This window comes from Trachinotus anak, unplaced genomic scaffold (assembly GCF_046630095.1).
Source record: "Trachinotus anak isolate AG129_WGS33_773 ecotype Australia unplaced genomic scaffold, CSIRO_AGI_Tana_v1 ptg000009l, whole genome shotgun sequence".
NCBI lineage: Eukaryota > Metazoa > Chordata > Actinopteri > Carangiformes > Carangidae > Trachinotus > Trachinotus anak.
The window spans coordinates 9,177,803-9,320,775 of NW_027273860.1; the positions used below are offsets into that span (position 1 = coordinate 9,177,803).

Sequence of the window (142,973 nt, forward strand, 5' to 3'; positions counted from 1 at the left end):
AATGTGGGATCCCAGGAGGAATATTATGTCAACTTATTCAACCATTTTCTTGTCCCCCCACTTAACCAAATGCAGGAGTTCTCCTCTCCAACCAGCAGGCAGAATAGGAGACAAAGTGGGTCACTGCACTGTCATCCAGTTGTGGAATATGTGGATGCCAACAGGCCAGTTTTCCCACTGCTCTGGTGAATTCAAAGGAGGCCAAGATGTGGAATTTTACACAGAAGAACTGCTGCGTGGTGTTACCAGTGACTGATTTATGGTTTAAAGCACTCGCATGCATTTACTGTACATGTAAAAGTGAAGGAAACCCTCTCTTTTCTCGACCCATTTTTTTGTTAGCTTCACCTCCTGACACCTCCATCATTTCTGTGCACGTGTGTGAACACTGAGTTAGAAAGAGGAAAGCACTTAATTCTTTATGCACTCCATGCAACCTTCTGAGAAGCATGAAGAATTAATTCATTGCTACTTTTATACATTGCTATTAAATTTGTACTGCTATTTTTATTACACCCCACACTGAGAAGAGGGGATCACATTTCATTTGGCAGAACTGTTTGTTAAAATGTTTTATTTCACTACAAACTCTCTAATTCTCTGGTTTTAGTTTCTAAGCCACCCTGCCTGCTTTTCCCTCCTCTTATTTTTTTTTTTTCCTCCTCACTTCACTAAATGTATCCAGATTGGCTGTGATGGTGTGTGCTGGAAGTTTTCCATGCATCATAATTGTTTCGCTAATTTACTATGCTAATTGAGTAATTAATTCGGGAACAGGAGATTAGAAGGGGGCAAAAATACAGAAATAAATAAACAAGTAAAGCGTTGAGTGTTACCGCCGGGGCTACCGTTTTGTTCTGACATTAGGGATGCAAACTGACTCATATACTCCAGCACGTTTGCTTCCTTTGCCCAAGGCTAGCTAGTTGATGTGCTTGGTGTGCTGGCGCGGAGTTAGCATCCCGAACTTCTCACCATGGGACTTGCAAACATTCAGCCGCTAACTGCATGCTACAACGCATCAATTGAACTCCAGTGGTGTGGTCAAACTTAATGGTTATCACTGTGTACACTTCCAGTGATTTAGCTGCTATTTTATTGCCCAGCACCTTAAACCGAACGCATAAAGGAGGTCGTCATGTGTGTGTCACAATCATTTCAAGAATCCCAGTTGCAGAGAAATTTCATGAAGCAGAAAGTAGTTTAATGTGTGTGTGTGTGTGTGTGTGTTTGTGTGTGGAGGGGAACTCACCACAATGTGAATAACATGTGGGAGGGAATGAGTTGTATATAAAAAAAAGAAGGAAGACTCCACAAGCCTGTGTTTCTCTACAGTGGAAACATGTATAATGAAAGAGAGATAAGGCTAAAATTTATAAATGTGATAAAGTCACTGTCCGAACTACCTGTGATCAAAATATCTCTGACTCATCTTTTAAAAAGAAACAGATAAGGGTGTCCTGGTGGTTCAGAGGAATTTCATACCTGTGACATTAACCCACATCTGGTTTACAGGATCTTGCATGTCTCCAGTCTTCCCCTTTTTTTATCCTGCTCACCATCAAATAAAAGAAAAATGTTAAGTCAAAGTATACTTTAAGGTATATTAGTTACATTAGTTCAGTACGCCAGTGTAGATTCTGTTTCTTCAGTTCATAAAATGACCCTTCACTGATCGAGTCTTTATGTGTAATAGAGATTGCAGACCACAAGATGGCAGTCATCCAATTCACATCTAAAATCCAGTGAGCACTTCGCTCCATATTGAATAACAATCTTCTGTGATGTCTTCATTTTGGATAAAGATATTATTTCCCTTGTGAGAGCTTGTGGTTTTTTTCCTTATTGATTTTCTGGGTTACAGAAAAGAAACTCTAGGTTTACTTGTGCCAAATGCCTATGGCTGCAATTACTGATCCTGAATCCAAAATCATTATTTAGTTACCTTAAGTGATTTTCATATTGTATTCTCTGTATTTTAATTAAATTACTTAATTACCTGTGAAGAACAACTGTTTTGAAACAGTAAAAACCCCTTTACATCCCTTTTTCAAAGATAAATAAGACTGTCAGGAAATGAGGATTTCTATTTCTCACTTGAGTGAACTTGACCAAAACTTCAGAGAATCAGATGAGTAGAAGCATCAAAATCAAGAGGCCTTCAGCTGTTCATTCATGCGTCCACCAAGGGGCAGAGTTGAGACACGGGAAAGACTTCATACAAGAGCTGATCAAGTGGAAAAGAATAGAACTGCTTCATTTTAAATTCACCATTAAACATCAAAGTGCAGTGCAGGACATAAAAGTTCTATCTTTCTTCATAGAAACAGAAAACATACAAGTCTCCCAAGTAAAACTGGACACATTGTAGACCGTGTGGAAAATTACAAATCTTATCAGGGGAAACAAGCCCAACAGCTGTGACTGGAAGTTATCTAGTGGCCTACTGCCCACCTATAAAACAGTGCAGGGCCTGCTTTCTCTGGGAACAGTGCTTTGTGTGGATGAGCTGTAGTACGGTATACATCCTCTGCGGTGACATCAACACAGCCTGGATACGCACAGTTAACAACCTGGTGACGCCTTTGTTTCTCTGTGTGTCAGTGGGCCCCAGATGAGTGGGCTTAATGGATGTAAAGCTTCAAAAAGAAAAAAAAAAAAAAGAACAGTATGGCCCTTTCATGTGCCAGGTCTTTAGATGATGTCAGCAGAGTCCTTTTTATTTTTGTGTGCATGGTCTGAGCAGATGGCCTACTTATTATGATATATACCATGACAAAAGGTATGATCCAACAACAGTGTTTGACATTGCAATTTGAATATTTAGCCTAGCCATGACAAAGTAACCCCAAAATAGCACAATAATGTATGTTATTGAAACTAATTTAGTGCACTGAAACAGCCCCTAATAAATATGACACCTTCTCCAGACACTAAGATTCATGTATGAATGGCCTTCAAATCAAAGTGATTAAAGCACAAAGAAAATGATGAAGTGAGGTGCATCACACACATTGTTTTTTTTTTCTTTCTTTAATTCCTCCATTCTTTAATTCCTTTCCCAATCACTCAATTCCTTATTTTCACCCATCTCCTTAGTCTTTAAGTCCTTCAATCTTTCCTTGCCCAGTTAATTCCTTCCTTCTTTAATTCCTATATTCTTTCCCTAATTCCTTCCTCCATTCCTCCCTTCCTTAATTCCTTACTTTCTTGTCCATTTCCCACAACTAAATCACTAACTAAGATAGAGACACACTACAAGATGATGTGTGCAACTGTCTTTGGTGACATTCCTCTGTTAAAAAAAAAAAAGAAAAGAAAACATGAAAACTGGCCAGGATCTTGTAAATCTGTCATGGACATCAGCTTTTATATCATTTATTGTGTTTTTGGCTTTAGGCAATGAGAGGATTATCAGGTACTGCCAAATAAGAAGTATAATCATTGACACTCGTCGAATCATTAAACTCACATCTCATCTTCAAACCTACTGACTTGAGCTTTTCTCCAATCCACAGCTTGTCAACAAGCCTGCTGGAAGCACAAGAAGTACATCTCTAAACCCAGCCCTGTAAAAACTGTATTTCACAATCTGCATGAGAAACAGGCATGGGAAACTGCTTCTTTCCAACACGCTAAATATTGCAAATTGATGACCATGGACCCCAGAATTACTGTGGAGGGAAACTGTATCTTCTGCATGGTTAACATACGTCCCTGACTAAATGCAGAGGTTATGATAACATAATGTAAAAGGTTAGTTGCTGAGGGGAATATTGGGAAGATGTCCCTCAAATGTCACTTGAGCATGATTATTGAGGTTTCCCCTCAAAGTAATTTTCCCAGGGGAGTGTAACTTATGCTACACATAATATGAAACAGATGTATAGTAAAGGAAATGAGCCATGAGAGGAAGAATAACAGAATTCTTTTGAAGTTTGTTTGAATATGGATAACGTGTTACTGTACTGGAAAATGTGAATGTGATGCTAATGGAGTTTGATACATACCTCCGTTAAACAAAAAAAAAAAAACAACTATATTTTGACCAGGTTTTACGTCCATATCTTTTGAATTGAATTGAACTCCAATGAACTGTATCAGTCCAACAGGCTGCACCCCAACACAGCAGATCATAGATGATGACAGTGAGTGACTAGTCATTAAACAAGGATTTATGTAATGGTGTAAAAATGTCTGGAGGCTAAATTTCTAGGTCCTTGACTGAAGCGCCTTGGATGAAGATGTTGTTATGAAACCAGCCATTTGGGAGGTAAAAAAATGAAATAAACTGTTGGCTTTCTACCATCAATAGGGAAGGGAAGGGAAGTACCTGGAGCAGGGACTACAGAATTTAATAACATGTCATATAGTAAATTTCAAATAGTAAATCATTCCACAGTCCTATCACACGTGGTTCAGTGTGTACAAGTTCATTCTACTATTGGGATTTGTCAGGGTTTAATCAACATGCTTAGCTGACGGACAATCCACCATGTTCAGCCAAACTTGAGACAAAAACTACAATAATTTACGCAATTACCAGTGGCTGTACTTTCTATTGTCTGCCTTGTTGTAGCTTTTAATGGGTCTGAGTCATTGCAAACGATTATTAGCACTGTTGTCCTTTTCTGATGTAATTAAGCAGGCAACACAGCCAAAAGGCTAATGAGCAGCATCTGTCTGTGAGGGAGGTCAACGACAAACTAAACCCAGATATTAAAGAAAAGTGAGAGAGTATGTATGAAAGAGAGCTAGAGGGGAGTTGTGTGTGTGTGTGTGTGTGTGTGTGTGTGTGTGTGTGTGTGTGTGTGTGTGTGTGTGTGTGTGTGTGTGTGTGACAATCTGAACAGTAGGGCAGATGCACTTGGGGACTGATGTACCACGGTGTCACATGTCCAAATCTATATAGCCCTTTTAATCCAATGAAAAATGAGAAGTGTGCGGTAACTTTGTTAGAAGTGGGTAATGCAGCCAGGGGAAATGGAACAGAGGCCAGATTTGCAGGCCTCCTCCACATTCAGTGTAAGAGCTAACCTGATTTTCACTGTGCTAGGTCTGAGACCAATATCTCCCTGCATCACCAAAAAGCCCATCAGGAGTGATTAAATAAACAAGATGGACAGTTTTCTGAAAACCTATTAACTGTGACGTCTGTTTAGCATGCACTTGTATAAACAAGTGTATCCTATTACCACCAAATTCAAGGTTTTACACTGAAGGTGTGACCCTGACACCTTTTCAAGTGGTACTTACTTTTAAAATATGAAACATAGATACTGTTCACAGGCTTCATACCCATTTGATACTATATACACGATAGAAGAGACTGGAAAGTATGAAAATAAGATGAGCACTTGAATGCCCACATTGTATCCATCTGTGGTTTGGCTCCAAGTACCCGACAGGAGGCTCATGTGGAAACTCAGCTTCATCAATCAGTATTACTGCTGTCAGTAAGTATTGCTTCTCAAATAACCAGGATGACTGAAGGAGTTTAGACTACGCAAAACTTTGGAAGAAGGGCAGATTCAACAGTTTCTTCAGCATGAGTGGTGCATCTCACCTGTCAAAGATGGATTATGTGTGCCAGAGAGTGTATTTATATGCTGTGCAGAGATGAGTCCAAGTATATATCCGGAACTCAGTCAGTATATTATTTCAATTACAAGTGTAATGATTCATCTTTAGCAATAAAGTACTTTGTTTCAGTGTGCCGTTTTGTAATACTTAGCTTCGTGCTGCCTCATCCCCTAACACGGATGAATCTTTATTAAAAGAAAACAATATCATCTTATAATAGAGAGTAGTATTTCCCCTATGCGAGGCTATCACCAGCCTATTATTGTGATAATTGTTGCTATTGAGATAATTAAATATTATAAATGCTTGTTTGGGAAGGAAACTAAAGCAAGACTTTGACCGCTCAGAGATTTTTCTATACCATTTATATTAAGGCAGCTACCTTTTTAATACCTATGGTTAAATTAGGTCACTGTGGTCAATGATGCAGATCAGACAGCAGGACTGCTTTATGGAAATGCTGAGTGTACAGGATTTTTTATTGACTTTTTAGCTATCAAATTCAGTGGGTTAACCAAAGACAAGCATTCCTACTACGCCATTTATGTCATCTAAAAATGGTCTTGCAATTCAGTTTCCAGAAAATGTATGGACAGTTTACACCCTACCCTAAAATCATACAACTTATGATAATAATGTTATAAAATTTCCCTGCAGTGATAGATTTCACCCACCCAACCATAATACTTTCATCACACATGATGCTGGCATAGTGCCCAAGTGTTGAGACAAATATGTTTATCTGCACTCTTAAGTCACTACTTAATTAACATGGATTAAACCATATTGATCCATTTTAAATTAGGACATTTAACTCATTGAAGATGTAAACCAATTAGATCTGACATACACATTACTTTTATGTTTCCTCTGAGGCTGCTGCTATAGATCTCTTTATTAAAGCTTTGTTAAAAACGTGGGATTAAATCTGCAATTAATGATTATATTTGTTTTTCAGTTAGTCTATCAATTATTAATCAGCTGTTCTATGAAATATCAGGAAACAGTAAAAAAAAAAAAAAAAGCCCAACACATCTATTTATGTCTTTTGAAATTGTTCATCCTGTGCAAGCCACAGTCCAAATATTCAGTTTACTATAACATAAGACAGAGAAAAGCAGAAAATCCTCACAAGCTGGAACCAGGTGATATCTGGCACTTGTTGCTGGGGAAAACAAAGTATGAAAAAATTAAATGGAACATCACAAAAGCTATTGATCAATTTACAAATCATTTCGGCTCTAAGTAGAAATATCTGCGTAATGTTTGTATAATAAATACCTGTTGAACACAAAAGGCTATTTTTACCTGTCTGTGTTTAGATGTGTATCTGAGCAGAGGACAGGATAGGGGCACGTACAGGGTGTTGATGTGGACAGTTTCCAACAACAGCCATGTGTCCACTTATCCAATTCCTCCCGTCTCAGCCTCTCTCCACTCCTCTGTGATTAATTAGCAAAGTGAGTGGTATTAGTCTATCAACAGGCTGAGGGAGAGGATGAAAATATTTACAGAGCTCCCAGGAAGGGATTTCATTAGGAGTTGCCTCTTGGTGAGTTGCCTCCTCTCTCTTCATGCCGACACAGAGTGGGAGTACTCTGAAACCTGACCCTGAATGTCAAGTCACGTGGCAACTGTGTTAAATGCCATAATGACAGAGACGATACAGACATCAGGCAGAAAACAAGATGCTCATTTACTTATAGATCTTGACAAATATGAGTCAAAGAAAGCACATACAGTGATGGGAATTGCCTCGGAACGTGAAAGGCTAAAGTACAGAATATGGTATATAATATCTAGGGAAGCAAAGCAAAACCCCACTGAGACTCAAGGGTAATAACATCAACCCACACAGTCTTGGGAGAAATCGGTAAGCATCAGTCTTTTGGCTAATGTTTCTCACTTTGCTGTACGCTGATTGGCATGAGATACCCCGCTGCTGTGTTATTTCCTCTAGCTCTACTCCTCCTCCCATCCACTCCAGCTTGCTCAGCGGGGGATAACTGACCCCAGAAACACACAGTACAAGCACCCATGGGGCAGCTGAATGCCTATGTTATTTTCCCCTGATAATCATAAAGTACATGTATCTTATAACCAATTTAGGAGCCTTGGAATCCAATCTGCAATAACAGTGTAGATTATGAAAGCAAATATTTCACTTTTTGAGCTATTGTGCTAGCATGTACAGTTATCTCACCTCTGAGTCCAGTGATGTACGCAATATTTTCATGAGCCGCTATTCAACAAACCCAACCTACAAACCACTCGAGGTTAATGATAAACTAACACTGAAATGCAAGGACATAGAACAATACTTATCATTCATCAAGCACAAAAAATACTTTATGACCTGTATTAAAATCGCAAAATATTTTGTTCTGTAAAGTCTGTTGCCATGATGTATTTGTCATTTGGGAGAAAATGTGGTTGTCGCCACTGAAAACACAAGGGAGCTATTTTGGCTCTGGTTTGGAAATTCCTTGGCTTGCTTCCTAAAACTCTTAGCTGTTCATTTAAAGGAAGACATAATCCTGTCTTGTAACTGAATGTTACTGGTACAGATTGGTAAACTTGAATTTGATTATTGCTTCGTGGTTGTATGCCTCGGTCACTAAGACTAGTTTTACATCCCTGTTTATACAGTCATATAAAATATTAAACATGTGTGTGAAATTAGATATCAGAATAGAGCCACAAATCAACCAATCAGAATACAACTACAAACCAACCAACCAACCAACCAACCAATCAGAATACAGCTACAAATCAACTAACCAATCAGAATACATCTACAAATCAACCAGTCAGAATATACCTACAAACCACCCAATCAAAGTACAGTACAAGTTTGTGCAAAACGATTCCCTTGAGGTGTTCCCGAGATATTGTGTTCATAAGGCCAAAATTGTCTTTTCTGAGGTCACCTTTGACCTTGACCATTTGTCCTTGAGTCCAATTGTGAATGTGCGGAAGCATAAAAACACTGCACGTGCTTATCCTGTGACCCTACATTCTCTTTATATGTTGAAAACCATTATTCAGCATTTATACATTCTACATTATAAAAGGTGAAATGTATTTCAGATGATTCATCCTGTAGTCAAGATTTTATCCAATAAATTCTCATTTAGGGCAACCAGCTATACCCTTCCATTAAATAAAACTTCACCTTTGAGTCTTGTTAGTCATATTTTCTAATAGAGCATTGTCATGGGTTGGTGGTGTGTGGTAAGACCAGGGTATGCTTGAGATAGTTCATACAAAGAGTCATCCAACCACATATAAAGGCAAAAGCGTTTATACCTGTTATAAAGCAGCTTGAGGAGCAGAGGAAAAGCCTGCCATCATAGAGAAGAATGCATTCCATTGTACAATTGGTTATAACAGTGCACACTTTTGGACAGTCTGTCCTCAAAGATATTGCACTCTGTTTTACATACAGAAATTGACAGATGTTTGAAAAATGAAAAAGAACTTGAGAGAGGTCCAAAGCCTGCTTACTCTCGCCACCACATGTCTGGCAAATTGCTGTGTGAAGGGGGTCTGAGTGATTATTATAATTTTTTTTTTTTAACACAAATTGTCACATGTAGACATGTCAATTGCAACACCTGAAAGGTGTGAGAGGGAGGGGGTCTTATTTGACAATCCACCAACCACTTCACTTAAGGCATACTGACATCTTAAAGCCCCTTTTTCAGACATGTACTCCTTTGCATTAACTTGATGGCAATTTAACATGTCAGCCTCATGTCTGTTACATAAAAGTCATGACAACACTCTTATTGAACCTACTGACCTTTCCATGTGACTTTCAACAGAGCATGTCTGAAAGCTAGTAAACATAGATATTATCTCAAACTTCATCTCTTATGGACAAAGAAAATCAATTAAATAAAAAGTTGTCAAGAAGATTCTTCTTAGGTCAGTAGAAGTGTTTCCTTTTGCAGTGTGACCAGAGCAAAAGTATTATTAGTAGTATTTCCCCTATGTAAGGCAATCAGCAGTGTATTGTATTGATAACTGTTGCTATTGAGACAAATATTGTAAATCCCTGTTTGGGAGATTTTGATTCTCAAATCAGCAAGATAATGTGACATTGTGTCATATTACTATCATGTTTGAATAAAGCCATGAGGAATATTAGCATGAAATTCATCTATGTTTTTCAGTGTTATGTATTAAAAGTCTGAAAAGGGCTTTGGGTAGTTACAGTCCATAATGTCTTTAGATTTGACTTGAGGGAAAAAAAATCTGCAGTGCAGTGGTTGTAGTCTAAGTGGCAAGAATTTCTCCCTCCAGGTGAGAGAGGAGTGGGTGGAGGCCAACAGTTCTCGACAACTGGGCAGATCATTGTTTCATGCTGCTCTGAAGGACTTTGGTTCTCTTAGGGATTCATGTTCCTTATGGAACGCCCACTGTCAGACAAATGAATTCTGTACTCGGTGTGCTCTCATCCCTACTGAAATTATCCCATGACCACATATTCCACTTTACTTGGAAACGTCATGTGACAGAAGCTAAAGATGTTCTGTCATTTCTCTGTGTTTCTAAGTATCCAAATAAAAAACTAAATTAGAAACCAACATGAGCTCCTCCTTTCCAGGGACTATGTGCTGATGACAAGACCTTGGTGCCATCCACTAACTGGCACTCCTTTAAAAACAAAGCCAAAACAAACTGCTTAAGCAAGGCCAGCAGTGGAAAATGCTGGGAATAGGAAGGAAGGAAGACAAAATGTAAAATATTCAAAATGACTGTTGTCAGTAGGAGAGTAGGCAGACACAACAGGGAATCACACATTTGCATCTCCATCATAGGAATTACAACTAATTTTCGCAGGAGCTAGATACATGACTTCACAAATGTACTGTGTTTTCTAACGTGCCTGGAGATCAGTACATGAAACAGGACTGGAGGGACGGCCAGAAGACTGTCCAAGTTGGCTGGAACAAAGTTCATGACCTGTTGCTTACTTTAGGTCAAGTGAACTCAACATCCCAGAATATGGAACAAATTTGCAGGAACCTGATGACGAACTGAAAGATGCAAGTTAAGGCCATTTAGAGTCTGGTTTTATCATTTTAAGTTGTTGTTGTTTCCGCATAAGGTCAGCAGTAGAGACTGGCCAAGAACTATGTTAAAGCAATACACTATGTTCTTGTAAAATTTAAATACCTTCATTTACTGAGCCATGGCTCTTATAACACCCTGGGGAGAAGGATCTAAAGAGGAATTACCAGCAGCAAAAAATACAGTGGGATATCATCTTTAGGTTTCCATTTAAGGTAATAACCTTATGGCCTGGCTGAACATGTCCATCACTGGATGTTAATGGCAGACATTATGTTCTCGCTTATTGTCTCATGAGGCCGCTTGTTCTCTTTCTACCTCTAAAATGTGGCATTATCCTAACCAGTCAGTTGACATTAAGAGCTGCAACTAAAATAAATTGACTCGTTTCAACTCAGACATAACTGAAATAAATGGTTTTCAGCTGGTTTGAAAAAACGTTTTGTTGAATTGATTCAGACCATCCAAAACTTATCTAGAGTTGTTACGTGACAACCGCACTGTGACACTGTAATCACAGTACTCGGACTCATCTGAGGGCTATATAACAACTTGTATTATCACGCAAAGAAGAATTATGATCATAATCCAAATGATCATCATACAGTCCTGAAATGTTTAATTTCATTTCTGGTCCTAGGGACTTTCACTTTGATTTCATACCAGTGATCAAAATTTTACACAGGATGTGGTTCACACTGAATGAACCATAATGCTGACAGGACATTTAACAAATGAAGCGTAATCAGATTTCTTTTGCATATCGACAATAGTGAATTCATTCCTGAATTGTTGTCCAAACTACAGTGTATTTATATAGGATTTCCATGAAGCTGGAAACCTGCTTGCAACAATATGGTCATACTTCAAAACTGAGACAGAAGCTGTGTATTTAGCCATAGTTTGGGAGAATGCTTGAATGTTTGGAACATTATAGTATATGAGTGGAAAACAAATGGATTTTACGTATGTTTTGATAGTTGTTTCACTGGCATGAAAACTTGTCGCCATTTTTATTTGTGGTTTCCATAAAGACAAACTAATCCCAGCAGTTCCACAGTTCTCAATGAAGAAATTTTTAGAGTCATTTTTTTAAAACAAAAGCAGTTGAGTGTTTTTTTTAATAAAATGTGGAAATACGATGTTGACATGTGTGGACTATATTGTCTTAAATTGTTCTGTCCAGTGGGTGTTATAAAGTTTACCAAGAATTGTTTTCCGTGTATTATACACTGCTCCAATTAAAGATCGTGCTGTAACAAAGGAAGTCTGCTTATTTGTTATATGACAGGGTTGACGAAGACAGAAACATTTCCTCCAAACACATCTGTCAAAGACTAATATGTTTGTTACTACAGAGATGAGGACATGACAAAACATCGCCAGCGTGGCGCGAGTCACCCTCTTCCCGGAGGACGGGGGTGTTTATACGATCTGGAGGGCCCCAGGGTTATTGACTCAGCTGAGCCCAAACTCCCCAGCAGCTCCAGAGAGTAGTATGGCTGGAGGTGGGTTAAAAGGACACTGGAAACAAGATGAGATACTGTATGGACAGTGTTGGCTATATTCACACACAGATGGATCTTAAAAGTGCAATTTAGTTGAATTTACTCCATATCTCTTTGGTAATGGTCCCCTGCCTGGTTATGGATCTTTTACAAGAGAGAGGGTCATGGGTGAGAAAGAAAACTCAATGCTGTTCACATGCTGTTTACATAAGGGAAGCCTGGCTGGGGATAAGAACAGGTTCCAGACCCTTAGTACGCAAGTGTGTGAGTGAAACTTCTCCGTCTTATGCAAACACGTTCACATACAGGCATGTGTACACGCACAAAAACTCATTTTATGTGCCAACACACAGACGCACATTGAATTTTACTGCAGGAACACAAATGTTAACAGCCAGAGAACATACAACCATAGCCTCATATGAAGACACACACAAAAAAAAAATAAAAATTCCTTTGTCATTTGTCACTACTGTATAAAACTGACCATTTGGCTTAGAGAGTAAGAAGGGAACTATTATCGATGAAAGAACAAGAACGAAGAAAATTTATATGTTTACACTCTTCCAACCTGTGTCTGAGATGTCTGCACATAATGACAAATCGCTTTAATAAACAGAATCAAACCCTGAGAGCACCATACTCACTTCCTTGCTTGAAGGCAACATTGCCTCTTCCTCCATTATCTTAGTCTATAATGGTCCTTTGGCTCAGCAGATCATACCTTAAGGAAGCAAAATACGTCTGTCTGCATGACAGCTCACTGTTTTATTGAATTCAAATGACATCCGACTGATAAACTTTAAAGGACTGGAAGGAAATACCAATAACTTTTTTTTTATCCTCTACAGATCTAATAAAGAGCTTAAAATATTCATGGGAGAGGTTACACTAAAAGGATGAATAGCAAGCCTCCCCGAGCACCCCCCATCTTAGTATTTTCCCATCCCTCCCTGTGTGTAGATGTAAAAAGGCAACCTTGGGGAGCCCAGACCTAAACAATGTGACTCTTAAAGGCCTGTTTGAGGCCTTCCCACCACTTTCTCCTGCAATCTCTTAGACACTTCCTGTTTGTGCAAAATATTTTCTGTCTTTGACATATCTGTTCCTTTGCTCCGATCAAGGAGGAGTGTGGAAGCTACATAATTTTACATCTCCAGGGTCAAACCTCTGGGTCAGTGATTTCCGTGACGTTAAGCAGGAATTGAGACTCAGGGGCAAAAGGTCAATCCAAAACCAGTGTGCTTCCAGGTTGTACACGTATTCCTGACTCTTTAAAGTACTAACTAAAAAAAAAAAAAACAAAACAGAGCTGATGTGACAAAATGCACTTTCTGTTCTGTTACGCTTTGTCCACGTCCATCTCGTCCTCCCACACAAGCACAGTTTTTGAGTCAGGCTCATGTAGGCAACAACACTAACAAGGCAGGTCCATTCAGTGTGTGAGATGCAGTAAATATTTTCTGAGCCTTGACTGCACCAGAGGGATGGTGCTAGAGCTGTCCTTGACACCTACGCAGCACACTGAGAAAATAAAAGGCTTGTTAAAGTCACATTGGACAGGTCCCTTATGGGCTATCCCAGGTGATTTATGCAGTGCTGGATATTTAGGGCTGTCAAGTGCCCAGAAATGAGTTCTGTATAGATGGATGTTTGTTGTGTCTATACAAAGCATGAGTATGCTGAGCATCTGTTAAATCAAAATACATGTTATAAAAAAGGTGTTCTGGTAACCCAGCCCCCATTACCTACAGTGCAAGCAAAAAACACAACACATCCACATACTATTTGCCATTGTCAACTGAACAACTTGCCTCCCCCAATGACCATTAGACAACACAAGGTGCATACATTCTTTTGTAACACTGTAATCACTGCAGTAGTTTAAAACATAATTGTTTGTTAATTAGGTGGCTCATTAAGCTGATAAATAGATGTTGTTCTTCACATTACCAAGGCAGTCTTAACATACGCTCTTGATTTCAAGGTATTGATGAATGTTTTTTTCCCCCCCAGTTTTCCCTCAATAAGCACAGATTTATATGGCAAGGTGCTCAAAAGTTTAATCACTGGGATACAAGAATGTGTCCACACACAGACAGACAAACAGCACTATGATAACATAATGTCCTGTATACCATGTATAATAGTTGAGATGGCAGACATGAGTAGTTCTGTAGCCAACTGACCTGACATGGATTTATGTGAATACAGAGTTGATATTTGGCATCTAGATTCTGACCTCATCACTCCCCACAAATGTTCACCAAGTTCAGCACAGCAGGGAATGGGGAGCAACGATAATAAACTTTTCTCCTCACTGGGGAATTTTGATTCTTGTCTACATGTGAATGCTGTGGTGGAACTGGAGCTGAATGCAGAACAGCATTTTTTTTTTTTTTTTTTTGCAGCAGTTTTAGAGCAGTTTGCATTTGCAAACAAGCAGCATAGCAGAGTGAAGCAGTAGGCAGAGCAAGCGGAGCATACAATCTCTAAAGAAATGTTATTCAGCACCATTAACCAGCATGTAACCACTAGGACATGGATTTAAGATTAAGGTAGCAATACACAGTGGCAGCAGCTAAAACAACAAAACAGGAGTTCAGCAATGATTATTAAAAAAAAATAAGAAAAGAAGAATGTGATGAAGCAATCTTTTACATAATCAACTTGAAATATTTTCAAATTCTTAGCTGAATATAGACTGTGTGCTTCTCATGTGTGACAAGGACCATGTTTTCCCACTGAGACCACCATAACAAAGCTGTTCACAAGACAGCAGTTACATCCCAAGTACAATGGGCCCACATATTAGCATTTCCTGGAGACCCAAACTTGTAGTGAGACACAGCAAGAAACCATCACAAAAACAACAGCAAAAACCTTTCAGGAAATATGATGCGATACCACTTCAGCAAATAACAACTAGCTACCTCAAACATGAGTATTCATAGTTCAACAATATGCAAAGCAACAGCCAAGACAAAATAAGCGCAGCAAAGAAAAAGAAGAAAAAAAAAATAGAAAAATGGAAACCATAAATAATGTAGTGAAAGGGCAGCTGCTACAAAGGCCAAGGCACAGGCCACACAGAGATCTCTGAAGCATCTCAGCAGACTTTGAGAAGAGTAGCAGCAGAACCAGACCTCCACAGCAGGTGCAGCAAAGACCTTCCAGCTCAGGTTTGAGGTTCAGGTTTGAGGCCGACTGTGTGGCATTTTTAGGGCAGAGTTAGCATCGCTGCTTCACATTACTGCCACGGCAAGAGAGTAAAATAAATAAATGAATAAATGAAATGCTAGTTGTCTGCCTAAAACCACAAACTAGCTTTGTAACATTATTTTGTAACCATGTATCAACTAACTAGCACTTCTTAGTCACAGAGTTATAATGTGTTTTTTACGAAAGATAAATCCATGTGAATCAATCAAAAACCGAGGCAATACCTTAAAAGGTGAAGTTGAACAGACCCTTTTCACTGCATACATTATGACCTGTCAAACGCAGGTGTATCTAATAACATTAGTAATTGCTTCATACCATCGAAGTGATAGTTGGAATGGAGCCATGGTTCATGTTATTAGTTCCACCTGTGCTTTTCCTGCTATGAGGAGCCAGATTATCTGCTGTGAAAAAGGGTTTATGTGTACAATTCATTTGGGAATTTTTCACAGCAAGATTTATGCAAGCAGCAAAACATGTGAAGTACAAAGCGGACAGACCTTTGAAGAGAAACTGGGGATGTCAGTCAAATCCAAGATGTGAAGCCAAGTTTACTCTCAAGGTCACAGTCAATATAGTGAGAGAACTTTGTGTCTTTTTTTGGTGTAAAAACAGTAAAATAAACAGCAGTTGGGCCAAAGTTGAACTTTTTTTTTTTCACAATGTTGATAATTTAATTTTAATGGAATTCAACTTGACTTCTTGCTACTAGTTAAAATGCAACAAATTCGCACATGGGTTTTTGATGGAAGCCATGCAGCACTAACCTGTAAAATATATTTATGGGCATATACTGTAAGATGATTCAGCTACTTGTCAGTCAATACTGGTCACCACTTTACAGTTCAGATATCACACAGTATTGTCTTTCTTTAGCAGGTGGCTGTGTGTTGGTTTGGCATTTTAGTGCCTGTGTTGTTCTGGTAAAAGGTCCATCCTTCCCCACAGTGCTGTGTGCTACCAGTAATTACCTCAGTCATCAATTCATTCTACTACAGCTTGAGTGCTAACACAGCTAATCTTGTTAGAGGGATTTGATTAGCGAGAACATCGCCCACTATCACACCTCCAGGGTATGAGCATATGAGACGAAGCCTTGTCCTTTTTCTGGCCTTACTCACCCAGAAATTATAGACATCACCCAAGAGATGATAAATGGCCATAGTTGTTGGATTTTACTGTAGTTACATCAGACTCCAAAATGTTGCACAACATTAATTTAGATACACTCTTGGAATAGCTATTCGTGTTTTTTTTTTTAGAGTGAATTGTAGAGTTCACTTTCAGGACATGGTGTTTTGCTTTTTAAACCACAACCTGAAATAAACACTACCCATCTATTCTAAAAAGGTACAGTCCCATAGGAAATTACATTTCCCACCCAATCTTCTCCCTCCAGATCCCCATTTTTAAATCATCAACATCTGTTTCTGCTTGTACTCAAGTGAGTGTAAATCATTGTTGTAGAGCGGGGTGTTGCAACAACATCCTGTCCCTACTGAGAATTATTTGTTTTGTGGAAAACAGTTAAGAGATTCGAAGCTTGATGCATAACTCTCTCCTTACTTCCTGAGAGGTCTCGTGGGTTAGATATAGATTGTTGATAGTTCATGTGACGGCGAAGCAGAGAGCGTGTGGTCGATTTTGATTCCATACAGATTCTCATTGCTGTGACAGGATACATAATAAGAAAACATTTGCCTAATGGATGATTCTTATCATTCACAGTAACTGAAGACATAATGGAGCCTGATCATAATCCCCTGGAGGTGTAAATGGCTCTGTTGCTGTGTAAAGTGAGTTACTCTCCTCCTCAACCTGCCCCTCCTGAAAAATGACAGGAATAAAGACTGAGGAGCACTCTGCTGCATGTCATGTTTTCCAGATATTTGTACCTGTTGCCTTTTGACCCTGTATGACCTCCAGGAGGCTGTGACTCAGTAAATGTGATCATTCTCAAATGACTAGGTCACACCTGAGTGAGCAAAAGCCACCAAACAGGACCTCCACTTAGCTCAAAGTGTTTGTTTTTCCTTTCTTTCCTCATTTATCTTTATCCTAGGTGAAGGCTTTCTTCACCGTCATCACTGCGGACATTGAAACTGAGGGGATTTAGGGGATGACAGCCACGTCGGCTCATCCATCACTATCCATCTCCGTGACAGTTGCAATAGACGGCAGCAGAGAGGTGAGGATGTGACCCAATTCTCAACACCTGTCAGGACCTTGAGAAAGAAAAGAATAGTGAGAGACAAATAACTTAGCACCAAGCTGTGTGTGATGGATGTTTGCAGTTCCTAAAAATAGAGATCCCTTATTACAGCTGGTTTACACAACCAGAAAGTGTTCAGGCTTCAAATACCTCACTTTTGTGCCAATCATATTCTTTAATCACACATGAAATTATTTTTTGTAGCACCAAGTGCCTCAATCGCACTTTTAATAGCCCTGACAAAGCCAGCTTAACCACAGGGAGTTGTCAGGTTGGTCACTGTGACACAGACACACAGACTCCTAACAATACAGAAACCTCTGTAAAAAAAAAAAAAGTTTGACAAATGAGTGACAACTGAATCACACACTGGAAAACGGGAAATGTTCCTAGGAAGCTCAGCAAGGAGTAAAGGAAAAGTGGTAACCCAACTCTCTGGCTCCACCCCGCCAATTTTACCCCCGCTTCTAGCCCCTGATACAGCTTGATCCAAGCCAAGGGTGAGCTCGTGGCAGCTATTAATACAGTGTGTCGACAGGTCCAATCACAGTCAGAGGCTGGCCATTCCTTTCATGCTGTGTAGAGGACAAGGGACAGGGGACTGTCATGGGATCAGAGATGGTACTAATGGAAGAATAGAGGTGGTTGAGTTATTAAAGTAAGATTAAACAAAGTGCTGTCTATAATTGTGCGTGGGTGTGTGTGTGTTTGTCTGCTTAATTAAACTGTAACGCTGAATTAAATGCCCTCAAATGATTGTGCAACAGGCCTAGATTTGGCATTTTAATCAGTTTTACCTGTCAAAAGCAGCTATCAGTTTCATATGAAAGAGAAAGAGTGATTAAAAGCAGACATTAAGAGAGAGAGGAGAGATGGTGCTTGGGGAGTAGGGAGGAAAGAGGAGAGGAGGAGGTGGAGGAGAGGTGCTATTGTGTAAGAGCTTGTGTGTGTTTGTTTGTGTGTGTCTGTGCAGACTGTTGGCTGGAGAGAGATGCTACAATACGTAGCTGACTGGCTCCAACATAATTCATTCATGATTGTAGTGCGTGTGCGTGTGTGTGAGAGAGAGAGTAGTTGGGGGGGGGGTGTGTGTCAGACGGTATTCCTGCTCGTCTCGCTCCACCAGTTAAGTTAAATCACAGGCAGTCACTGGCACACTGCGGTGGTCTCTCTGTCTCTCTGACTGTCCTGCCCAGAAAGCATCAACAGCCTCCTGGTTCAGCAACGCAGGTAAGAGCACACATTACCTCATTCTCGGGAATATAGTTTTACAACTTTTAAGGAAAAAAAGAACCTAAAATATTTTTGTTGTTTTTAGATATCTCTTATATTCCAGCGCTGAAATGAAAAAGCTTCAGTTTCTGTAAATATTTAGCTCATAAGTCTTTTGTTGAAGATCGCTGATATTACCTTGGGGACCCACATGAATTGAATGAATGCAAAGAAACAAAACCAAATGTTAGATTTGACGGGTGCCACCTGTTGTTGCTGTTTGTTCAAGTTGTTCATGTGAAAGTCCTGTGTGTGCAGAGCCTTTAAAACAACGACCGTAGCTGTAGCAGTGCAGTAGGGATCCAGAACTGCATTATGCAGCCTATATGAGGAGAAGAATGGAGTCTATGCTAAAGTTTTCTCTAACATGCCAGGTCTGGTATCCCTATAGTCAAGTCAAATTTCATTTATATAGCACCAAATCACAACAGAAATTATCACACGGCACTTCTCAAATAGAGCAGGTCTAGAACGTAGTCTATGAGATTATTTACAGAGACCCAACAGTTCCCACCATGAACAATATAGACAAGTGGATCCACTTCCTGATAAACAGTAGCCCTGCGCTGTTTAAAAGTCTTGATTTATGAAGAATTTAATCCCAAATACACACTGGAAAAAGGGGCGTAGGCAGAGAAGGCAGGGTGGTTGTGGGACAACAGAGAAGCATAACTAAAGAAAATAACAGGAAAAAAAGGTGAAGTTTAATTTTCAGCCTTGTCAGTGAGAGAAACAGCTGCAATTGCTGCAGAAAAGAGAAATGGAGAGGTCCTGGAGATTGAACATGTTGAGAAAGAGGAAAGAAACCGCTGCAGACACCAAGAGTTATGTGCGGGTTTCACCCTTATAGGTGCTTATTTTCCCCCCTAATGTTTCTATGTGTCATTTAATATAATCTCAGGTTCTACAGCAAAATAATATCCCAACAAACTACTGACAGTGATGTATAATGTGTTGTCGCTCGCGGCATATCTCCTGAAATGCAGAGCAGGAAATGAGGGAAAGTTTTCATAGGCAGAAGTTTGTGCTGTTTAATTGTGTAAGTCACATGAAGGCTCAGTTTTGTAAACACAAAAATGCAGACATGGTTTCTGAAGCCAATATTTCCATTAGCTCCTCTCCTGCAGGCACAAGTCTTCATTTAGGTCATGGACACTGTCACTCTCTCTCTCTCTCTCTCTATCACACACACACACACACACACACACACACACACACACACACACAGGCACTTAATCAAAATCCTCTGTTCTTTCTCTGTCTGAACATATATTTATTAAAAAGTGCATATTTTAAAATGAGAACTGTGTTGGTTTGGTGCATTTTTTGAAAAAGTGCTATCAGCTTAATTGCATGGCACCACTACACTTAAAAAGTTTGGCAGCCAGTGGAGTTTCTGTCGGTTAAGTTACCTACTTCAAAAGCTCTTCAGCTCAAGTGACTCCATGTAAATTGAGACAGGAGGAAGTGAGTTGTAGGAGGCTACAGATGAGGTGCATTACACTCGTAGACAGGCATATTATAACTCTACAAGGAGTAATAGTGACAAATTGAGCTGTAATGCAGCTTTAAGGCTGGCATTTGATGGGTGTTAAATTTGTTTCCCTCTAACCTGTTAGAAGAACTAAAGGTTGAGTTTACACCTACGGGAAGCACCGGTGGTTGCGGAACGCTCTGTTGACTGAAAAAGCCTACACGAGTGGATGATCATGAGGTGGGAGGCTGAGGTGGTGTGTTCCCAGTAAAATGAACCTCACTTCATAATGGGCTGATATAAATCATTAACTCCATCAACCAGACATTTTAGTGGCTCTCTCTATGAGCAGCCAGATGGTGGTGCTCATGTCAGAGCAGCCGGGTGCTCAGGCCGAGGGCAGCCACAGATAGTTCTGTTGATGGGAACCACATTTCTATCCAAACTCAGCATAACTCAGCCGACCCAGGCTGTGATTTTAACTTTTTGGGTTTTTTAGCTTTTTAGCTCAAGGAATTCCTATGATCCCATGATGAGGCTGTGTTTAAATACCCTGCAGTAGGATTAAAAATGGTATGTTGACAGTGTCATTCAGGAGTCAGCCACTGCACTGTAGAGCAAAAAAAAAAAAAAAAAAATCCCCAAACTTCCTCTTAAACATGATTTTAATCATTGCAAGCAGCTTTGTGTTTGCAAACAATGCAGGGCCTCGCAGTCCATTGTCTCCATCGAGAGGATGCAGCTTGCTCATGGACCTTGTGAAGTAGGTGTTTACCTTCCTGTTTGTGGTCACCCAGGGTTTATGGCTGTCATTCAGTAATGTGCCATCTCACTGCGAGCTATAGCTCACTGGGCACAGCCTCTCTAAATCACCTGCTTCCGTGTCACCTTCTGCCTGTGCCACTTCACCTTTATTATGGGGCTCACTTACATATATAGGCAGCAATAACTTTCAGCCTTGTTTATATTCACTTACCACACGTCCCCTTGCCTTGAGCATCTCCCTCATGGAAAAATACTGGCGGTTAAAATGCCGAGCTTTCCAATAATGGTAAAGGGCATGTGGTGTCGATTTTCTGCTATATTTCCATTTGTGGTCACCAGAAAGCTTCTTAGCATTAAGAGATTTTCTTAAACTTTTTTAAATCCTCAAATTGCAAAGCTGATCTTTGTGTTGTTGCCCTCTTCAGTGTAGTTTAAAATTACAGTCACCCACTGTTTAAATCATTAAAGAAAGAAAACACATGTACAGCAAATCCAAGTAGTGACATCTGTGTTGGTACTTTACCCTGCCTACTACATTTGGGTCTGTGCAGGAAATTCTCAGAGATATTTCATTATGCTGTTGCCCTTGGCACCCACACATCTTCCACACTCGACAATCCCCACATCTGCAACCGATACGGTTGTTGCCTTAGCGCACTGAGGGGTTTTTTCAAAGAATTCGTCCACTGAAACCTTGTGGAAAATGAAAAGACTTGGAGATAAAATAGTTTTACTGGAGGAGCTCAGACTGTCTTAATGCCAACCAGAGGGCAGCAGGAATATGGATTGGGAAGTTTTTTGAAAGTGCAAAAAAAAAATTGTCAACAGTCGCTGTAACAGTAGCAACTACAATAACTAACTATTTTCTAGTTTTCCACCATGATATCACTGTACTGTATCAGCTGTGAGATGTAAAGAGAGTAAAATTTTGAAGCTAGGATGCCACCTTGTGGGAAGACGTCTGCGTAGTTTAGTAAAACTGGTAATCAGAGGATTTCTATTTCTATTTGATGAAAATATTACGCAAAATAGACAACTTCCTATTCTAAAAAAACAGCACATAAAATGATTCTTTTATAATCTGTTAATGTTATTTTCCTGTGTCTGAGCTCCAAATTCAAGGCATGTTTTCCCCTGAAATCCGTTTGGCTTCCGTGTAACCACAAACATACTGTCATTTCCATGTAATTAGTGACTAATCTTTACAGCTATATTAATAGTATACATGAGGCTTATGCTAATATTATCACATCAGCCCCACTAAAGATGCTCACTAAGCTGTTCTATTAAACATAAAGACTCTAAACAAAGGGGAGAATTTCTTTTTTTTCCCCCCCATTTCACATTCTGCTCATACAAATGAAGCAAAAACTAGCCCCGAGGCAAATTTTCCTCAGCACGCAGGTTTGATTTTCTCACAGAGCAAAGTTTCCACAGAGCCGAATCCCTGCTGTCCTGTTTGTTTAGGTGTGTGCTGATTAGAAGTTCTCATGCTGGGTACAATGTATCTCTGCACACCAAGGGTTTGAAACGTGACATGTCTTTTACAGTGACTGGAGCCTCAACCCTCTCTTTCACTCCCTCAATACCTCAGCGTTTAATGGTGTTGTTATCCAAGATCACACTTTGCCATGCAGTCTTCATTAACACAGGTCATAACACAAGGCATAAATGTTCTCCTTCCGGGTGCCTACAGTCCACCCAGATGGACGGGCCATTTGATAAACACTGTACAGTTTTACTGTTGCCATTCATTAGCCGAGAGACAATTTAAAGAAGATGGCAAAGAGCAGATTGTCTGAATAATGATGTTTCAAGTGCATTTTTGGAATATTGAATAACATACAACATCTGTTTTTCATGGCTTCTTATTTTACAGAAATAACATAAAGCGTCAGGATGGCTCTAATGTGCAGGTCTTTAATGAGCTGGTGTGGGGTGAGCACTTTCATGGGTGCTCGTGTGGATTAGCGTTTATGGGCCATGCCAGTGGTAATGATTGCTCTTCCCCTAGACTGCCTGTGACATTTTTGTTGTGTTTCTTTTATAGGACTTGCTGAGGCCCTCGCCCAAGGCCTGTATCAGTCAACACAGACGCACCCTGCTGACAGGGCCCCCTGTTTAAGAGTCCCAGGATCTGGCACTAAAAAGGGAAAATGCTGAATATAACGGCAGGAGCAACAGACGGGATAGATCTGAGATGCGGCTTGTCTGGAAGCCATGAATTCATCTTCACTCTGGTACCCATCGTCTATGGCTGTAACTTTGTCATCGGCATTGTGGGAAACAGTATGGTGGTGGCTGTCATATACTGCTACATGAAGCTCAAGACGGTGGCCAACATTTTTGTCCTCAATCTCGCTGTTTCTGACCTCACCTTCCTTATCACTCTGCCCATGTGGGCAACCTTCGCCGCCACGGGCTATCACTGGCCCTTTGGAGGATTCCTGTGCAAGGCCAGTGCAGGGCTGGTGATTTTTAACCTCTACACTAGCATCTTCTTCCTCACAGCACTCAGCATTGACCGGTACCTGGCCATTGTGCACCCTGTGCGATCACGCAGGTTCCGCACTGTGGTGTACGCACGTATCACCTGTGTAGTGATCTGGCTTTTTGCCTTTGTGCTTAGTGTGCCCACAGCACTGACCAGGGATGTCCACAACATCAAAGACTCAAACACCACAGTGTGTGGCATTCTGCACCAGCACATGGAAAATGCCAAGTTGAAAGAGCTCCTTCTAGCCATCAGCCTGATGAAAAGCTTGCTGGGCTTCCTGGTGCCATTCATCATCATCATCACCTGTTACTGCCTCATTGGACGAACGCTGCTGGGGGCAAGACACATCCAGAAAAGCTCCCGTTCCCGGGACGACGAGGTACTGCGTATGCTCGCAGCAGCTGTGCTGGCCTTCTTCCTGTGCTGGGTGCCCCATCAGGTGTTTCACTTCATGCACGTGCTCACCCAGCTGACACTGGTAGAGAACTGTACCATCCTAGACATCATTGACACCGCCATGCCCCTCACCATCTGCATCGCCTACTTCAACAGCTGTGTTAACCCTATTGTGTACGGCTTTGTGGGGAACAACTTTCGCAAAAACTTACTGCGGCTGTTGCGCTGCTCACCAGACGGACCTAATGGGCATCACCTGAGCATCAGCTCCAAGATGAGCGCCCTTTCCTTCCGTGCCTCAGAGGCACTGAGTCTTACATCCAAAAGTAAGGCCTCTTCTGACGTGAAGTGAAATAAAAAGGGAAAAAAAAAAGAAAGAGGGTACAAGTTCACCCACCCCACTCTCACTTTTGGTCTGGTTAAGAGTCTGAGAATGGAGACATTCCATGCTTTTAAAATCCCCAACTGTATTAACAAGCACTGACCCAAGGAGAGTGACTGTAAAGTTATATTCATGTCCCTCTGTGAGTAAGTCAGAGATATTCACTACCTTATACAGTCTGCAGAATAGTTATTTGTAAACCATCACACAACACTCATGCTGGCAAAAGTTTCTGTCAGTGTCACAAAGTAAAAAAAAACAGAAATTAACTAATTTAATTATGAATAGAGCATTTCCCTGCATGAGAGGGCTATACATGATTACATATCGCTTTTTCCATTATTTATATAAGATATGCATGAATGTGCAGGGTTTTGTCATGATAATACAATTTGTGGGATACAGTGCAGTAATATATTGTGCAGTGATAACCATTCTGTATGCTCAGCAGGTCTTTCACCAGTTGGAACAGTTACCAAGTGCTCCACAAAAATACCAAAGCTAAAAAAAAAAGTCAAAATAAGTCACTCATGCATGTTCTGCCATCAGCTTTATACATGGAACAACTGAAAATGTGTAGCAAAAATATGATGTAAATTTATATCAGTTATTAACATATTTGGCCATGACATCCAGTGCCTATATGCTATATAGTATTGTCAAATTATGTGCTCTGTGTGAAAATCTATAATAAGTGTTTGCATAATAAGACTGTAATACTGAGTTGTTTCCAAGTCTGGGAGTAACACACTGTATAAATATGAGTGCTACACAAACACTCCTGGTTGGGTGATCATTGTCAATATCTATGGTGGTTGTATTTGTGGTATTTAAACATGTTGATAGATTTTTTTTTCTACTACGTGTATAGTTTGTGAATATATGAAAATACGAATAAAATGAAAAATCCACAGTCCTAAGTTGATTTTTTTTAAACTACATCATGTGTTAGAAATAATCAGAAACATGTGTCATTAGTTACCAAAACATCCAGAAATAACTGCCGATCTGAGATTAAGTAACTATTAGGAATCAAGATCAAATGACCTTGGCTCAAAGTTTCCCCAAGCAACTTTAACGTCTATTAATCATTGACTATGCATCACGTAGGCCTCTGTTCATCCACGTAGCACCTAAAAATAGGGAGGATGTATGACATGTTGCTGCATCACAGATGGGGATTGGTGGATGGACGACAGGTCAGGGGTTATAAGTGCTGTCCAGGAGCGAGATCAGCCTCACTGCCAACATGAAGGTCCTCCTGTTTTTTGGATTGGTGGCTGTTGCCCTGGCTGACACTACTCGCTTCGAGGGGTAAATTTTTAGTTTTTGTTCAAGCAAAAAAATATTACATTTCTCTTCCTCTAGTGAAACACTATGGCTGTAAAGATCAGAACTGTAGTGCTGATTGTGAATTTGTTTTTAACTACTGGCTGATACAAGCACAGTAACATAATGTGACTCATCACCTGCTCTCTATGTATCATAGTCCTGTATCTGACCAATTTTAGCTAGTGAACATTATGAGTACTGTATTGGTCAGCATTCTGCTTTAGTGTAGTTACCTCCCATCAATCTAAACTACGTAAAATCAGTATTTGTGCACATTACTAAACTACGCAAGCTAAGTTATTGACATGTTTCTGAAGCAGGCATTTTTTAACATTGGTCTTCAGATGAAACGGCGAGCCTTTGGTCGGAGGTGCTTCTGCAGTATTCTACGTTCTTAACGTGGCTCAACCCAGACACACACACACAAAAAAATACTCATAAGCGCTTATTAATGGTAGTGAAGAGTTGGAATTAAAAAATAAAAGAGTTATTGGATATATCCTCTTATATATAATGGAGGCAAAAATGATGCAACAAGGTGGCTTTATGTTTAAAAATTACACCAAGCTACTGAAACATGGCACCACAAGAAAAACTGCTGGAGTGTCATTAAATAATACGATAGATCATCACAGCCCAATTCACTTTTGTGAAAAGCTTTTTTCTGTATGTTTGTGGCTCACAAGAAGAGCATTTTTATACTGCGTGGTAAAGAGACTGTCCTGTAAAGTCATCCACACATTTTGTGTCTATCGTAATGTATTTGTGATCTGTCTTTTTTTCACTAGAGAGAAAGTCTTCCGTCTGAAGCCTGTGCTTGATGAGCATGTGACCCTCATTAAGGAACTGGCGAAGAGCATCGAGGTACCTATCTGCTTTCACACACGCCCCCACCTTAACAGTGCTATCCTCACTCACGACAGGGGTTTCACTGGTTTATTAATGGTGGAAGAGTCAAAACTGGAGCTACTTTTTGGCGTCATTCTGCTAATTTACTGAGTATATGTTCAGATGTGCAAATTGATCCTAACCACACCTTTTTATTTTATGAGTACTTAGATTAAATGTATTGTCTGGTATTTTGGTATCTTGTGTTCATTTCACAATAAGAATTTCTTTCACATTGTCAAATGAGAAGCTGAATTTCTGTATCTAGATTTTATATCCAAATCTTTGAATATACTCAAGTGTTTGACTTTGCTGCCATCTGCAGGTCGACTTCTGGAGACCCGAGAGCCCTGAGCTGGTGACTATTGACATTGATGTGGACATCCGTGTGCCTGCCATCTACCTTGATATGGTGTACACCATCCTGCAGCAGAGTGACATGGAGCACGAGTAGGTCACAAAGACAAAGATCCAAAATATAAACATATAACATCTCAAACCCCAGGTTTTGTTCTTGAATTACGCAAGATGTTTTGACACTGTTTTTGAATTAATCCCTCTTGAGGGTCCTTATTGAGGATCTGCAGACTGCTGTTGAAGCCCAGGCTGACCAGGAGCCCTCTCCCAGAACCCACAGCTACACTAAGTACAACAGCTTTGACAAAGTACGGCAAAAACATTGTGAGTCAGAAACTCAACCCAGATTGGACTGTTATTATCTGTTCTTATTTGTTGTCTTTTTTGATTTCAGATCCAGTCCTGGATCGCCTCTATTTCCTCCTCCAATCCCAGTCTGATCAGTAAGCAGGTCATTGGAAGCACCTACGAGGGACGCCCCATGACTGTCCTCAAGGTATTTCAGGACATACATGATGATACGTTTGTAAGTATTCAAACAGTTATATCTAACACATGTTTTATGATAACCTTAACAACCACAGCTTGGTAAGAAATCCAGCTCCACAAAGCCCGCCATCTTCATGGACTGTGGTATCCACGCCAGAGAGTGGATCTCTCCTGCTTTCTGCCAGTGGTTTGTTAAGGAGGTAAGGAAGACACCTGGATAGGAATGGCAAGCATTCATAAAGAGACATTCACAGTTTACAGCACAGATTTTCTTTTTGCAATCTTCCTCAGGCTCTGTCCACCTATGGCAGTGATTCTCAGATGACCAGCCTGCTCAACCAGATGGATGTTTTTGTTCTGCCAGTCTTTAATATCGATGGCTATGACTACACCCACAAGAGCGTATGTTACAATTTCAACCCTAAGTTTATGGTTCGACTTAATGGAGACCATTGTGTATTGTTATCTTAAAGAATTTGGTGATTTGTTAAATGTGTCCCTGACATGAGAATTTTATCCACTTGGGAACTTTAGAACAGGATGTGGAGGAAAACTCGCTCCAGGAGATCTAGTTCCAGCTGCATTGGAGCCGATCCCAACAGGAACTTCAACGCTGGCTGGTGCAGTAAGTCTGACATATACAAAGTTATATCTTAAAGGGATACTCCAGCAAATTACTATTTCACATCCATTAAGTTGGGAGGCTTGTAAGAAACAGGTTTAAAAAATGGTCAAAATCTTGGAATGAGTCGTGCCCCAAAAAGCTTGAATCCTACATTTCCAAAAATGCAAGTTGGTACCATCTTTCATTAAATCCTTCCATCCTGGTAAACACACGCATCTTTGAAGCTCTATCCCTCCAGTTTGTAGCACATGCTTTCTGTTATAACTTTGTGGCCTCAATCAGAAACAGAGATAACCCTGATGTCATTACTATGGCATTATGAGGGGTTATTTTATCAAGCATGCATTTGAAGAGGTAAAGAAAACGTGTGCTTCTACGGTTTTCCACAATGTCATTTTGATTTCAGCCACTGGAGCCTCCAGCAACCCCTGCAGCGACACCTTCTGTGGGTACAGTCCTGAGTCTGAGATCGAGGTCAAGAATGTTGCCGACTTCATCCGCAGGAACAAGTCCATCATCAAGGCCTACATCACCATCCACTCCTACTCCCAGCTGCTGCTCTTCCCCTACTCCTACACCTTTGAGCTGGCCGCAGACCACAGTGAGCTGGTAAGTCTTCATTATCTGCCCTTAATGACACATTGTACATACAGCTGAAAAAAGATAGTGACTATGTTAACTAATGTGCTTGGTCGGTCACAATTATTGAAGGTGTTACATGCATCACTATAATGTTCTCATCTGGAATAACAACAGACTTACTGCATCAGACTTGTCAGATAAGTTATAGAAGCTAAATAGTATTATATAATATGAATATAATAGAAACTTAGTGTATACCTCTAAAGGTGTTTCCAAAAGCTTAAGCAAGAATTCACCCAAGTCCCATTATGTCTCTTATTTAAAGAACACGCTTAACTGCTGCAAATCATTTACTCCTCGATCATATGCCTCATTCTCATGGCTCTTTTACCTCTCACTGGGGTGTCCAAGAGCTGCGTAGTTAACACTCACACCCCTGCTCCAGCTCTCACACTAACTGAGGCAGATCACATGTCTCTGCCTCTCTATTACTCACTTGTAATTTAGGCGCTTTACTGACACTTCACAGAACAAAAGAACTCAGGGGATCTGTCATAATTCATCTGCCCATCCAGAAATATCATTTCCTGCTTGTGCATTTCTCCTGAGGTTTAATTTCCTGCCGGAACTCACTGAAGCTTTTTTTTACTATTTGCTGTAATATCAGTAAAAATGTTTTGTTTGAACTAGAAGAATGGATGGTGGTTGCTGTTAGGGGAAAAAAAAACATATTTACCATTCTTGCTACCAGCTGTGTTTGGTTCTGTTTTGTATTATTCCCATCCATACTATTTGATTTAAAAAAAAAAAAAAAGTATGATATAATCTTCCACTTATACACCAGAAGTTAAATTCATAAACAATAACTCTTACTTCAGGTGTTTTGCTAATACAACTTTTCTTTGTTTGGTATGACCAGCTACAGTGGCTGATGGTAGCTAACTTTAAATCTTGCTGCGTAACTGACAGATGTTTTTTAATGCTGTCAGAAGGTGTAGATTGAGGTGTATAACAGAGATTAATCAAAGTGTTCAGTAATATATAGCTGTGTTTTAGTCGTTCAACAACCCACTGATTGGTTTTTGTGTGGGTTTTTCAGTGGTTTTAACACATCTGTTTTTTGTTTCCTGTTTTTTGTTGTATTGTAGCTGAAGGTTGCTGAGGGAGCCTCTGCTGCTCTGCGTAGTCTGTATGGCACCCGCTACACCAGTGGACCTGGTGCTACAACCATCTGTAAGTACAGCGAATAGTGCATTGCTCTCCATGGGGAAACAGTGTATTGAGAGGAAGCTTGATAGTCTATTTTCGCCTCTACTATTATGCATTCTGATGTGTTCCCAATACACAAACCCTCAAGAGCCAAGGAGGAGCCTATTCCTAGCAAACAAAGGACTTTTTTAGCCCCCGAAAGCAGTATTTGTATGAAAACACATCCACACTGTCCCAGGTCATCAGCATATCCCACTCTGAATAATCCCCCTCTACTTATTTGCCCGCAGACCCCGCTGCTGGAGGCTCTGACGACTGGGCCTACGACCTGGGAGTGAAATATTCCTACACCTTCGAGTTGCGTGACACTGGTCGTTATGGCTTCCTGCTGCCTGAGTCTCAGATCAAGCCCACATGTGAGGAGACCATGCTGGCCGTCAAGTACATCGCCGCCTATGTGCAGAAGAACCTCTATTAAGGAGCGGAACTGCCAGGACCCCTGCCAACTCAGCTCCTCTGTACCAACCCCCAGCCCCTCCAACCTCTCAGCCATCTCCAGCCCGTATCCATGGATACGGACACCACCCGCCATGTTTCCTCGCTGTGCTTGACAGAATGTCAAGATGAGTGCAAACAATAAAATCAATGATCCATCCCCACATGCTGAATCAATTTTTTACGTGTATATGATAATATAGTGTCTGGTGGACTGGGCTTTTGTCATTTGTATGAAAATATACAACAAAACAGTGATGTATAGTGAATAAAATAATGCCTACTCTTTACACCTCATCACTGCAAGGCCACAAAACATGTCTGCTGCATTTATTGTTAGTGTAAAAATGTACTAATTTAATGTTTAATGCAGTATGTTGCCCTGAAGAATTTAGTGCTTACATACTTAAACAAGACAATGCTTCAAGGAACAAAAGGATCCGCCAATTTACTATATCAGCCCCTCTGAACCCTGGTGATCCCTCTTGTTCAGCTGGCGTTGTTCCAGTGGTGGAGGCTGGGCCGGGTGGGGGTATCACTTTTTAAGGATTTTAGTCCAGCAGCACAGTACGTGACAACCACAGACCACTCCTTGGCATGTATCCACTCTACCAAGCATCTGCCTGAGTGGAGAAAATAAAGGAGCCAAAGAGCAGCAGGGAATCTAACTGCACTGGCACACATTTCTGAAGCAGAGGGGAGAAACTCAACTCGACTGCTTTTTTAAAGCAGATGATGTAAAATTCGGTAAGAGATTTGAAATTTTCCATGATGATATTTGTCTGACCAGTGTTTATGTTTTCCTTGAAAATGAATAAAATATGATGGTTTGTAAGGAATGTTCTTACAAATACATATTTGCATTTAAGGTACGCTCAACGAGTAACTTAGATACATTTAAAATATAAAAACTGAAGGGTGCAGTTTATCCCTTTCCCTCGGTGTTAGACCCATCTCCTAAAATACCACTACACTACTTGATCTGAGAATACTTGATATTTATACAAGACGTCTACTGAGACCACTAAAAATAATGCACAGTAAGAAGACCAGTGGCCCCCTCAACTCCCTCCGTCTGCCCTGTCACTGTCCTGCTGTGGGATCTTTACTCCACAAGATGGCGACAAAATGTCAACTATAAATGATGGAACATGTTGTTCCTGATGTCAGCGCCTCATTACAGCATCATCGTCGTTTCCACATTGTCATCATGAGTAAATGATGACACCGGGCAGGGGAGCGACATGGCAGTTGTCTGAAAGGTCAGGGCTGCACAATAATGTCCCGGGAATGTAAACCTATGCCCCCTCCCCCACCTTGAGACCACTTGTAATCAAAATATAACTTTGCAAAAAATAACTAGAAAATGTAACAGTGAAACTATATGTTTGTAAGTCTGTGTAAAAGCTGAACTCCCTGAACTGGGTGGGGGGTGGGGGTGGGGTGGGGTGGGGGGGGGGCATGCCGGGAGCAGGTGGGTGTGTGGGGACCGTCACATGACGCTGCGCCCGGCTCCTGCCCCCCCTGGTATAAATCCACCTCTTGAACATAGCGTCAGTCCTTCGCTCCACGCAGAGCTGCAGGTCCGGGCTACACAGTAGCTTCGACTTCTCCTTCAGTCATGGCAGGTATGTAACTTTTTTGACATGTTGACATTTCAGACCTCGGTGCTGCGTCGCCTGAGAAGTCCTTGAGGGTGGGAAGTTGTCGCGGACTTCGGCGTTGCGCTGACGTTGTGGACATAGCCGCTCGGGCTTGTCTTGTCTGTCTGTTGCTCAGCCTCCTCCTGAGCAGAGAGCACACTCTGTCTCCACCTGTGTTTTGCTGTCTGTCATGGTTATCAGCTAACTTCACGGCTCGAAGCTATCAGCCGTGTGTGGACCATCACAGACAGAACTGATGGTGTAACTTGTCCTTTCACCACCAGTTAGTCTCTCTAACTGTGTGGCCCACTCCGGTTGTATTGTAGTGGGGGGGGGGGGGGGACACTTCTGTGTCTAGTTGTTAAATATTTTGAAACTTAAGTGATATAAAGCTGTTTATGTTCTCATCTGATGGCAGCTTCTAATGAATGAAATAAAAGCAAGAGCAAATCTTCTTGCACAGGATTTTTTTTCAGAACCAATGTGCTTCCGTATGTCATGATTCTCCATAACTCAAGTCCCACTTGCAGTATAATCTTACTGGGCATTGTCCCCCCCCCCCCCCCCACAGTCAATATGGAAGTGGATGCAGCTCCACTGGTGTGGTTGAGTCAATCACCAGCTTTTTTTTTTTTTTTTTTAAATGTTACTTTTGTGCTTCATGTTAGGCTACTTGCATGAATACTACAGCACTGGTTGTACCAATTGAAAAAGGGGGCGTGAGGGAGAGTAGGTGTGGCGCTGTGTAGAAGCAGAGGAACAGGGGAAGTTTTCCTGGCAGCTCCGATGGTTAAACACTGCGCTCTGTACTGTTGTATTTTCTGTGCCCGTTACATTATTGGTGGTGGTACAGCACCAAGGTGTTGGTATACAATGCATGTGGGATTCATGTTGGCCCACATGCTACAGCCACACAGCCTCCCCGGCTGCCATGCCGATTTCATCATCTCAATTTATGTGTTCTCTCACAAGGCAAGTCATTGTTCACGGACATGACTTGGCAGGTAGCTGACAGATTTTCCTCCCTGCCGTGAGAGGTGGTGATACAGAGCAGGCACCACACTGCAAATAAAATTCACCTTAACGAGACATTAAATCTGGTACTCAGTACTAAACTCTTATTGTTCTGGAAACAAGTGGGAAATCTTCCAACGAGGCCAGACCATATTGCTTGTGGAAATGCAGGGATTTTGAGCCATTAAAGTGACAGTTGTCTTTAAGCTTATGGATTGATTGGAACATTAAGTTGCCTGATGTTTTAAGTTGGTTCTGACTTAAACGTATCCATCCATCCATCCTTCTAACTGTTACCTAAAGGGGGTGGGGGGGGGCTGTTGCTGTTACACTTTGCATATTGGATCATTTAACTCTCTGTCTCTTAATCCTGCAGATAACTGGCCGGACATTAAAGCTGTGACACCATGACAAGACATTTGCAGCACAGAGACTGTAGTACAATGGCAGAAAAACTTTCTACTATTTAAAACATCAATGTCAGATTTAATGTTTCTGTGTCAGTCAGTCAAAAAACAATGGCTTCTTGTCTGACTCCACATATATCCCCATTGTGCTTTATCTCAACTGGAGCTCACAGCTTTGCACTTTCTGTGCTACCGGCCTTACTGAAAATACATGTTGTACTTTTGCACTAAAACCTGTTTTCTGGAGTTTGTTGAAGTATTTGGGGAAATGTATGATTTTACTAAGTGAACTAGTAGACCAGACAAATCCAAAATAAAGAAAAAAAAAAAACAAAAAAAACTTACAGCAAAAACAAACTGCAAAAAGATTCAGAATAACAGCAAGTGTGTAGGAGACAAAGTTAAACAGGACACATGTCTTCAGAAGATGAGTTGAGGTCTTTCATCAAAAACCTTCTTTAAATAATATAGTACGCATAGATATAAGTAAAGAATTTAGCCAGATGACCAGTGAATGCAACAGGTTTTGTATAACAAAAAAGTGAATGTTACCTCATCGCAAGGGTAGATATGTCCTTAAAGCGGCAAAACTTTAATCCTGTTTCTTTACAGACCAGGCTTTTGTGACGTTGGCTACCAATGACAACTATGCTCGGGGAGCCATGGTTTTGGGCAAGTCCCTGCGTAACCACAATACATCCAAGAAGCTGGTGGCACTTATTGGTCTACAGGTGTCAGAGCCTTGCCAGTAAGAAACCTTAGCGGCATTTTTTTTTAACATTGCTGAGTCACAGTGGTAGCTGTCATGTCTTGTTTTCCATCTGGATGGTTGATGGTTATTTATTTCATAGTATTGTGAATCATTAGGTCCGTGCTGAGGAGGCTCTATGATGAGGTGAGGGTGGTGGACGTGCTGGACAGTGGGGACACAGCACACCTGGCCATGATGAAGAGGCCTGATCTGGGCTGCACCATCACAAAACTCCACTGCTGGACCCTCACACATTACTCCAAATGTGTTTTCATGGACGCAGACACACTGGTGAGACTAACTGAGCGTTTTTCTTTAGCAGGAGAACTTCAAGATGTTTTACCCTTTTTATTGCTGTACTCTAACCATAGACGGTGTGAAAATTACCTGCATCCTAGGTCCTTTCAAATATAGATGAGCTGTTTGACAGAGAAGAATTGTCAGCTGCCCCTGACCCTGGATGGCCTGACTGCTTCAACTCCGGTGTGTTTGTCTTTCGACCCTCCATGGAGACTTATGACAAACTGCTTCAGTACTGTACAGAACAGGGCAGCTTTGACGGTAAGCCAGGAGGGACATACTTATCCATTTTCCTATTCAGTGTTATTGTGTGTATGTGCTCTGGTTTTGTGCTGAAATGCTATTAGTTGTCATTTACCAACCAAAATGTTGAACAGTATTTATACAAGCTTCTCAAATGTGAGATTTCTTGCTTTTCTATTTTATTTTATTTTATTTTATTACACTTTTAAATCAAGTACCTTTTTGGCTTTTGGATTGCTAGTTACATACAACAAACAATTTTTATGTCACCTTAGGTTTTTTTTTTTTTTTTTTTTTTTTTTTGTTGTAAATTTTACAGACCAAACTATAAATTGAGAGCGCTCGTTATATATGGTGTTTGACATTTTGGGAAATTTGATTATTTGCTTTTGCGGCCCTCAGTACAACCAAAACCTGTTTATATTCTTAGGGTTTTGAATGAAGGAGATGAGCTGTAATGTGTTAATTAGTAAGATTTAGGTGTGTTGGTTGGTGGACACCCTCCCACCCCCAATCAAAGTCTTTATGCTAAGCTAAGATAGATTCCAAACTATTCCTTTAAGTCAACATACTTATTATTAGTTATCCTTTTGAACTTATTTATACATGTTATTGGATAAAATTTATTGATGTCTTTTACAAGTTCCCCTCAAAATACACTTTTCACACATCATTGCCAAATGCATCACAAGACAGAATTTGATATGTCAAAAATTTCTGGTTTACCACTTAGTTGAGTTTTGATGTCATTCGTCTTTTTTCAGTCATACGCAAACATTCAGGCTTTGAGTAACATTAAATTCCTGGTAACATGATGTTAAACTGAGCTTGTTTATCTTTTGCTCTAAGTAAGGCCTTTATTGAGCCCTGTGCCCGGACACAAGGCCCTCCTGTCACAGAGAGTCTAACTCTGCTGAGTTATTCTCAGGGGCTCACTGGGGTGGGGTGAAGGTTAAATTTGAGAGGCCCTATTTTGCACAGAGCACCGGTTGACATTCAGCAACTCTTCTCCATGGGGCACACTGTACTGTAACTGAATTGTGGTTGTCATTTTGGCTCCATATCAGGTTTACTGAGCAGCTCTTCTCAAATCAGAGGCTGAAAAGACCATTGGTCTACATTTGTTGGGGATGTGGTCTCATATGCTGCAGGTTTACCACCTTTGCTTCCAAGAAAAAAATGACAGCTGTTTATGAACATTACATAAAACGGCATTTGAATCAGCCATTGATGGTTTTTTTTAATTCCAAAGGTATTCAGTAAACATTTTACCATGAAACAGCATTTATTCCTGCCAAGCTTTATTAATATCCTTTTAAACACTTGAACCTGCTGAAGTATACAATTACATCACCTCAGTCGAGCTTCACATAGTTTTTGAGAGAGCTAAGAACTCTTGTACAATGCAATGTTGAGCTAGCATTCAGCTAGCAGCTTTTACCTATTAGCAAATGTAAAACCTGAATCTGGGACTTGATAACTCACACACACAATGCAGTTAATTAGTATATATTCTAATGTATAATACATGCCTTAATAGGTCACTTTTGGTTAGTGTCCTGCTTTCAGTCCTTTATTGTAGAGCTGTAGTGCGTAGAAGCTCCTATAATTGCCTATTAGCAAAATTAGAACCTGACTGATACTAGCTTGTTTTTATACTGATGCCAATATCAGTATTAAAGTTCAAAAAATTAAATATCCAGTATGTCAGTTGAATTTAATTGTAATTAATTACTTTATTTTATTTTTTTAAACTTATTTGAAAGGGATTACCTGAACTTGGTTATGATTTGGTGAAGAATTGTAACTAAGACAATGTGAACTGATTTGGACATTTTACACTAAATGAAATAAACTTGACAGTGCTCTCTGGTGGACAAACTATATAATGTAGACACAGTTACTCAATTACTGCATATTTGGTATTTCTGTACCACAACTTGCTGCTACTCATAGAACAACATCAACGATATATCTTTGTTTTGACAAAATCATCTTTATGCAAAGTCCACTTACTAGCTTTTTTGAGTTTTCAACCAGATCTTATGGTCTTCATCTCCAAATGGAGTCCTTAGTTGTTTTCAGTCGTCTTACCTGACCTAGGACCATATATGACACACCTGTTACCACATGACTAAACATAGGTCACGTGATGATGCCTCCATGACCAACAAGATGAGTCAATTCAGTAATGAAGGCCATGAGATGCGGTGGAAAGTCCTGAATAAGACAAATCTCCTTGAATAAGACTAAGAAATACTGTATTTTCAAAGTCAAAAATAACCTACAGGTATCACACTCATTATGTATCTTTTGATAAGCTAAAATCAGCCTTGAATTAGCCCTAAAACCCAACGTGTTGGTCGGGTTGTAAAACAAACAAAAAGTGTCAAGACCTCAGAAATGAGACAAAAAAGAAACCGTAGTGGAATCAACAAAACTGGTTGAAACGTATAATAAAGCTTGGAAAAGCTGGGGCTTGTCCTCAGTCCTTTTTGTAGCAGTGAAACTTTTTAACATTCAATGACAAGCTGTTTCCCTTGTGATAATGTGAAAGAGATTCCATCAGGGAGAGTTCATTGGAAAAACCAATTAGTTTGTTTAACAGTGGCCAATGCTTTCAAGTGCCGACTCATCCTGTCTGCCACAAGTGTTTGTTGGCAAGAATTTTTCCATCACAGTTACAACCCCAGACAAAAGACATTGTCCTAATTTTTCCGGGAAAGACTTCTCTTGGACAGTAAAATTCCTCTCATTTTCATTATCATTTTATTAATGTTCTTATATCCAATATTCCAATGTGATGCCAGTGTCTCTATGCCTGATGGTATGCTAATGAGTAAAGCTGTCTTATTTATAGACGTGGATGGTCTTTTCATGTGTACTGGGGCATGAGTTGAAGCTGCTTTGACCTTTCGCATTTCAGTTCTGCTCTATTATAAGGAATACATGATGTACACGTGCAGGTCTCCGTCTCCCTGCAGGGCATGGACGATACTGAAATATTTCTGAGGAAAGACAACAAGAAAATATTTTCTGTGTTTGAGCCCAGAGGCTCTATCTCTGCATCTGTGCTTGCAGTGTTGTCTGCTGCCAAGACAAACTGGCAGAGTTGGATGCACATTCTTGCTGAGCTCTGCTCATCCCCTCAAAATGAAGATACTCAGCCCCATATTAAGTTTTGAAATCCCCAGTTAAGGTTGTGGGTTTGGACAAACACATGCTATGAATTATTATTTTTTTTTTTTTTATTTTTTTATTTTTTTTATTTTAAACTGTAGCACTCTGTGGTTTCACAGACTGTATAGTCCTGTGCTTCTTCAGGAGCTACATGTGAAAGTAGCAACATCTAACCTTGTGCCATTGTTAATCCAAAGACTAACTATATGGCCAGTATTTGAAGCAATTAAGCATGGATAGTCAATGAGCTTTTGTAATGTTTTTGCCTGGCCTCAAAAATGATGTAACTGAGGAGTTGTCCATTTGGATTTTTTTTTTTTTTTTTTTTTTTTTGTAAAGGTTCACTTCTGATCAGGTTCTGTACTTGAAGTGAAACTGACCTACTTCATCAAATGTATCCCTGCATCCCAAACTGTCCTGAGTGCTGTGTTTACCATGACAAGGCCTGCCCCAGTTCTAAATTAGCCTAATTGAGCGAGGGCAAGTGGCTGTCCAGCCCTCCAGTCGTGCATCTAGGACAGGAGGCAACTCAACTGCTTAACTTTAAAACAAGTTAATCCAGAGGGCAATGTTAATTCACATCACTGGCACAAAGAGAGAGACAAAACGTTTTAAATGCTTGTGTCTAGTTGTGTTACTTACAGCTGAGTAGTCATGAATAGGGCTGGGTTTGGTTTGAAAATGTTCTGTGCTAGTGCAGATACAATACCTGAGTTTCAGTACCGATAGCGACATGATACATATTTGAGAAATATAAAAATGTTAATTATAAACAAACTTTTTAAATGTAATAAAAGAAAACAATTTCTTGAATGATAAATGTTGTCAAAACACGAGCAACGTAACTTAACTTAAAAACTTTAAAAATTGATGAAATAATGATTTTTAATCAGTGACTGATCAAAAAATATGTTCCACTGAATGTGTAAATGGAAAATGTTTGAGTATCATAATATTTGGTGATAATATGATACTCATTTGTTTAATGCATGTCCCTAAGTGGTTGGGCAAAATCTAATATTTGCTTTAAGTCTGAGGGGGTGCTTCATCTTCCTGCATGATATAAATTATAAGTTATGGTTGCTCACTCTCCCACACTTCTAAATGCTTCTTTCCCTGTCCACATTCAATGAAAAGTTAGAGTAACTTTTACAGTCATTTTCACTTCCTGTGAAATTCAGTTGTTTCTCTTCAGTATTGCATTGATGTAGAAGTTACAAGACATGATGTGCAGTCTTGCATTTGATCGGCAACTCTACTGTATCTCTTACACTGAAAGACCTTTATTACATTTATTAATCATTATCGGTTAGTTCCTTTGAGTGACAACAGTATGAAGGGTGTAAGTGACAGGCTTCAAGTGTTGCTGAGCAGATTTTGAACTGAGCAGAGTAAGAGGACGAAATCAACCTTTGTCAAATATCAGTCGAATAATTCCTCAGCACTGGCGGATAAGCTGCAAGAATCATAGATTCAGAAATTCATCCTGCCTTCCTATATACAGTTTATACCCCTGGGCCTTTCTCCCACACTCTGATATTTTGTCATCAGTGGAAACTAGGGTGTCTCCCTGCTTGTCTGGACTGATCTCAGTGGTCTGTTGATCAGTGTAGACCAACGCAAGTGGAAAGACTAATTAATCTGGCTGTCACAGGTGTGCGGATCATTTGACTGCACTCTCTCTCAGCTTTTCCTCCTCCGCAGAAGCCATCCAGTCATCCACTAAACCTGTCAAAGCATTTCGTAAGATGCATTTTGTAAGCTCAGTTGGCTGTTTGGCTGTTGGCTGTTCTCACATCATGTCCACACTGCTAATGCAAATGAATTGGAGATTTAAAAAAAGCACTTCTTCGCTCTAATTTAAACTTTATATTAACACATAAAGTCACCCAAAGCTTTCATTCCTGAAAACCTTTTTACAAATGTTTTGAAAATGCCCTTCAGAGTGAATTTTAAAACACAGATCTTGTACTGATCACTGGGACTCCTGCATCAGTACAGCCTTCATCCGCTGTCCTATCTCTGGTTTAATCGATTAAATATTTGTGAAACAAATCAAGGCCAATGTGCTTTTTGTGATCAAAAAACTTTGCATAAATTGTGAGAGATTTTCCAGTTTTATTGGTTTCAGATTAATGGTTGATTTTTCTTAAACTTCAGATAGTGTACAGATTGTTCATGATAATGACAGTATATTTTTAAATAATCTGAATTAGCTATAGTTTTCCTCTAGATTATGAAATCATAATGAGCTTTTTTTTTTTTTTTTTTTTTTTTTTTTTTTTCCCCCCTCCCTCCCACCATCTCTGTTGCAGGAGGAGACCAAGGTGTTCTGAATGGCTTCTTCAGCAACTGGGCCACAGCTGACATATCGAAACACCTCCCCTTCATCTACAACCTCAGCAGCATAGCCATCTACACTTACCTTCCAGCATTCAAACAGTAAGTGTCTGTCTGGCAAGGTCATGTTTCTGAAAAACACTCACATTGTAGTTCGGGCTGTGATTTCTAACATTTCATTTTAATCGTCCACAAGACAGCAGTATTATATTATAGCAGAGAGTCTATCAGTGTTACCGAAATCTTGCGTATGGGATGCAAAGCCAAGGTGTAAGCAGACACTCGATCACATGAATGTGTAGTCACATCGTGACATGACATTAGGTTACGAGTGAGACGAGCAGTAAGATTCCAGCGGCTTGCAGCAGGCCTCTGGGTTGAATATCCACCCTGAGCTCCCAACAGCTGATACCAAATCCTAAAATAGAGCAGTTTATTTAAAGACCTTTTATGTTTGCCTCTAGGACTGGTCATTGTGCACTGCCTCTTAAGCTCCCCCTCCCATCTGTCTGCGTATTAACCTCTCTCCTCACAGAAACAAACCTCATCAACAAGCTTTCAGGTTTGACATTTCCTGGCAACCAATCAAAATGGCGAGGTTGGTAAACATGTGTTTAGTTGTCAGCAATAGTACTTAGAGGTCTGGCAAACACAACAAAACAAACCTCACAGGGCCAGATTCAGCTTTATTTATGTACACATGCAGTTAGCCAATATCTGAGGGGGATTTCCTAATAGAAACCAGTTGATATAATATATAATATAATGCCACACTAACAACAACAACATAAAGTACACCCTCAGACATGTTGCAATACAAATGTCACAAAATGACTTGTGTATATATTTTATTCTATTCATACTAAGCCAGTTTCAGGCACTAACAAATACATAAACATGGTCATTTTACTTCTTCATTGTACTTCTACTTGTCAGCAACATGTAGACACCCATGTCCTGTTGTTGATCGCTAATTTTGAGTAACTACATCAATCCACGACACAAAGGTTTCAGACAAACTGACAATTCCAAAGTACTGGCCAGATAAAGGGTTATTGTGCTGACAAACTATAATTAGAAGACAAATTGTTCATAAAAACTTAATTTGTGAAATTGAACTGTTATGAAACGTCTACAAGTAAAATGTTTAAGTGTCTACATTCTAATTCTCATTTACTATATTACTCATTTCAGATATGGTGGCAATGCCAAGGTGGTCCATTTCCTAGGGAAGACCAAGCCATGGAGTTACACATTTGACCCCAAAGCCAAACAGATCACCGGGAGTGTGCACGAGGCCACTACACATCCCACCTTCCTCTTGGACTGGTGGAACCTGTACTCCAGTGCTGTGGTGCCCATGCTGCATGAGCAATATGGAGACCAGCCGTTCCACTCCGGATGCGTGGAGGTGAATGAACACATGCTTTGTTGGACATATAGCCCTGCATTTACACTGATGACTAATTTTTATTCATTTTATGATTTTACTCAATCAGATAAAAGGCAGAATTGGATATTACAAATGTATAAAACAGTCAAATTATATTTTGTTGAATTTGCCAGTAAAATACCATCACTTTACAGTATGTTGCTGCATTACATGGCCAGCTTTGGGGGAAAAAAAGATAATAGGATTACTTCACTATAGCTTAAACATGTTCTCAAATTCATAGTCAAGTATACAAGCCAATTCCAAAAGTGTAACTAACTTTTTACAGATTACAACTTTGTTGACCATCAGCACACTCACCAAGGTTTCCTGGTAGCCCTCTTTCACGAGAAAGTATGTTTGAAAATGGGTTGTTCAGTATTTATGTAAGAACATGTATTTTGCTGTCACATGTTATTTTCTTCACCTTTTAATTTATTTTACTTTTTTACCATTTTATTTCATTTTGCTCCGATTCTGGATGATATACCTTTTTTCTGTCTTCCTGTTTATCTCAAAAAGTTCCAGCATAATGAAACGGTCACTTTTGAGAGTGAACAGGTATGGAGAAAATGGTTTGTTTTTTTTGTTTTTTTTATAGCTTAGCAAGGCCTGGTTTTATGCTATTGCTACTGTTCTAAAACCAAAAGCTTCCGCGTGTGTTTGCCTTGGGCCATTAATTTGGAAAGGCTGTGTATGGCGAGTTCAGTGCATCAAAAAGCAATGAGCACAAAGGATGAGTTCTCTGCCGTCTGTCATTTTCTGTTTTGTTTTTTTGTTTCATCGTTCATCTGTATCATTTCAGGTTGTTGCTCAGGTTGAAAGCTTCTCCTCACATGAACAAGTACCCCAACCCGAGCTGTCCTCAGAACAACGGAAAGAGAAATGGGAGCAAGGTCAGGCAGACTACATGGGAATGGACTCATTTGACAATATCCAGAAAAAGCTTGATACTTTTCTCAAATAAAGACAAAATGATGTGTGATATCAGCAGAGCACTTGCAGTTTAACAAATTCACCACAGGTCTTTCAAGAAAATACCGTATAACAGGTTGCATTTTTATTTCCTACTTGTTTCTCAACTAGAAATGTTGAGACTCTCCCTCCACCAGCAATACCCTCTTCACACTCCAAAGACAGGGCCATTAAAATGTAATATTAAAATTAAATATTACCGTTGGCTTTAATTGTCTATGCAAGACTGTTATTATTCAGTTTACCCTGCCACCCTATCTGTTCTGCTACACTGTGAGGAAAGTCAGGAAAATTACATGGATTAAATCTCTGCATTTTTTTTTTTTATGTTAGTGCTCTTTTTGAAAAAGGAAATGGCAACAATTGGGCCTTGCGTGTCTGTTACTAAGCATTGGAGTCACATATGTACATTCTCAATTTTTTCCTTTTTTTTTTTTACGATGCAGTCTTCTGTGCATTAACATTTTTCTTTTCTCAGAAGTTTATTTCTCTTGCTCTTGAACTGAACAGCCACTGTTTTTAACATAGTTCTAAAAACATGTTTACAGCACCTCTAAAGGACATAGATGGTCATTTAGTTGCCAGACATATAGATCCTCAGTGCCTTGATGTCTTGCTCTCTCTACTGCCACCATCCTCTCTGTTCCTGACTAGCAGCTTTTCAGTAGGCCATTAGGTTTTTAACTGTCTTGCGTTTTACTTGACCAGGATGTTGGCTGTACCACAAACTCTTTCATCTGGAAACATTAAAAACATAAAACGATTTGGATTTGCTCAGGTGGTTTTTCTTCAACATACGTGAGGTCATGGTGGAACTGATACCACTGATATGCAGTATGCTCATTTATTTTTGTGTGTAAAATTAGGTTTTAATGAGGTTAGAGGCATATATTAATTGTACATACTGTCAGGTGGGAAACATCTATAAACTAACGTTGGCAGTATTTGTAAATGTCTTTTTAAAATGACGCCAGCTCAGTCTATGAAATGGCAAATCATGTGTGTGCTATAAAAAGTGTGTGTATTCTAATAATAAGTACTTCAGCATGACTGAGCTGCCTCGTTGTAGTTATTTTCAGATACAAAGTTACCAAAGTTATGAAATGTGTTCAAAACCACGGGGATTTCGGCGAGAGGTTTCACTCCTCGTCATTTCCGGTTTCGCTTCAGTCCCATTCACAGTCAGGCCGGAGTCAGGTCTCAGAGACCTGTGGCTGTAAGAAATGACACCGTCTCTTCATGTCTAATAAATCACGAACCATAAAGTCAGATACACCTTATTTTGCCGTTGAATCTAACCCATTAAACTTGATACTGTTAGTTTAAGTTGTGCTTTTTTTTATGGACTTGTCTTCGGTATTAATTACACAAGAACGATCATAACAGCTAACTATCTTCACTGTTTTTTTTTTTTTTTTTTTTTTTGTTTTTTTTTTTTAGTTTTTAGCAAAAAAAAAAACAAAAAAAAAACAATATATATAATGCAGTGTGTTAGCTGCCAGAGGTAGCAATGGCATTTTTGCGGGTACGTTTTGTTTTTAAATAACGTACTTTCCCAGCCGAGTTTTCTGTTTTTCCCTTAATTTTGTCGACGTGGTACAGGGGGCGTGCCGTGACCCCTGTGGGAGATGTACACGGCTTCGCCAGGAAAGTAAACACACCATTCCGTCAAGATGGCCCCGCTCTCCGTGCTCCGAGTGGCGCTGCTGGTGTCATTTTCGGTGTTCCTGACGGTGGTGTTGGGCTTCGGACTGCCGGCTCTACTCAACGCGGCGATGAGGATGCTGGGTTTACCAGAGACCAGCGTTACCGAGTGCATAGTTGTGCTGTATTCACTTTTTGTGCTGTGTGTTGCGACGCCCCGAATTCCAAGAGGATTGGAGGAGGTAATGGTTCAGCATGGGCTGTTATTTCCAACGCGAAAGTGCATTGTTGTCCTGTTTCTAATGTTATGACAACAGAAATATCATAGCGTCATTTCAGCTTGAGGTGAAAATGTAATGGGACTAATTAACTTAGGGTGAATCCTATTGTAAGACTAAAGGATATACGATACTTTACATTGAATAAGGCTATTCATGTGCATTATAAATGTATTACTTTAACCTTTATGCACTGTCTATTCAGACAATGCATACACTTTATCTTTAATATATCATCCTATAATCTATTACATCATGCAAGCTTTTCCATTCTTCTCTCTGTATAAACTGTATTTCTGTGTTGCTCCCTTGGAAATGACAAAGCCTCACTGTATTTCAGGTGAAGGGGAAAGCTGTGCTCATTACAGGTTGTGACACTGGATTTGGCCATGCAATCGCCAAACATCTGCACAAGCTGGGCTTCATAGTGTTTGCTGGATGTCTTCTGAAGGTATGGACTAACCATACTGTCTGCATTTCTGTGTGTAATATATATGTCCCAGATAAAACAAGTGCAATCAAACAACAGCACTGTAATTAAGTCCTACCAGGAAGATTATAAAGGTTCGTTTTCGCTTCAGAGGTGTTTTTTTTTTTTTTTGTTAATGTTAACATGAGTTAGTGTAACTGAGAAGACCTGTCATCCTTTGCAGGATAAAGGTGGAGAGGGTGCAAAGGAGCTGGAGGAGTTTCATTCAGATCGCATGAAGGTAGTCCAGCTGGATGTCTGCAGTGAGGAGCAGGTGAACCAGGCTGTGGAATATATCAAAGACAACCTGGAGGACTCTGAGCGAGGTAAAGAGCAATACCGCATTAGTACCTGTCCTTACTTACTTAGATAAAGGAAGCTCATTCCCAGACTTAATCCTCTGTTCCTTTTTGTCACTGTCCATGACCTAGGTCTGTGGGCTGTGGTGAACAATGCCGGTGTGTCAACGTTTGGAGAAGTGGAGTTTACCTCCATGGACACCTACAAACAGGTGTCAGAGGTCAACCTGTGGGGAACTATCAGGGTCACCAAAGCAGTTCTGCCATTAATCCGCAGGGCCAAAGGTAAACCACCCTGTTCATTAAACATTATCAATTTGTGACCTTTAACTGTTAAGTTAAAAAGTGTCCAGAATGATAATGCCAAACTACAAAAATCCTAAAGGGACAAACACCTTGGATTTTACTTAGTAGATTTTTTCCCCCAAGTTTGTTATGATGGATTATAAACATTGTTAGAATTCCTATATGATAGAAAACAGTGCAACCAGCCAGTAAGTTGTGTCCCATGATTTTTGTGAGGAAATCCGAATGAGCCTGTAATTGAAAGAAAAAATTAAAGCCTTCCACCATAATATGACATAAAACTTTATTTGTGTAGCGCTGTTCCTAACATAATAACAAAGCACCTAAACAAGAAACTTAATATTCAGTAAATGAATTATGCAATGAAAAGTGAAATAAGACTGACATCATATAAACCAGGAGATATACATTAATGCAAAAGCCAGTTTAAAAAAAATGTGTTTTTATCTGACATCTGTTTGAAGGCGGTGCAGAAAGCAAATAGAAAACTTGAATGCTTTAGCTGTAGCCAACAAAACTGCAGTGTGATGCAATGCTTTTAATAAGCAAGTAAAAAAATGACTCATCAAGAAGCAGCGATGTAGTTAAATTATTTGCTCAGCAGAGCAAAGCTCCAGGCCATTTTGTTGAGAATGTCTCTTAAGCCTGTTGAACTATGGACCTGAAGGCTACCAGGCTTAACAAGCTGCACTTAAGGCCCTTTTTTTCCTCCATTTTACTTCTTTTTATTACCGGTGCTTCACCAAATGTATAGGAATCATCATATCCAATGTACATGACACATTTGTTGTAAAAAGTGTTATTGTAGGTTGGTTGTAGGACGGTATAAAATCTGGAGCACATTTCTGATGCCTTATACCTCTGACTGCAGGCCGTGTGGTGAACCTGGCCAGCATGTATGGGAGGATGGGAAATGTCATGCGGTCCCCTTACTGTATATCTAAATATGGCGTGGAAGCTTTTTCTGACTGCCTGCGCTATGAGATGAAGGGCTGGGGCGTGAAAGTGTCCATAATCGAACCAGGGAACTTCATCGTGGCCACCGGCATCCTGACCCGTGACATCGTGGCCAGCACGGCCAACAAGCTGTGGAATGAGGCACCCTCGAATGTGAAGGAGGATTATGGGAAAGCTCACTTTGAGCACCACATGGCTCTGATGCGCTCTTACTGCAACAGCGGACACAAGGATGTGTCCCCTGTTCTGGATGACATCACCGACGCCATCGTGTCCAAGCGTCCTTACTCGCGATACAACCCCATGGAGCCACACTGGTGGATCAGACTGCAGGTGATGAGCCACCTGCCTGGCGCCATATCCGACTTACTCTATTTCTAAAAGAGAAGCTGTTCCTGTGTTAGCTCCCTCTGTTTCCTACTCAGATCACAGATAGCAGCATATCTTGTAACTGTTTTAGCACTACGCAGATCTACAGACTCACCCTGAAGAGGTTCTCTGCTATGTATTCCTCAGCACTTGAAATCATTCACTGATCAAGCCTTAAAACTTAATGGTTTTTTTTAAACTGTAAGTAAATTATTGCACTTTGCTTTTTTGTACATCTTACGAAATCACAACTTTATCTATACAGATATATTCCGTGATAAGTAGTAACTACTTTGTGTTGGATATCAGCAGGGCTATGACATACTCATACCTATAAACACTGCATCTTTATTGCTTGCTGTGGTATTATCTTTTTTTTAAAAAAAAAAGTTTGTGTTAGTCTCTTCTATCTTGTGTTTTTTCCTCATACTTTTTTTTGACTTATGGGAATCTTCTGGGGCCCCACTGGCATGAGGACCAAAGCTGGTAGAGCTCAAGAGAAGGCTCCTACTGTTCTGTTGTGGCTGCCGCCGGAACAAACCAAGGTCAGCTACTGTAAGACCGTGGTGAGATTTGGCTCGACTCTCCCCCAGAGTTACGTAACAACAACACAAGCCCACTTTGTCTGACATGCTCCATTAGACCCTGCGTGCTACTTCGACAGTGGGGTTGATTGATGTGATTAATGGGCATGCTTGAACAAAAAGGATGTTCCCCCGTCCTTAGTGGATAAATATTCTGTATATGAAACAAATACAGCTTTTTGTTTTGACAATATTTGAATCACAGTATCTTTTTTTCAAGAACAATGTGAAATAAAGTGACCAAAATGTGATCATGTTTTGTTGAGGGTCTCATTTGAGATTGCCCTGGGTGGTGCCGATAAATGTAATGATACAAGGGACCACTAGGTGGCGCACAAGCATCATCCAAACCTACCACTGCTGTCTGCCTGCACAGATCATCTGCAGATCATCTGCTGTCTATTTGAATTTGAATGTGAATTTTAATGTCCCAACTTAAGCTGCATTATAATCACATTAGAGTAAAGCTGAGGTGCAGTGATGACAAAAATCTGCCCAGTTTTCCTATAGTTAGGTCCTGCAGATGTCCAAACACGAGGCCTAGTCTATAAAACCTTTTGTCAGTTGCTATATTATGTAATAATATTTAGCATTAAAAAGAAAAAGGAAATGAAAGTGGAAGTACCAACATTAAAAAATTCATTTTGAAAGTATTCAAGCATTGTGACAGAAAAAAAAAACCCCAACTACGACATGATCATTTTGATGTTGTTTATTATGTCTTTTGAACACTCTAATAAACTCTTCTAAATTATTACACCTGAAGACAATCTCCCCTCCATAAGAACAGTATTAAGAGCATGACATTAAATTTTCACAGCACTGCCTTTATCATTCCGCAGCATGGATCTGTTTTCTTCACTCTCTCTCATACAGAACAAAGCTTTGTGAGACAAAGAACACCATAGAAATGGAAGCAGCACAAAAGCACCAAAGTTAAACATGGGCCATTTGTTCTGAATATTATCAAAAAATTAATCTTAAGAGTCAAGATTATCTCAGGCTTGTTTGGCAGTTGAGAACTAAAGAGCTCCAGCTGCGCTGTAGTTCTTGATCATGAAAAATAGTTTGATAAACAATCTCTTGATAATATCTGTCACAACTGACTTCGATGTCTTTTTAAGCAGATTCAAAACCATATCTGTACAGCTACAAGGCTCTGCTCATGCGGCCTTCATTGTTGTAAAATGAATAAGGATCCCAGTTTATAACAATATCTATGCAGGGAGATACTGTAGTTCTGTATTTGTATATCAAGTAACACATTTAAGTATCGAGGATGCTGTTTTTTTTTTTGTTTTTTTTTAAAACATATTAAGTGGCTAAACTGCAAAAGTGAATGTCTTACACTAGTCTCATATGAAATACATACAGACATAAAAAACTATTTCCTTGGAAACCATGACAGTTTCTTCACAACCAACAATATGTGATACCGTTACTTGAGGTGCTCATACATGAGATTCAGGTCATGATTACATCACACCTGGGCTTATGTTTCTGAATGAACATCAGCACGTTTTTATACTGTACATGAAGAAGTTATACTTAATGAGATCAGCTATGGTAAGGTCACTTGAAACTACACACAATATCAACTAATGGGCATTTTATGCAATGATGTAAAACGTTAGACAATGACATTTTCAGCCTACATCAACAAAGTGAGCGCTACATGAGGAAATACCCTTCTCGATAAGGATGTTTTCAGAAACCCCCAACATGTCGCTCACTAATCAGACTCAACTGATGCACATGCAAAGCTTTAACCAAATAGCACACGGTGGTGACAAGTGGGAAGAACAGGATAAAGAAAAAAAAAAAAAAAAAAAAGGGACACTAAACCTTTGGTTGACAGAAAGCTGTGAAGGCACATTAAAATCTCCTCCTAGATCCTTCAAACTGGGGCACGTTGCGTTGGCGTTTGTCACTTTAATTCTGCGCAATATTGCAGATTCTGTAGAAATGGAAGGGAGGAAATTTCACAAAAAAAAAAAAAAAAAGGTTGCTGACAACAGTTGGTAACTACTGCAGACAAACACTATCTCTCACAAAGTGTCAGCAACATGGCACCAATACAACAGCCAGGGATTGGATGTAATAAATGACATGTAACAGGAATCCTGTAACCCAAATTCTTATCTGGTGACCAGTAACAGTCAGATACACAAACTAAAGTGGGAAAACAGGCACAAATATCCTGCACGTGTAACATGCAAGATTGAAATAAATCTTTACAGATTCAGGACCTAAAATGATCAAAGATCACCTAGTCATATAAACAATCCTGTGATTTACACTTACAGGCATGAGGTCAAATCTGTTCAGTCCTGACACAGGCTTTCATGTTGGAATGTTGATTATTCTAATATATAAACTGTTTCACTTGTATAATGTGTAATTACAATTAAGTTAATATTTTCACCAGTGCTGTGGATATAAAATGAACATTTCTGAGCCACCATAAATTTAGTTGAAAGGTAATTGTTTCTCTGTTTATAATGAATCTTTTACAGCTCCAGTACACACTGTTGTTACACAGCTCTTTGTATGTATAGTTCTGTCAATCACCTGGGGAACGGAGAGAAAAGAAGGTTCACACCCATGTTTTGTGTTATGTGTGGCAGGACTGGCTGTTTTTTTTCATGCCAGGACTGACTAGACCTTAAAAGCCTTTCCAAAATACTCCCATCTAAAATCTTTTATTCTCTACTGTGATACATCAGCGTTGGCCTGCGTTCATTTTCCCCGCCCAAATATGACTGGGAGCGGTATTCCAGATACTCTCATCCAGTGGAACAGATTCTCCAAGTCTCCTCCCTAGATCCTCATTCACTGCTTTTTTTTTTTTTTTTTTTTTTTTTTAGGGTTCATTTTTCCATTCCTGTGAAATCCCTCTTCCACTCTCACTCTCTTTCTCTCCCTACACTCGGGTCCAATTGGCCACAGCTGGAGAAGCCATCATCACAGCCATCGAGATCACCGTCATCATCGTCGCCGTCGTCTCCCTGAGCCCACTGCTGGAGCGGCTCCCCGCCAACGCCGCTGCAGCTTTGATTGCAGGCACTAATACTAGCTGCCCTTCAACATTCAAATGCTACTTTTTTTTCCACTCGACAAACACCCATTCACTAGAGACCTTTACTGTAAATAAAAGCCATGTGTTGTGCTGAAAACATCTACTCTAACTTGACTCTGACCATACATTGGGAAAAAAACAAGCCCCAAACTAGGACACTTTAACTTGCTCTTACACGTTAGTCATGGAAATAAATGCCCAGATACAAAAGAAAACCAGTTTTCTTTTCTTCCAGCAGTACTTAGTCATAAGGAATTGTTTTGTGAAAATCCTTTGTGCCTGCTTAAGGAAGAGGGCGTCTCCTAGCTTGATGTATACGCTCTGCAACCACACAAACACGACCCCCGGGTGACCTTTTACTCCTCCATTCCCTCCAGTGATCACTAATTCAGGAGCAGTGACATCATCCTCTGTACTGGCAGGACTGGCCCTCGTTTTGTTATTTCCCCTCCCAGCTCAACAGAACTGGTCAGTGTACTCCAGCAGAGCGAGGTGGTGGTGGGGGGGGGGTCTGCGCTGCAGCACGGAAGTCTCCTACTATGAAGGAAAATACTTTTTGACTCTTCACATGACCTTCAGACATGTGCATCTATCTCTCTCTTCCAAGGGAAGGTGTGAGGACACTATTCTGTCTGCATGCAAAGTTATGAGATTCTGAGCCTCCCACTGTCTCTGGTAACATTCACATGATATGGATACAGCAATATGTGAGACAAGCAGTTCTGTAGTACAAAGAGAAAGTTGAATACCTAGAAGAGGAGGAATCTCCACATCACACACAGATGCAAAGTGTGATATTCCAACCTCTACAACCATGATCCTAATAGAATTGTATCAATAAATATATTTTGGTCACTTAATTTTTATTCATGATTAGCATTTAGCAGAAGTTGTAGATCAATGCGTCCACAACCATAAAGAATGAGTTAAGACAGACAACACAAAAATGAGTTGAAATGCAGACTCTAGGATAGATTCTGAATTTGCTAACATTTGAAAAAATGCCTCATATGGTTCTATGTTGTGTGTTGGATATAGTTTAAAAAAAAAATCATCACATTTTAAAAAGAAACTGTTAAAAGATTATATATTATCAACAAAAACAACAAAAAAAAGGAAACTAAATGCAACTCTAATAGGTATCAAGGTGGAAATACATGGCATTGCCTATGAACTAACACATCTGGATAATTTAAAATAGGCGACCAAGAGGTCTGTAGTCAACTCTCAGGAGTCCATTGTCTTTTTGTCTCCCCCCCTCCATTCCTCTGAGTCTCTCCCATGCTGTTGCTTCCATACCTCCTCTTGGAATGCTCACAAACTGGGCATTGAAGTCCTGATGATGTGTTAAGTCCTCAGGCTTGGAGTTTAAATGTTAGTGTATGTTCTGGCGTAAGTATCTGTATGTCTATATATGGATGCAGTTAACAATGTGTGGGTGTGTTTGTGTCTGTGTGAACGTGCATGTGTGTGTAACAGAGGGGGATCAGGAGGCGGCCAAGGCCTTGATCAGGTACAGTTTGTCTCCCTGCTCACTGGTGAAGATGGGGGCTTTTTTGTAGTGTTCAACAAGCTCTTCCATAGAGTTGAACTTGCGCTGTCCAATGCAGTAAAGGTTTTCCTTCAGCTGCACTTTGAAATGCTTGTTCTTGCTCTGCGCCTTCAGGGAGATGGAGAAGTCGTTTGGCTGTGAAAAGAAAAGGAAACGCGGGGTTACTATCAGTGTTCAGAGTTTCAAAGCAACTACAGGCTACACATCGAATCAATGGCTGCGTCATAAGCAGGTGTGCGCTACTGACCGATGACTCGCTGTCTCGGATGAGGAAGTCTCCCTCTGCGCCCCTCTGGTTGAGGGCCACCTCCGCCTGGTGGCGCGTCACCTTTCCGTAGTACCACTCCTTTCCTGCGAAGCGCCCGCTGCCTGAGGGTGAGATGTAGTCACAGTCAGGTGTAGGCGGCCCAGCGAGCCCTGCTGTGGGTTTATGGGACGTGGAGTCCAGCACAGTGACGTAGTTCTTAGGCACCAAGCCCAGCTGTCCGTCCGCTTTGCGGCACTTCCACCACTCCGGGTCGTTCTCTGGCTTCTCCACGACCTCCATCACCTCGCCCTTCTCAAAGTTCAGCTCCTCATCGTTGCCTGAGCTGAAAGGGTAGAGTGCCTGAACCGTGTGCAGCACCCTGTTCCCATTCGTGGTGCTGTTCACCACGGCCGCTAGCTTCTCTGTTAGCGATCCAACCGGGTCACTGAGCCCACCCATTCCCCCTCCCCCCGCCGTCCCATCCACATCCTCCGTCACGTAGTTGGACGGGAACCAGCCCGATCGTCCGTTGTAGCTGCCGCGCCACCAGCCGTCACTGCACTTCTCCATCACCACCACCCGGGTGCCTTTCACCAGAGACAGCTCATCCTCACGCTCAGCTGAGTAGCTGAACTTGACCAGGGCAGGCAGGTTGAGGTCGTACAGCCGCTCGCCGTTATCTGCATACATGTCTGTGTCAGAGTTGGACGCTGTGTCTCTCATCCCCCCCTTTCTGCTTTTCACCTTCCCAATTCCTAGACAAAAAAAAAAGAATATATATATTAGGGAAAAGTATAACAGAAATAACATAATTGTCATCTACACTGAATTTAAATGCAGTGAATAAGGTCAGAAACTCAATTACAACACACCTGACATTTTGGATTAGCATACAGACAGACCTTTAGGACTTGAAAGTCATCATTTTACAAAAACAAGAGTCCCTGGAATTCTAATTTTCACACCCCTTCCACTGATGGTACAAGCCTCGACAGACAAACAAAAACCACACCATTGTGAAAGAAAAAAGAAAAAAAAACACACACACACACACACACACACACACACACACACACACACACACACACACACACACACACACACACACACACGAAAATTTAAGGGAGGAGGAAAAAAACTTAGACAAATACCAGGCAGCGATAATAAGTATTAGGGGTTGTGCTGAAGTACAGGGAGGGTGGGTAAGCAGGGCTAAATATCATTCTTTTTCCACATTACAGTGCCCTAACCCCCCACACTCCAAATCCAAATACATTCTTGAGGATTAGGCCTAGGTGCTGAGGAAACAAAAAATAATGGCTGAAAAAAAAAAAAAAAAAAAAAAATGAGTGGGATGAAAACTTGTTTTGGCACAGGCCTATAAATGCTGTTGAAACTCAAAGAAAGAAAAAGTTTATTCAACATCAAAATTAATTACCAACTACACTTGCCTTGAAATCTAAGGGCAAAAAGGTTCAGTCACATTTCATTGTGGCTAATCACATTGCACTAATCACCTTGGCTGCCCTGACACCTGCGGCCCTGTTTGCACTGCAGCTGGATACTGTGCACTCGGTGGCACCATCTCTAAACTGAAGGGGGATTACCAGGCCCTTTGGCCTTTTCCTGGGTTATGGAGCCTGAGGCAGAGCTTTGGCAGGCCTGTGGTCATCGTCTTACTGGACAAGAATTTCCACTTGGCAGCCTGGCATGCTAACAGTTGTATGAAACACATGTGTGGCTACCAGAGGACGCAGTGGTGAGATCACGCCTTCTTCCTATTTTCCAAGAGTCCCGAATGCAGTTCTAACACTCACAGTCCGATCTATCCATACATTACTTTCTTCTGTGGAAACACGGAAAGCAACAGTCGACCATTTTGATGGTTCTTGCAAAGGCAATATGACATTACCGTTATCATCGCAAGCCTATGGTCTTACTGATGATGTAGGCAAACCAGACAGACACTGATACCAGACACAGTGAGCAGAGCAACGTAGTTATTCTATTTCTGATTACGTTTGCAAGGCTGTTGCTTCAACAATCAAAAGTCAGCGGGGTGAAATTATACATGAAGGCAGGGTGTAGTCCTCAGGGCAGCACTGGGAGGATTGTGTTTGTGTTTGTGTGTGTGTGTGTGTGTGTGTGTGTGTGTGTGTGTGTGTGTGTGTGTGTGTGTGTGTGTGTGTGTGTGTGTGTGTGTGTGTGTGTGTGTGTGTGTGTGTGTGTGTGTGTGTGTGTGTGTGTGTGTGTGTGTGTGTGCTTGTTTTCTGGCGCGGAACATGACTAATGTGTCACAACACCATACTGAATCTGTTTTACCACAGATAAATTATTACTGAAAGGTGTCCGTGACTCAAGGAGTGCAGACAAATTTCATGGTAGTGCAGAGAGTCCATCGTCAAATTGCTTCCAGGTAGACTCTGTTATTAGTCACACCACCGTACATAACTACAGACTCCAGACAGGGTGTTAAGAGCTGATGTCTGTAGGTGGAGGTTAGGTGTAGTTATGCCTCTGTGGAGCCTTAATAACTCAAAGGGAGAACTGCCAAAAGACACAAGAAAAACACATCTATGTCTGTAAATCTTAACATAAATTTTAAATGAAGATGAAACCGTTGAATCAGAAAAGACAGAAAACCTGGGTTTTAAGTTTCTGTTGTTGTCATAAAAGCACATACACCAACACAAACACAAATAATACAAAAGTTACACAGACAGAATCTAGATCCACACCAGCTAAAATATCACATGTGCATGTTGGAAAAAAAACAAGTTCATGCAGGTGCAAGCCCCAGGATATGTCTTATGCACAGTTGGAAATGACCTAGTTAGCTCCAAACAAAGGTTAGAGGTCACCGCTACATAAATAAACTTTTAGCTCCAGCTGAGAATGAACACAACAGAGATTATATTTTATGGCACTGGCCAGGTAATGCAGCCCTTATCAGTGTCCCTGTCAGGGATTTTATTTGCTGCTTCCTGCTACAGTCACACGAACACTTTGCATTAAAAAAGCCAGTCCAAGACCACTGCGTTTGATTAAACGCTCAATCTAAATTAATCTAAGGTAATAAAGGCAAGTTGAGATTTGCCTGTACAGCTATAGGAAGTTGAAGCGAGGAGAAGATAAGGGATTGTTACTGAGGGCATCTGCTTCTCTGAGGCAACCCTAACCCTGACCCATCTGTCATGCTGTTGTAGGTTAAATTGCTGAGAATTCACTTGTGTGGCCAAGTTGAAGAACTGTGAGTTTGTGCTTCCTTTTAAAATTTAGCAGAGGCTCTTATCAATCATGGTGCTGCTTGGAGCAAGGCCAATGTTTGCTGTGTTAGACACTCAAAACACTGACTCTCAACGGATGGTAACTGACTTTAGCAAGCACTTCCTTGATATTCTGCCACATTTTTCTGCCAGGTTTGTGAGTTCAGTGATGCTGAATTTAGGGTACAATCTTTGAACCTTTAAATATGCTGACCTCTAACAAGGTATGGCCAGAGGCATTCTGGTACTGACAAGAGGCTGAATGTTTGACTGTAAACGAGAAAAAAAGGGGATGTGGGTTAAAAGCACCAACACAATGACTGAGCAGTCTGAGGTCATGCACTTCAGACAGAACATAGCTGTTGCAAGAGAGACGTCACTGCTTTTTATAAGAACTGAGAATCTCTAATTATGGGACAGTCAATCTTACCAACAGCACACGGTAGCATCCAGACCACAACACAACCAGGTGAGGACGGGAAGAAGTGGATTAAACAGCAGATAAGTAGTCAGTAACTAGAGGAATGTGCCAATTTTGTGCCCAAATACTGGATGAAAACAAGGTAATAGTAATTGGTAGAAGAGAAAAAACTAAAAACACCATTTTGCCTCCTCCCCCAACGGCTCCCCCAAGCCCCCCCTTCCTGGGGGAAGCACAGTCTTCATCTCATATGCGCTCTATCCACCTGAAGGTAATCCTAAATACTACTAACTGCATGAAGATTACATGAGAAAATGCACATGTGGCAGCTCAGCGCTTCCTCTGAAACCCACAAACCATGCCACTACTCGGCTGTAAGGGTAACGAGACAGGAAGAGAATTTAAAAAGTGCGGTGCACTGGAAATTTTTCTCTCTATCGACGTCACATGCTTTTTCCTGTGCATTTCCTCAGAGAAGGATGCCAGAGTAGGAAATAATGTCGCTTCAGATGGCAGTAAATCACTGTGAACAATGATGAAGACCTAAGACACATGTGTTAAACCCCTCCGAAGGAAAAATCTTCACTTTTTGTTTACAGATGAGGCGCAGCAGCAGGAGGAGGAGAAGAAAGTGCTGGGGAGTTGTTCAGCTACCAGTGACAGACAGGAACTGGTTTTGTTTTTTAACTCTGGCCTCCCCACACTGGCTGGCTGTCCATTGTCTGCCAGGGCCCTTTCGACCCCTCGGCTTCCCTCCATTCCACGGCTCTTCCTCTGTGGACGACAACACCCCGCGTCAGGCTGTCTGATAGTGCCTGAACATCCCCCCTACTTGAACAGAACATGATCACTTGAACAAATTGAGCAGCAGTGACATAGCCTGCTAGCGGACAAAGGAAAACCCCAATAACTCAGAGCCAAGTACAACACGTCACCATCACATCCTAACTGCAGTTATAACCAAGTTGCCTAAATGATGTGACACTGGAGAGAGAGTAACCTCAAGTCTGACAACAATGTGCCACTCGCGTTTACCAGACATGTGGCGCCGTGCAGCAACCCTCAGCCATATGGTCTAGTATGAGACTTACACATTAAATGTAATGGCACCACATGTCATCAGAAAGAATGAGTCAAACAAACTAAAGGGAACGTACACAAACGTGAGCTGGCGTATTCTCCGGTGGGGATGGGTTGAGACTAAAGCTTCAACATCAAGCTGCTAACATGGCTGACTGATGGCTGCACAGGAAACATGCAGAACTCTTTCAACTTCAGCCATGTGAGTCTTCCAAAGCAGCCATCAGTCTCTGTGAAGCAGCTCCATTTGGTTTTTACTGCTCTGGACAGTACAGGGTTACTATCAGGGGCTACGCAAAGCAGAACCTGTCCTCATAGTAAAACAAACAGGTGGTTGTCTCAGTTCCAGCAGGCTATCGATACGTGTGCATCTGTCACTGCAGCAACACTGGAGTGATAAGCTCACTCTCAAAGTCCTGCTCCAGAATTTCCAACCAATAAAAGTGTTTTTGCTGACAGTAATTTTACTTTTTTTTTTTAAGTTGACCCATTTTTTCTTAACCGCTATTCTGGTGACCTAAATTTAAAAGTACATTTTTTCTACTTACAAGTGTGTACAGCTGGGATCCCCTTCAAATCAATACCAGAAGATTTCCATGACTTTGTTTTTACGGCTGTACTTTTGTGATAAAGCATTGAAGCGACACGTGTCATAATGCTGATATTTTTCATTCTCCAGTACTGCAGAGCATACTCTTAAAGTAATAATTATTTGTGGAAGCAGGTGCAAAAGTTATACTGAGAAGTTATTTAAATTTTCAATAGTAGTGCCAATACCACAGCGGAGTTTCAGGTATCAGAACTAAAATGAAACTTAACTATAAGGAATATTAACATTTTTTCCTCCAAAACCATTTTTCATGAACAAAAGTCGTCAATGTTCTTAGTTCAAACAAAAACTGCTATATATTAACTTTTTCTAAATTAACAGTGAGGGGACTAACTGATCAAGAAGAAGTACAAGCTTTCAGTAGTTGGCACTATGGACAGATTACATTCACTGCCAAAAACATATTGAGGTTTGATACCTAGCCCTACACGACAAGAAAAAAAAAAACAAAAAAAAACCCCAAAAAAAACACGAACACATTTTGATTTTAAAATAAAGTTTCACTTTCAGAAATATACCAAAACCATTCATATCTGATCACAAGACTATAAGGTTATTCAGTTAATTAATAAGTAATGATTTTGATGATCCTGGCAAACATGACTGTTTCCAGCTCGTCAAATGGGAATATTTTTTCTGGTTTTCTTATTAGTTCTATGACAGTAAACTGAATATTTCTGGATTGTTGTGACTGTGGGACTCTGGTATTCTGTGATGACCTCTTGTGATTTGCTGATATTTTGTAAACTGAATAATTTATCTGTTAATTCAGAAAACAACTTGTAAATTAATCAATAACGAAAACAATCATTTGCAGCCCCAAAGAACATTCAATTCAACAGACAAGGGGAGCTGTGCTGTAGATGTTTCCACTGTTCTCCTCTACAAACGTGTTTACAGCGCTGGCTACAATTCACCAAGCCCAGACCACTGCTCACTTCCTCTTAAGCAATTCTTAATGGCAGACGACGCAGGAAAACAAGGATGAGTGGACAGCAAAGAGGAAAACACCGTAGGCCTACGAGATGGTGACAGCTCTCCTCCCAATCTCTTAATTATGATTTCGTCTTTTGCTTTTCTGGTCGGGGAACAGTAAGCAGTGGGCTGGAGTAAAAGAAACAGGAGATGGAAAAGAGGGAGCAAGGGACAGAGACTGCCAGAAAGTCCAACAGACAGACCCCGCACAATGATTCAGCTTCCTCCCAACTTCTCACTTCCTCTCTGGCCTGCACTCCTCCAAAGTTCGGGGAGAAATGTGGCTCAAATTAGAGTTTCCGCTCACTGGGGAGGCTGAGAAACAGGAAAACAGAGGGAGGAGATAGGAGACTAACAGCTCTCAGTTTACACAAGCAAAAGCTTTATTAGCTCATCTCTGTGTTCTTCTCACTCTCTGGATCCTTTAGACTGCAAACAGACCAGTCAGTGGATACACACACACACACACACACACACAAGTAGGGAAGATAGAGAGAGACAGGAGATAACACTCAACAGTTACAAGGTGAGATTACAGCATGGGTGTGTGCCAGGGCCTTTAAAAAAAAGTGTCAGTGTGGCTGTAAAGTATCCACAGCCCACAGAGCTGCCTGGATAATGACATTCCTCTGATAACCGAGCGAGGTGCAGGAGATGGGAGCCCAGGTCCCATCAATCAGCAGAGACCCCTTCCACCTCTCAGCACAATGACTACAGTGTTCTACACGAGCACCCCGCGTCCCTTCAACTGTAGCTCATGACTGACGGTGGGGGGACCCTCCCTGAATGAGCGAGCTCGCCCTGAGGGTAGCATAAAGGAAAACAGACTTTGGCTATGTCTTGAGATATTCCTACACAGGGTGGAGAGGGGGTCTTCAAGCATGATAATGTAATCCACTGAGTTGCAGCCCACTCACTTGGACAAAATGCTAGAAAGAAGTGAAGCAGGATTACTGTGTGTGTGTATGTGTGTTTAAAAGAAAGAGACAGAAGGATTGCTGAGTCAATTACAGGCTTCAGCTCAGCAGAAGGCTTTTCAAAAGCATATCCACCCAGTCTTTGCAGCCGCTCACACAGACACAGCCTCAAAAGCTGTTAAGACACCTTCTCCCTGTCCCTGCCAACACAACATGTTAGCACAAAAATCAGTTTCCGCCTGCTCTAAATATGACACATCATTTGGCTAACCTGAAGCTGAAACCAACTAAGAACCAAAGCGAAAAATCAGAAAAGGAAGATGAGGAAAAAAAAAAAAGAAAAAAAACCCTGACAGCCGCTCCAGCACAGACAGAGAGAGAAAAAAGAACCGCTCAAACTTCAAACAAAAGCTCTTTTCACCACTTGTAAAACAACACACAAGTCTGAACAACTTAAAGCTGCTACTGAAGACTAGGAAAGTGAAAAACTCACGAAAGAAATGTTTGAATAGGTTAGCCATGTCCATTTTGGGCTTGCTGTCTCTCCCTCTCTCTGTCTCTTTCCCGGCCCCTGCTCTCTTCCCACTGCAGCTGTAGAGTTATTCCATTGGAACACCCAGAGAGCTGGGCGGACAGTGGAGCAGGGCAGCCCACTCCTTGACCATGTGGTCAGGCTTAGCCAATAAGAGTGCAGGACTGAGAGGCCTCCAGTCCAGCTCTTGAAGGCAGAATACAGAGGCCTCATGGAGAGGGAAAGAAGAAGGGAGGGGGGCTGAAGCTTAGAGAGAGAAAGAAAGAAAAGAGATGAAAGAAAAGAGAAACAGGGAAAGCGTAGGGGCTATTTTAACAGAAATAAGTGTCAGATTGATAGTTGCAAGAGTTTAAAAAAAAAAAAACACTCTATAGACATCTGTTCGGGCCACTGCAAAGGCTGAGTGAGTCAGTCAGAGAGTGCTCAGTGTCACATGACTGCAGTTGTTTGTAGAGACACACTCATAACTTTACAACAAACCCAGGAAACATGAGTCCTCAAACACACAAGCACTCGCACAGCAAAGCACAGCCATCTGCACACTGATCATACGCTCACACATTCTTTCAAGCGATGACACCACTCCACACCCAGCAACGGGCTTGTTTAAAAAAGAGAGAGCGAGAGAGAGAGACTTTTCCTCCCACATAACATATGTCAGTGTGGTCCTCAGGCTGCTCCTCTTATTAATCTCCTTCATGCTGTATATGTACAAGAAAAACATAACCACCCACAATCTCCCCTGTTAAAATGCCCTGAATCTACTGACAGATCATAAACTACGACACGTGAAGGTGAAGTATTTACAAGCGTTCTATGATTGTATTAGTGTTTAACAAGGCTTGGTTTCGCCTTAACTCGTGTTTTACATTAGTCTGTGTTTTACTGGATATGTGTGAGTGAGACCTGAGCCTGTGTGCCATTCATGCAGCTGCTCACCTCAGGTTATTTGATCAATGGATGTAGTGGCAGGTGGGAAGCTGTTGGGAGGCTCATGGCTGTGGTGCATGACCACACATGCTCCCACCCAACCACAAACACATACTTGTACATGCATACACGCTACATATAACGGACAGACACAAAGTCACACACTTGAGGGCTAAACAGCGGTAAAATACCTCATATGCTTGAGTTGATAAATATGATAAGTCTCGTATAAATTAATCTCAGTTTTCTCAGAGACGTGTCTGAAAGTGTAAAACATTCATGAGCTGTGTATAAAAACCACTAAGAGACCTCCCCCTGTTCTACATCATTTTTCACCGGAGTATTTCAGCACTGAGCTGTCTGAATGTCACCAGACTCTGCTAACCACAACACTAGCATACATGTAAAAAAAAAAAACACTGCGCAGCTAACAGGAAGACACAGTTCCCGTGACCAACAGATAAGTGGTTTGCAAACACTGCAGTGTGTGATACAGTCATAAATTCATGAAACATTTCTGGTGAGCCATAGCCAGGCCATACCCTCCCCCTTCTTCTTTCAGACCTTTGTTCAAGGAAAAGCCACTTCTTTGGGGCTCAGGGCTTCCTCGCAGAGGTCACCCTATGCAGGAGCGTGTTGGCATCACCACATCAAAGATGAGCAAAACAGATAAGGCCACCTCTTTTGTCAGTCTCACAAGTGTGGTTTAATGTTATGTTGCTCTGAAATGAGCCCATAAACAGCAGCTGCTGGCCTTGGCTTTATAGTTCAGCTTCAAAATAAATTAGATAAAACTACAATGACAATTACTCAAAGAACTAGATTCATATCGCAACCACAACAAACACTTAGACTTTATAAAAACAGGTCAACATGATTTACTGTCAATATCATGGAGGCCTGTTTTAGTCTCCACAGCGGCAAATACTGGTGTAGAACCTTTAACCTAATCTAATGAGTGTATACAAGCAAACGTATCTATCCCATCATGCTCTTGACTGAGGCAATGATGCCCCGCAGAACAGGGCAGGTTGGGGATTGCAGTATGAAAGGCATGAAAAACTAAAAACATCTTCACATTTTATACAAAAACATAAGAGAAATGATCAAACAGTGAAATCATAGGCAAAATGAATGCCAAGCTCCCTGGCTGTGATCCAGGCTGGATGCCAGTGGTCAGATAGTGTATCCAAGATTATCATGAATGTCTGTCATCAAGAAGAATTAAGCGAAGACAAATGGTAACCTTGGCTTACATACACAGTTACGTTTGCCTTGCTCCTGGCAGCACAAAGCCCTTGGCAAATGGCAGTTCCCAGAAATATTACTGTTGTGTTGACAGGGGAGACAACACCTGCGCCGCATCAATTCCGGTTGTGATAAAAGAGCAGGAGGAAATGCTCTGCTGCAATTGCTTACACACAAATTGAAAGTGGCGATATTTAGATTTGTTAACACAAATCAGATTAGCTAGTTTGCTTAAGTGGCACAGCTGCGAAACAACAATCCCCACTGAATTTCACCTTTAAATAAACACTTTTGAAATCAAGAAAACATAATACTGTCTTACCTGAGCAAAGGGAAAAACGTCACCTTGCATAAGACACTACACTATAGACTTCTGTCAGACACTAAATCTTCAATTCAAGTGTGCCGTGTGAAAAGCAGCATTTTACAGCATTTTAACCAATCAGACATCAGCCTGAGACCATCTTCCTGTCTAGGCTGTTATACAGTACATTATATACCACAACAATGTGGTTAAAAACAAATGGAGGTAGAGCTGGCCTAGATATAAGGTGCTCTCTCACACTTGTTTGTTTCCGTTAACAAATAACCAACTGTGCATGAAACTCAAAGTAAGTCAGCCTACAGTCAAGAAGACATTATGAGTGACTGAAATGTTTTAAGCGCAAATACATTTAACTGGAAGTTCATTGGACTCATTTGAGCTTCTAAAATAAATAAACAGGGATGTAGGAGAGTGTTAACATGAACATTGTTTCTGGCAAACGATTATTAAACTATCAAAAGTAGAATTCAACACAGACAAGTAAACTCAAAGAAACCATAACTGATTGTTTTACCAAGTGTGTCTTTGAGATTCTTGACAATAGAAGCTTTCCTGGCACTGTTTTTCCTCTCCACATAGTTGGACGGCACAAAGCCTGTTTTGTTGGTGGCATTTCGAACCCTCCACCAGGACTTGGAGTCGTCAAGGAGCCAGAGGCGCTCGTTTTTCTTGATGTCCAGCTCCTGGTCCTGCTGGGCCATGTAGTCAAACTTGGCGATGACAATCACCTCTTCCGTCATCTTGAACTAGGTACACTGATGGAGAGAGAGAGAGAGAGAGAGAGAGAGAGAGAGAGAAAAATCAGAGAGGCCTGAATGAATATTTTGCATTCCAGATATGTCAAATGATTGAGCAGCATGAAGTTCCCACTACACAACGAAATCTGGGCCATTGCCAATGTGCAGCAGTAGCAGTGGTGATAAGATTAGCCTCAATTACTATCACCTAGAATGATGAAGACATCACAATGGCACACTTTCTACTGTGGTGAAACTCTGCAGGGTTTCCCCCAAGAAACTAGTTAGTGTAGGTGGTGTGTTTCCATGTTCTTTTGCATTAATGACAAGTCAGTTAGCATTTTGTTGCATAAAGAAAGATAAGATATTAACTAAACTATGGATTAAGACTAACTGGATCCTCTGTCTGCACAGCCTTCATACACATTTTATTCTTCAGCTGTGCTGTTTGCTCCAGGCCCAGTGATTAGGTAAGAGACGCACCAAAAGCAAATTTAGAAACTGTGTTTGGAAATAGATATCTGTACCTGTACTGCATCAAAGCTGAGAACTTCAAGGGCTGTAATACGTCTCTGTTGACCTAGAAACAGAACACAGACAATGCAAAGGAATTAAGAAGATTTCTTAATAACAGAATATATAATAAAAATGAATCTTGTATCTGTATCATTTTTGTGTCTTCACTGTTAAACACAACCAAGCCACTTTCCATGTAGTTATGTCCTAATATTATGCTCACGCCAAGATATGGACAGTATTATCCAAATATAATATGACTAGGCCAGAACTTTGACGAAATGCCAGCTTCTATTTCCACAGTTTAGTCTGTCCAGATATAATTCCCCCTCACCACCAATTGTATTCTTGAAATAACAGATATAAATGACTATTCTTTTCAGTCTTCAACACTGACAGCTGCCAAAGAGTATAGCGCTAATCTCTCAGTATCCACATTCTTCATAAATTTACAGAGGGGATGATTTCCTCTCAGCAGCAGACCGACGATTGTCTATTGTGTTAGGCATCATGCATGAACCTGGGAGCCAGGAAGATGGCAAAGATTACTGTAACAGGGAAGTAAAGAAACAGGGCACTGTGCGTCAGCAGCATGGCTACGTCAGGGAGTGAAGCTCTCACTGAGCATTAATGATGTAGGGTATTATTTCAAATTTAGCAATGACCTATAAATACATCCTAAGTGTGCAGCCTATGCAAAAGCTCCAATTATGTGAACTGCATTACAAGCACGACTCCACTGCTGCAGTGTTGCTTTTCACAAGGCTTTCTAAAATTATGACTTGGGGGTACTGCGATCCAAAAGCAAAAATTGCTTTTGTTCAACAATGAGCACATTCACAAAACTGGTCTTATGACCCATCTAGTCATCAGCACTGTCAGGCTACGCTTAGGCTTATTCTGCAGATACTAAGGGAGTGAGGCACTACGGAAGCGGCTGCTTCGCTGCTCTGATGTCATGGGAGTGGATGGAGTTTCACCTTTCCCCTCCTGACTGACTTCAGGGACCAGACACTGACCTCATTGATTGAGAGCTCTCGGTTTTTATTTGAAGCCGTGGTGTCTAGGTTTCAGCTGCAGCTGGCCTTGAGATAGGCCCAGAACCTGATCTTAGGCAAACATAAGGAGGATAGGGGGGCTAAGCTAACTTTTCAGAAGCACCAAGAGGAGTAAAATAAACAACAAATAAGTATAAGTTGAGAGCAGGAATGAGTGTTTTTCTAGGGAAAAGTCAAGATGTTGATGAGCTGGTTCATCCTTTCATAAAACAAATGTAGTGGATGATAGTGCCACATCTCATATCCCCCTATAGTGTACAGCCTGAAGCTAAAATGTGTAATGAAAAGACCCACTGCATTTCATACAATAAGTCTCAGGAGGGGACACCTGTGGTCTGGGCTGTAATTCCCCATGTAGGGTGTTGACTTAATTTACAAAAAACATTAGGGTGTATACTGGGGTTTTATCTCTTGGCATGGTACTACCTGCTCCTTTTTCAACTCTAATTAAATTAATGAACACTAGGGGACATGCTAGGGAGCGGCACACAAAAACAAAGAGCTGATTTACTCTCCTCGAAGCTGCTTCTTTCACCAAGACAAAGGCAACAATCTCTCTACTCCCTGGGCTGGACTGAATAACTGTCTGCCAAAGAGGCTGGGAAGTGTATATGCGCTCCGTCTCCATTTACAACATCCCTCCCTGACTATCTTTTCCCCCACTCTCTACTCTCCCTAACAGTGCATGATAGAGTCATCGGTGTAGGACTGTCCCTTTCCCAAGTATCTCCCATTTTCAGAAAACACACAACATCCCAGCCTCTCTCCTTTTAGCTGCCATAACCCCCCATGTCTAAGGTGGCTGCACACCAAGTACACATTAACACCGCAGTGACTTACGACAGTGCAGATGTGAAGGAGGATCAAAAAGTTAGGCGACAGATGCTCTGAGCTAATCGCGCAGCTGCAGACTGAGCCACTTGCCACTCCAAAGCACTAAACACGAGGTCAGACAGGTCAAACTGTTCAAATGGTGTCACATTCAGGTCCACTGGGGATCTCTGTTCACCCTGCTGCCTGGCAGAATTAAAAGGTAGCCCAATTCAACATCGTTTCCACATCACACTACGGTGGGGGCCTCCAGAATTGACACAGTTGATGCTTAGGAAATATTACGTAGAATATGTTGCCACATATGTAATGATGTCATGAATCACTGGTAAACAGCCTATTACATTTATAATGACCGTCTGCTCATATAGATGTTTTGAAGAAGTGACTCTAAAAATAACATGGGTTCCAGACATAAAGCAAAAACAGGATCTGTATGCACGAGCTTTGTGGTTGTCAACAAAGGCGACCAGACTGCATGGAATGATAGACAGCTGGTCAAATCTGGTGGCCAGTGGTAACAGCAGGGTTTTCCCAGCTCACTGTGGCTAGTACTATCCCTCGAAATATTTAAAACTGATCTGCTGACAGAACAGCAACAAAAGACCATCCATTCTTGATATTTTATTTTCAACTGAAAGAAATTTAGGCAAATGAAGGCAGCGGCTCCTGTCGCTGCTTCACAATAAGAGCTTTCCAGTGGTGCACCAGCAGCAGAGGATACCATTTTAGCAGCAGCTGACGTCATTACAGGTCCTAAAGCAAATGAGTGGCCCACCCACTGATCACTATGGTAGGGGGACTTAATAGCAGTATATTTGATAAGGGCTGCAACTAATGTTTATTTTCATTATCAATTTAATTCTGAATTATACTTTAATCCATCAGTTGTTAGGTCTACATCATATACACCATAACAATTTAACAAAGCCCAATGTGATATCTTCAAAATTCTTGTTTTGTGTGATCATCAGTTCAAAACCCAAAAATATTTAATTTACAATGTTATAAATCAGAGAAAAGCAGCACATCCTTAAACTTGAGAAGCTGGAACCTGAAAATGTTTGGTATTTTTTGGGGAAAAAAAAAAAATTTAAACAATGAATTGATAAAATAATCTGATTTGGTGGCGACTAAATTTCTGCTGATCGAGTCATTTGAGCCTAATATGTTATGTTCTACCTGCAAAAATATTTACCTGTTCTACCTGATAAAAAGCCTTTAATTTGCTGGTAACACAAGAGTGAGGTCTGTGTGTGGTGATGATAATATCATAAGAAAAAAAATAGGTTCACAAATTCCAGGTCAGACTCTTTGTGTCATGCAAATATACAACACTGTAAACTATTAAATACCAAACAGATAAAGTGGGTCCATCTTATCTACTGCCAAAGCAGCAGTTCTGGGTGAGTGACAGGTCAACCACTGTTACAATCAGTTACCCACTCATGTTCTCAAGAGTGTCAACACTGGTCACAACTGTTCCCCTTCAGTAGAAACACACTAATCCAAATCTGGCACTACTCTCTAAAAGGTTAGTGGTTTTCTAGTTAGATTTTCAGAAAATACATTTCTACTCCTCGTCAATCAAGAGAGAGAGAGAGAGGCAACACTGCAACACTGTAGCCCAGAAACCACAACAACTGCACATCAGACATGCAGAGTGCAACTTTGCGAGTTCTTATGTTACAATAAAACAACAGTGACATAAATTCACCACATCCTGCAAACTACAGCTGCTATAGAAAAAAAACACACACAAGTAGAGATCTGGTCAAAGAGCACACCCAGTGGCCTATCTGGTAATGCATTATACAGGGACACTACACCAGAGATATGCAGGAGAAGGAAAGATTTGTGACAACATGAGTGTTGAGAAAGGATTCTAGTGAATGGCTGTGACTTAAATTACCAGACTGACATGAGAGGTTGATAAGTATGAAGTCACAACACCTGGATTCTGTATAATCTAAACAAGCCTAAGAGAACAAACGTGGATCCTTGTCTCTTTTCACTGTGGGAGCAAATAATGTAGCACTGCTCGACAGGATTGCTGAGGCACTGAGACAGCAACAGCATGAGCTCACAGAGGCAGACAGAGTAACCTAATCCCTGTGACAGCCTTCTAAAATCACAGGGCTCTGCTGCCTTCTGGAATGTGCTCTGTATGCTCACTGCTCACTCAGCCCCTCTGGCACTGCTGCACTTCCTACAACTTACACCAAAACTTACATTTAAGCCACAGGGCAGGTCTACTTCACAAACGGACGGTGCAGGATGGCAACGGACTGATGAATGCATGCTTGTGCTTTTTTTTTTCTTCTCTCTCTCCACATCAAACCACTGCAACTAAAACCCATGAGACTGCATCTCATCCCAGCTGTCCTACATTCTCTCAAAACAAAACAGCAGCATAGCAGCAAAGGGTCATGGGAGACTTGGCAGGCCAGCTGTGAGACAGGAAGTGTGGACACAAGGGTGACCGGATGATGGGAAAGTGATGCAATCTGACAGAGTGCAGGCCTGACCCCTGCGTTCAGATGAGTTCAGATAACTTATCTTTGCGTTGATGCATGTAATGTATCTCATTTAAGAGATGAGAGATGAAGTCCAGGAGCAAACTTTAACACAGGCTTTTTAACAGGCTTTTCTACATAACTATATTGTTCCTGTATCATGTTAAAACTTCATTAAGGACAATGGGGCCTCCAGTGTTTTGGGCTAACCATATAGTCTCATGACTGTGTGAAAGCAGTCGGTTATCCACCCCTCGGGATCACCCTCAGCAGTTGGGAATGGCCTAAAATAGATCGTGGCTCATGTCCTTTGAGAACTGCCAGAGATTTTCTCTCATAGCAACAACCAACACCAAAAAGTTTCAAGGTTTCTTTAAGGCCAACTTCACATCAAAAGCCTCACTCTGACAAATCTGTGAGAAGTGTACACAAATGTCACTTTTTGAAATATGTTGTATAGCAATTTAGACACAAAATGCAAAGTCTCTAGGCAGGCCACTCTAACATACTCTACTGATAAATTATTTTAAAAAGTCAAGAGCAATATTTATGAAGCAAATGGGAATTTCATCCCAAAAAAATATGTATGACCTATTTCCTCCTTTTTGTTCTAGAATTAAGTGTACTCAACTTTGATCACAGACTATACCTTATACAAATCTGTGGGATCAAGCTTTTATCAAATTTAGTATTCTGATAGACTGAGCACCCACACATGTCAGAGGATGCTCATTAAAACCAAATAAACTAACATCACTCAAAAGGGGTTTCACTTCCCCATTTTCACTTCCCACTTTATTACAGTTGCATATTAAGCACTTCACAAGCCTCAGGCTGTATATTACTGTCGAGCCCACAGAGAGATGACATTGGTGAGCTGACTTGTCATTTTCAAAATCTAATTTTAGCAAAATGTCTGTGGATTTATAAAGTAGTCATTCATTCAAAAGTCCTTTTCTCTGTAGAGAAAAAAAAAAGTTTTGAGTTTATAACATGCTAAAGCAGGCCCCCTGCACTCGTTATGCAGTCCCACATGAAACATTAATCGTAAGTAATGCTGTAGGGGGACATACTAATATTTCAGAATGGTGATATCAATTCAATGTAAGAAGGGATGACAAACGATTCAGACATGAGACAAAAGTAGTGGCTTTCACAGGGTCTGTCATGTGGGTGCTTGATGAAAAAAAAAGACCCAAGATTATCACAGCAAAATAAATGAGTGATCTGTATCAGCCCTGAAAAGCCTGATCAAAGCGTCCTTATCATATACCACAGCAAATTATACTACCAGAGTGTTGTAGGAAGCCTACAATGCTGTAGAACAGCATAAACACAGAAAAAGAAAATCACTGCATAACTATTTCCAAGAATAAACTTAATGTAAGCCAGACTAACAAAATAACTAATTATTACGGTACCTTTAATTATTTACTGTAAATTAACACCCTACCACTGGCCTGAGCAGGCCTTCCAGAATGAAAATACTGACATCCTCTCCGTAAGCAGATACCCACCAGAACCTAATACCTCTGTCTAAGAAAGGATCTATTTCCTCAGACCCCACCTACATGAGTAGAGCCTACACATCCGCATCCACACCCTGCTGTTGCCAGTTGTTGTTCTGGGTGGCCTATTTGCTGATAGCTACCAGGTCCTACGATGGCCACATCCAAGCAATCTGGGATCAAGGCAACAGCAAATAAACCTTCAGGTTACATCACCAAGTCTAAGAGCCGCAGGGGCTTTCCAAATGACTAATCCAAGTTTACAAAGCAGAAGGATTCCTAAAATCAAGTATCACAGTATGATAAAGCTGTTTGTGGTTTGGACTTGTGTGCTGTCAGGCTACTTAAAACTATTAGTAGCATTAAAAGGGCAGTAAAACACGATGCGCAGTGTAATGTAGCTCTATACCTCGTTGCAACTGCAGCCTTCTGGAAAAAGCTATTGTTAGCGTCAAAATAGCAGATCATTTGTAAACCATGAGATAATAATCCCAGACAGCCTGTTTCAGAGAGATGAAATGGATACACTGGCTTCCTCTTCGTCTTCACACATCCTGGCAAATATGAGCCCTAGGGTGCTGTCACAATAGGACTAAACAAGCCACTTGGGACATTAGTCTGGGAGAGCCACGTGTTGGAACTTGTGTATGAGCATCTTGAGAGCAGGACGCATTCCAGATTGCATGGTGATGCCACAAAAATCTGGGGTGTGCAAGATGTTTGATAGGAGCGAGACAAGAAAGAAAACATTTTCCACAGAAACCCTCACCTCTGTGAGTGAGACAGCCTACACACATTTCAAACACTGGGAGGGCTGTTCCTCGTGACCGTGGCAGCTCTTTTACAATATTGTATTGAGAGTAAAATGTTTTTTTCTCATGCTATTTTACTGAAAGCCCCAGCTAGAAAGATTTCAATTTTGGCACCCCTCAAATGATGGTGTCAAACAAGACCCTAATGCATATTGTTAACCCCTCCAAAGGACACAACCCGGGACAATTTTTGCCAATATGGTTGCAGTTTTATAAAAAAAAGATGTGCTATAAAAGTAATTTTAAAGATGCTATAATCAGATTAAAAAATCTACACGTTGGTTTTAAGATTCAATTTGATATCAACTTTGAATCAAACAGCTAGCTAGTTGTATCGGGCAGACAGTGTACGGATTAAGGCACATTATTAGCACCAAGCTGTTCTATCCTGACTAAATTTAGAAACACGCTGAATTTTTCTCAGATTGGATGTAATTTGAGGCACAGTTTGAGGGCTGTCACAACACCTGATAAACTACCTTAACAATCAGCAATCTGGCTTTCAGATGACTGACTGGATTTCTGGGGTGTCAAAAATTTTGGTCAGCTGTCTTGAAGTTCGAGTAGTTACACAGACCAATTTTCCACACGGGTACTATCGAAAAAAATGTTATAAACTGTGGTGAGCTTGTTTTTACATGTTGTGGCTAAAACTGTAGTCTTCACTGAGAATGCTGTCATATAAAACTTAACTTCGCTGAATAACAGACACCATATCGTCTGCATCTCCCCGTCTGCGGCTTCATTTTTCTTTTTTTCTTCCTACTTTCCAATCCAAGAAGAACTGTACAAAGTTATACTGCCTTTCTCTCTTTTGTCAACATTGTTGGGGACACAACTTTCTTAAACTTTATTGGGACCATCAATGGACACACCCAACTAGTTTTATATTCAGCGTGAGCAGCCACGTTACTGCTGATCAAGTGATCAATACAGTGTATGCAGGCTCTGGGTATACAGAAAGGCCAATTAAAACATGCGGTGTGTGTTAACACGACATACAAGACTAATAAAAAAACAAAATGTCTGTCCAGCTTCAGAGTTCTGGGATTGGGTTTCCCAAATGGAAGGTTCAGATTATGTAAACCCATAAATGTACTATATAACTAAGATCATCTTCGTTTTTAAATGCATTTGGTAAACAGGACCCAGGTCCTAGCGTAGCATCTAGAATATTTAACATGTATTGTTATATTAGGCAGTCCAAATTATTTACCAAAAATGGTTCTTTAGATGTTTTGATTGGAATATTTCCTCGTAACAGAGCTACATGAAGGTTTGAATGGTTTTTCACATGTGACCCCCACATGTTGATGACAGCGTCACAGACTCAAAGCCTTGTTTTGATGTTTTTCCTTGTAGCACTGCTTATCATGCACTTTCCACTAAAATCATTAAAAGGAAAGCAGACAGGGATCATTAATGTGACAAGAAGAAAAGCATAGCAGCCAAAAGCCATTAATGGACCACCAATTTCATGATGCCATTTCAGCTACTGAAAGAACATTCCTTTGTTTTCACTTGGTGTGATTGGGGCCAACAAAGTGGTAATGCAGTGCGTGATGACTTTGCTTTTGCATACATTAACAACTGAAAGGAGCTTTTTTTTTTACGTTTTATGGTCTGCTTGATTCTGATGACAGTAAAGTAAAAAAATAAACAAGCACTTGTCGTTCTTACCCTTGCTAAGTTTCTTTTCCAACAGGTGATATAAGTTAACATTTATTTATATGTAAGTACCACTGCTGTTTAAATATGCCTAACATGCATGGGCAGTCAAAAGAAAACGTGTTGGACAGAAAAAGAAAATACTTGTGAAAGAAAATGAGGAAATGGAAAAGTGCTTGAGTAATAATTGAGATTGAGGGAGATAAAAAGAGAGAAGAGACGCGAGTGCAGAAAAAAATTCCCCCCCTCATTTCTCAATTTCATTAGAAACCTAAAGCCACTTAACAGACTAGATTCCTGAGCTTGTCATTTGAACAGGAAAATTTTCAGCCACATTAGTTTTTTGGCTATCATGAAAATGCACAGTTGGTATTTTCCTCTCGGCTGTGGGGACAGATTTGGCTGCTGGAGGCAACTGGTAGCTGTAGCCAGGCACTGTCTTCTACAAAAAGAGCCCATTACTGCATATTCATAAGACTATACTGTCATAACAAGGTTGCTGTTAAAGGCTGTGAGTCAACAGGAGCTATGAATAGGACACAGATGAGGCAAATAGGGCCACATCACTTCAATATCAACATGCATAGCTGAATAATGAAAGCTTTACATCAGGGGGAGTCCTCAATCCTGAATGTGAGCTTGTGACCTGGAAGCTGATATTACCATGCTGAATTTTCTCCAGAGGTCTCCTAATGGCGTGTTTCACACATCATGTATTGGCCTCAATGCTCAAAAGAAATATCAGCCCTCAAGGAAATCATGATGATAAGCAGGTTTCCACAATTTCTCTCCTTGCAAACTGTGGCCACCCTGCCTCTGACTCCCACCGAGAAAAGAGCCACAGCAAACCAAATGTCTATCTCCCCTCTCACCTCCCTGAAACCTTAATGAGAGGCTGTGAAGAGGTCTGTCAGTATGACAATAATTACAGAAACTGTACTATTCAGCAACTGTAAAAGACCCCCTTTTGCCATCTGGGAAGACACACGTGGTACCCTCTTAAAATCATTCAATTCTAACTGACCACATAATTTAATAACAGATAAGCTAACATACTCGAGTCATATTAATCTGCTAAATGTTTCAAGTTTTGTAACAGGCCACACGTACATAAGCCACAAGAACTAGCCAACAATTATACAGCTTTATCGCCCATTGTGCTACTGAAGCGTGACATTTAGTCTGGGTTTGGTTGTGTAAGGTAGAAACAATGTTAGCAGATAAACAGAGGGAGCAATTATCTAAAACCTCTCCCAAAAAACAGAAATGACTTCACTTGCACAGTACATGTGCCTACCTATTACTGGTTTACCTAGGTAGGTCAAAGTACATAGACTTTCCTACTTGTATGCAGTTGTTTGTTTCTCTACAAGTAAAAAAAAAAAAAAACACCAATCATTCCCTGGTGCCAGCTTAGCTCTTCTTGGTGTTTCATACCATCATAAAAGGAATATCTTTGGATTTGTTATTTGTTGATCGGGCAAAATAAGATATATGAAGACGTCACCATTTCATAGACTAAACGATTACTCAAATTAATTGGAAAAATATATCTCATAGATAGATCAATAATGAAAATGCCCCCTACTGCCGATTCATCAACAAAAGGCCACATTAGTGGGCAAAACAAGAGATGATAGCCTGACTACAAATACCACTGATGGCTTTTTAACACAAGTACAGATAATCATAAGTTAATGTAAGGGGCTGCCTACAATTCTCAACACCCAGTCACTTAAACTCGAGCTTTAGTAACATAAAAAAAACACACACACAAATATCAAAATTCAATAAGACATTGAATGCTGTGAATTAGAAGATGCTCCCGTTGTAAACCATTGACTGTAGATGCCGTTAAGGCGTCCTCTCCATTTTCAACCTCAGAAATAAAAGCGTTAACGTGGTGCCCTGTGCGAAATGAAGTGTAACCACATTAAAGGCTGTGCAGCAGTTTAATTCCAGCTTTTCTCTTGTAACTTAAGGCTGACAGCGTGTCCCGCTACCTAACTCGGCTAACGTTAACCTGGCAAAGAAAATGGGACAAAAATGCTCTTAGCGGTTACAAATATCTCGGTTAAAGCCGCAACAACGGCAAAGCCAGCTGGGCAACGGCACGTTGGCCATGTCGGCAAGGAGACAAGACTGGTTTTGTCTGGGTTCACAGTTAGCTGTTAGCCGACGTGAGTTTTAACGTTACTCGGTGAATTCAACGATAGCAGACGCTAGCCTGTAGCTTTCGTGAGAGACGTTGGTGCGGTAGCCTGGATCAGATAGCCTCACCGTCTGTGGCAGCTCAGATTCATACCCCGTTCAGTCATACCACGTCTTACCTGATTGCTGATGGCCACCTTTTCTTATTTCCTTTGGGAAATGTTTAATGTGTAGAAGCGTCACACAAACTGAGACTTCATGCACACAGATGATATCTAGACTCCTAGCTAAGCAGAGAGTTATTTTTTTTTTTTTCCCACTCCAACAAGCTAGCCTAGCTGATGAGACGCTGTGCCCCGTTGGAATAGCATTTCTATATCAAAGCATGTCATTGCTCAGCGCACAGCTAGGCTAAGCTAGCAGCAGCTACACAAGCTGTTCCGACACCAGGCCCCGCCTACTCGCATTCAATTGGCTACAGATGAACCGACTCTCTTTTGATTGGTCAGTGGGGCTGCCAGTCAATCACACTGCAGCTGCTGATGTTTTGCATTCCCATAAGCATCCATCATGTTTTTCGCCTTGAGAGGATACAGAGTAAACCAAAAGAAACATGTCTGTGAAGACAGAGATAAGAGAGATATGTATTATGATTTACTGTGTATTTTATACTTCTGTATTACTTCATTGATTGAAATGTAAAGTTGCACTCGAAGCCCTTTAACCATTGAGTGGGACAGCACAGGCCTCACCCTGTATCATTTTGTAAAACTGATATTTTTGCATTATAAATAACTTTGTTTTTAATGGAAAAACATATAAAGGAAAGCTTTAACATATAACCGATAAAACACATCACTTAAGAAGGTACGTTAAAAAAAAAAAATCCTAATATCACGAGTATGGCCTTAAATTGTGAAGAGGTGAAAGTAGAATACATGAAAAGTCTTGTTATTCTGGTGTTTATGAGCATTTCATGAAACTGCTCTGTCATCTGCACCATGTAAAACACACACCGAGGCACACACAAACATGCATACAATAACTCATCATCAAATTCCATTCAGGCCCCTCCTGGGAAATGATGACACTTCTAATAAACATGTCAGTGGTGAAGAGAGTGGCAGAGTAATTTGGATAGTTGTGCAGCTCTCTGCAGGATGCAGTCTGTTTCCTGCTCAAACAGATGGGCCTCTACATGTACTACTCTGCTTTCTGCACCCAAAACCCCGTCTCAAAGCAAAATAATACAACATGTACAGTGTAAGGTAAACCTACATTATCTCAGTTTATTCACCTTTTTAGTTTGACAAATAAACTTTGGCTACCGACCGCAGTGTTTTAAAAGAAAATGTCACAAAACAGACAGAATCTTTTTTTTTTTTTAATGTAAACAACAATTTCACGTTGTTATTGGTTTATGATGGTGGTTGTTCACCTTTTGGTTGTGAATAAATGGAGCTTGTAGCTTACCCACCATTTATCACTGTGACTGTCACTGATATTGACACTCAATATTATTTAATTTCAGACACCTCTGTTAAGGGTGTGGTTATAACCACAAGACTGATTACTTCCTGTTTCTGTGTAATAATATTACACATTCAACACAGAGTCATAGATTTATCATATATTAGATAATATACTGTGTACAATCAGCCATAAAATTTCAAACAGTATTTTGTCATTATTTTGTGAAATAACTTGGCTTCTTCTTACTAAATGAGAAGTGTTTTGAGGAAGGTGTTCAAATTGTTTTGATGCAAAAAAAATATCTTCAGCTAAATATTGCTAACCACTAATTATCACCATTATTTACTGTGAGAAAGTCTGCTTGCTCTGGCTGTCAAAGTAATGAAGTGGTTTGTGAATGCCACCTGCTGGGCTGTTAGTGAAACATACATGCTGTTTCAGTTTTGAACATGCAACATGTCCTCTTCCTTCCACTCTGCATCATCATCATGTCCTTATTTCATTCCATCACTGTTGCTTTGCCCCGGGGGAATCCCAGAGACTGACTGCATTGGCCACAGAGAAAGGAAATGTCCACCACAGAAAAAAGCAGATGGTCTCATGTTGTTAAGGGGGACTTTAATTCAATACAGTGCACCTGCCTCTGGGCATTAGTTTGATGTGCGTCTGAAAGTAAACAGAAGCAGCATCTAGGGATGTAATCACTGGCATTAAGTATAAACCAGCTGCTGGGAGCCAGAACATACGTGAAAGGCAGTGAGAAAAAACACTGAAAGGAGAATGTTGATGGGAGAAAATAGTATATGTGATAACAGAGACTGCTTGCTGTCCTGTGCGCAATGTAAGATTTGATCTCCAGAGACTTGAAGAGTCTACTTGCAAATTGTAATAAAGACAATCTCAGTTACAATGTATTTGACAGGCCTCAATCCCAGCACATAAAGGCTTCCATGTTTTTCCATGAACAGTGACAGATCTTGGCAAGCAACAGTTTAAGGCTAAGAAAATCAATACCAGTTATTTTATGAAAGGTGGGTGGTATTTATTTTTATTCTTTCATTCCTTGTATGTAGTATGAATGATTTCTGGGCTGACATTTACACAGAGTGACAAGTGTGGCAGTGTGACAAGAGAGGGATACGACAAGCCTTGCTGATGTCATGATTATGAAAGGTGCGTATCATTAAAATGATCTTCTTACACTGCCACTCACATGACCAGGTTCAATATGATATAAAATGTTGGAGCAAAAAAAAAAAATCACAAAAGTTAAATGGATTCTTATTTTTTTGCTGAAAGTTTGGTCTGTGATACAATTTGACATTAAAGTAGTTATTTTCATGGGGAAACAGTCACCACATTACATTTGTCTTTTATTTCACACACCAATATTAAGACTTTAGTTACACAACTGGCACTCTTCCAACAACACAACGATACAAAATCATCAGACATTCTTTAAATTGCACAACCAAGCAACATTGTAAACAAATAGACCGACATTTCTAAACTCATTTGATGGGTGAGTCTAGGATCTCTTGATAATCCTGCCGAATGGCCCTGCTCACCCTGTACAGCTTGACTCCTGTTAGGGTGAACACACTGATCATGATGACCAGGCCTCCGATGACGTCGTAGACGGACGGGATCATCCTCAGAACAATGAGCTGGAGGAACATGGCAACCACTATCTCTAGGTGTTGCACGGTGCTAACTAAGGCTGGATGAAACTTGTTTAGAGCATAGTATACTCCGAGGAATGCCACGGTAGAGCAGATACAGATCCCAATTAAATAGCCCCAGGTCTCCCCATCTAGAGGAATGATAGGCTCCTGCATGATAAACATGGTGGAGGCACCCCACACTGTGCCCGTCCAGCCAAAGGTAAAGAGCGCCGTCCACATGCTGACGCGCTCCTTAATGGCTCTGTAGACGATCATGGAGAGGGCAGCTGTCAAACCGGCCATCACTGTCATTGTGTAGCCAAAGGCCTCCTTCCAAAAGCCCAGCCTGGACTTCTCCTCGTCTGCTACGTTTGGCACCATGACCAGGCACAGACCAAACACGCTTCCCACCACTGTGACCACATCTGTGTAGCCCAGCCTCTCATCCAGGAGCAGGAAGGCCAGTATTGCACTGAAGACTGTGGTAGAGGCACGCCACATGATGGTGCCATTACTGGGCGGTACTATGGCAAAGGAGGTGTAGGCGCAGGTGATGGAGATTACGTTGCAGACACCGTAGAAGAAGAGACGCAGGCGGTAGCCCTTAGGACCAAAGGGGGCCTCGTGGTAGTAGAAGACTACCAGGATGGACAGCACTTGGATCACAGACCGGATGAAGAGCAGCTCGAGGGAGGGCACCTTAGAGCGGTCAGCTGCTAAACGAGTAATCAGTGCCACACAACCATGAGCCACCGCAGCCCCAAACAAGGCCATCCAGGTCACCCTGGAGGCCAACACATTCGCCTCACCAAAGCTAGCCAGCTGGCCCCCGACCCCCTTGTCTTTTTGCACACTTGGCTGCTTAGGCTGGGTCTCCATGGTTCCAAAGAAAGTCCTGCCACCTTTACTGTCTGACACCAGTCTCTTTCCCGTATTAGCTTCTGCGAAGGCGCCAAAGTCCTCAAAAGAGGGTGCATCATCATACCCTTCATCGCCAGGCTGGGGAAAGTGGGTGGCATATTTCACTGTCACTGTGTTTGGGTGAATCTTAACCCGCTTTTTTGATCCATACTGGAGAGAGGATGAAGATACATCCATGTTTCTTTAGGCTTCAGGAGGGGTAATCTGAAAAATGAAATGAAAATCATTACAGCGTAATTATGCTGAAACAACATTCATCTATTCTTTTTTTACTAATTAGTCAAAATAGACTTTTTTTTCTGCATAACTGATCACTTGTTTTCTCGGTATCCACCCTCCACATCTAAACACACACAAATTCACACATGCATGCTCACAGACAAAGCACACTCTTATCACCCCTACCTCAGCCCTTGTTGCACCTCCTAGCCTCACTCCTGTTGAGTTTCTTCTATATATATATAGATATATAGATATATATCTATATATCTATATATATCCCATGCAAGCTCATATAAGCCAAGCAGCAAACATTCTGAGGCTGATGCAGTCTGATGGGGATGAAATTACATAACAGGAAACCACAGAGGGGATGATACATGAATGTGGGCCACTTAAGAGATGAATGGAGTTGCCCACCATAAAATACCAAACCCTGGGAAAAGGACTATGTGAAAGGGTTAAATGGTGCTGAGTAGCTTGAATGGCTCTAACAACCATGAGATATTTCTGATGCTTCCCTCATAAAAGCAATGGGATTTGTCTTAAACTCGAGATTACAGACTGTCCATAAAACTGAGTAAATAATATATATGTATTTTTTAAAAACCTGAAAAATATATAAAATAATAACAACACTGTTGTTATTACGAAATATTTTCAAGATTATTTCTACAATCATTCATTTTGTAAATCCCATAGGACATACAGTAGCATGAATCAAAACCACAAGGGGGCAGATAGATACTCTCATTCGCCTGCTCTCCTCTTGCATGCGGTCGCTCCTCGTTTTTGAAATATAAGATACATTAATGTAACTTCATAATAATCCATGACAAACAATATTGGTGTAAAAGAGCGTAAAGCAAATGTTGCGTGTATTTGAGACTGAAAAGAAAGCTTACAACCAATTTAACAAAGGCTTCATATTTTTATGTGACAAAACCAGACAAAATGATTATTTTCAGGGATGCACGAAATATTTGAGCCCCACAACGAAAAACACAACGAACAGCTTTTCCTTTAGATACACTAATTATTGTGGATTTTATTTTTTGTTTAATTTAAGGTAAAACTGGTATAGAAACTGGCATATTTTTTTAGAATGGTCCTGTAGCCCATAAGGCGTTTGCATTGTAGTATTAACCGAGTGATATAACGTCGTTAACTGTCTTACCTTGTTTTCTTTAAAAAGTTCCTATAGATGCATAAACCCGGGTTTGTGTCATAAGTGATGGTCTCGTCTGATTTCTTGATCCTTACATTTGGTCAAGTGCCATTTCCCCATCTTCCCCCTGGCACGGAGCGCCCCTCGCCTCTTCAAGATGCGTGCTGCTTATTTGTTCTCCAGGCTGTCGATAGACGCTGCTCCCGCTCCCGCTCCTGCTCCTGCTCCTGCCTCTGTTTCTGCTTCTGCTGCTGATGATGAGGGTGATGATGATGATGATGATGATGATGAAGCGGGGGGGGGGACAACTGTCACTGTCACAGCCAGTGGTTTCTCCTCCTGCTCCTCCACCTCAAGACTGCTTCCCAACTAGACCCCGCTCATTTTCGTCATCTCTCAGAAGGGAAAAGGGATGTGCGTCGGTCGGTCAGTCATCATCATCATCATCATCATCATCGTCGTCGTCGTCGTGTTTAAAACATTACAACCCGGTCACTTTAGGAGGAAGATTTGATTTTCCTGTCTATGTTAACTATGCTGAAATGAAGGAAACAGAAGATCACAATCATGTTCAACATATGTCAGTTTGATTTCATTTCATATGTCATAGAAGTCATGTTTAAAGGTTGGGGTATATTTCTGATATGCATGGTTGCACCGCACACTAATAAATACACGATGAACTTGACTACTTCTTTAATTTGGTGTCACAGCTTGAAGTGATTGAAATTCCCATAATCCTCTCTGGAATCGTCTCATTTGCACCAAGAGGACGCTCTTGAGGGTTGTTCCTGCCAGTCTCTTTTCCCGAGAACAATAGGCTACATTTCTGTCTTTCTTTAAATCACTTTAATACAATGATCTATTTTGCATAAAGGTGGTCAAATGTACCAGTCAGACTACTAATGTAAAACTACCTTGTACAGAAGCAAAAGGTGGGTGGCGCATGCTGAATGCAGGTTGGTGAAAGACAGACATACATTTATAACCATTTCAAGATGGGGGGAGTTGAAAGCACTAAAATGAGATTGTTCAGTTTACCCCCCAGGCAATGCAACAGGGACCCCAGTTGGTAATATAGATCATACTGCCACTAGCTGCCACTGCCTCACATGACTGTGATTTTGATTGGTACATAGCGCCATGGATGGTGATTTGTGATGCTGTGGCAATTAACTCTGTGTCAACACTTACATTTAGCTATTTACAGTCAACATAAATCTGACAGCGGGTGATATTAACTGCTAGGCATATAATTGACCTATAAAAATTATATGACTCTTTTATTATCTTATGAACAAATGAATAGTATGGAATAGTATGGAGCTTTACAGGACACAAAGAGATTATGGGTCTCTATAGTAAAATAATGCAGTGATGAGTATGCACTGGCTGTCCAAAATACGCTTGAGAAGAAGAATTGTCAGATCATTTAGATAAAGTGAATGCTGAGGTATATTTGACTAAGATGAAGGATGGATATTTTACAATTATTGGTATATAATGAACTACCTGGGCTTGTCATACTTTTGTGTTATGCAGTTATAGCTATATATTCATCTTTACGTTGCTGTGACAGAGATATTGCAGAATGAGTGCAAAGCTCTTCCTTTAAAGGAATAGTGCAACATTTTGGGAAATACTTGGTGAGAGTTTGGCGGTAAGATCGCTACAGCCAGGAGACAGTTAGCTTTAGCTTAGCATAAAGACTGTAAAAGGGATAAAACTGCAAGCCTGGCTCTGTCCAAATGTTAAGGCTATAAGGCTTACTAATATGGACAGATAGAAGCTATCTGTTTTCCCTGCTTTCAATCTTTATGCTAAGCTCAGCTAACCCAGCTTTCACTTGGCTGTAGCTTCACATTTAATGAGCATGCATGAGATTGGTCTTGATCTTCTGATTTAACTGTTGAAAAACTTGTGTTTTCCAAAGATTTTTTGAACAATTCCTTTTAAATCTATATAATTGCTTGTGACCTTCAGTATTACTTTCTTTGATTTTAGCTGGTTGTATCTTGCCATTTCATTCTTATTTTATTTTATTTCCAAGCTAATAAGGGAACATTTCAATTTTCCACATGTGACGTTCAAAATTGATTACTGGGGTGTGTATGAAGCTGTAACTGCCTAAGCGTGCACTGTCTGTGCTACAGGAAAAAGCTGAAGGATGAAAACTAAAAAACACTGTAAACTCCAAACTGCCTCACAGCTCACTGAACCACAATGAAAACTGGGGAGCAATAGCGCAGTGTCTTCTCATTTTGCCATCCAGGGTGCATAATTGCGCCATAAGACATTCATGGAGGGTTTTCATGATTTTCTTGAAGAAAAATTCAGACTGATGAAGGAGTTGAGTTCAAGGAGGCGAAATGCTGGAGGTTTTTCATAATCTCACTTAACAGGGGAATTAATCCGCTCTACTAAATATATCTAGGGAGATGACAACAAGTTAAATTACCACAATCCTGAATACACTAATTTTTATGTCAGGCAGCTTTAGCAGAGGCTGCACTGGCATATACTTAAAATAAAAACGTATTGGTTGTATTGTATTGTCAACTATAGAAACTAGAATTACAATCTTCTATGAGAAGCTTGTATACCTCATGTTGTCTGATCTTAGAGGATGTTGTATATTAGCATGATTCATTCAAATTCAGCAAGATGTGACAATTTAAAACAGACTTGAACACATAGTGACGGCTATTTATTGGCTATAGTAGCTCAGACTTGTCCTGTGATGCAACAAGTTTCAGTGCATAATCTTTGCATCACAGCCAATTTTCAGACAATAAAAATCCAGCATTCATAAATGATAATTTGTGACAAGTATTCACAGTAACAAGGCTCCAGTTGTACTTTCAACATGCTGTTAATCAGCGGAACAATCTCAAGTCATGTGTAAACTTTGTTCTATTTCTGTGAGGAATCACATGCAAAGATGTACACTGATTGACAAAAGCACCCGCACTATATTACTGTAATATCACCACGGAAAAGAAAAGGCAGAGGCCAGTAGTTGAGCTCAGTGGGTTATCGAATTAATTCTGTTTCAAAGCCAACAGTGTTTGAAAACATAAATTAGAAAGGGCATCAGACTAATTTCATGATCTCTGGGATTTTGAACAGAAGCTCAGACTTTGCACTTTTGCTTGGTTGACATTTCAAGCTCTTTCTTTTCTGTACCTGCAAGCTCTTTCTTTCACATAATTCAGTGGTGGCTAAACCTTTGCAGCCCACTTGCTCAAAGGAGCACAAACTGTAATTGCTTACCTGGCCCTGCAACCATTATAGCCTACCTCATATGTCTCTTACTCTTTTCTTTATTTTCTTGTTTCCTGTTTTCTACTGAAAATGAGATTCTGTGATACCCCTGCTGGTTTTTTGATGAGCACATTGGAGAATTTATGAAAGCCTTGAGGTGTGTTTTGTATCGATCACTTTTGTTTTTTACCTCTACTTGTCTGGTCCCTCTAAAAAGCTGTCACAATGGGCACGCGGCTCATTTATCTTCTGTCTGGGGCTTAGGCCATCTGTCATTGATTAAACAGTTATATCTCCCTTTTATTGGTTGGAGAGCAGAAGACAACAAACTACTATCCCCTCTATTGGTAGACTGACTGACGCGCTTACACAGCAATTGAAGGATTTGGAGAGGAAGCCAAGACCAGGCTTGTCACTGACATAGAGCAAATAAAGTGGAATAAATGGAAGATGGTGCCTTAAACAGGCAATTTGTGTGTGGGTGGGGGGAGAATAGATGGGGATTCTTGTTTTTTTCACCTTAAGGGCTGAGAGTACCACAGTGAATATGATCAAGCATGCCTGACATTTTTCCTATTGATCAGCAAGACCAGTGTGCATGTGCATACATAATATAACACAAAATATTTGAATTTTTTAAACACATTGTAGTGTATCTATTGTTTAAAAGTATGCTTTACAGGTAAATTCTTATGGATTAATACTGAATGACTCAAGGATCATTCTGCAGTCTGTTAGATTTTAAATGTATCACTGAGCACACACAGTTACTGTTTAGCCAGCTGTCAGAGACCAAGCCAAACTGTTTCAAGCAGGATGCTACCTGCGACTATTGCTCTGACAGTAGCTCATCCCCACTGGCAGGCTACCGGCACTTTGTTTTCTGTATTTGCTGAATCCAAAATCAAATAGTGCCTCACACTTCCATGAATCATAAATGGGCCAACTCAGAAGTTTGTTCTATATCAAGACTTTTTAATTATGTATGAGCAGAAGAGGGTTCCTGCTTTCCTAAAGGGGAGCTTCCTTTTTTGTTTTGATATTCTCTCTTGTTTCGACCTAAAAAGAAAACAAGGATACGAAATAATTGTTTCCCTCTATCATCACAAAAGTTGTTAAGATGTATCTCGTCACATTAGCTATGAACATGTGTAATCATAGATCAGACAATATGATGTATGTCATAACTTTGTTTCTTTTTAGTTTCAATACATACACACATTTTAACAAGATAAACCTATATTACCTATATGCTAATGTCAGCATGCTAATATGCTCACAATGAAACAGGCTAATGTTTAGTCGGTATAATGTTTACCATGGTCACCAGCTTAGTTTAGCAAATTAGTACGATAACATTTGTGAATTATCTCTAAACACAAAGTATTCAGTCATAAACCATCCAATAGGCTTTGAGATATTTCAGTCTGTCCGTATCAAAGTGGTGCACCGTCTGATATTGTGAATATTGTGAAGAAAAACAAATGCATGTATTACTTCACTAAGTAACTCTATAATTGTTAGTAAACCATTAAAAATGCTTTCAAAATGTATCCCACCATACACTATGAGCGCTGCACTGCGGCACCTGCAGTATTAGAGGCAGGTACCCACTGAATCCAAATAACACTCAGTAGAAAACAATGAGGAATAGTGAACCAATGAACTGTCATAAGTCCTTACTATAGTTATGGTATGACGAAGACTCAAAGTGTGGCTCAAAACAGACTCTTATCTCACACAAGTATCACCTCAACTAGAACACAAATATACACAGGAAGAAAACAGCACATGGAGGAGTTCATCGACAATATGTCTCATCCATTAGAATCTGAAAAGACAATGATGAAGGAGCGTCTACTGTACCTCTGAAGATTATTGCTGTAATTTCTTCCAAATCAGTGAGCCCTTGTGTAATCAAAGTGCACTAAAATTAATTGAAGGATCAAAAGATGTACTTATGAATTAAATATAATTTTCATGCTCACATATCTGAGCAATTGTCTATCCTACACCTACCCAAAAATCAATCCAGTTAGACTGTGCCAAGATTATTATTCGGAGAAAGCAAAAAAAAAAATCCTTTCCTCACTTCTGATCAAACTTACACCCACTGTGGCAGATGAGAAGTTTCAACACATTATTTTTTTTTTTTACTGTGATATTATCAGTTCATCAAGCAGCCAAGGCCGAGCATAATTGGATTCTGAAGCTCCAGCAGCTGTTAATTTACTTTCCAGCAGCTGTTAATGTTCTTTCTTTCTTTCTTTCTTTCTTTCTTTTAGCTGGTTTGCTGTGAGACTTCAGAGGGCCTGTGAGAATACCTCATAACTCAGTAGTCAGTAAAGCTTATCGTTTCTTTCTGAGGGAATTTTGAATCACGGCACCATTTGGGAGGAATTTCTTGTGGACTGTCATTACTTTCAGTAAGCTCGAGGCTGTACCTTATGACTTTGATTAGCATGATTGAGTGGGAGAAGCAGATGGGTCACTTTAAAATTTGTCTCATTTATTTTCTGTGAGTTGCCTGAGGAAAGTTGTCATTTATGTGTGTTTGTCTGTTTCTTAAGGATATGGGTTGTAATGTGTGTGTGTGTGTGTGTCTGTGTGTGTGTGTGTGTGTGTGTGTGTAATGTATGCACTCTTAATCACCAATTATAGCTGGTGTCAAAGTGTGAAATATGCACTCTGACTGGCACGCTTACTGAGCCATTATGTAGGAGAAAATGTTACGGAACATTGTTTTTTCATAGAACAAAAATAAATTGTAACAAATCATACATAGAGTGCATTTGCTAAGCAAAATTAAGTAGTCAATAACATTACTTCAAGCGATTTACTGTTTCACTTTAATTAACCATGTTCCCAGAGCAGCTGTTCTGAACTCAAGTCACACTCATTTAGAAGAACGATTTCAAACTAAGGCCACTTCAAAACCACATGAGACAATGAGGGACGACTTCACACAGCAATCTCAGACTGTTTAATTTCAGTTGTGACATTAGCTAATTCACTAAGTAGCTAGCAAGTTAACACTCTGGCTGCAAGATGGTGGACTTTTAATGTGTGTACATCTTACAAATTCTCTAAGAAACGTTTTTTGTTTTTCAGTACCTGTTCTGAGGAATTCTCTGTTCACTTCCTAATACATGTGTTGTGTTTCTTTAGTTTAGCAATTAGCTTCCCATATTGTGGCCGCAAGTTAGACTACCCCTAAAAATTAACATTACAGTTTACACCTTCAGAGAAACTCTTTTTGTTGTTGATGTTGTGGTTTATTCAATGTGGCACTTGTTTTGGGTGATTTCCTGTTTATAATTCCCAATGAACTGTATTTGAGTGGGGTAGTTTTTGGGAATTTCTAGTTTAGGGGTACGTAGACAGGCATTGTCTATTTAAATCTTCCATTTTCCCTCTATACTGTGCGTGCATGCTATAAGGCTTGTGAAAATAGACCATGTAATATATTTAGCTCGGCATTAGCTGGTTAAGCAGCTAGCTACCAGGGGACATGTAGACCCCTTGTGCTTTCAGTGCACTAAACTGATATCAGTAAACTGCCTAGCATACACCTGGATGCTTAACAAGTTTCATCCGTCAAAAATTATTTTACTTTAGTAGGCAAGAATGGCCCTTAACAGCAGCCTGGGGAAATACTTTCAACAAACTAGATTGCTATTAATATATTGTCCACCTGTTACCCTTATTATATTCTTTTCATCCTGTGGGAAGCCTTAGGGATGACTTAACTGTCATACTGGAAAATTGGTTGTACACCTACAAGTGGCTTTAAGTCACACGGTGCCTAAGGTAGATATATGTATGGGATCCAATCTATTGTGCCCAGGGGAAGTAGAAACGAAGACATACTTTGACATGTGGATATGAGATAAATGTATTACCTTCCCACCACTATGTGGAAATCAATCTGATAGGTGACACTTGAGCAGATGTAGCACATTGCCTTCAACAAGTTTTTTTTTTTTTTTTTCTGAGATTCGAGTTGCTTAGATGTATGACTCAGTGACACTCTGAGGTGAGGTAGAGAGGGTTGGAATGACACAAAGCTCTGTCGTCTGCTGTTTGAAAAGCTTCATATGCAAAGTGGTTGAGACATCTTCAGTTTTCACCATGGATGGACAGTTAAGTCGAGTCAAGCATATGAGTGAGTAACTGTGGGTACCTCTATGCTTGTTTAACAGGATGTATATTTCTTCCCTGTTATACTGGAGACCCTTATTAGGAAATCAGATCTATCACAAAAAACTACCACATTTGAGAGAAAATGTGTCCTTACATAAACTTCTTTTCTATCTTAAAATATCATCAGAAAGACCATCTGGAACAGAAACATCCAGTTTTGCCCCAGGTGGCCAACCTTATGGCACTCTGTGATTAAGACATGGCCATTTCTGGTTTTGATTAGCCTGTGCCTCAACGCCTTCTGATTTCTGCTGCAGACTGGCCCACAAGGCCTGATACAGCAGCCTTTGTGTGAGTGCTGATCCATAATGCATGCGATGCTTTAGACTAGACACTTCCTCTCAGGAGAATGCCCTTTTCTTTGCATCTGTCTGCCCATTAAAATGTAACACCTCGTCTGATCCCAATTCATAAATAAATATTCTGCTCAATTTATTACAGTTACAATTATGCAAATGTGTTAATGGATCATTATGTTGCCACGGTCACTGTTTTATTGAATGTCCTGTCTGTTTTCTTGTGTAGTTTAAAGCTACATGGAGGGATATAAAGATCGTAGACCGTATGAAGAGGTAGCTGTGCTGTGTTTACTGTCATCACAGTGCAGCAGCACATGCAATAGCATGTCTTAAAGTTGAAATGCATTCATCATGCTGTTATGGAGAGCACGAAGGAGGCTTCAGTGAAATTATGAGGTGCAAAATGAATCAAACTGTGACTGAATAACTCACACTCACTGTGTGAGAGAGCACTACATGCTGTAGTTGCTGTAGAAACACAGAACAATAACAACACTGATCAAAGTGTTTTCTGACAGTAGGTGCTGCGAAGGCTGCGGTGTGATGGTGTAAATCAGCCACTCACACCTGCAGTTAAAACTAGATGCATCTACATCAATAGTGGTATTGATCAGGAGGTCAGCAGTTAGCTCAAGAAAGGGTATCTGAATCCAATACACAAATCTGACGCCCATAGAAACATCTACACTGTTCAAAATCAAACATCAGTTTGAGATCTAATCCTAAAAAAAAATGCATTTTCTGAGAACTAAACCCAGAAGCATATCAGATCTTTATTATGATTATATTTCAATCCATTTTGCCCCTGAACACTCTCTGATTCTAAATGTTCCATTAGAAAGTTGCATTCATATTCAATTAATTTCTTGGAAAAAAAACACTGTGAAATTGATGTGAATGATATGCAAACACATTTGACAAGAACACTTCACACACCAGGCAACAGCCAGCTCTTTAGTCACAGACATTGTGATAAGTAGTTTTAACTGAAATATTTCCGCCTGACCAATTTATCTAAAGGTGAGGGATAGCAGGATAATGCTGACAGAATTTGTTTGAAACTTACTGATGCTTGGTATCAGAAATGAAACAGTAGTATCACTATACTACAGTGCCTGTACAGAGCCATTAAAGAGTGAAATGGATCAATAGGATATTCTGTTTTACACTTCATCGGTCTCACAGAAATTCCACTGAGGCGTGCACCTCTACCACCGAGTGCCTGAATAAAATCAATCTCAAACAAAAGCAAATGGAAATCAGATTGACTGCAGCTCCTGCGACTAAATGTGTCCTTCAAAGTCCTTCGTAGAGCCACTAGTCTGCTACAAAACAAGCTGTCCATGTATCGGATGCATTTATCATATTCAGTACTTGATGTGGGTTCTACTTGGATAGCAGAGAGAGGAGGTGGAGAGATGGAGGACGTTATGACCAGTCATGACTCTTCTCCCAGACTGGCCCATCACTGCTGTGGCAGCACTGTGATACACACCAGTAATTACAATGTAATTTGGGGCCAGATTATCAGAGGAGCATGATCCATTATTTGATAGAGAAATAATCATCATTTGCATCATAACAGTGTTGTCTAAAGATAGAGTAGTGGGAGTGAGGAAGGTCAGGGCACATGGTGATTTATTAGGGGGATTATGGATTCGCCGGAGCCCCCAAGTGAAACAGAGACTCTAATACATCATTGCATGCACTCTCACTTGTATTGCCACTCCATAACATGAGAATATATGGTGATGTAGCTCAGACTTTAAAGACAAGTTGTTTTATGAGGAGTGAAAAGCCAGGCTTGGATTGCCAGTGAAGCCTGTTGTCAGTACATGATTTTGTTTACGAGCAATTGCTTGATTTAGAGGAAAAGCCTGGTGATATTCTATATTTCTATTATTATGAACAGATCCAGTGAAAAAAACCAAACCAACAATGAAGTGATCCTATGAAACTGTATATGTGAAATATTTTTTAAAGATTTAGTAGGAATGAATGAGCTTGGGATGGTTTTTGCTGGTAACATAACAAACAGTATAGAGCCAGACCTATCCTTTAAATGTGTCAATCGGACCGACTCCAACTTCTTCTCTATTAGCTCCCATTTCACAGGCTATTTGTCTTTCAGGAAACAACAGAGAGATAGAGCTGTATAATGCCATTTCTTCATTACCCTGACTACACACAGATTCAGCTTTTAAATTCAGCAAGACTATCTGCAGTTTCCATTATGCACCCAGAGTTCCTCCTTGCAATGCCCATCATCATGCTCTCTCAGTATATTAGACCATGAGTCGAGGCAGTTTGTTTTGATTCTGGCTGAAGGGAACATTTTCTTCAAACACTTATTGTTGCTAGATACCACAGAATATTGATTTGAGCAGCCAGGTCACCCCATTACATTTATCTTTGCAAACACAGTTGCCATGACATAAAACCTGTCACCAAGATAATTTTGCATTTGTGCTGAAAAGGTTGACATGAATCAGATAATGAGAATGAGAAGAGGAGGTAAAGGATGTGAGATAATAGAGCCAGAATAAACAGCCATGTTTCAATCATGCGTGGCAGGAACATGTAACATCTGTTTTGTCTGGGATGTTGACAGCTTAACACAGTTCAATAACATGAAACCAAATGTCACAACTAAGTCAAGCTGAAAAAGATTATAATAGCTCTGTGCACTAATGCATTTCAATCAGTGTATAATGTCATGAGAGGAAGGACATAAATCATACTGAGCTACTGGGCTAATAAAGAACCAGATAATAGCAGAGGTTTCATGAAAATTTAGTTTGAGAAAATGTCAACATATATGTCAGCATGTTTTAATGGGACTAAAAATAGGTTTTGAGAGTCTCAACACCTTCCCCATGTGTAATTGATTCCCTCCTGCTTGTCTTGGGAGTTTGTCAAATGAATTCAGTTTGACCTAAAGGTGTAATCTGAAAGACCTAACCAATACCTGTACATTACATGAGCCTGAATAAATTGACACTATAGCTGCCCGGTAATGCATTTTTTTCCTCACAGGCTTACTAACTGTCATTGAAGAGCCACCACGAGCATACTATAGTTTGTCACTGTTCCCACACCACTTCCTCAGTGCCAGCAGAAAACCTCATCAAGCTGCAGAACAAGTTACAGCCCTTATTGACTGGCTACCTCTCCCAGTGGCTATTATCTTTACTGCCTTGTTACCAGATGGAGCTGGTCAGCATTGGCACACACAACAACCTCATACACCTCCTTTGCCTGAACAGATGGACCATGAGGAGATGGGTGATATCACATGGAGTGAAGATGCACAGATTACAGGGGGAGGCTTGCTGACCATGCAAGGCAGTAGAGTGACAAAAGGAGAAAACAGACATTGGGCCACTACATGTTTAGAAAAGGACTGATATGGTTAGGTCACATCCTGAGGAGGTGCAAAATAACATTCATCATCATTATTTATATTTATATCAAGAGTCTAATTATAGCAGAATTCCAACATTTTTAATTTCTAACACCCATTACCCCCTCCACACATCCCTGTCTCCATTTAACAATAGATAATAATAATAAATGATGCAAAATACTATTTTATGCTATTATAGACCCACTGAGAGACCTTTAATATTAAGGTTTTCACATTGTATAATAGCCACAGGCTTTAGGGGAATCACAAAAAATAAATGGGGAGAACGGATGCCCTTTTCTTATGTCTTTGTATAATTGAAATAGAGAAGTTATGATGCCATGAATCATTATTGAAAGGTATGGGGTCTGTGTATAATAACTTCATCTATGCTAAAAGTGATGGCCCTAAACCAGACTTCATCAAAATGTAGAAGTCTCATATAACCCAGTTAAAGCCCTTCCCCTCATCCAGTGAGGAGGCCAGGGTCCAAACTATCTATATTTCTCCATATTATATATAGAAGTTTTCTCAAATTATGTGAAGATGACAGGCCATCTACAAAGCACTCCTGATGTATTATTGTGGGGAGTAGGATGTTTTTTATCTGTGTGACCGAAGCTTAGGAAGCATCCACATTACAGAGGTATATAGGGATCGATGGGGATCTTTCCATTTTCTGAATTAACATGATTAAACATTTACTCAGGCTGGGAGTGAACGCTTTTTAATGAATAACAAAATGCAGCTATCACCCTACGAGATAATATATTGCAGAATGTTCAGCTATTCTAGCATAGTAGCTACATGGATGGTAGGTTGTTCAGTTGGTGAGTCAGTTCACCACTTTGCAACAACAAATATTGGATGCACTGCCATGTAATTGGTACATGCCCATGGCACCCAGAAGATGTGGTCTAGTTATTTTAGTGATCCCCTGTCATTTCCTCCACTTCTCTGACAATGAATCTTAATGACTTTGGTGATCACCTAGCTAAGTGCTAAACTATGAGAAGAGTGTCTGTGAATGTGAAAATAGACGTGTAAGAAACAAATGTAATCAAATTTAGATTTACTCTTGGAGCAAGACTTAGAAGTCTTACTGTTAAGACTGACATCTTCCTTATTTCAGGGGTTTCTCGCCACAGGATACTCTGAGGTCCTTAAAGTGTGGTCCTGAAACTTTCCCACTCACTCGCAAAAAATCTGCCACTGATCACAAACACTGCTAACAGAGAACCGTGGCTGGTGACTGTTATCACTGGGAAAGTGATTTTTAAATATGCATGAGTGCATAAAAAGAACCTCCACACTGACGGAGGGAAAACCCAGGAAGAAACATTGTTTCTGAAGTTAGAGCCAGCATAGCAGCGTCTACTGTTTGTGAGAGGATTTGTTGATTTATCCGCCACTTCATCCCAAAATGGCCTCATTAGAGAGGATTCTTCCTTGGCAGAGATATTTCTCCTCATACTGACTCATAACACAGAGAAGTGTTGGGTTTCACTAAAGAAATTTTTGAAGTACTGCCTGCCCTCATTTCTGGCAGACCTCCTTTTGGTATCACGAAGCGACCTGAGAACATGTTATACAGAGACAGATCTACACCCCGCCAACTGTTATCATCCTGTTTCTCTGTCTCGTATTCTTACTGTTTTTCCTCTCAGTGGGTCTGGCCTGGGGGATCCTATTTTATGCGACCAGGCAGCTGTCAACAGGACAGCCTGGCAGCCCGCAATGTGGAACGCTATTTGTAGGACTCCACAGAATACAAAAATGAAGCTCGGGAGAGAATAAGTCATGCCACATACTGAACAGCATAGACGCACACTGGATGCGAAATCAGGTCATACTGCTGTATTTTGCTATCACAAACCTGTCCCCCCAAAAATGTCAGTTATCATTTTTCATTTCAGTTCGTCTAATTTCTAAAATCTTCTCTTGTGCACTATAGCTTTCTGTTTGGCTTATATCAAAGATGTATAATGAGAAAGAAATGGGAGGAGAGAGAGAGTGTGTGTGTGTGTGTGTGTGTGTGTGTGTGTGTGTGTGTTTGTTGATGTGTGCAGTAATGTGCCTAATGTGCTCATGAGAGAGACACGGACAGCGAGAAAAGCAAGGGAGGGAGAGTGAGAAAGGGAGCAAAAGGAGGAGCATGAGAGAGGGAGAACTGATAGCTAGTCACGACAAAATGAGGCATGAGTCATGTTGAGATGTGACGTAGATGGATGGGTCAGGTAAGCTGCACCCATGTCATATAATCACAGACCCAGAGGCTGCGGGAAGAGAATGTGCAACATAATCTGAACAATAAAAAGAAGCAAGAGTCCTGGATCGATAACCCCAGTAAATTTCAGTGTTATGTCATTTTTATGGAACATTTTACTGGGTGTTTGATGTGGTGTTATCTCCCCTGAGAAGAATTTATCTGAAGCCTTTAAAGGTATTCACTCATTGAAGACTTACTTTGTGCAAGAGACACTGTTTGGAGGACAGTGGTTTTTCATTGCAGGTCTATTGAAAAGAGTTGTATGAAAAATTATGGTTTGTAGACAAAATGACATCATAACTTCAAAATGTTGCTTCCTGTTATTGCAAAATTTTACAGTGAGTATATCTTACACTATATGGCCAAAAGTATGTGGACATGCCTCGCTGGGCCATTTAGTTCCAATTACAGAAAATCTTAAAGCTGCTCTTATTCATATTTTTATGGGAACAATGAGCCAAGTTACTGTTTGTATTGTTAAAAGAGTCATTTGTAGCGATGAACCAACAGCGAATTACTCTGACTCTGTCGTTCCTCTCAGCTTTACGAAGCATTTTAGCATCTTTCAATTTATTGTTTTGGTTTCACAGCCCATAACTTTACTGTTTTGGTTCATTCTCACCACTCTCATCAACCTTAATTTCCAGCAGCTGCAGCACTTGTTTTCAGAGAAAAGGGTTTGATATACCCACTATACCCTACATAAATTCTACTAGCACCAAATGGCAGACACACAAAGTTAGTAGCTAACTAATAAACGTAATGGAGCATTTAGAAGCTAAAGAGAACAAAAATGTCTCCAGAGCCAAAATCTTGTGGAAAACCTTCCCAAAAGAGTGGATGCTGTTATTGAACCCTGTGGTTTTAGAATGAGATGTGCAACACATGAGTGTAATTTTAATGAGGTGTCCACACTGTTTTGGCCACGTAGTGTATATATATATATATATATATATAGCTAATATATCGTCTGAAATGTTTCTATAACCTTTTCTTCCTACCAAGAATACCAAGTGTTCTGTAAACCCAAGCGTGTCGCCTCCACTCAGTCAAGATCATTTTTCTAAATTTCAATACATTTTCTTTGATCCCTGCCTCAGATCAACAAGGATTAGGGAGAAAAAGCAAAGAGGTAGAATAAGTGAAAATGAACTAAGAAATGAGATTTTGAATTTAGCTGACTCATGCATTGGGTTCAATGTACTGGATCACAGGCAAAAAACTAAGCCACTTAAAACTCTGTGTTCCTCGGTGGAGGAATAGTTGTTGCGTTTAAATTCTCAGCAGGATGTTCTCCAGTGGATCAAACACTGATGGAGTCTTTAGAACCACATATACTCACATTCACACTTTGGTTTGGATGTTTTTATTTTTTTTGCAGTGACCCATATAAATATCTAAATGTAAAGAGAGTGAGTGTGGTCAATTTCTTAACTAGGCTGTAATGCGGACCTCCTACAGTGTCCACATAGTCACAATTTCTGCTGATTTTTGCTGTGGAGTGCAGATGGCTAGTGACTGGATCTGGAAACATGCTGCTGGATATTCCTGCACCTTTGAATAGAAATATAACTGCTCAGTGATTGCAAAAATGTGATTTAAAATGCCAGGGTCTGTGGAAAATGGATCACCTGTCACAGCATCTCTGAAACAACAAAACATCTTCATATAGTTTATCTTTTGATGCATCAGATAAAAAAGCTGGTCCTATCTGAGAGGAAGATGAGTAGGAAGTGATAGTCATGAAATAAAATATCATTAAATGAGAATAAATGATAATAAATGTCAATAAAATAATTTGGCTTTACTATCATACTATATTTTTGTGTTTCATACATTTCTTTACTGTTTAAGCCACTCATAGGGATTATCTGCTGTCCACGTCCGAGTTTGCATGTGTGTGGTGGTGAGCGGACATTATAGTCATTATAATTAAATCAACAGAAAAGATAAAAGGCTCCTTTGCCCACATTGAATAGCAAATTGAGATAAAAGCCCCTGACAGCAGTCTGAGAGCAAACAAATCCAATCACAGGTCCAATTAACAAGAGGTACCTATTTTACTGATCATAACCTTCAGATATTAGAACGTAATGTCTGTTTGGTTGCTCTGTGTAAAGATGGAATATCAAAAACAGACTAAATAGATCAGTCGTATTACATTTGTAATACAACTGATCTATTTAAACTTTAATACTTTCTCTGCTCTAGCTTTGAATGGATCACAGTACGTCTATAAAAAAACCACAACATATTTGCATCATCAGGGAAATAAAAGCCAATTATTTTGAATGAGTCTCAGAAATGTCGTTTTCCATCTCATAAAGGAAAGTGACTGTGTGTCTCTTTGTGTATGTAGAATAATTTGTCAACTCATTTCACTGGAATGCAAATCTGAAAGCATTTGTTTCAAAGGAATAGTTCCACATTGTGAGAGACACACTTAGGCCTCGATAGCACCCTCAATAAAAAAGCAGTTTACAAAGCTTAGCATGAAGAGACAGGGTGAACCTGAGTCTGGCTCATCCAAAAGTAACTAAATCCACCTACTGGCACCTTTAAAACTCACGAAGCAGTTTATATCTGGTTTGTTTAATTCATTATAAAGTATAAAATTACAAGTTGTAATTACAAGTTGTAATTTTATGGAGTAAAAAAAAAGACAGTGTGTTAATGAATGAGCTTTCTGTAAGGCAGATTGTGTTACCTCCAGTCACACTCTGATGCAGCTTCATGCTGTTCACTTGTTCAAATGGATCTCACCACTGAGGAACATGCAGAAGCAAAACCACTACAATCTGCCAGAAGCCATTACTTTGATGCAAATGGCTCTCACTTAGCCTTTTTGATCAATTGATTATTTCTGACTGGAGCACAGGCAGTTCTTAGAGGTTATCAATGGGTCAGCAGAGAAGGGGAGGAGAGGTAACCACAGTGCAATGGCAAATGTGGTCAAAAATGGGATTAGAAATGTAAAACTATGTATTTTTAATAAAGCTATACAAAGAGTTTGGTCCTGCAATAGAAGTTATATACTAGATGTCACATTTTTCTGTGTTTTTGGAGGGTTAAGCTTGAAAACATGCAGCATTTTGAAGACATAATGCCTTACATTTGATTTTTGAATTTTAAAGGGGGGATAGAAAGTGAAGCAGAGGTGTTATTCTTGAGGGAAGAGGGAAATGATCTGCTGTTATTTTGCCAGCTCCCATTGTGGACAGAGGAAAGCTGATTTGTGTTAATCCACTCTGTTGTCAGGCTTGTGTGAATGCACTCCGCTATCTGAATTTAAATATAACAGATGTTGTCTGACAGGGGTATGGACATATTCTGGCATTGTAACTGCAACAGAAGGTTATATTAACAAAGATGTAAATATGAGTGCAGATTTTCTTTTCACGTCTCTAACTGGAATTGCATGCTGTTTGAAATGTCAGGATGGGCCGGGGAAATGACAGAGGAAAGGAAGAGAATAATCAGCAGCTGCCAGCTGGCTAACTTCAGGGCACACTGCTGTAGTCACGCCTACATGATGAGCAACATTATGGTGTTACTAGGAAAAGGGTTTGATCATAGGTCCCTGCACACCAGGAACGCCTATAGGTTCAGCCCTGCCCTGCTGCCAGTGTTGGTATTGAAGAATACTGTGCACTGTGCAGCTATAGCTTCATATAGCAGGCCCCTCAAAAATCAATTGATAAATCAATCCAAGCCTTGCAGGATTAGAAAATAAGTGGAGGAGGTGCATAAAATGGGAAATTCAAATAAAAGAGGCAATTTCAGTAAATTTCAGGCATCTTGTTGCACCCTGTAATTATCTCCTTCATGGTAATTTCCAGTTGCCATAGGGACAGAGAGAATATAATCAATTAAACCACACAGGTTGGAGCCAAAATGTTTAAGTAATAATTTAACAGATTAAAGGCAGACCACATTGTTTCTTTGACAAAAAAGACATTATTATAGTGTTTTTGCTCTTATTCGAAATGGTATCAAACACTTAAAAGACTCTTTTTTACATTGAAGTTTTACATAATCAATATGAGCTTGTCCAAGTTTTCTGCCTGAAAGTATGACAGGCAGAAAGACTAATTTAGATGACAGATAATGATTCAGTTAATGCAAATGCATTAATTAACCTCTCCATCCTTATTACAACTGCAAAGCCTCCCATATGTGATGGAGCTTTGTCCACGGAGGTGAAGTGCATGCAGGGAACACGATGTACTGAGGAGAAATTAACATCTAAATCAGTGAAGTGCTTCTCCCCGCGCTTTGTGTCTTCATCTACACGGTTGTGTGACACATTGTGTCTGCAGGCAGGGCTGGAAAACTGAACAGACCGCAGTCACATTGTCAGAGGACACTAGATGACCACAGTGGAAACTTGCCATCAGCGCTTTGAAAGCCTCCCACACACATGCAGATGCACTCACACGAGCACAAATCCACACACACACACACACACACACACACACACACACACACACACACACACACATCCAGATGCATGCATATACGCAATGCTCCCTCCAACTCTTGCGTCTGATTGACCAGTGTTGACAGTAGAAGCCACTGATGACTCACCACCAGATAAGTGATCAGCCGGCCTCCTCTGAGTCACCTGAGTGTTTGATCTCCATTTATCACAGTAATTGCAGTCAAAGGTGGAGGCAGTGGACCGGACCCACCTGTCTTTCTGTTTACCTCTCTCTATGTAAATAAAGTCTTCATTTCATGTGTTGCCTTTGCACTAAAAAACAGACATTGCAACCTCTGTTTGTCTCCATTGACAAAGAAAGCCTGAATTACATTATCTGCCAATGCAAAGTCTGCCCATTCATACAATCACTATAATTATGATAGATGATTAATGCCATCAACTGATAGCTGTTCACGTAAACTCTAATAGCAATTTAATGACTTGCATAACAAATGGCCCCTGATTTTATGCCACATTTAAGGGCGCATTAGTAACAGCGATAAAGCCTGAATTGGAAAGCTCTTGACAAGAGCCAGACCATTTAAAAGCAGGAGGAAGAGGAACATAAGGCTTTCGCACAGCAGAAGAATGTTATGTGCCCCCTCTCAATTTTCAGCCCCTCCCCACTCTGTTTGAATATTATTACATTTTCCTTGTCTGAGGGGCTCAGGTTTTGTTAAAATAATGTGTACACACAGCCACAGTGCTGAGGCACAGGGGCATAAGCAACCTCTGTCAGCCCTCAGATATTTACACAGGCATCACTGACTCTGAAATGAGGTTTTTGATATGTTCTGCTTTTTGATTCTGTGTGACTGACTGGAAATCACCACAAATTCACAATCATATACAGTCTATTTGCAGCCATAATACCTCAGATTATGCTGAATATACATGCGGACCAGATTAAGAGTATTGGCCATCTGTTATACAATAAGATAACACATATTGAATGCGTGTGAAGTGAATTAGTTAAACATGTTTATTTCAGCTCTACAAACATGAAAGATTCACACAAAAAGAGGCAGACAAACCATTTTTCACATCCTCTCTCCCCCCACCCATCTGCACACCTCTCTGGCTGCTCCACTGAATAATTTTTCTACATTTTATATCTGTCTGCGCCACCATTCCCTCTAATCCCCTCTCTCCCCGGCGCCATGAAATGGTGCCTCCATTTTGCTCTGAAAAGCTGACACAGTTCATTCCCCTCCACCACAGTGGCCATTGCCGTCCTGCAGAAGCACACCTCTTCAGGCTATCAGGTAGATCACTGGCTTTTTCTGGATTGACACAGGCGGGAGCTGAGTGACGCACATGCTGTGTTGTCAAACTCAGGCTGTCGTGAACACACACACACAGTCGCGCAGAGCAGAGCCAAAGCTGATTGAAGGAGCTACAATTGGAAATAAGTGCCGGAGCTGTTTGTGTAAGTGGATGATAAATCATGTGATGGAGGATTTTACTCATCGACAGAGGAAAAATAAAACAATGCACTGTATTCAGTTTTCTTTCTGGGCCAGCACGCCTTGTGAATGTGATGTGGCCAATATATACATTTCAAGATTTTTTAGGAGGGGGGGCGGTGTAGATGTGCTGTGGGACACTGCCATCAAAGCTAGGATTTATGCAAATAAGACAGCATAATCATATGTCTGTAGCACTGCAGCTGCAATATTTGGTAACTGCAGACTACCTACATGAACACTGCCTGCCGCTGTTTCACAGCCATTACAGACATTACAGAAACATTACACCAGCGTTCCTGACATTCAATCCTGCAAAATTCAGTGTTTCATGCTTTATTGGTCCTTTAGTGAGTAGCATGCTATATCATGTGCATGTTTATATATGTTGACTGAGGAGGCCCAAAGCCAGGCATGCATTGCTCTGTGGGGCGATGGTTAACTGTAAATGAGGTTAACTCTAAGAGACAGCTCCCTGTCGGGTCAAAACCAAGCCTGGGAAGTGGTGGGGATGTCACAGCAAATATGTCACAGACACAGGAAAACAGCAGGGAACGTGCTGAGTCGTGTTTCTCCATCTACTCATATTCACAGGGAGAGGCTGAGCCAAACCTTTATCCCTCTGTCTCATCTGCTGCTCCTCACCAGAACAAAAAGTTCAATTCTATTCAATTGAATTTGATCTGTATAGCACCAAATCATAATTCTCTCAAGACTGAATATAGAGAGAGAGACAGAGAGTGCTCAATGCATCATGGGAGCTCGCCAGCAGTCTAGGCTTATAGTGGCATAACTAAGGGGTGGTTCAGGGCTCACCTGAGCCACCCCTAACGATAAGCTTTAACAAAGAGGACAGTTTTAAGCCTGATCTTAAATGTAGAGAGGATGTCTGTCTCCTGAACCCACACTGGGAGCTGGTTCCACAGGAGAGGAGCCTGATATCTGACGGCTCTGCCTCCCATTCTGCTCTTACAAACTCTAGGAATCACAAGTAGACCTGCATTTTGAGAGCGGAGTGCTCTGTTGGGATAATAGGGAACTATGAGTGTGATTCATTTAAGGGCCTCCTGATCAAACACAGTGAGAAAACTTAGAGCAAAAACACACTGCAGACTGTATGAAGTTGTAGCATTTTTACATTTTCTAAGCAATCTGTATATAATATATAGAGGAGGCTGCTGAACCAAACCCTTTTTGTCTTGTCTTTGTTCTACAAAGATGAAAGCAGCAGCCTTGCGACAGTAATGCTGCAGCAATTCTTCCTTTTAATATTAAGATATTATTTCTAAGAGATGCCTCCAGGACACAGAAAAATGCTACTTCCTCACTATTTGGAGAAGAAATGTAATGAGCATCCACCAAAAAAACAGCTCATGGCTAAACATCAAATTGATTCTCCTATATTAAAAAATATCTGCCATTCCAGAGGAAATGGAAGATAGTGGATGGTAATTAAAAAAGCTGTCTGATTTTAACAACTTGCATGCCTTGGCTGTATAAAAGCGAAGTCATCTTTTTCAGGTTAAGAGACGAGGAGCCACAGTAGCAGATGGGTGCAGTCTTGACATCAGCAGGGTCATCTTGACAGCGGGACAATGTGTGCTGTCTTGTGTGGCCAGCCCCTCACCCCTGCTGAATGCCAATTAGTAATGGAAATAAAGCAGGGCAACCACATTTAACCCCCTTATTGGCTGCTGCATCCTATTTGCCTTATCTCTTGCTCTGTTGTCACAAGGAATCCGCTAGATTAGAGAGTATTAGAGCATGAGAAATGAGACAGATCCCAGATAGGGGCGTAACTAAGAACTCTGGCAACAGACACTTTTTATATAAATGATTCACACTGGACATTTTTGGCCACACGAGCGACATGGCTCTGATTGTGGCAGCGTAGGTTGGTCAGTCCTCCACTTTCCAGACTAGCAACTAATAGATGGATTGCAATAAAATTTCGTGCAAACATTCATGCTGCACAGAGGATGAAACCTAACGACTTTGGTGATCCCCTGACCTCTTGCAAATTAGAAAGTTTCTCTGGGAATTGTTACTGTTGCATGCTAATATGCAAAACTGAGGTGGCGAACATGCCCTTGGACCTGCTACACTTCAGCATGTCAGCATGCTGTTGTTAACATTTAGCTCATAGTACCATTGCACTTAATTATAACCCCACAGAGCTGCTGGCATAGCTCTAGTCTCTTTGCCTTTCAAGTGTGGGTGCCTAGAATCATTATCATCCTCATTTTGTCTTGGAGTCTGTCCTTACCAGAAGAAGAACAGAATTAATTAAGATTTGTTCAAATGTTAAAAAAATATTTCCCTTTCTAAAAAACAGGAAGGAAGTTATTTGGACATAAAACCTCTGAGGGAATAAGTTGTGGTGGATGGTTGAGCTCAGAGAGTTTCTTATTTTGATAGTTTTGACCACAGTTTGCTTCCCTTTTCATACCAACAGTCAATGTTAGTTTCTCTTGACCATGAATGATCTTTCTCTAGCTATGTAGTTTTATAGGTGTTTGAATTTAACCAGATCTCCATAGAAGTGGGAAAACAAAAATCCTCATATGAACTGTTTTTGAAGTGGTTTTTGGAAAATACTGACACTTTCTTATGGCATTGATGTATCAGGTCTTTATTTTTTCACTTTCCCACAGTATAAACAGTAGTTTTCTAACAGGTGCGGGAAATGCACTGTATAGGCTGTACAATATGCCGCTTGTGTACTGAAGACTGCTTCATATTCCAAACAGCTCCAGCAAGTATTGAACTGTTTTTAAAGATCAAATCAATAATAAATTGTAATATTTACTGGGAGTAAAATGACTGACTCCCATACAAATCGATGCAAACATATATCCAGCTGGTAATTACTGCAGGAGATGAAACAAACTTTCTATTGAATCCAGGCCCCTCAGAGTGACAGTCCTCTTGCATGAATTACGCAAGAGGAGGTCTGTACATTGGTGGTCTAACACAGACGGGCACTTACTGAGATTATTCCCAGGCACTGGTGGTGCACACTGTGAGGAACACTGCATGTTGCTTGTATGCAAATACAGGCCCCAGCACTTCCAAAGATAGACCAACTGGTGCCAAGATATCTGTGATTAGGGTGGGAAGGTGACAAGAACAAAAAATAGAATAATGGGAGTGTGCTGGGGATTTGTGCCCACACCTATGAACAAAAAAGTGGATGTTTATAGCATTTTATCTCTCTCCTACATTCCATAAACGTCAGTGACTTGCTATATTTAATGTTATATTCACTTCAGCATCCACATATGCCACATATTTTTTCCAGTGACATAGAGTCAACCCAGCACGTTCACACCAGCCAAAGGCTAAAAGGCAAGACTCAGTTTTATGTGGAAATGTGTGGCCACAGTGGTTGAAGCAATTACTTGCTCATTTTTCAATGCTCTCCACAGCAGCCTTATCTCTATACCTCTTTCATCCTTCCCCTTCATCCATGATGCCCCCCCCCCTTTCTCTGTAGTTATTCTATTTCACAATTTGTCATGCTGCAACGACAGGCTGAAGCAATGGGCACTATGCTAGTGCCTGTGAGCCGAGCCTCTCAGGGGTTGAGATAAAGCTAAGCTGACAAGTGGGTTCAGTTGCGTCACAGTGTCCTTTGAAACATTCTCAGAAAAGGGAGAAAATGAAGGCAAAGCATGTTCCTCCAGAGGTGGCTCCCTTTACACTTCACCCCTTGGCTCCTCCTGGTTCACAGCTGCTGGCTTTTGCCTCGGGCTGCTTCTTAAAACAAACGCTACCTTCATGTTGCAAACCTTACATGGAGGCAAAAGAAACAACATATTCAACCTGAGGTCATGAGTAGAAAACCATCCACCCAACACTACTGAGTAGCTATAGATTGAACAAGCGGTAGGTTTTTATTTTTCTGAAATTTCCACATTTCTACTAATAAACTTTAGTGTGTAGGCAGAGCCAAAGCTCCTGAGCTAGTGCTACATATTCATCTTAAATATAATCCTCATTTAACACACACACACACACACACACACACACACACACACACACACACACACACACACACACACTCACAGGTGTGCCAGAGGAAAGCTTCCTTAAGAACACCACTGACTCTGGTGGATAAAGACAAATCCATCTCCCTCTCGTCTTTCTTCCCCCACACAGTCTTTTCTTTCCCTCAGTGCCCATCCCCCCCTTCAACTGAAGAGTGCCCTGGTAAATAATTGAGGCATATTCCCCCTCTGCTCCTGTAGCTTTCATGCTTTTTTTTTTTTTTTTTTTGCATTTTGCATTTTCTAGGTCTCACCAATATTTGGTTATTCTGATCTAGAATTAAGTGACAGAGATTGAGAATATATTGTACATGTGTAAGTATCAACGGTTGATGCTGCATATTGCCTATATATTTGAATACAAAAATCCTCAGAGGTTGAATTAAAGAGAAAAACAAATGCAAATATAGGTCTCTACATAATCAGCTAAAGAACCATCATTTTAAATCAGCATGTATCTGCTACCTGCTTGCTCCTGATTTCGTTATGGAGACAGCTTTTTCAGTCATGCGGGTTGGTCAACCAAGCCAGGTATAATACATACAGCCAACTCTGGACATATGGTGCCTGTTCCAGATACAAAATATGCAGCACTGAATTTTTATAAATGATACAAATGATGCCTCAGTGTTGTCAAGTTTCCTCTAATAATGTCTGTACTGCTAGATCAAATGCCCTAATTATACTGAAGAGTCCACAGAGGAGATGTGATTTCTGAACAAACATTGTGCAGAAACAAGTCTCCACTAATTACTGAAAATATAATACAAGAGACTAATCTGACACAATTTTTAAAGCTGCAGTGGCAGAAAACCGTTGAGATTTATAATGAGGTGTTTGCTGACACCTGCTGTCTCAAAGTATGAACTCTCTATGAATAACTGGCACTGACATCAACAGGAAACACTTATTACCTCCGCCAAAAAGGTTATGTTTTGACCCCCGTCGGTTTGTTTGTTTGCTTGTCAGCAGGATTACACAAGAAGTACTTGAACGATTTGCACCGAACTTGTTGGAGGGATGGGGCATGGGCCAGGGAAGAGAAGTCTGGTGTATGTTGTTTGACATGTTTTGATTCATAACTGGTTTGAGCTGTCACAATAGTGGCAGTGTGTCTCTTCAGTGGCCACAATACAGAAGATACTGACACTCTGCGCTATAATTCTGCAAACACAGTAGATTCAAAAAAAAGACAAGTAAACTACTGCAGATTTATCTTGAGCATCTTTTTTATAAATATTTGAATATTTACATCCATCCATAAAAATCATAAACATAATATAATTTAAATCTATATAAAGAGAAGAAACAGAAGTAAGTCAGAGAGCTGCATCACATGTGACTCACTCATTTACACCAATTAAAAGTCAAACCTATACATAAGAAAGGAGGAGAGTTAAAACAAGACATAAGGTAAAAAGGCTTAAATGGTAAATGCCTGAGGTTAAAAAATCTTTTTACATGTGTACTCATCTCAAACTCAACCCAAGAAAAAATAAAAACATGAACCCCAAAACATGAATTCCAAAATGATAAAAAAAATAAAACTACATGATGGATCTGTGTGAACTCCAGCTCAGACTTTCTTTTTCTCTCTTTTGTTTTCTGACTATATCGCAGGTGATAACAGTAAGAGCGACAAAACCGAATATTATTCACCTTTGGCTTTTTAGTGCAACCTAGGATGATTTTTTACAGCAACTAAGGCTTCGGTCTGTTTGATGTTAAGACATACAGTGTGCCTAAATTATAGAATACATTCATAGAGTTATAACTATCTGACCAGCTTCCCACTCAAAATACCATCTCTCTTAAATGTGCAATTCAGCATGCAGTAGTGGCACTTGTATATAAATAAAACTCTTCAAATTAAAAATAGTTCCAGTGAAGCAACTTACAATCAGATAGGGAAGCTTTTCTGTATCATGGTGTGCTCTTAATCTTTTATGTAAGTCATCTTGAGAGTTAAACAAGTTACTTATTCTGTGGTACAGTAGTTCTCTTAATTGTCTGTTGCAGCAGGCTCCGACATCTCCTCCTTCACAATACTGGCTAAAAGTGAGGGCACAGAACTAGTACCTTGCATCTCTGGGATACTTGTATCACACAGGTTTTCTGTGGTGACTTCAAGGCCAACAGGGTCATCTACAGTATCTGTACTTGGAGGGGTTGCAGTGATCAGGTCAACAGCACACTCCCGCTCAGTTTTCTGGATGTCCAATTCTTCTTCGCTCCCTAGAGATGAAGGTCTTTGGAAAACAGATGAGTTATCTGTTAAAAAAGAAAAAACGGAATTTAGTAAAAAAGGAAAATCCTCCTTAGGATACAAATTTATAAACTATTTATAAACTACTACTGTTGCTACTTTAGCAGTGTTGCAAACATCTCATCAAAGACATTGTTTCCTTCATTTGGTTAAACTGTTTTTATCCTGGAGGAATAGAAAATAATGCACTAACTAAGAGATTAAATTAACCCAGAAAATGTGAGGCGTGCCAGCAAAAGCTGGTTTCATTCATGGTTGGTTTTCTTTTCAACCCAGGTGGCACTGAAAACATTTAGTAGCTCTAAGCTACTAAGCTGTACATTTCAGTCTCTTGTAGAGGGTGTAAAGGTACTTACCCAAGCTACACTGATCACCAGAATCATCTCCATAATTAGCAAGCATGGACGTCTGGTCCATGTCATTGCTGGAAACCATGTCTGATAAGTCTGGAGTCCTTGCTTCAGGTATGTTGGAAATGTCTGCAATTTGTACAGAACAAATGCCTAATGTTTTGTGTGAAAACATCTAGATCAGACACTGGAAAGGAATTCATGCTTCTCAAAATTAGATTTGGTTACCCAAGTCTACAGCTGGCTGTGTGGGTGAGGTTACAAACAGGTCCTGCACAGCTCCTTTGATTTGATTCAAGTCTGGTTCACTGACACTGGAAGGACTACATTCACTCACAGAAGGCACCTGAAGAAAGAAAACTTGTGTTTCAGACTAGATTCATTAAAAGTCTCTACCAACAACATTAATAAATGAAACAAAGAAAGATGTGATAACTTGTACCTCAGTGTGGTCACTTGCAACCAGCTCTTCACTGCTGCCAGCCACTGTGGCCTCCAGAGCACTTTTATTCTGGTTGTTTGGCTGAATTGGACGAGTTGGGATCCTGTGCAAGTAGCCATAGCCGATACCACAGCCTAAGCTAAAATGTAAGACAAAGAAGACAAAAGTGGCGCAATGAGAAATGGCAATATTTTATTAATATGCACTTTAATATAAAGACAAATTAAATGCCTACCTCCCTTCTCCTCCCCATGCTCCATTGGGAGTAACCACTACCTCTCTGCATTGATCAGAATGTATGTTGTACACCAGTAGCTTCAGAGGTTTCCCCTCATTGGCTTCAATCAATGAAAAGAAATCTTCTGACTGCAGGGGTTAGAAGAAATTATTAATAATTTAAAGTAAAATTTGTTCAGTATGCCTGTCTTTAAATATCCATTTATAATGAATAATAACAAGAAGAACAGGAAAGCTTACATCTTGTAACACCTGGTCAGCTCCCACAATGAAGTCGTCATGTGCAATAAGGCCAGCCAACGCTGCAGGAGAATTAGCTTCTACGTCCTAAAAAGGGTAAAGAACGTTATGAAGACAGTTTTATTTGAAGTACTTGAAAATGTTCTGAATGTGGGAATTTCTATTTGAGAATAACACCCAGTTTGTCCAAGAATAAGGTGGTGCCATCCTACAAGAGTATGATACAACTTTTTCTAATAGGTAGACTTCCTTGCAAATTTGGCACAAAATTAAGTAGATTTGGGCTTGAAATCAACAACTGTCTTCTATCTCTTCTAACTAACAACAAAAATACTAACTATCACCTCACATTTGGTGGTAAACTGTTTTATAACTAAGCCAGCAAGAGGTTTTCAGACACAGCTTAAACAAAGAAAGATCAAGTTGACTTACCAAGACGTGCCACACGTTCTCATTGGCTCCTTCAAAGCTGCAGAAGCGGACACTAGCCCCCAGCAGACCCTGACCACCCCACATGTTACTGGGTGTCACCTCCAGCTCCCTCACCCGCTGGGTTTTAGAGTTGTACACTTCAAGTTTGACCGCTTTTTCTACATTGGCTTTTAGGAGGTCTTTCAGCAAGTCACTCTCTTTATTCTGGCGAGACAGAGACATTTTGAACAATCCAGAGATTGTTCCCAGATGAGATGACGAACCAATGTTCAGGTACAAGAACATGAAATGAGATTACAGCAGCAGAGCATGCCATGTTTTCTCCCAAGGCTATAATACAGCCTTGTTTGAATTTTATTGTAAGGAAGGAAAAATTGGCCGTCATAAAACACAGGACAGAAGCACACACATCGCAATAAATAATAGATATATATTTTTTAAAACATCTGAAATCATCACACCAAGTCAAAACCAAGAAGTTTATCTTTGCTGTTTCATGTATGACTTAAGGAAGTTGACAAAAATCTATCTCTACTGAGCTAAAGGTAAGAGCTCAACATTCTTCTGCAGGGACGGGACTTACAAGAAAAGTGACCATTATGCAAACACCTTGGGAATAATAGGTACTTGGCAGCATGTTCCCAAAGGCTCATGCCTTCAGCAGCTGAACCGGATAAACACATAAAGCCAAAACTGATCACAGGGATCATGGGTCCCTGTCATGTAGGTAGTTGACAACATTTTTTACATCAGTATCTACTGTTCAAATTTCACCTCATGATCATTTTTGTCATGCAACCAACTCACTTCTCATGCTACCCATGAAATACAACCTAGTGTTTATCATTTGGTAATATTTTTGGCATTTAGCCTGGGGACATGTCAAATGTGCTCTTTACTTTAGCATCACAGGTGTTTTACTCACAAGGCGGGTATTTCCTATAGAGAGGATGAAGTCAAAGAAGGGCTCCAGACCAGCCTTCAGGGCAGGCGAGTCCTCTTGAACCTGAAACATTTCAGATTTATTTGATTTAATTTCACACACGGTACGGTTGTCACAGTCGCCCCCGTGTGTCGACTTAAGACACTGCAGTGGGCAGAATATGGGGCTCCTCAGTGCCAGATATCACACAGCAGGTCCTCCTCATATTTTGAATATATCTTGGTAGTGGCACAAGAATCAGTTTCTGCAGTGAGACTACACAGTTACAGTCGCTGGCAAACTTGGGTGTGCGCCAAATGCCACCTCATCATGGGCGGACACCATTAACAAAGCCGACCACGGTTTTACAAGTTGTCGGAGTTACAGAATAACCTGCCAGTTACAAAAAAAAAAAATACCCACTGCGTCTCCTCATACAAAACACGGCAGCGGCACCTGTTCAGGGCTAGCACAGTTAGCATGAGATGTCAAAAAGCGAGTGAGCCGAGGGCTTTGTGTAACCTTGTGCTACGCTACGACGTACCCCGTGGACATGATAGCCACTGTTAGTTCCACCGTCCGATAAAAACGAGCTCTGCGGAAGCCCCATTGCCTCCAATAGTTTCGTTTGACCAGCGCCGACTAAATGTCACTGAGGTAGAGTAATGTTAGAAGGCATTACTGAGTGCTACACGGCTGCTCCCCAGCTAGCTAGCGCCAACAGCTGAGGCAGGTTGACAGCGAGCGCCGGAGGGCTAGGCAAAGCTAATAAATAAAGATGCCAGAGAAATCGATCCTCCACCGGGCTTGATCGGTCGCGATCTCCACGGTGTTATCACGCAGACTGCGTTTGATTAGTTGTCCTGCGCAGTTGTCCTGCGCGGTTGCCTAACAACAGGCAACACCGGTGTAAAAAGAAAAATACATAATCTCATTCATGAAAAAAGAAGATTATTCAAGTTGAATTTTGATGTTTAAATAAAAATAAAAATGTTTTACATACAGTTTGTGGCGTCACATGGAAACTTAAGCATATTTGTTTAAAAAAGAAAAAAAATCTTATTTCTCGTAGAGCATATAGCTTTGATCTGAATTTAGCTGATAGCTAACAGGGGTTTACGATGAAAAAGATAATACAAATAAAAGTAATACATGCAAACTGCAGATGTACTTGAAATCTGTTTTGGTCAGCTAGTTGCCACTTTCGCAGTGAGTTTCACATAGAGATAACTTTTGAGTTACACAGTTATGTTCCAAAAGAGAGAACATACTACATTACTTAGCCTAAATTGTTAACTGTTACTGTTTTAACATGATCTGCAAAGCAAATTGTTTCCCAAGATCTGTAAAAAAAAAAAATTTTTTTTAAATAAAAAAATAACAAGTTCTGGACTGCCCCCCTCACCTGCACACAGGTCTTATGTGTTCTGGCAAAGCTTAATCTCCAGGGTTAAGTTTTAGGATAGTCACACACCCAGCACTGAAAACACTCACCATATTCTCACAAAACATAACAAAACAGTAACTTTGTTTGTACAGCACCTTTCATGTACAGATGCAAAGTGTCACATAAGAGGATTAAATACAATCTTAATCAGATAACTGGAAATACTTTACATTTAAATTGATTATATTTTTAGATATTTATATTTATTTGATTTTATAAACTGCTACCTCCAGATATTTCTATATGTAGGCCTAACTGGGTATGCATATAGTTATTTATGCTCGTGCTACGTAATTACACATCTGTATCTTTGACTAAAAGAAAAATATTTCTGTTCTTCACAACATGGAGTCAAATAAGGTCAAACTCTATCAGTAGGTTGTGGAATATGACCCTCTATTCACTGGCTGTTGATCAGTTTAGACAGTTATCTATAGGAAACTTTCCAGCCTCACTCTTTACAGATGGTTTAGCTGAACTGCCTTCACATGAATGCACCTGTAATTTTCTCACTATGATAAGACACATGAGCTCTGAAGACACTTTTTACAATTTGTTCTATTATGAGCTGACATAGTGCGCATTTGAGCTGGAATGATCCACGTCCGTTGGCAGGAAGCTTAACGATTGCCTAATACTTGCTGAATGTCTTCCAGTCTCAAAGGATATAAATAATTGGAAGCAAACTGCATTCAGCACTGACAGTTCCAACATGATTTGGCTTGTGGCTTTTGTGTCCTGCATTGGTAAGCTTTTCAACATATTCATCAACACTTGATTTTTTAAGTGCTGTTTTTTTTGTTGTTTTGTTTTTTTCTGTTTTTTTTTTAATAAAACAATGTTTCCACTGTACTCTCTGTTAATGTTCTCATGTCCACCAAAGGGCTGATTAGTGCTGAGGCACCCTTCAACCATAATGTGCACAATGAGAGGGTCATAGGAGGCAGCGATGCTAAGCCCAACACCTGGAAATGGCAGGTAAAACCTACATGCACATTTCTTTCCATTTTTGCTTTTTTTAACAGTGATTCTCTATAAATGAGGTACTTTTGCTTAAATGGAAAATGTGCGACTGTAATAAACAATAATGTAATGACAACTGCTTGATCAAAATTATGTTCTGCATTTGATGTACTTCTGCTCAAGATGACCCCTTCAGGCTAACATTAGGGCTTTTGTTTATAATGTTCAATTGTTTGTCTGCTGTGGAATTTTCTTATTTCCTATTGAGCAAATAGGTTGAATATCACTGATCCTCTATTCCTAATCATACTGAATGATCTCTGAAATAACATTTAATCCTCCACCTTACATGTGTGTATTTGGTCTCTGTTTTTTCTTAGGTCTCTCTCCAGTTGGACTCATACAATGACGGATCATACTACCACCTCTGCGGAGGCTCTATTATTGACGGCTTCCACATCATGACTGCAGCTCACTGTATTCTCAGGTAGGGGTCCAGTCCTTGTTGGCATCAGTATTCACCTATCACTTGTACATTTGAACATGCAACATTAGAAAGTCCACCTTAATGTATGCTGAATAGATTATTGTAAGTAAAAATGTGTTTCTGTTTCATATGTCCCTGCCAGCATGGATGCTAGTCAGTACCGTGTGGTGGTGGGTGAGTACAACCTGTATGAGTATGACGGCAGCGAGCAGTTCATCCGTGTGGAGACCATTACTGTTCATCCTCTCTGGAATGGACAGCTTGGCAACGGGTAAAAAGACAGCAATTGCATTTGCCCCTTGGGAATAGTTTCAGGGGTGGGGACATCACATGCATTCACGTTAACAGCTGGGAGCAAATCCTATATTACCACTCTCCACTGTATCAGTAACCACTGTATCTTTTCACCTCTAAGTCAATTTTAATAGTGCTTCATCAGTCACATGGCTGCCACATATTAATTACAGAAAACAAATTGCACTTAAGCTTTTTTTACACTCAGGTTTTTGCTTCTATGTGAGACAATTATTTTAACTAAGTCATTTTTGTGTAACTTTTAGGAATGACATTGCTATCATGAGGCTGGCTGATCCTGTGTATGACAATGGCTTTGTGGCTATCGCTAGCCTTCCTGGCCATTTCCAGACGCTACCTCATGATTTCACCTGTTACATCACCGGCTGGGGGCTTATGGACTGTGAGTGGACACACACACACACACACACACACACACACACACACACACACACACACACACACACACACACACAGACACTTTTAATAAAGATATTCCTACGCTCTCTCATCACAGACGGAGGGAGCATCCCTGCCATCCTACAGGTGGCTCCCATCAAAGTGGTGGAACATTCAGTCTGCTCCCAGCCCAACTGGTGGGGCAGCATTGCTCTGGAAAACATGGTGTGTGCTGGTGGAGATGGAATCATTTCAGGCTGCCAGGTACAGAAAACAAACATGTGCATCTATCTCATGCAAGACAGTTTTGTCATGAAACTAGTTTGTCTCAACCCCAAACTACAAAGCACATATATTTATACTTATCAGAGATTATCATTCTGCAATAATACCAGCTTTACCAGGAATTGTCCTTGCCACCCAGCAGATAACTGGCTAAGGAAAACTTCAAACTCTCTTCTTGTATCTGTTCTTATTGCTACCTGTCTCAGGGTGACTCCGGAGGTCCCCTGAACTGCTTCACTGATGGAGCTTGGAGAGTCCATGGTGTTGTCAGTTATGGTCCAGCTGGCATGTGCAACCAAGTGACTAAACCCACCGTCTTCACCAGGGTCTCCTACTTCATGGACTGGATCCTTTCAGTAAGCCTCATGTAGCCTCTACGATGAGATTCTGGATATGTCATCATATTTCAGTGGCCTGACTCTTCTTTCTTTGTATGTTTCCCTCAGGTTACACGAGGTTAGATGACCCAGTGTTTTTCCCAAACCGTGAAATGGAACCCATGAAATAAAATTCATTTGCCTTTCAGTCATGTGTGTTTAATATGCTGTGGGTGTTTGGTTGTAGTTCCTAAGTCAGCCAAAGGGTGGCAGAAGTGCCTCATGTTTATACTTTGGCTCTCAGGCTTTGATGCATTTCTTGGAACCTCTACTTCCTCACAGTCTCACAGTCCGTATTTCTAATTGGATGCGTTCTCTATTGTACAACCAGCTTACAACCAGCATATCTGCAAACAGGGCCACAGTTAAGGGGTCACCAGGTGAATTACAACAAAAGTAGGAAGGGTTACAATCCTGATGTCTGACCCTCTGACCTTACAAGTTTCAACTCCAGGCGATGGAAAATTCCCAAGGGTGTTATTATGGAAGTTTTAAGCCAAACACCAAAGGGATTGGAACTCAATTAGCTGAAAAGGCTGAGGTAAATCTTTTTTTGATGTTTCAAAGAAAGCTGACAAAATTCTAGAGACATCCACTGAAAGACTTCTCTGTGACAAGAACCAATTTTTCTTAATTGTGGCCAAATGTGAGCTATGTGCAGTCAGAGGCCCAACATTTCCTCCTTGTCTGGAATTGCTGCCCATATGTTTGTGGTGGTATTCAGGAGGCTACAGCATGACATCACATGAAGTGGGTGTTTTTCTCTTAACCATGGAGACCAGAAACCACAGATGAATTCCAGTGGTTTACACTAAAAAAAAAAAAACACACAAAAAGAATGTAATTTCAGTGCATATAGTGTGAACTGTATATTGTCTTTAATAGTATAGGAAATATAATGGTTTTGATATTTTAGAGCAGGAAACCTCTTCTTACCTTTTCTCAGGAAGCTAAGATGACAATAAAATATACATAAAAAAATGAAAGAAGGCAAATGCACGGGAACATTTGCTTATCCTCTGCCTCTCAACCTGAATGCCATTAATGAAGCAGAGGTTTATTATACAGCATAAAGTCAGCAGTGGAATCTAACTATGCATATTTAATTTTGTAGTATGTGTCCTCTTACAAAAACCACTGACTGGCTGGTTTCACATGTCAGTGAGTTGTTAGCAGTTCAATCAAATAAAAAATTAAAAAAATAGAAAAGTCAAAGAATGAAGACAGATTCGTGTAATGGAATGTTTTCTTTCTTCTCCCAGTGATAATTTTATGACCTCTAAGATGTATCTTTTGAGGCTTTGGAGGGGCCTGACCCCTAGGTTAGGAATCACTACACTGAACAACAGACTATACAAAGCAGCTAAAACTGGCTCCACCTCAATCAGCTACAAAGCAATCGGTAACGCTCTAATAATATCACGTATAATAAAACAGTCTCAGGGTATATTTTAATGCAAAACGAATAGTTTTGATACTTGAATCTAAGTATATTTAGTCTTTAATACTGGAGTATCAGAGTATTTGTACTCTGCTGTATTGGTGCTTTAATTTAATTAAAGAATCTGAATACGTCTTCCACCACTGCATATGACAAATCAACATATGACAAACAACAAAGTCAAGCATTTAGAAAATGTTTTTTTTTTTTATTATTATTTGGAGGGACAGGCTGTCAAAATGGCTTAGATGAAAGAAACTGTTTTTGAACAGCAGGTTAAAGTGTGAATATGTAAAAAATAAAGCAGCTTTGTTTGCTCTGCAGGACCATTCAAGCAGAAATATGTACAACACAAAAGGCAAAAAGTAAGACACGTTCTTTGAAAATAAAATTAAAAAAGCTGTACTGTAATACATTACATTGATAAACACTCACTGTTGCCGTTTCTTCATGAGAATTGATGTTTTATACAAGAGAAACAAATGTTTGCTTGCAAAAAATCAGTGCCCTCTTCATGGCGTAAGAACATATATTGGATGGATTTCAAAGTAATCAAAAAGGCAAAAAGCGAATAATACATTTCCGATGTGCACTATGCACTTTTCAAAGTATACAATTAATTAGAACAAGTTTTAACAAACAGGACCTGCATGCATAATTTCTAAAGGGTCCAGAAAGGCTGTTGAAACAGTTGTAGAAAGGGTGAGATATGTACATCAACTCTCTAGTGTCCCTCAACACAGGTAACAGCACAATCACCTTTGAAAGGTCTTGTCCTGTAATTAATGAGGCAACTCTTCGATTTTCAGGGTTTGTGTGTGTGATAAAAAATGTATAATATATGCAGTTTTTATCCACAAATCCCTTTACATGTGTACTTTATAACATGTTGTAACCCAAGTCACAGACTTCCAAAAAAATTCAGAGTACAATCAAATTGATCTTTTTCAATTTACTCAGTTTTAGTGGCATTTCGCTTAGATATCTCACCATAAGACTGCCTATGAAAAATACTTCAGAATGCTAGAGAGCAATAACCTTCACAAGTATACATTTCTCTATAATTCATATATTACAAAGGTTGTCCCAGATTGAAAATTACTCATTTTGCTTTCTTAATAAAATATTCAATTTGTCAGTGATTAGAATTCTTTTGTCAACCTACATAAATTAGTTACAAAATATTAGTGTAATTTTCTATGGTTACATTATAGGCAACAATACAATAGACCCATAATTTAGTTTCAGTGATTAGGGAGATTCCACAGTTTTCAGTCCCAAAGCTTTAATGGAAGCACTGTGCACACACCATTGGCAGGCATGGCTCCCCTGATAAGCAGGCACATCCAGTAAACTTCACAACAGCCCATTTTATTGCCAAAATGTCTTAAATTAAATAACTAATGAAATAATGAAATAATAACTTACTAAAAAAATGTTAAATGTATAAGAGAATAGATATTAAATACTTTCTGATGGACTTGTGGCCCCATTTCCCATAACAATGCCTAAATGTGATATGGAAAAAAGGAAGGAAGATTGCACTTTCTGGTGAGAATATCAAACCACAGTGCTTCTTGAGTGAAAGTAGGCTTTATCTGAAATAAATAAAATTAAATCATAAAGGAAATAATTTAAAACAAAAGTAATAAAGATAAAACAGCTACAGATTTTAATGGTATGAGCCATTATTTCTAGATACCCAGCTCATAAATAAGAAACTCCATAATTTAGCGTTGAACTGTTGAATCAACCCCATACAACCAAAACAATGCCTATTCATACATAACTATTTTCACAGATAAAGTGCTGATCGAGGAGCTTTTAGAGGGATTTTTTTTGTACCATATAAGACCCTTTGGAGAGATCTTGAGGAGAAAGAGTCCACTAGCTTCAGGATACAACACAGGGAGGACCCCACCTACTCAAGCCATCTGGGTGTAAAGCCCAAAGGGAGGACATGAACAGAACTATGTTGTGATTTGACTCGGGTTTCATATGAAGGCCATCACAGCAATGGTCACCATACATTGCCTCCAAAAGCTAGAAAGCTAGAAAAAATCCCTGAGGTGCACATTCAGCTGTGTTGAGATACCCAACCTGGCCCCATTAATAGTCGATTTCCTGTTTAGCATATGGTTGGTGATCTTGGTTTGGTTAAAAGAGCTTTCTTAGGAATTGAGAGCCATCATTGGTTTCTATGGGCCTGGTCAAATTGATCTCTTTTGAGTATCTTTTCACTTTAAACACTAGCTGCCATCTCACACAGCATTAATCCCAAACTGCTTTGCTAACGTTTTGAAGGCAAGTCTGGAATTTAAACATTTATTAGGCAAGAGGGAAATCACAGCTTCCTCTAACATCAAACATGTTGACATTGACATCTTATGTGCATGTTCAGTCCCCTCCCAAACCCCTTTTTTTCTTGCACTGTCCAAAGATTTTCACGTTTTGTCAAACTTTCACAGACTCCATCACAGACAATTTCATGGCTTCCTCCAACAGCTGATTGTCTGTAAATGTGGCAGGGGGCTCTGGGACGGACTCTGAAAGGCCAATCAGTGACTCCAGGAGGCAGGTCCCAGGGTCATTAGCCGCAGGGAAACTGGGGTAGCTAGGCAACTGAAATTGAAAAAAGTTGTCCATGTGTTCGTACTCCTTGAGGGAGTTGTAGAGTGAGCTGGACCCCAAGCAGGGGAAACCGTCAAAGAACTCCAGGTCTGACTCCGAGGAGAGGCTCAGGTCCATGTTATAGCTCGCCGAGCGATCAACGGTGGGGGAGGGCGTGTGTGGCACACTACTGCTATGGAATAGGGCGTTTCCCTGGTTGGCGTTCTCATCCAAAAGTTCTGAAATGGCTGTTGCTCGATTGTCTGTGTGATCGTCTGCAGAGTCCAACAGTGCAGCGTCTATATTGTCATTCTCGTCAGCGAAGTCCACCATGCTAAAGCTCCTGAATGTCTCTGCAGACGGCTGCTGTTGCTCTTGCCGCTGATCTGGGCAGCAGGTGTCTTTACTGTTCTTATCGCTGCCGTCCCTGCTGCTTCTTGAGCAGTTCTCTGTGTCGCTGAAACTGAGGATACGGCTCAGGCCTTTCTCATCGACATCCAGCTGGGTTCGATGCTCACACGGGCTCTCGCCTGCCTCAGAGTCCTCACTCTGACCTGAAGAGTCTGATAAGTCCGTCATGTCGCTGCTGCAACTGTTCTCTCCAGCTGTCGCCAGCTCTGAGCTAAAGGGGAAGGAGGGCACTGCTGGTACAGAGGTGGCCGCTGTTGTGTTCTCCTCCTCCTCCTCTGTGCTCGACTGCTCCTCCAGCTTCTTCTCCAGCTCCAGCTTCATGATAGTGTGGATGTAATGCGTCTGTACCCTGGTGGAGTTGAACTCAATGCGACCCTCTGTGTTTCCGCAGCCGTCCTTGGTACAGCCACATGGAAAAGAGGAATGATCCATCTGAAAGAAGCAGAATAGCCAAATTAATTGTGAAATGTATATGTAACATAAACCTCCAGCAGTGTTGTGTTTGGGTGTTGTTATTATTGAATCTCTAAGTATCTGAACATATAGTTTTAAGGGATTTTCAGCTCTTACCTGACATTTGATGCCTGCAAGGCTACAGCTACATGTCTCAGGCTCACAAAAGCCCTGGCAGTCGCAACCGCAGTTCTCCCTGGAGATCCTCAGCTCATGCAGCTGCCTCTTCTCCTCCTTGTCGATCTTCTTCACACCTGCTGCTTTGAGCAGTGCATAGCGGCGTTTCGACGGGTAAGGCTGGAGGAAAGAGCCTTCGTCGAGGTTGGCTCCACTGATGTCAATGTCCTGCTCAGGGATGTCGTCCACCGTCAGCTGCTCTGCCTCCTCACTCTCCTGGGTTCCATTCTTGGTCAGCTGGAGACAACAAAGAGACCATGTTTAATTTTTACACTGGATCACAGAATGACTTGAGAACATCACAGGTGTCTGTGCAAGTTTGCTTACCTTCAGTTTGAGAGCTTCCAGCTTCTCCTCCCTGAGTCTGTTGAGGAGTTTCTCCCGGCGTAGAAGCCGCTGCTCCACAGCAAACTCCGCGAGCGTGTATCTGCGGAGTGCACTGTGGCGCTGCATCATGCCTAGAGTGCATCCTCCACGACTGGGAACACTGGTGAAACCTTGGCACCGAGGGAAGAAGAACACTGTCACCTGGTCAAAGGTCACATTGCCCCGTCGTGGTCTCTTAGCTTTCTTAAGGATTGATGTTGCTGTGGATGGAGAAAGCACAGATTTAGAATATTTTTTTAAGAGAATGGAGTAGTACATTTTTTTGAACCATAATAACTGCTGTTAAGTGCCACTAGATGGCATAATGCCCCATCGCTTGAACTCCTCTCATGTGTGCAAACACTGCTGAACAGACTGTAAAAGGACACCCCTCTGATTCATTGCCCTAGTCCTCAACCAAGCCTTATCATGTACCCAATTAAACAACACTGCTAACAGGAGTCCAGCACACTTACATCCTGTAAAGTGAAACCTAAACTCCCAAGAATCCTTTCAGCTTTGTTTCTTGTGCTACTGTGCAACAAAAAAAAAAAACACCCAGCCCAGGAATTTCCCTTTGGTGGCCAGCACAGTGGAGGAAACAGAACTGCCAGGATCACAAACTAGGGAGAGTAAAGGTTTGAGGCTTCCGGATGGGGTGGAGGGTGGAGGGTGGAGGGTGGAAGCATAGCTCTCAGGACAGGAATAAAAGTGGCCCACCCTGGTCTCCCTGACCAGCTGACAATCCCCACAAAAGGCCCAGTAACTGACAGAAGTCAAAGGTTATTTCTCTGTTAAAAACATTCAGGACCAACAACAACCAGCCATCTTTCTATACCTAGACAAATACAATAAAACCATATGGGAATCAAAGTGGAACCATATGTGGGAACAAGCCCAACAATTATTTAAGCTTTATTATAAATTCCACTTCCTCAGCCCAGGAATATTCACCACGACTTTTGAGCCTCACTTACAGAAAAGCAACTTTTTCCTCTGCTTAAGCCGCCAGAGCCAGTGTTTTTTTTTTTTTTTCTTGTAGTGTGTGTGTGAGCAGAAAAGGATGATAATACTCAACATGTGTTGAACATTACCTTTATTATGCGGTGAGAAACTGCTTGTAGGTTCCTATTTTCTCAGCCAAGTCGATTTCTTTGTGACCCACCCCGAACAACTGCCCTCTAAAGTCACTGAAGTCAAATGGGAAAATGTGTGTACTTGGTGTGATAATGGAAGGAGGAAGGAAAACACACAACAGCTTCACTATGTCTCTAATCTGCCGCTAGGGGTGATGCAGATGAAATAAACTGCCAGGTTCAGCTTCACATCCATCAAATCCAGTCAGGGTTATGACACCTGCAGAAGACAAATGACACCTTCTCCACCGCCTCTAAATGGGATAGCTTTGCTGGCTTTTTTCCCCCCTAAGTTTACAATGGCAAACAACTTTCCGTCCAACACAAACACTGGATTATAATAGTCCACCCAATCTGCTCTTCTAGATGTGTCTGCATGCCTCCTTTTCTCAATTGTCCTACCTCCCCTTTTTTTATCCCTTCACTCAGCCTTTTTCAGCACCTGTGCTGGGTGTATGCCCGGGCTTCAGACAAGGCTCTGTGTGTTCCCAGCCTTGGCAACCTGCCACGCTTCTCTTCCTGGCGCCCTGCCCCACCATCCTGGAAACCTCACAACTGTTTGCCCTTCTCCCCTACACTACAATACCTCTCCCGACCCTGACCGGTCCCCTAAAGGCCAGCAGAAGCACCCAGGTCCAGACAGAAACACCCTGAAGCTGCTCAACCCCCACCTCTCAAGGAAAGGTGAGGCTCTGTCTGTCTGCACGTCTCTGGGAAGAAGGTGGAGATGGAGCCAAGGTGAGCAGCCACTGCATAATGCGATTAGCCATTTTGCAGCTTTAGGGCATGAAATCAAAAGGGGTATTCATTGCAGAAGTCTGAAATCATTTCTGTGAAGTGTTTCATGGGATGCCAGCTGTCTAAATTCCTTAATCCTCCCCCCTTGCCCAATTTTTATGGGTTTGTTATCAGAGCCTCCGTGGAGCAGTAAAGACAAGGCGAGAGAACACATTAAGTACGTACCATCAGCTCTTTCTATGATTTATTGCTGTTGGAAGAGACTTACTGTTGAAATTTGTTGCTGGGGAGCTGGGGTTGCTGGGAGTGGAATCCAGGGTGTCCGAGTAGCAGCTCTCCCCCTCCGAGTCCCAGCCCGAGCAGGCAGAGGAGAGGGAGGAGGGTGAGGGTGAGGAGTAGCATGGGTCCTCATCCACCTCCTCAAACTTCCTCTTGAGAAGCCCACTCATGGCGATAGTGTGAACAATCTGCAGGAGGGAGCAGAGGGAGGGGTTGTTAGCAAATTATTCATACTTAATTTAACATCTTTGATCACTGAGGAACCTGATTTTATCTTCTGAGCAAAATAAATTAACATTATCTGCAGGTTGCATGGAAGCTATTGTGCACACACAGGCCTTTTTCAGCGTTATTGGCACAAGCGAGTCCTGTGCTTGGCCATGTGAGACTGCATGCATCCCAACCTCTTGCTGCACTCAGCTGAGAGTGGGAGTTCGCCATGGCACAGGAAGCAATCAATCAGGCCTATTCACATAAGTCAACAATTACTGGACCCTACACCCTCTTCCAAATCCCATCAGCTCAGCAAATGCATTGATCAGATAAACAACCGAACAAGGGTGACCCGATCATCTAGCCATAGACATTTAATTTCAACCCTTCCCTTTGGACTGCCATCAGCAGGCCAAAGCCTGTGCAATTTGCCACTTGTCCTGTTTAATGTGTTCACATGCCCCTCATCGTAAATATGTACAGCTATGCATAGTCAAGATGTTTTGTAATGCAACTCCTGAATGCACTCTTTCAGAGCACCCGTGAGAGGGGCTGCTGGTTCAGCGGTAAAAACAATCAATCCCTTGAGAGAGACAGACAGGAAGACAGACAGAGACAGACGAAAAAGATGATCATCAGTTAAAGCTCCTGAGGGGAGGGAATGCCAGTTACCCTCTAATATTCAAAAACATTGTGAAATATCTGTGAAACCTTCTCCATGTATGAGCTTTGTTTATATCTTTAAATCGTATTTTAGATGAAGAATAACACCCTCAAAGCGCAACTAAATCAGCCTCCTGTCTCCTCTGTTTGTTCCAGGAAAAAAGAAAGAACAGAAACCACTGACATGAAAAATTAACATGTTGGATGGGAAGGAAGGTTTACTGGTGGTGTGTTTTATGGTTATGGGACATAAATGTGTCACGTAGCTCTGACAAATAACAGACAATACTCTTTGCGACTTCTGGGAAGCACAAGGCGATGGCGACAACAAGACAAGACAGGTCATCATCGCAGCCTGTGGCCGAGCCCCTGCTAACTTAAACAAGGAGGGACCAAGGGGTGGAGGGAGGAAGGAAGTGAGGGGAGAGGGAAGACACGACTGGGCTCTGCTCCAGCTTAGACACTCCCTACAATGATGTGGAATGGGAAAGGAGGTTTTTACTTCACCCGTAAAGAGATCATTTCACCATCAAACTGTTTACTGTCTTCAGAATCACAGCCAAATCACTTACAGCTGCTGCAGCTTGATGGGGTTATGTATGCACTTCAATTTTCGGTTCTTTTTAGCTGCGTTTGTTCAAATATTTGCATAGTAATACCTATGATTTTGTTAAAATTGTGTCCTCTCAATGGTCAATATTGCACATTTTTTTGAATGATGTTTTTGAATTACTCCAAGTTTAATTTAAGCCTTACACATGTCAATTATTAGACTAAACAGGTAAAGCTAAACTGTCACCACCACTCCATAGCAGGCTTCTAAATTCACCACAGGCAAAATATTGTCAGAGATCCTCCAATGAATAGAGAGAGGAACTATCACTTAATGTGTGACAGGCATGCTTCGTATGCTTTATCGGGATGTTATGGAAGTCTCAGCACTCACAAAAGAGAGAGAGAGAGAAAAAAAGCAAGTATGCAAGGAGGGGGTCATTTTCTACATGCAACAGGGAACAATTATGCAAAAGAAGTCCTCCCTTTGACAAGGATAAAGGAGAAGTCAGAATCAAGGGCAGGAGGCTGACACCTTTGTACAGGCAGTGGGGGCAGCTTTGCAGCTGGATGGGGAGTTATTATTATTGCTGCGGTCAGATATTGTTGTCCCCAGTGCACATATGATGAATGAATCACCTTGCAATAGGTCAAGCTGGCTCATACTGTCTCTGCAACAAACAAAAAGGCTTCCACCGCACTGTGACCACCTCGGTGCCGTCCGTGTGTTTTACATTACCCAACCGATGAGAAAAGCAGTCGCTTAATTCCCATCCATCAGCTTACTCGAGCAGGAAATAATCTCCAAATGCCTTTTACAGCTACTAATATTATCACATCATGGGATTTGCCTTGAAACAGTTTAGAAACACCTGGGTGCAGCATCTGTTGCTTTTGTATTCACTTGTCAGACAACATGTGTGCTCCAAACACCACAGCACAGCACAGCACATATATCTGTGTGCGGGAACAGATGAGCACACATGGGTTCACCTTACATTTTTTGCCATTACTCCCACCCCCAATTCCTTGCAAAAAAAAATGAAAACAAAGCTGTGAGGCATCCTCAAGGGAGTGCATAGCGCCAGCTAAGCAAAGTCTTTTTAATTAAAAGCTGCAGTGAGGCAGAAGGGGGAGGAGAGGGAGAGAGGTGGGGGGCAGTGGTGTCAGAACTGGGTCATTGTCTCTTGACTGCAGTCTACCTGACACATTGATTTGTTAATCCTGTTCAACGGGCAGAAACAATGGCGAGAGGTTAATCCTGGCAAGGGGACGGCTTGTAGTCAATCTGGAGCTTCTCAGCCTGCTCAGCCGCTTCACCCACAGAACAAGGCCAAGAGAGCAGGGAGAGCGGATGGAACAAGGGACTGAGGGTAAAAAGACAACAATCGTGCAATGACTCATTTGCAGAAGGGTGGAGGGGAGGGAGAGAGAGAGAGAGAGAGGAAAAATAAGGAACAAAGATAAAAAGAAGAATTCAGAGCTGGCTCCTCAAGAAAGCGCTGCCTGTGAATGTCTGCTCTAGACGGAGAATGGATGTGATCGGACAGCCGAGCCAGAGATGGAGCACAGCATGTTTTCAACGCGCTCTAAATTATGCATCACTGTCATTCCATCAACCACACACAGGCAGCAGATAAGGAACGCATCCACTGAGGTGCTCCCCAGCCAGTTGTCACAGAGTTGGGAAGATAAATCTGGAGTGAGGAGATTTGTCACCAGGAGCACTACACAGCTCAAGTCAGATGCATAACTATGTCAGTCGAATAACATTATCTTGATACATGCAGCTACAGGCTGTTAATATGGCTTCAGTTTCCCAATTCATTTCTATTTTATCTGCAGACAGCTCCTCGGGTCCTTATTAAGGAATCTTAAATTATTTGAAGAGGATGTAAAAAAAAGGCAGGTTTAATCAATCACTCATTAGGAATATGTTACAAAATAAAATTTATTCTGTGACATCACTCAACTGCTTCACTTAATGTAACTGCAAAAAAAAAAAAAAAAAGGATTTTAATCCCTAACTTTATCTCTAGGTCTGTTTAACAAAAGGCACAAAAAACTGAAAAATAATATTTGTTGACAATAAAATGTTTAAACGCATCCCTGAACATGCAGGGAAATCAACTATTAGCCAGTTTGAACTGCCCCCATCTGCCCAATCTGCCCCCTCAGCCCAACAGGACAAGTCACAGTTGACTTTGCCCCCTGCTCTGCCTGTGCAGCCCCTTTGCAGCTGATAACAGTGAGGGTGGGAGTGACAAGTTGCACTAATCTCAGCCAGCCGAGAGCATTTACATGGCACACTGACAACCCTGTGCAGTGTCTGAATGACTGACTGAGTTGAGTGCTCATAAAATGTGATAATGATGAGCCTGGGAGTCTGTTTGTGTGTGTGTGGGAGCGTGTCTGGGCAGGCTGCCCCCCCTCCAGGCTTCAAGGTTTTGCACCTCTCACTTCCAGCTCTGTCACTGAGAAGACGGAGGTAATTGATCGGAGCCATCAAGGTGACAGTGAGCTGGATTCCAGCTCCTGCACAGCTGGGGAAACACTGGCTCATTTCTTAAACTCAGCTGTTACTCAGAAGCGCTCCACCTGCTGGAACAAAGCAGGGAGAGCTCCTGTTTTCTCCTCTATGAGCCTGTTGTTCTCACTGAAGCCCAAAGCTGGCTGAGACTGTGCCACAGAAACATTCTGTTCCTCTGCCTCGACCCGTGCACACACTGATTCCAAAAAGGAGAGGTAGTGGGAAGACGGAGGGAGAATCGTACAAAACAAATAAATAATGTCATGTCTCCAAGCCACAGGAATTCCATTCTGGCAGCGCTGCTCTTGCTGTAATAGCGGGAGAAGAACACAGGCTCTATCTAACCCAGATGTGTTTTCTACTGCTAACCACTGGAAAGTCCTGCTCCCATTAGGCAGCAGAGCGAGCTACCTTTCCTTGCCCCACCTGACACGGTATTAGCTTGCACGTGGACCTCACATGCCCTCAGCTGTCATTAATCTGTTATGCAGGCCAAACTTGAATGGCCAGCTGGTGTCTGCAGGCGTCAGATTGTGGTCCTTCTGATTTAGGTTACTTTACTTCTACTGTAAAACAAAAAACGGCTTAAAACTAAATAGTCGCTATGAACAAATATTTGCATGGATCAGAAAATTAAGTGTGTAAAAACCACAAAGTTGAGAAAACCTTAAAAAAAAAATCCAATCCATTACAATGTGCTAGCAGTAAACATGCAGCTTTGTGTGTGTATGTGTGTGTGTGTGTGGAGGAAGGGAGGAGGTGGTTTTAGGTTCAGGGGTCACGCTCCAGTCTGGGACACTTGCAGTATGGAATGCTGGGAGAGGACAAAGCAGATGGAAGCTCTCCACTGCTGAGTGGGACACCATCAGCAGAGTCCCTGCAACACCTCCCCCTTCCCCGTCTCCGAGCACAAAAGTGTGGGGGCCATCCTGCGTGACCAAAATGAGGCAGACAACCTTGTCTGAACCCAGCACTACTACTACTGCTGCTGCTGCCTCTCCCAGCTGGGGAGACAGATACTAAAAGTGTGTGTGTGAGCTTCCTGAGGTTGTGAAATATACACTGCAGTGCACAGGAAGTGGCCATCCAGATTATCTATGCTGTGTCTAACAGCTGCAGGCACCACAAGGTTAGCTGAGTGCAGGATCATATGATGGAGAGGAGGGAGTCAGGGGGTATGGATGGTGTTTGTCATGGTTGAAATGGCTCCAAATATTGCACAGAGCTTTCGGTGCCTTGACATCATTTAAGTTAGTTTCATGCAGAAGCAACAAACTGGGTAATCATTATTATTGCTGTTGTTGTTCTGTGGGAACTGAGGTGTAAAATGGAAAATGATGTTATATAAGCAGAGATAAAGAGTTATTTAACATCAATGCACCTTCTTTGGAAATGCACGCTATATGAAACACATAGCATCAAGTGCTATATTCGTTTCCTGTAAACAAAGGATCATTCAGCTCCCTGTAGCCTAATTCCAGAAAACATGATTCCAAAAATGATCCGGGTGAGGTCGCACTAGAGACGATTAAATTGATTCAGTCGCTTTATCAAAAGCAGATACGGTCTGGCTCCATAAAAATTAAAGCCCCACACTACAGTGTCACACCTGAAAAACACACTGATGACATCTATCACATTACCACAAACTTTGGCCATTTATGCGTCACGAAGACCGATTTTGATAAGTGAATATACACATGTGCTGTTAAGGGAAACGGTTTAAACAATGAAGGAGCTCACCTGGCTCGCAGCCTAAAGTGTGAACGATGATAGATTTTTCTGAACCAATCAAAAATCAATGATTAAATCTGGCCGAAGGTGCGCGTCCCGGGGGCAGCCGGCGCTCTCTCCCCGCTGACCCGATCACTCCTTGTGATTAATGCTAATTGCAATGACAGCAGCCCTGTCAGCTGCGCGCTCGGATGTAGTGCCTTCAGGAGTCGCTCTAGTTACAAGAGGCGCACCAGCACCGCCGAGGTGAACAAGAACAACTCCACACGGGCTGAATACACAAAGCCGACCTCATCAACAGTTCACAGAAACGAATCCACAGCCGCAAACACGCCGAGATGCGAAGCGCAAGGCTCCCGACGTCGGCTGCGAAGTTACCACAGACCTGAACAATCAGCGATCGATAGATAAATCAATAAGTGAATGGAGCGGATTGCTGGAATCTCGCCTAAATCAACAAATTATCTCAATTCCTCCCCGTTATCGGATCGCGATCACCTGTGAAGCCAGTTGGTCCAAAGTCACTTAAGCGAGCAGCCGACCGTGTCAATATTAAAACAATAAAGCGTCAAGTTAAAGGAACGCGACTAAATGCAAAGTGTGTTTCCAAAGAAATCCCGACACTAAACCATGAGAATTCACCTCTAACGGGATTTTCTCACACAGCTCCACGAATAGTACATTTAAATGACTCCGACCCAGAGGAAAGAACATTCAAACTATTTGGTTTCCCCTCCTCCGCTGAGGTTATTAAACACACAAATTACGGCGTCCGATAACCCAACAGCGAAGTCCCGATTGTGTTTGTACTCACCACCAATTCAAGTATCCGATCACCATCAGTGACAAAATAGCGCTGGATTAAACAGCCGATGTGTGGAGGGGGGGGGGCAATGGTGGAAGTAATCCAAACGGCACAAATAAACACAGCGCTTATCCCCGCATATACACACACACACGGCTCTCGGTGCTATTGTCTGTGCGTCTCGCTGCCGTACGGGGCTCCGCAGCGGCTGAAGCGCTTCCCTTGTCTGTAGCAGACTGCCGAGAAGCGCAGCCTTTTTCGTCAGTGGAAAACTCCCTCCTGGCGTCTGGTCTGACGCAGGCGGTGACACAGGGAGGCTGCCCACGCCGCTTCCTGCCCGTCCTCCTATGTTACTGTACCCGTACTACCTGCATCAGATAATACATATGCTCACCTATTGCGTTAATAGCCCGCAAGAATTAAATGCAACGTAAAAAAATTAAAAAACAAAAAAAAAAACGTCATGTAGCCAACGTTGAGCTATTAAAGGGTGAGCCTCTGGTGGTGAGTTTGTGGAAAAAAAAAATGTTGTTGCGATAGATGGATGGATAGATTACTATAGCTATTATATCTCCAATATTCACGAGATTCAAGTTTTCTATAAAGGTTTGAGAGAAATGTCCTCCTTCTACAGCTGAATGAACTATTAAAAAAATAATAACTGGCTGACAGAAATGCTGGCATTTTGGAGATTCGTGGTTTTCAGAGAAAGACAAAAATCTTGTCTTGTAGCTTGTACTGGACTGACTATAAGAGGCAGCAGTGAAATCTCAGATCACCATCATCCCTGGAAAAAAAAAAATCTCCAATCTTCACATAAAATTACACTTGAATTCAACTTGTTTCCTAACCTCCATGAACCACATGCATAACCAAGTTCTTCTCTATATGAAGTAAGTGAGCTATGATAAGCTGTGTCACCACTGGACTAACAACATCATCTCTAATGGTGACGTGGGAGGTGCTGTAATGTTGTGTGGTGTGGCTTATTTCCAGTCAAAGGAATACACTGACTAAACTCTATGAAATTATGACTCACTTTCTTTTTCATGGAACACAAAAGTGAAGCATGGTTTCAGAGGAAACAACAGCGATTACTCTAACGAATCAATCATAAATACTTAATTCTTAAGAGAAATGTCTAACTCCAACCACAGAAGTGGTGTTTGCTGAGTTTGCTGGGAAAACTCCCACCGAGGAAGACCATGAGATATGGCCGAAAGGTCTAGAAAAGCCAGTATATGCACATTCAGTCATAATTTCTCCTCTTAGCTGCCATTCAGGACACTGAGGTTATGTCCTCTGGATTTTTAAGGGTTTAGCAACCTCATGGGAATGAATTTTAAATATTTACAAATAGTGGATTTTTTTTCTTGTATTTTTAGAGTCAGTGTTCTTAAAGGAATAGTTCAAGGCAACACCTCTAAAGCTCACTATTAGATAAAAAAGTGTAAAATTGACATCTGATATTTTCTGAGGGTGTGAGACTGTTTCTGGTCTTGGAGCAGCTGCCAGGTAACCACCGAAGACTCTGCTCCAAAATATGGAACCACTGCTGCAACAGAAACAACTAAATAAATGATTGCTGACAGCATAAAGAGGGCTTTGAAACAACCTTTTTACCTTTATTTTGAAAATAAAAATCTTTATTTTACAATTATTTCCTGTTAATTTCCAAGGAAGTTTCTGTGCGATTTGATAATTTAAATATGAGGAAGTTGGGTTTTTAAGCAGTTGAATTTCCATTAACAAACAGTACCATCCATATAAAACTAGTGGAAATAACTAAGCAGTTAACTGATTAAATAAAATATGAAAAATCTTAATAATGAAAATTTCTTTTGGCACGAGGGGTTGAGTCAGACTTTGACAGACTTTGACCTTAACATCTGTCAAAGTCCTGAAATGACTGTTCCAAAGGTCAAGAATGATCTTGCACACTGAAGTACATTAGTGATTTCTCATCAGCGCTCTAATGACGAAATACCAAAGTGTTGTAATCACCTATCAGTCTGCGACACCTCTTATCCAGAAGCAGCTTCACCACACACGTACACACCCTTCCCTCCTCCACTGAATTCCTCTCAGGTATTTACAAGTGTAGCTGCCCACAGCGCACGCACTGTGATGCCTTGCTTTCACTCTCAGCTGGACCTGAACACTGAGGCAAAGTGTTCTGCCAATGTCAATACAGGTGCTTGACTAACATATTTGGGGAGAGGTCTCTTAAAGCTGTGTACATAGGGCTATGCTAATTGTCTCCTGCTAATAGAGGGCCTTTTCTCACTGGCCTGTTGAGCCTGAGGGCCCCATTTAGGGCGTCAGCCACAGAGGCAAAACAAGACCATCAAGCTGAATGACAGCAGCACTAGTCCCATTATTGCTCTTACTGGGCCCACAGTGTGTCTGTCTTCAAATGAAGACATGCTTTCCAAGTTCATAATACATCATGAAAATAACACAACTGGCTTTGGAGGTGGTAGTTTCACTAGAACCATAAATTAACATTTAAACAACAGTGGATGGCATTGTGATAATGATGATGTTAGATGACAGAGATTATGGCCTTAGCATTTTTGTTTTTGAAACTGGTAGAAATGGAAGAATTTGAAGAGCAGTGAATCAGCCTGAGGGTTCACAAGATGATTAAAGAGAAGGGAAGCTTTCTCTAATTTCAGTGCTTTTATTGTAAAACACTAGACACTTTTATTACTTCAAGTATCAAAAATCCTTCAAAATAAAACAACTTGAGAAGGAAAGCCCACCTTGGTTAAACTGCTCACAAATAATCAATTAGCTTAAAGCTGGGGCAAGGCAGCAAAATAAAAGATTAAGTAAATAAATAAGTGAGCAAGTAAATAAACTTTCAATGGTGCTATCGGCAGGAGGAATCTTATCTCTGATCAGACGACACACGTTGTAATCACGATGCTCTCTTGGGTTTCATTTTTGTTTTCTTGTGTCCTAGGTGTTTAACAGAGTAGGTGAGGGTGTGTGAAACCATAATGCTCCAGTGTGAGCCTGGGAGTCTGTGTGTCCAGACAGACTCCACCCAATTAGCTTCCCTGTCGCCCTGGAACTCTTCAAGACACAACAATGAACCATCCACTGCCCCGAGGAAGAAACCAACAGTCACATGAGCAGCAGCAGCAGTCACAGCCATTACTGAAGAATTCTGCTCTTCTCAAAAAAAAAAAAAAAAAACACCTAAAAATCACCAACATTAACAATTAGCCCTCTGTTTGACAAGTCGCAGAGAGCCTGGAGACATTCTTGCTCTGCCACTTCTGTGATATGGTTCAGAGTAAAGCCTAATTATAGCAGCAGCATTAGCAAACATCGGATCACTGACACAGGTTCCACAATGTCGTTTTGACTGGCACATATTATGTAACATTCTGGGTAACTTAAAAACTTGCTGCAAGCTCTTGTGTTGTGTTGTTTTTTTTTTTTTTTTGGTCTTTGAAGAAGTGTCCTTCATGAAGTTCTCTTGAGATAAACAGGAAATGTCTTTGTGGTGGAACTCATAGTTTTTAGGCTGCCCTTTGAAGTCCCATGTCAGACTCATCAGTTCCCTTTTTGATAAACAAGGAAAAAGTTCCAGGGAACAGTGCGACTCACACATGTTAACCTCTCTTCTAAGAAAAAGAGCTGTGTGTGTGTGTTTGTGCGTGTGTGTAGGATGGGGGGATGGTAGCCCTGGTGCCAAAGCCACTGTGAATCAGGCCTGAATACATTAAGGCCACTCTCTTTAAAAGTGTGCCAAAGAGTTCATGGTGGAAGACGCCCCTCCAAGAGCACAATAATGGGCTTCAATGCTTTCCATCTGCGGAGGGAGAAAGGCCTGTGACTGCACGTGCTGTGTGGAGTGGGCTCAACAATGTATCAATTTATGGCTAAACTACTCCTGAGGTGAAGACCCAAATGCCAAAGTCATCGATACGTATATATGATTCAGAAAAGCATGAGCTGCATGAGAACGTCGGCTGAGATTTAAGCTTGTCTTGAAAGCCCTGGAAATAAGGAAAGTATAAACTCACAACAATAATTCATGTTAGCAGAAGTCAAGAAGTGTCCCCCCGGAGGAGCGACAGACCAGATGAGACAGTCGGTGGAGGTGGCGGTGGCGGTGGTCAGAGCGGAGCAGACGGACACAACGGGGCTCAGGGGGAGCTGATTGATGGCTCCAGCTGTCCCAGAGGAGAGGAACACAGGCAGACAGCTGGTCACCTGTAGCCCCAGACATGACTGTGATAGAGGCTCATGGCATTGTGTTTCACTGCTGAGGGCAGCCAGTGCAATGCAGAGTTCAGGCCCCTGCTCATCACGACTGAGAAAACAAGAGGCAGAGCTACAGGGGATGAGACTTGAGGAATAAAAGAGCACTTGAGGAAATAGATTTAACCGCGGAAAGCGTGCATTAGGCTCATTTATTGGATTTTGAGCAGAAAGAGCAATTCACCAACAAGTGTTTTGTTAATAAGATTACTTAAAACCTAAGCAGAAAACACCTCAGTAATATTTTACACCTCATCATCTTCTATTGACAACACGGTCCACTAGATCATCCCATTTGCAATTCTGTATGAGATTACTCGGACATGACTACATCGAGCATAATTGTTGTTTTGACACAAGTTACATGAGAGAGAGAGCAAAAGAAGAGATGAGCTCACTCAGGCACAGGGATTAATCCAGAAACAAGAGGGAAAGAGAAAAAAACACCCTCCCCCTCTCGCAGCTGGTCAGCCAATCAGCACGCAGAGGAGCTGGTTTACTTGGAGACCAAAGAATCTGTGTGTAGTGATATGACATCATCAGCTGCCCATTAAAGGAGAGGTCACCTTTTTTCTTGTCTTCTTTTTTCGCCTCCACCTTTGAGGATGAGTGTTGCAATGCGATGCAGTTCACCAAGAATCTCCGAGGAACAAAGATCTTTCTAAGTGTCTACCTTTCCTGTTTGTCCTTATGCAGATTGTTTACATAAAATGTTGTAATAGTCGCTCTCATTTCACCATTGTCTGACCTGACTGCTTACGTGATATTTAAAGAGTTCCAGTTGCTCAGCTCTGAGACAGGCACAATTCATAAATTCAGCAACTTGCCTCTGCTGTTCTCCTTTGTCGCCGCAACACTGAGACAAGAAATGTTCAGTTTTCAATGCTCCCATTCATTCACTAACAAACAAGCACTATGTTTGGGTTGCCCTCACTGCATACAGTATGCGTGTTTGCTCTTACTGGTTCTCTGTACTATGTGTCTTTAGCTTTAGGGGAAGAAAAGCTGCCAGTTTGTGTTTTGTTTACTTGGCAACGTCACAGGGCTGTCTGACTAATGCATTCTGGATTGTCTCTCCCAGGACGTTTGTTCTATGTTTTATTCATTGGTGTGATGTGCTATAGACTCCCCCTGACATAATATTATTGATTGCCTAATAGACTATCAAAAGAATGGCCTCACTTAAGGCATCAAGAGGTTAGGGTACATTTATTTTTTATAGATAATCAGATTTAGAAAAAAAAAAGAAAAAAGGTCAGGCTTCAAGTAACAGCTTCACTATCAATTAAACTGATGATTTTTTTTCTCTATTTACTAACAAATGGTTTTGTCAGAAAATCGTGAAAAAAGTCTAAGTAATGATCTATAAAACAAGGAACGGAATTTACTATCACATCACGCACAGAGAAGTAGTGCTGAAATGATCTGATTATTGAAAATTAATCTACAGTTATTTTGATAATTGACTGATCATACAATACTTTAAGCAAAAACACTAAATGTGACTGTTTGTTGACAAAACAAGGCATTTAAATATCTAAACTTGAAAATATAGTGTGTGTGTGTGTGTGTGTGTGTGTATATATATATATATATATATGTATATATATAGTATATAGTATATGTCCATTTTCTGACATGTTATATTTACATTTTAAATATATAGCTGCAATTAATGTTCTATTGAGTGACATTATTAACATTAACATTAATACTGTCCTGTACTATTTGTTCTTTTTTAAATTTCTTCCTTTTTATTAAAGTACTTATTTTTGGACAACATGAGGTAAATTTGGTGAATCCAGGTAATCCTCCAGTTTCCAGACCCTGACAGGAGACAGATGGTACTGGCACCTCAGAATATTAATAGGCTGAATCTGTTATTGCAGTGTTTTGCTCTGCGAGGCAAATGGGTTGAGATATCACTGAACAGCATCTCTCACTTCACAAAAAATAATGCTCACAGGAAGCTGTTTTACAAGACAGAAAGTGAGTGGAAAAAAAAAAAAGAGGTGCGTAAATCCGGCGCTGAAAGGGTTAATGTTGAGTGACACGGGTATTAGTGAAGGGGTCCCCTGCTGGGAGCATATTGGCCATCCAATCACATCACTCACCAATACTCAGGCCCATTTTTCACATGACTGAGCTAAACCTTACTTCCACACCGGACACCGCAATTGGCCTGCAGCTCGGCCACTTCATCACAAAGACGCCATGATCATTGTAGACCCCTAAGCTGCCATCACACTCTCCTCAATTGCTGTGAAACTACTGTCGGTGCTCAGGCAGCAGTGTTGTGGGACACATGTCTTCCAGAATTTACAGCTCTTGATGGCTCCCTGCATTGCCCTGAAATCAATACGTGGCAACCGGTGCTTTATGGCTACATAACAGTTCGAAAAGATGTAGTGTAGGAGTGCACACAGACAACAAAAGCGAAACCCCTCGTCAGCTTATTTTCGTTTCAGAGCAGTACTTCCTCACTGAAATGTTTACATGCAGCACATGTGCTTTCAGAGAAAAACAGAGGCTTCTGAAGCAAAGGAAGCGCTCTGCTGCAAGTGACTCCTCTGATACTGCTGATTCATAATCAAATCACGCACATGCTATCATTTGACAAGCACACATGTAGCATTTAAATCTCGTAAAATTGTTAGACTCGTTTAGGAGTAAGTTTTTGCCATTATTAGTATATCTCACCAGTAATATTTCCTCATACTTTCACAGTGTTACAGTGTTACTTATCAGTGCCATGCTTCACAGAAACAGACTGACTTTGACCAAAAATTGCAAAGCTGTTTCTCTGCAACAGAAGGTGAGAATCCGCCTATAATGGAAGTCCCTCGCCACGTCACACTCTCACTGACACAAGGAGAAGGAAACCGCACGCTGCCATGTTTCCCGTAACAAACCGAGCACTTCCTCCTTTTCTCGTACAATTTCAAAGCGCACTGCATATCACAGTGTCAAAACAGGCGCTGCTGGGAAAAAGCAAGCCGGCCCGGTGCTGTTTTGAGGAATCAAGAGGAAATATTTGTGAGTCAAGTGTGAACAGCTCTCACGTTTTCTGACTGAAACAGAAACTTGAGAGGGTAACAACACAGTAACCATTATTTAATCGACCGAGCTGAGGCACTCACTTAAGGTCAAAAACAAATTGGAGGCAAAGTAGCTGTTTGAGGGTCTATTGAGGGGACTCGGGTGTTGCAGCTTTCATATGACAGCTAACTGAGATTGTGTTAAAGAAACAGTCTGACATTTAGGGAAATACATTTATTCATTTTATTGCCACATATTAGATGAGGAGGTCACTGCGTTTTAGCATAGGTAGATTTTGTCCCTCCAGCAGAGCCAGGCTAACGGTTTCAACCAATTTTCAATCTTTTTGCTAAACTATGCCAATTTCTGAACTTCCCTACTTTCCTATTGACTTTAAACATACACGTCTACACATTAATATGCTCAAACAACTAAATGTAAAGGCAGAACAAAGTCAGCGTTGCCCCTGCAAATGCAATAGTTTGACTTATCATGTAATTATTTGTTTTCATGTGCACATATAGTCTAACTCCTGCGTGCACCCTGTCCATCAAAACAGTTCTGTACTGTAGTTAGTTAACTAAATCCCATCTTTCGGCGCTGGAGTAGTTGGTTGTCGTCAAACAAAATCACCACGTAACGTCTAATGAGTGGCATTTTTTCACTTGGGGGGATGGAGGACAATACGGCACTGGTAACGGGGGAACAGCAGGGGAGGAGCAGGTGGGGGGTGGCTGAGGGGACGTGCAGTCACTGAGGCTCGGGGAATCAGCACCACAGCATGCTGCTGTTACCACGGCTACAGTGACATGCGGGCCAACTGCAGGTGCCAGGCCGACAACAGCGAGGCCCAATTAGAGACCCTGGGAGAGGGAGGATAATGAAATCCAGCCCCGGACTGACGTGGGTTAACTAAATAAGTCCATCGTCGTTTAGTGTTAACAAAAAAGACAACTGGGTGGATGTCAAGGCAAGAGAGGTGGTCACAGACCCCTGGAGGTAGTCGTTCAAATTTATTGACTGACAGGCTGAGAAGTCTCTTGGTCTCGGTGCGGTGTTACATAAGAATTTAAGACTAAATTAAATCAGTTGTATGTCCTTGTTTTGCTTTCTTTACAACTCTTTCCCCTCATATAACCCTGTCAATTTCTGCTTTTCTGCCTCTGTCTCTCACAGTTTGACAGACGCACACTTCCCCCAATACACACACACACACACACACACACATACAAGCACATAAACTACAGCTTCAACCTCTGGGCTGGCCAGTGCAGCATGGCCTCAGAATGTGAGAAAGGGACAAGTAGCAGTGTTTACCGAGCACTACTGTCCACACATCCGTTCCCACAATGGCCCCATTGAGGGTGGGCCCAGGTTAAAGCCTATTTAAAAGGCTTGTTTAACACTGAGAAGAGGGGCCGCATACCCGAACCACAGGGAAGAGGAGGCTGGGGGGAGGGTGAGGGATTCACAGCGGGCTCCTCACCCTCCACCCCAGCTTCTTCTTCAAAGCTGTGCTGGTGTTGTGCCGACACTTCACTTTATCTTTTTCTCTGACCGCACTTCTGCTTTTTCAGTTTTCCTGTGTGTTTTTTTTTTTTTAAATGTTCTTCATATCGTGTCTGTGTGCACGTGTGAGAGTACATGTGGACGTGCCACAGTTTGAGTTGAACAGAGGACATGGGCCAACGGAAAGGGAGAGGAGGGAGAAAAGGGTGGGAGTCGTTGTAAAAGTAGGTAGTTTTAGGAGGGAAAAGCAGGATGGATGGGCAGAGGGGAGGAAAGAGAGAGTAAAGGACAGGGAGGGAATATTTTCCCCTCCCTCCGTCCCGCCTTTCTCTTCTCCTCATGTGAAGGACAAGCCTGGCGGGACTGCGGTCTGGCCCAGTGATTGTGTACGGCGCCTTGCAGCGCCTCACACAGGAACCCCATTAATCACTGGAGCAGGTCTCTCACTCCTGGACACAAAGACCCCACACGCTGACTGCACTGCATACACTTGCACATACAAACACACAAACACCATGAATACTTGCATATCTGCTTGTGCACGTGTTAGAAGGAGGAAACGAGAGAAAGACTCCTCAGCGTATTCACAGAGGTACACGTAATTGTTTCTAAAATGTTTTTGGTAGCGCTCAGCAGAGAGAGCTCAGAAAGGAATGCCACATAGTTTGGACTCGCACCAAGAGAGCTGTCTCGAATTGTTTTAGCATTTAGTCACAGAGTGAATTTGTTAGGCTACTACAACACAACACAGAATGCTTATTTCATATTCTCCCTCATGGTGCAAAATAATAATTATAATAAAAAATCATACCTCATTTAATTAAGCAAGCAAGCAAATAGCTAAAGATGACTGTTGCCGTCCTGAGAAATTAGATATCAGTGCAATGACGTGCAGGAGATACACATATTATCCCACAAGTCAAGCAAGCAATGTTTTCCAGGTCATTTGTTGGAGAAATCCCTGCAGCAATTCTATTTCTATCGGCTGCCTTGAGCGTGAGTCCATGTGTGCACAGTCCGTCTACAGTAGGGGCTGAGGAAAGGACACTGCTGAGGTCATCTCCTATATTAAGACTACAGGCTCCTCTTACCCCCAACATGCACTGCAAAAAAAAAAAAATATCAACCTTAATGCTCTCACATGCAATTTTAAAGAGGGAAAAATGTGCAAATGATGACAATGGGTAAGGTGATTACACTTATTTCTAAAATGTGCATGTGGGAAGAAATTATTTTAAATAGACTTTAATCTGGAAAAATCTAAAAGCTAAAAAGTTTATTTTCACTGGAAATAAATGTAAATCTCCCACCTACTGGCAGGTTCTTTCATTAAGGAAAATAAGCATCAACCAGAAACCTCTGTTGAACTTTTGTTTTTTTTTACACGTTTACTATGAAGAAAAAATATGAATCACACAGTCATCAACAACAGCCTGAGGTAGAGAGATGCAGAAATGATTCTTTTCAGCATTAACATGTGTTGTACGCTGGATGTGTTTTCAAACCTGTGCATCTGCAAACATCAAAAAGTAAAAACAGGAAATTGAATTGATTGATAGCACAATCTGCAGGGAGAGGAGGGAGAGGAGCAGTAAAATGTGGAGTTGTCTGGCATACGAAGAGACAATCATCTGTGAGGGTGTGTGTGTGTGTGTGTGTGTGTGTGTGTGTGCGTCCCCCTCTACTCTGCCTCTCAGACATCCCCCTCTCACACCTAATCCCACCCTAGCCATTATAATTTACTACCCCATCGGTAACTAGCCATCGACAGGGAGGAGATGAGGAAGAGGGAGGGAGAGGCAGGAGCCAGAGGCGGGCTGAGGGTCAATGGCTATATCGAGCACATAAACCCCCATGTAATGAGCAATATTTGTGTACCAGGAAGAAGGTTGTGCGGGTGAAATGGAGAGGGAGTTGCAGACACAGGGCTCCATTAGTCAAGAGCTATAGAGCCCGTGTATAATGTGTTTATGTTTATGGATGTGCAAGTAAATAAACTGAAACTAAGAGACGACAGATGCAAAGAAGTTTTTTCTTATTTTTATTGTGTATCATCTATTGTGTTATGCTTTTTAATGTTTTCTGACTGATGCCAAATGTGCTACTGCTCTGCTGCTTGTAATAGAGATCTCTGATCTTATTAGGACTAATCTAGATAAGCAAAGATGAAACTGGAAACAAAAGCCATTTGTTTCCTTTTTGAACGCAGGCGTTAACTGTCACAAGCGACGGAGTGAATCATTATTCTAATTATGTGTTATTGCATAACCAATGTGTTTATGTGATAAAGCAGATTAGTTCTTATCTAAAATCCTGCACACGCTGAGGTAAAAATGCAAATGAAGGCCGACACTAACTGCCCATCAATGTTGTAAATACTTCTGTCTGAGTTCGAATGCTACTAGATTAAAAACACACAACAAAGTGAATCCAATCAGTACTTAGCAGCTGACCTCTGCCTGTGTAAACACATTTTATGTTTTTAGAAGTCTGAGGGCTTCTTTTTTTTTTTGTTCATGGAAAAGCTGAGCCTTTGTGGAGAGATTAAGGCAGCAGATCCCATGATGTGTTTCAGATTTGATGCATATTGTGGCTACTTTAATCATCTCAGTCCTAACAGGTCTTCACAGTGTACCGGCACACTGTATACAGAGCCTTCAGGCCCTGTTTTACCCTACACACTCATCCCCTGGTGGTGAAAGCCCTGCTGGGATTGGCCCAACATAAACCCCTTTCTAACTGATGGGGGTCGGGGACATGGAGTGACAGCATGTGTTTCATGATGATTAAATGCTGAGTGAGGAGCCCATCACACCTCCAGGTGCTGTTAATCATCCAAACAATATACTCCTCCATCTCACACACAGTGGATCCATATGCACGGGCAATCAGCCACGAATCTATCAGCCGTGGTATCAGCAGCGCTGGGTCATTTATGGTAACGACTGTGATACCGCTGATGACAAGAATTTGTTTGGTGAGAATAGGTTTAATGGCAGGCGATCGAGAGCTGCCTGATATCCATCAATGTGCTAATGGGGCCCTGATACTCTGATTAACTAAACTAGTAAAAAGGAACAGTTTCTATTTATTTATAGCCTCCTGGAGTGAATTCTGCAGTAGATCAGGACTGTGATTGCAGGTGTGATTAGAAAACAACACACAATGTTGATGGAATCTGACACCTCGACTCTGTCAAACCCTCATGAGCAAATACGTGTCAATTTAACCTACATAAGCAAATAAGCAGGGTCTAGTGGTAGCAGCATGGCAGATGTAGAGAATTAAATAAAAGAACACAAGCATGAAATATGCAGCCTGTAAATGTTTTATAATGTAATTACAAGCAGTTTGGAAATACTTTACAAACCATCTATACATGTAGCTTTAACTCACAGTGTAGCTATAATCACAATCAGCAAAATACTCTCATCTCATTTGATCGATAAAAATCCAGCTAGAAGAGGTCAAATTGTTTGATAAGGAAGGTCATTTTTGGTGTTTCTAGAAGAAGGAGACTTCGTCCACGTCCACTCTGCAAAATTCAACAACAAAGGCTTTAGATAAGAGGAGGCATTACAGAATAACATGTTTCCTTTCTGTCTGATTAATGCATCAGTGACAGATGCTGAGGGGATTAGGTCTAGATTAGTATCCTTTCCACCGACTCTGTCTTCCTGTTTGCCACATTGCCTTTCCAATGGTCCTTTTTAAGAAACAAACAGGATCAGCTTTCCCTATTTTTCTTGTTACTCAGCTGTTATTGTTTTGTCATTTTTTATTTTTGTGTCAAGTGTGCCTTGTGGACAAGATTTTTTTTTTTTTTTTTTTTTCACTTTCACAAATTGACCACTGGACCTCAGTTACATATTGAAATGTCAAACCGCTCGGCCAGGTACTGTCTAACAAAAGACTTTCCTGCATGGTGTGATTGGTTTCACTTCACTGCTCTGGCACTCTCTGTGCCCTTGTTTTCAAGCATGACTCATTATTTCACCTTTATTAACCTGACTCATCAGTCTTGCCGACCATATCACAGCAGGATACAGGATGTTACCTTTTTTTCTGCTGCTGTTGGCAATGCGATGGACTGCTTCTGGGTGGATTCTGGCGCCTGTTTAGCCACCCAGAGATAAAGCTATCAGCAACAGGCTCTGTTCTCCATTGTTGAGAAGAACACCCAGATTCTAATGAAGTGCATGTAAGCAGCATAAAGGGACCAGGGTGTGTCTCTTCCCTTCTAACCCAAGTAACCGCCGGTTTTCTCAGTGTTCCCTGAAACTGCATTCACAAGCAGATGTCTGCTGGCAGGCCCTGCCAGATAATGACAAAGGATTAAATCGCCTGATTCCCACACCACCAGCCCACTGTGTTTGTCTACCCTCTTTAGCCACAATTTATGGGCTCTGCAGAGCTGAGATAGATCGACTACAGGAGTATAAGCCTCAGAGGAATAAAGAGGGCTGCTAATCGGCGAGGAATAATTCCAATTCAGGGCAGTGATTTGGGATTAATAAAAATCCAAATTTACTGAGATGTGATGGAATGATTCGTCTGTTGGTGACGCTGATGATGACGCTGATGTTGTGGCAAAGAGATGACACATTCAGCTGATATGTACATTTATATACCAGTTGTTTTATCATTGATTATTACAGATTTAGATTTTGTGTAAGAAAGAAAACATTTCATGGAATAATTTGACAACTTGGGCAATATGGTTTTTCACTTTCTCCCCAAATACTAGATGAGGAGATTCTTACCACATTGATAGAGGATACATATATAGCTATAGTCAGAAGCCCATTAGCTTAGCTTAGCATGAGGATTGGAAGCAGATGGAAACAGCTAACCTGGCTCTGTACAAAGGTAAAAAAAAATCAGTCTTTAAAGTGGCGATGAAGCACTGAATGATATGAGTGTTGTTTGTTTGCTTTTTACTTTGGGTAAGATATAGTTCTGTAAATAAACCTAAAATTCAACTAGTTTTGCTAAAAAACGAAACATTATTTTGCTTTTTTTTTAGGGCGCAACCATTCTTGAACAAGCCAGATGCCGATTTCACGGGAATGTTTTGCCGTTCGTCTCTGTGTGTTGTTGCTCACATGAGTACCACCACACAAAAGAGAGCGGTAAATGAATAACTGACTTAATATAGAAATCTGCACTCTTTGGGTTATAGGCTAATTAGGACCATAATAGAAATAAGTGATCTTTTAACTTTTTTTGTGTGATTCTCAACACTTTAAGTGAACTGGCTACGTGTTTGTCACAGTGAATGACATTTTACACATGTTTCAATATGTCAGACAAATCCAATCCAATCCATGCTGACAGTAGCTGTGACACGACAGGCACTGCAGCGCTCGAGCAAGCTAACATTATAAGCAGTAGAGGTGATGAGACAGTGCTATAGCAGATGTTGGTATGTAGATATGTTTTGTGTGGTATGCCAGTTATCTTTGATCTTTTCAATTCATCAGAACTTTCACATTCCATTGTACCGACGTGTAACTAGTCTGAAGCACAGTGCTGTACTCAGGCTTTCTGGTAAACATCCACTTTTGTGACCTCAGCCGCGATGAGAACAAAGATTGCTACGCGCTAGTTTACAAATACAACATATACAATGTTTTTTCTCAGAAAAGGCTTACTCTTGTAATGTTGTTTTTAGTGTAGTATATCTAAATAATTCCTTGATGGTATAGACAGGTATTTATTCCACTATGTCATCCCCTCTCTAAAGTTATATCTGTAAAAACCCCAGTGCAAGAATGAGGCTAGCAGGCTAGCTGTCTCCCCCAGCCTCCAGTCTTTGTGCTAATTTAAGCTAATTGCCCCTTGTCTGTTGCTTCATATGTTATAGATTGTTAAGAGACAGTATAAATCATCTCACCTAACTCTTAGAAAGAAAATGAAAAAAGCAAATTTCCCAAATAAGTCTTTCACTTTTTCACCATGCAGGAAAGTCTTTCTCTTCTTTTATTTCTAATAACCAGATTAATGCCATGTGTTTTTGTTTTTGTTTATATCTGATTTAAGCTGTGTTTTGGCACAGGTTCAGCAAGTGTAGGTCATAAGAGCAACCTGATATTTTGGCTGGGATCATTTGTCAGTCAAATGAAGAAAGAGTAAACAATTGATCTAACATTTTGTAAAGAGGAATCTCCCTTTTTCCATTAACCCACTGTCAGTGTTTTTCCTGGTCCTTGAGAAATGGAAATAGAGCATTTAGAGTTTTTTAGTTTATTATGTGTGTGATGAAACTGGCTACACATCTCAGTTTTCACAGGGTTTATTTCGGGGCCTACTTGGTTTAACAGTCGGAGTTTTCCTTTGCTCCACTGGATGATATTAGTGAGCAACAATTCCTGCAAACTCAACCTAACTCGCAAACATTTGATTAGTGTGGACCACAATGATGCTAAAAATGAGTTAAAAATAAATTAGCTCTTTTAAAAACAAACATAAAAGAGACTAAAATAAACAGAACAAAACCGGTCACTCATGATAACCTGCAATTTCAAATCAAAACATAGATTTTTCTGTTTCATTTGTAAAATACAGAGGCAATTTTGTCTGAACACAAGGACATTTTGGATACACACTGCTTATTTCTAGTGGATGATTTGTGTACCAAACCTGGCAGACTATCATTTGTGTGTGTTTTAATGCGGACTCCTACTGACTCCTGCAGTTTTGCGGATCACCCAAAATAACACCGTGTGTTTGTCATTTAGGGATAATGTAGCTGGCTAGCAAAGGAGAGCAGAGCAGCAAAGCAACAATTAGAGAACTGTTCTCTCCGGCTCATGAACAGGAGATGAGGGGAGGTCACTATTTTCATTTGGTCAGGTTTGCTCGGCCGCAGCATAATAATCAGCTGGCAAATTGTCTTGCTGTAAAAGCACCAGCCAGGGAGTTGAAAGCAGGGCACGTGTTCTTACTTCACCTCGGCCTCTTTATTCAGTGATGGGAAATGTAGTGTGAAATGAAAGATTCGCATTTTCTTTCAGCTGTTTACAGCCTTGACTTTGTTGATATACATTTCTATTCATAACCTCCAAATGTATGAATTTTCCCTTGTGCTCACACACACACACAGAGACACACACACACACACAAGAGGCAACACTTTCCACCACAGTGTACGTGATGAGGAAAGTATCCCGACAATCCCTTTCTTTGTTTGCTGTTAACTACAGCGCTCACCTGTGACTGCAGCGGCATTGGCAGCTATCCAGAGGTGTGTGTGTGTGTGTGTCCGTGCATGCGCGACTAAGTGTACAAAAGACAGAGAGAGGGCCAGTCAGGCGCCTGTGCGTTGGTTTGCCTGTTTCCACACAGTCTGGGCCCCAGAGGAGGATTTGCAGGCCAGATAGGATTAGGCTCCCTCTCTTTACACAACAGTGATGGGGATAAGGAGTCCGCAGAGCTCAGGAGCACTCCAAAGCCCCATTAATACACAGCAGCAGAA

At 40.9% G+C, this 142,973-nt stretch overlaps 9 protein-coding genes across 14 annotated transcripts; 5 read left to right on the forward strand and 4 right to left on the reverse strand.

Annotated features, from left to right (window-relative positions):
- Positions 1–18,577: 18,577 nt before the first annotated feature.
- Positions 18,578–25,303, forward strand: agtr1b (angiotensin II receptor, type 1b). Its single transcript, XM_071485096.1, has 2 exons — positions 18,578–18,834; positions 23,166–25,303. Exon 2 carries the CDS (start codon positions 23,272–23,274, stop codon positions 24,358–24,360), a length of 1,089 nt encoding a protein of 362 aa, XP_071341197.1. The 5' UTR covers positions 18,578–18,834; positions 23,166–23,271; the 3' UTR covers positions 24,361–25,303.
- A 246-nt stretch (positions 25,304–25,549) lies between these two features.
- On the forward strand, positions 25,550–30,531 carry cpb1 (carboxypeptidase B1 (tissue)). Of its 2 annotated transcripts, none has more exons than XM_071485091.1 (11): positions 25,550–25,704; positions 26,511–26,586; positions 26,936–27,060; positions 27,176–27,275; positions 27,362–27,463; positions 27,552–27,656; positions 27,748–27,858; positions 27,991–28,081; positions 28,488–28,690; positions 29,812–29,896; positions 30,163–30,531. In XM_071485091.1, the coding sequence occupies exons 1-11, from the start codon at positions 25,640–25,642 to the stop codon at positions 30,348–30,350; spliced, it is 1,251 nt and encodes a 416-aa protein (XP_071341192.1). In that variant the 5' UTR covers positions 25,550–25,639; the 3' UTR covers positions 30,351–30,531. The 2 variants fall into 2 exon arrangements, with proteins under 2 accessions (XP_071341192.1, XP_071341193.1); XM_071485092.1 differs by having other exon boundaries at positions 25,638–25,704; positions 26,936–27,064.
- Positions 30,532–31,864: 1,333 nt separating this feature from the next.
- Positions 31,865–42,662, forward strand: LOC139625264 (glycogenin-1-like). 2 transcript variants are annotated; one of them, XM_071485098.1, is made up of 8 exons: positions 31,865–31,995; positions 34,044–34,179; positions 34,299–34,473; positions 34,581–34,743; positions 40,221–40,347; positions 41,440–41,656; positions 42,200–42,238; positions 42,483–42,662. In XM_071485098.1, the coding sequence occupies exons 1-8, from the start codon at positions 31,989–31,991 to the stop codon at positions 42,642–42,644; spliced, it is 1,026 nt and encodes a 341-aa protein (XP_071341199.1). In that variant the 5' UTR covers positions 31,865–31,988; the 3' UTR covers positions 42,645–42,662. The 2 variants fall into 2 exon arrangements, with proteins under 2 accessions (XP_071341199.1, XP_071341200.1); XM_071485099.1 differs by lacking the exon at positions 42,200–42,238.
- Positions 42,663–44,247: 1,585 nt separating this feature from the next.
- bdh1 (3-hydroxybutyrate dehydrogenase, type 1) lies at positions 44,248–47,809 on the forward strand. The gene is made up of 5 exons (XM_071485097.1): positions 44,248–44,538; positions 44,915–45,025; positions 45,228–45,369; positions 45,475–45,627; positions 46,520–47,809. The coding sequence occupies exons 1-5, from the start codon at positions 44,326–44,328 to the stop codon at positions 46,984–46,986; spliced, it is 1,086 nt and encodes a 361-aa protein (XP_071341198.1). The 5' UTR covers positions 44,248–44,325; the 3' UTR covers positions 46,987–47,809.
- A 446-nt stretch (positions 47,810–48,255) lies between these two features.
- Positions 48,256–74,945, reverse strand: nck1b (NCK adaptor protein 1b). 2 transcript variants are annotated; one of them, XM_071485094.1, is made up of 5 exons: positions 74,717–74,945; positions 64,005–64,057; positions 63,255–63,495; positions 52,437–53,191; positions 51,482–52,324 (listed from the first exon to the last, which is right to left on the reverse strand). In XM_071485094.1, the coding sequence occupies exons 3-5, from the start codon at positions 63,478–63,480 to the stop codon at positions 52,124–52,126; spliced, it is 1,182 nt and encodes a 393-aa protein (XP_071341195.1). In that variant the 5' UTR covers positions 63,481–63,495; positions 64,005–64,057; positions 74,717–74,945; the 3' UTR covers positions 51,482–52,123. The 2 variants fall into 2 exon arrangements, with proteins under 2 accessions (XP_071341196.1, XP_071341195.1); XM_071485095.1 differs by lacking the exons at positions 63,255–63,495; positions 64,005–64,057; positions 74,717–74,945 and adding an exon at positions 60,199–60,342 and having other exon boundaries at positions 48,256–52,324.
- A 1,668-nt stretch (positions 74,946–76,613) lies between these two features.
- slc35g2b (solute carrier family 35 member G2b) lies at positions 76,614–80,481 on the reverse strand. Its single transcript, XM_071485093.1, has 2 exons — positions 79,992–80,481; positions 76,614–78,799 (listed from the first exon to the last, which is right to left on the reverse strand). The coding sequence occupies exon 2, from the start codon at positions 78,770–78,772 to the stop codon at positions 77,522–77,524; it is 1,251 nt and encodes a 416-aa protein (XP_071341194.1). The 5' UTR covers positions 78,773–78,799; positions 79,992–80,481; the 3' UTR covers positions 76,614–77,521.
- A 24,151-nt stretch (positions 80,482–104,632) lies between these two features.
- LOC139625265 (Golgi reassembly-stacking protein 1-like) lies at positions 104,633–109,123 on the reverse strand. 2 transcript variants are annotated; one of them, XM_071485100.1, is made up of 9 exons: positions 108,855–109,123; positions 108,314–108,394; positions 107,389–107,592; positions 106,957–107,043; positions 106,715–106,845; positions 106,480–106,618; positions 106,266–106,383; positions 106,044–106,190; positions 104,633–105,692 (listed from the first exon to the last, which is right to left on the reverse strand). In XM_071485100.1, exons 1-9 carry the CDS (start codon positions 108,918–108,920, stop codon positions 105,424–105,426), a joined length of 1,242 nt encoding a protein of 413 aa, XP_071341201.1. In that variant the 5' UTR covers positions 108,921–109,123; the 3' UTR covers positions 104,633–105,423. The 2 variants fall into 2 exon arrangements, with proteins under 2 accessions (XP_071341201.1, XP_071341202.1); XM_071485101.1 differs by having other exon boundaries at positions 106,044–106,166; positions 108,855–109,064.
- Positions 109,124–110,267: 1,144 nt separating this feature from the next.
- On the forward strand, positions 110,268–112,710 carry LOC139625280 (chymotrypsin-like elastase family member 2A). Its single transcript, XM_071485126.1, has 8 exons — positions 110,268–110,503; positions 110,641–110,735; positions 111,101–111,207; positions 111,350–111,478; positions 111,768–111,904; positions 112,019–112,164; positions 112,392–112,541; positions 112,632–112,710. Exons 1-8 carry the CDS (start codon positions 110,470–110,472, stop codon positions 112,644–112,646), a joined length of 813 nt encoding a protein of 270 aa, XP_071341227.1. The 5' UTR covers positions 110,268–110,469; the 3' UTR covers positions 112,647–112,710.
- Positions 112,711–114,183: 1,473 nt separating this feature from the next.
- On the reverse strand, positions 114,184–126,900 carry csrnp1b (cysteine-serine-rich nuclear protein 1b). 2 transcript variants are annotated; one of them, XM_071485103.1, is made up of 5 exons: positions 126,680–126,900; positions 120,163–120,361; positions 117,982–118,241; positions 117,595–117,891; positions 114,184–117,456 (listed from the first exon to the last, which is right to left on the reverse strand). In XM_071485103.1, the coding sequence occupies exons 2-5, from the start codon at positions 120,341–120,343 to the stop codon at positions 116,458–116,460; spliced, it is 1,737 nt and encodes a 578-aa protein (XP_071341204.1). In that variant the 5' UTR covers positions 120,344–120,361; positions 126,680–126,900; the 3' UTR covers positions 114,184–116,457. The 2 variants fall into 2 exon arrangements, with proteins under 2 accessions (XP_071341204.1, XP_071341205.1); XM_071485104.1 differs by lacking the exon at positions 126,680–126,900 and adding an exon at positions 125,875–126,002.
- Positions 126,901–142,973: the final 16,073 nt, after the last annotated feature.

What these genes read in the sequence shown, in the direction of transcription:
- agtr1b (XM_071485096.1), top strand. Translation starts at nt 23,272, where the DNA reads ATGCTGAATATAACGGCAGGAGCAACAGACGGGATAGATCTGAGATGC.
- bdh1 (XM_071485097.1), top strand. Translation starts at nt 44,326, where the DNA reads ATGGCCCCGCTCTCCGTGCTCCGAGTGGCGCTGCTGGTGTCATTTTCG. An exon ending in TTCCAAGAGGATTGGAGGAG is followed by an intron (nt 44,539 to 44,914) that starts GTAATGGTTCAG and finishes ACTGTATTTCAG; the next exon opens with GTGAAGGGGAAAGCTGTGCT. An exon ending in ATTAATCCGCAGGGCCAAAG is followed by an intron (nt 45,628 to 46,519) that starts GTAAACCACCCT and finishes CTCTGACTGCAG; the next exon opens with GCCGTGTGGTGAACCTGGCC.
- LOC139625265 (XM_071485100.1), bottom strand. Translation starts at nt 108,920, where the DNA reads ATGGGGCTTCCGCAGAGCTCGTTTTTATCGGACGGTGGAACTAACAGT. An exon ending in GTGGCTATCATGTCCACGGG is followed by an intron (nt 108,395 to 108,854) that starts GTACGTCGTAGC and finishes GAAATGTTTCAG; the next exon opens with GTTCAAGAGGACTCGCCTGC. An exon ending in TGGTGATCAGTGTAGCTTGG is followed by an intron (nt 105,693 to 106,043) that starts GTAAGTACCTTT and finishes CTTTTTTAACAG; the next exon opens with ATAACTCATCTGTTTTCCAA.
- nck1b (XM_071485094.1), bottom strand. Translation starts at nt 63,480, where the DNA reads ATGACGGAAGAGGTGATTGTCATCGCCAAGTTTGACTACATGGCCCAG. An exon ending in GAATCTCAAAGACACACTTG is followed by an intron (nt 53,192 to 63,254) that starts GTAAAACAATCA and finishes TTTTTTGTCTAG; the next exon opens with GAATTGGGAAGGTGAAAAGC. An exon ending in TCCGAGACAGCGAGTCATCG is followed by an intron (nt 52,325 to 52,436) that starts GTCAGTAGCGCA and finishes TTCTTTTCACAG; the next exon opens with CCAAACGACTTCTCCATCTC.
- LOC139625280 (XM_071485126.1), top strand. Translation starts at nt 110,470, where the DNA reads ATGATTTGGCTTGTGGCTTTTGTGTCCTGCATTG. An exon ending in CCAACACCTGGAAATGGCAG is followed by an intron (nt 110,736 to 111,100) that starts GTAAAACCTACA and finishes GTTTTTTCTTAG; the next exon opens with GTCTCTCTCCAGTTGGACTC. An exon ending in GAATCATTTCAGGCTGCCAG is followed by an intron (nt 112,165 to 112,391) that starts GTACAGAAAACA and finishes TACCTGTCTCAG; the next exon opens with GGTGACTCCGGAGGTCCCCT.
- cpb1 (XM_071485091.1), top strand. Translation starts at nt 25,640, where the DNA reads ATGAAGGTCCTCCTGTTTTTTGGATTGGTGGCTGTTGCCCTGGCTGAC. An exon ending in GCCAGTGGTTTGTTAAGGAG is followed by an intron (nt 27,657 to 27,747) that starts GTAAGGAAGACA and finishes AATCTTCCTCAG; the next exon opens with GCTCTGTCCACCTATGGCAG. An exon ending in CTTCAACGCTGGCTGGTGCA is followed by an intron (nt 28,082 to 28,487) that starts GTAAGTCTGACA and finishes TTTTGATTTCAG; the next exon opens with CCACTGGAGCCTCCAGCAAC.
- csrnp1b (XM_071485103.1), bottom strand. Translation starts at nt 120,343, where the DNA reads ATGAGTGGGCTTCTCAAGAGGAAGTTTGAGGAGGTGGATGAGGACCCA. An exon ending in CCCAGCAACAAATTTCAACA is followed by an intron (nt 118,242 to 120,162) that starts GTAAGTCTCTTC and finishes CTCCATCCACAG; the next exon opens with CAACATCAATCCTTAAGAAA. An exon ending in TTGCAGGCATCAAATGTCAG is followed by an intron (nt 117,457 to 117,594) that starts GTAAGAGCTGAA and finishes TGCTTCTTTCAG; the next exon opens with ATGGATCATTCCTCTTTTCC.
- slc35g2b (XM_071485093.1), bottom strand. Translation starts at nt 78,772, where the DNA reads ATGGATGTATCTTCATCCTCTCTCCAGTATGGATCAAAAAAGCGGGTT.
- LOC139625264 (XM_071485098.1), top strand. An exon ending in CAGGTGTCAGAGCCTTGCCA is followed by an intron (nt 34,180 to 34,298) that starts GTAAGAAACCTT and finishes GTGAATCATTAG; the next exon opens with GTCCGTGCTGAGGAGGCTCT. An exon ending in TCCACTCCGGATGCGTGGAG is followed by an intron (nt 41,657 to 42,199) that starts GTGAATGAACAC and finishes TATCTCAAAAAG; the next exon opens with TTCCAGCATAATGAAACGGT.